Here is a 144,179-nt window from a genome sequence, read left to right as displayed (position 1 = left end):
CTGAATTCCATCCCCACGACGACCCGTACTACCCTAACCACGGCAATACTGAATGGCTCGGAGAGGAGCCAGAGAATGATTACCGAATCCCTTTGGATGGTTACTAAGCTGAAGGCTTTGCTGATGGTTCTGACTCCGACCCTGAAGTGGAGAACCTACCCTGATGGCTCTTGTTCCGAATCCTATCCCGCGTCCGGTTTTTTTTTTAAGGCCCAACGCCTCCTTGGGTAGAGTGCTTGGAAACCTGGAGCGAAGAACACGACCAACCTAGGCTGTTAAATGGAGACATTCGAATCCTTCAGAATCCGGAGACTACACTATTCAAGGGAACCGTAGCATTGCCCAAGATTTTCCTTACGTTATTGAGGTGTAGACCTATTTTCCTCGAACCCTATATTACAAACAATTTACATATGGTAACTCCACGGAATTCTTAATATATACCAAGTGATTTTAGGAGGGGATCAGGCACGAAACAAATCACAAGTTGCATTTGAGTCACTATCACTAAAATTCATTCATAGGGGCTTTGTTATGAATTACATACAAAATACTTTTAAGTCAGAACATAATACAGACAAGTCTGGCTTGATAACATCTGACTTGTCACTACTATTAAAAACTTATCGTTTGTTCGTCTCTACCAACTTATGACAGGACTATGCCGCCAAAGAAAAAGTCCAGACCCTCCGGAAGCACAGCACCGCCCCCTCCGCAGTTTGATCCCATAATGTTTCAAGCTGCCGTAACAGCAGCCGTGGCGGCAGCAATGTCGCAAATGGGTACAAATGGTTCCGGCGGCTTCGGATCCGGGAATACTAACTCGAATCAGGGGGACATCACAGGGCGTACTAAGGAGTGTTCTTACAAAGACTTCACGAATGGCAAACCCGATCCTTTCGACGGAAGCGGGGGCGTCATCGCACTGATGCAATGGTTCGAAAGGACCGAAGCAGTCTTCGAAATTTGTGCTTGTCCTGAAGCAAGCAAGGTCAAGTATGCGGCATTCACCTTCACAAGAAAAGCTCTTACTTGGTGGAACGGCAGAGTTAAGTCGCTTACTCCTGCAGTGGCTAACTCTATAAGCTGGGAGGATCTAAAAGCTTTAATGCTGAAAGAATATTGCCCAAGAGGTGAAGTGCAAAAACTGGAAGAGGAACTCTGGAACCTCAAAATGTCGGGGACGGATCTCGAAGCTTATACCGCCCGATTCAATGACCTAGCACTCCTCTGTCCTGCAATGGTCACCCCAGAGGAGAAAAAGGTAGAATGATACCTTTGGGGGCTATCATCCCAGATTCATGATAGTGTATTGGCCTCCAGACCAACTACCTTCGACAGCGCCAAGGAGTTGGCACAACAACTCATCGACCATCGTGCCAGCCATGACACTATGACAACCACGCCAATTTTTGTTGTTCATGCTGCCACAACCCTCACCACGCCAACTCCCATGAAACAATACGCTGGAACCCTTCCGAAATGTAACAAGTGTAGCTTCCATCACACTAGGGCTTGTAGAGAATTGCATTGCATGAACTGCAATAGGAAAGGGCACACTACCCGTTTCTGTAGGGCACCGGCACGACCCATCAACCAGTTCGCCGACTTTGGAGTAAGCCCAGCCTGTTACAAGTGTGGAGAAACAGGACACTTTAAAAGGAACTGCCGAAGTGCAAGAGATGCCAGTGGTAGTGGAAGGGTGCTTGCGATCACCGAAGGAGAGACCACCCCGGAACTGCCTGCAAACATCAGTATGTGTTTCTAACATCGACGACTAAATTCCAAATTTCTTTATTTGATTAAGTCTAGCATCGATTAAAGCATGCATAGTAGTAATGCCAAGGATTAAACTGAGAGCATAAACAATAAGAAATTCCAAGGCCGTCATGAGACCATTCTATGAATTTACTTCGACTTCGTAATGGGACTGCATCATAGGGATGTAGGTCAAACCTTCGAGAACATACTTCTACTCTATAGGTGAACGGTTGAAATACATCTAGGTTCAATGATAGCCCTGACTAGGAACTCTAATTCATTAAGAAGGATTACTAAGAATGTTATTTGTTATGATTTCCTCACTTATACATTCCCCAGTTATATATAACGAATACCTGGTAGATAATAGAATGTGAGAATTCTGACTTAGTTTCTTTTCCTCGTTGGGATGTGAAACTGAAGTAGAATCACACATTTTACTATCCGCCCAGTATTGGTTATATCATAATGTGTATAAGCTAAGTTTTCATGTATAATAACTCATCTCTTAGTCAGAATCAAAATAATGTAGAGCCGACCTTAGTCAATCACAAACTCCTTGCCTGATTTCAAATTTCGGGACGAAATTCCCTCTAACGGGGGGATGATGTGACAACCGTCAATTTTCGGTCAAGTCAAAGTCAACTAAAGTCAACAAGTCAAACCGGTCAACTCAATAGCCCGTAGGTACTAAGAGTTTACATTATGTAATTTCTAAAACAACTCTCTATTCTAATGAGAGATCTTAAATCGAAAAGTGCGTACATCTAGATCTCTCCCAAATCTCTCTAAGAATGCGAAATCTCTCCCAAATCTCTCTCTGAATGAGAAATCTCTCCAAGAATGTCAAATCTCTCCTAAATCTCTCTAAGAATGTGAAATCTCTCCCAAATCTCTCTCTGAATGAGAAATCTCTCCAAGAATGTCAAATCTCTCCCAAATCTCTCTAAGAATGTGAAATCTCTCCCAAATCTCTCTCTGAATGAGAAATCTCTCCAAGAATGTCAAATCTCTCCCAAATCTCTCTAAGAATGTGAAATCTCTCCCAAATCTCTCTCTGAATGAGAAATCTCTCCAAGAATGTCAAATCTCTCCCAAATCTTTCTAAGTATGTGAAATCTCTCCCAAATCTCTCTCTGAATGAGAAATCTCTCCAAGAATGTCAACTTTCTCCCAAATCTCTCTAAGTATGTGAAATCTCTCCCAAATCTCTCTCTGAATGAGAAATCTCTCCAAGAATGTCAAATCTCTCCCAAATCTCTTTAAGAATGTGAAATCTCTCCCAAATCTCTCTCTGAATGAGAAATCTCTCCAAGAATGTGAAATCTCTCCCGAATCTCTCTCTGAATGAGAAATCTCTCCAAGAATGTCAAATCTCTCCTAAATCTCTCTAAGAATGTGAAATCTCTCCCAAATCTCTCTCTGAATGAGAAATCTCTCCAAGAATGTCAAATCTCTCCCAAATCTCTCTAAGAATGTGAAATCTCTCCCAAATATCTCTTTGTATGTGAAATCTCTCCAAGTACGTCAAATCTCTCCCAAATCTCTCTGAATATGTGGAATCTCTCTCAAAGCTCTCTCGAAATCTCTCCCAACTCTTTATAATCACTCGGGGCATCCCGACCCTCGAATTTGGCGAAAACAGCCCAAAAACGGAAGTCCATGCGAAAAACGGACTTAAGGAACCGAAACCCCTCTCAGGAACCGAAACCCCTCTTAGGACCCGAAAGTCCTCTTAGGAACCGAAAGTCCCCTTAGGAACCGAACCCTCCTGATGAAGAAGGCTGCTGAACCGAACCGAACCTCGCTTAAAAGGAAGAACCGAACCCGAAGGTACTGTTCACTACTGTTCATTCGGTTCTGACTTCTCGCCTTTTTATCTCCGGACCGAACTCTCACCTTCGCTTCTGACCCTTCAGACCGAGCCTTCTCTTCTTCAACACTTATCTACTGAAACCACTCAAGGTGAGTTCATACCCCTACATTTTCATGTTTTCTCAAGTTTTTAGGGGGGGGGGGGGGGGGATACAAGTTAAAACACCAAGAACATAACTAAACTTTTCTAACAGCCTTCATCAGAAAAGTCCAACTTCATTCACTGACTGTTTTGGACAACTTAAACATTTTAGTTTTCAAAACTGTTTTAGGTGCATGTAGTTCCACTTCTTAGCTTTAAAATGACTACCTGCACATCTCCATACGATTTTTCTACAATTTACGGTGATTTTTACAAAACTTCCTATCATTTCAAATATCAATCCGGACCAGTCTGTGATTATGGACTTTTTCACACAAGTAAGAGGTCATTAAAAATTATAATAAAAATTACGAACAAACTAGACTCATTTTTCAAACTCTCAGAAGTTACAGAACTTGATTTGGACCTTTTATGATTTTTCTACAAATTTACCAATAACAGTTACAGAAAATGTTATTAACAGAAAAACACTATAAATTTCATTTCACCTTGTAACATGTTGAGCAAGGTATACATCATTATGTGATTATGTGTTGTTGCAATATATGACAATTTTGTATTCTTATATAGACATACATCAGAAAACAAATGGATTTATACCTCCACAAGTATGGTAAATATATAAATGATATTACAAGGCTATATCCATTAAAATATAAACATTGGTAAATTATGACAAGTAAGGCTTATGCTCACTACCCACACAAATAATTAATAAACTATAATAGGTATAGTTTAGGGTTATTTTACATAACAAACACATGATTAAAGGTTTTACACATACAAAAGAGTTATTACCACTATGGATAATTATGATAAACTATAATAAGTATAGTTAAGCCATTATACCCCCACAAACGAACACGCTAGTTATAATCGGTATAGTTATGGCATATATATATTACAAACAAAGTGATAAACTATAATAGGTATAGTTTATGTTTCATCTACCCTATGAACTTAATTACAAGAAAGGAATTCACCATCACCACCACTTTTGGTAAACTATAATATGCATAGTTCATGTTCACTTGTCACTATCACTATTTGATGAACTATGATATGTATAGGTTATATTCACCATCACCACCACTTTTGGTAAACTATAATATGCATAGTTCATGTTCACTAGTCACTATCACTATCCGATGAACTATGATATGTATAGTTTATGTTCACAGTCACTACTACTATTTCATACACTACACTAGGGTTTGGTTCCGGTTTTTGGATTTAAGTCCACATTAAATTTTCGCATTGTTAGACTTCAACTATAATCGTTGAGCGTATATGCTTGAGTCATACAAGAATTTAGTCTGGATTGGCTTAGAATTGGTGGTGCCCGCCTCATCTCCTGTTCCTCGTTGGGTTGTGGACCTAAGGCAGACCCACTATATTCAACGTTTTATCTAACTTAAATCTTCTATAACTTATATACGCTGGACGATTATAGGGGAAATCTACGGGTCAATCTAGGGTTCATTAATACATCATATAGGAATATGTTGTTTACACTTAACTAAGAAAATATTGGATTTTCTGGAAATCAACTCTATCGATTTTATAAGGAAAACGGTTTCTACTCCAAACAAAACTCTTATTAACTCACCAACTTAATTGTTGACACTCTTTCAAAACTACTTGTATTCTCAGGAAATCAATGAAACAGGAAAACTTCAGCGCTTTGAGGATGGGACGTTAAACCGTCAACAATTTATTTTTGTCATCATAATGTAATTGATTTTGAAACATGTAAACATATACTTTGGTGTAACTTTTTCAATTATATTTATGATGGTTGTATTTACTTTGAGCACTATTATACACGTTGTTGTGATACTGTACATGAAGTCCTCCACCCCCTGACGTTTCCGCCGTCCTTGGTTTGAGGGTGTGACAGATTGGTATCAGAGCATTGTTTATAGTGAACTCAGTATATCGAACCACATAAGATATACAAACTATAAATACATTGGGACTGAAAGTCTCTGATTTAAAGTTTTCAAAGCAACTATACTTTTAGAAACAAATAATTTCTCGGTAAAAGTAGGAGCATGTGCACACACACTAGGGTCAGTATCATGGTGGGATGGGACAAAAGTGGTGATTGTTGAACAATACGAGTAGGCTTGGGGATGTATAGTCAGGTCTGGGAATGACATAGCCTGATCAACTATGTCTCACCCAGAAGTGATTAGCATATGCCCAGGAATGGCCGTGGGTGTTGCAACAAGTCTAAAACTTACCAACACTACCACAATGAAATACCATAGGGGTATTTGGTGTTATTATAATTACTTATTTGAGAACTAAATAGATTTTTATCAATAGGTCAATAATTGCCTAGTGGATACATTAAATTTATATGTATCCAGGACGTCATAGACTTAGAATCTGTGGATCTTTGCTTTACTTTCTGTTCTCGTTGGATTGGGGATTTAGAGTTAGGATCGCTTATTCGAAGGTCTATCATGTCCCAAATACATATGACTAGTATGCACTAAACAATATATAGAAGTACCTGATAAAGATCATCTTATAATTATCTAATTAGTATGTCTACTTAGTTATTTCTTATATCCCCATTTCTCGCGAAGATATCATGGCTGAATTCCATCCCCACGACGACCCGTACTACCCTAACCACGGCAATACTGAATGGCTCGGAGAGGAGCCAGAGAATGATTACCGAATCCCTTTGGATGGTTACTAAGCTGAAGGCTTTGCTGATGGTTCTGACTCCGACCCTGAAGTGGAGAACCTACCCTGATGGCTCTTGTTCCGAATCCTATCCCGCGTCCGGTTTTTTTTTTAAGGCCCAACGCCTCCTTGGGTAGAGTGCTTGGAAACCTGGAGCGAAGAACACGACCAACCTAGGCTGTTAAATGGAGACATTCGAATCCTTCAGAATCCGGAGACTACACTATTCAAGGGAACCGTAGCATTGCCCAAGATTTTCCTTACGTTATTGAGGTGTAGACCTATTTTCCTCGAACCCTATATTACAAACAATTTACATATGGTAACTCCACGGAATTCTTAATATATACCAAGTGATTTTAGGAGGGGATCAGGCACGAAACAAATCACAAGTTGCATTTGAGTCACTATCACTAAAATTCATTCATAGGGGCTTTGTTATGAATTACATACAAAATACTTTTAAGTCAGAACATAATACAGACAAGTCTGGCTTGATAACATCTGACTTGTCACTACTATTAAAAACTTATCGTTTGTTCGTCTCTACCAACTTATGACAGGACTATGCCGCCAAAGAAAAAGTCCAGACCCTCCGGAAGCACAGCACCGCCCCCTCCGCAGTTTGATCCCATAATGTTTCAAGCTGCCGTAACAGCAGCCGTGGCGGCAGCAATGTCGCAAATGGGTACAAATGGTTCCGGCGGCTTCGGATCCGGGAATACTAACTCGAATCAGGGGGACAGCACAGGGCGTACTAAGGAGTGTTCTTACAAAGACTTCACGAATGGCAAACCCGATCCTTTCGACGGAAGCGGGGGCGTCATCGCACTGATGCAATGGTTCGAAAGGACCGAAGCAGTCTTCGAAATTTGTGCTTGTCCTGAAGCAAGCAAGGTCAAGTATGCGGCATTCACCTTCACAAGAAAAGCTCTTACTTGGTGGAACGGCAGAGTTAAGTCGCTTACTCCTGCAGTGGCTAACTCTATAAGCTGGGAGGATCTAAAAGCTTTAATGCTGAAAGAATATTGCCCAAGAGGTGAAGTGCAAAAACTGGAAGAGGAACTCTGGAACCTCAAAATGTCGGGGACGGATCTCGAAGCTTATACCGCCCGATTCAATGACCTAGCACTCCTCTGTCCTGCAATGGTCACCCCAGAGGAGAAAAAGGTAGAATGATACCTTTGGGGGCTATCATCCCAGATTCATGATAGTGTATTGGCCTCCAGACCAACTACCTTCGACAGCGCCAAGGAGTTGGCACAACAACTCATCGACCATCGTGCCAGCCATGACACTATGACAACCACGCCAATTCTTGTTGTTCATGCTGCCACAACCCTCACCACGCCAACTCCCATGAAACAATACGCTGGAACCCTTCCGAAATGTAACAAGTGTAGCTTCCATCACACTAGGGCTTGTAGAGAATTGCATTGCATGAACTGCAATAGGAAAGGGCACACTACCCGTTTCTGTAGGGCACCGGCACGACCCATCAACCAGTTCGCCGACTTTGGAGTAAGCCCAGCCTGTTACAAGTGTGGAGAAACAGGACACTTTAAAAGGAACTGCCGAAGTGCAAGAGATGCCAGTGGTAGTGGAAGGGTGCTTGCGATCACCGAAGGAGAGACCACCCCGGAACTGCCTGCAAACATCAGTATGTGTTTCTAACATCGACAACTAAATTCCAAATTTCTTTATTTGATTAAGTCTAGCATCGATTAAAGCATGCATAGTAGTAATGCCAAGGATTAAACTGAGAGCATAAACAATAAGAAATTCCAAGGCCGTCATGAGACCATTCTATGAATTTACTTCGACTTCGTAATGGGACTGCATCATAGGGATGTAGGTCAAACCTTCGAGAACATACTTCTACTCTATAGGTGAACGGTTGAAGGTCATTAAAAATTATAATAAAAATTACGAATAAAAATTACGAACAAACTAGACTCATTTTTCAAACTCTTAGAAGTTACAGAACTTGATTTGGACCTTTTATGATTTTTCTACAAATTTACCAATAACAGTTACAGAAAATGTTATTAACAGAAAAACATTATAAATTTCATTTCACCTTGTAACATGTTGAGCAAGGTATACATCATTATGTGATTATGTGTTGTTGCAATATATGACAATTTTGTATTCTTATATAGACATACATCAGAAAACAAATGGATTTATACCTCCACAAGTATGGTAAATATATAAATGATATTACAAGGCTATATCCATTAAAATATAAACATTGGTAAATTATGACAAGTAAGGCTTATGCTCACTACCCACACAAATAATTAATAAACTATAATAGGTATAGTTTAGGGTTATTTTACATAACAAACACATGATTAAAGGTTTTACACATACAAAAGAGTTATTACCACTATGGATAATTATGATAAACTATAATAAGTATAGTTAAGCCATTATACCCCCACAAACGAACACGCTAGTTATAATCGGTATAGTTATGGCATATATATATATATATATATATATATATATTACAAACAAAGTGATAAACTATAATAGGAATAGTTTATGTTTCATCTACCCTATGAACTTAATTACAAGAAAGGAATTCACCATCACCACCAGTTTTGGTAAACTATAATATGCATAGTTCATGTTCACTAGTCACTATCACTATTTGATGAACTATGATATGTATAGGTTATATTCACCATCACCACCACTTTTGGTAAACTATAATATGCATAGTTCATGTTCACTAGTCACTATCACTATCCGATGAACTATGATATGTATAGTTTATGTTCACAGTCACTACTACTATTTCATACACTACACTAGGGTTTGGTTCCGGTTTTTGGATTTAAGTCCACATTAAATTTTCGCATTGTTAGACTTCAACTATAATCGTTGAGCGTATATGCTTGAGTCATACAAGAATTTAGTCTGGATTGGCTTAGAATTGGTGGTGCCCGCCTCATCTCCTGTTCCTCGTTGGGTTGTGGACCTAAGGCAGACCCACTATATTCAACGTTTTATCTAACTTAAATCTTCTATAACTTATATACGCTGGACGATTATAGGGGAAATCTACAGGTCAATCTAGGGTTCATTAATACATCATATAGGAATATGTTGTTTACACTTAACTAAGAAAATATTGGATTTTCTGGAAATCAACTCTATCGATTTTATAAGGAAAACGGTTTCTACTCCAAACAAAACTCTTATGAACTCACCAACTTAATTGTTGACACTCTTTCAAAACTACTTGTATTCTCAGGAAATCAGTGAAACAGGAAAACTTCAGCGCTTTGAGGATGGGACGTTAAACCGTCAACAATTTATTTTTGTCATCATAATGTAATTGATTTTGAAACATGTAAACATATACTTTGGTGTAACTTTTTCAATTATATTTATGATGGTTGTATTTACTTTGAGCACTATTATACACGTTGTTGTGATACTGTACATGAAGTCCTCCACCCCCTGACGTTTCCGTCATCCTTGGTTTGAGGGTGTGACAACTGACTAATTGAACAAATCAAATCAGTCCTGGCTCGGCCGAGCACTTCCATTTGTCATCATCAAATCATCGAGGGGCCAACAGATATCGCTTTTATCCCGAAGGTAAAAGGAATGGATAAACTTCAACTCATATGGCTTGTTCTACTACTTGTTGAATCATACACAAAGGCACGTTTTAAAACACCGAGTTACCGAATGCGTTTTCGTGCAATCAATGTACAACCAACTCATTGTAACAACTCATATCTCTAGGTTTGAAGAATATAAGATATTATCGTCTCATGATCACTCATGATAAAATCCATGAAGTGATTCCAAAGAGTGCGGGTTGAATCCAATACTCAGAACTTATGAGCACTCATGAGTGTTGTAGCCCTTTATCCAACATCTTAGACCTCTACAAGCCAACTCATGACAGTCTTGATTCATATCTACTTCCAACATATGACCGAATGTGGATGGTTTGAATAACTTAGTCATTCCGGAAGAATAACCTAGTTTATTCTGGAAGTCAAAACATGCAAAATGAAACACAATAATAAGCGAATCCAATATGGTCTCAGAACTTATGAATATAAATAAAACACTTTTTATTTATCACCATATGATTACACATTATTCATTGTATACTGTTTCAGCTATCAACTTTATTCTTGAATTTAAAACAATAGTTGTCCCATGCTCCAAGCATGTACACTATCTTTTCTAAACACTAGTCATGCCATACACCAAGTATGCATACTATGTTTGTCTATGATCTTCACTTTGTGAATTAGATCAATTGAACATAACTCCAATGATCCTCTTTCACAGTCCTAAATCCTTACTGCAAATGCAAGAATTCCAAATTCATGGCATTTACTGAAATCTGTTAGATTCTAAACTTATATGCATTGATCTTCTTGTAATGATTATGCACAAAGTTGGAAAGACTTGACAACAATCATTACAGAGCATTCCAAAGGAGATCAGCTCCTTGGGAGCATCCTTCTTGCATTAAGTTTCCTAATCTTACACAGATTAAATAATTTCTAACTTTGAAACATTTCCAGATTCCATTTTGACTATCACTTCTGAACAAGAGTTGCCTCCTTACAGATTATGTCAATATGGTCCTTCCAGAATTCTCACTATACTTCCATCTGTCCTTGAGCAACCAATCTTTTGTAAACCTTAGATTGTCCTTGACAATTATTTAATCCTTTTAGTCATATCCAATTCTAGACCTTTTCCCTTCTTAATGCCCCGGACACTTGGAAAATTTTAGAAAGGATGAATATAACACATGTAATCGATCCTATATCCGAAGCATATGGGACACGATTCATGATGTCTCACATAAAGACTAAACCAGTCTTTTTCTATAACATTTCCATTTCTATTTGCCAAGTTCTCATAATTCAGATTATGAAAAGGGATGTCGTAATCATAATCGAATTTTAGAATGCAAATAATGGACCCATATACAGAATTTCCTTATGTTGAGCCATTCCAACATGAAATTCATATATATATATATATATATATATATATATATATATATATATATATATCCTTGACTAAATGATTAAAACCTCATAATCTAAGCTTATAGATTTGAGATGAAGTATAATTTCCTCTCCCTTAATTATAGCAAAACAACTCTTTCCCAGTTGAAGCTTTTGTTTTCTATAATTAACATTGCTAACTTGCAACCTTTATCATAATTATCATGCTCCCACTAACATGATGATTATTAGCATACCACTTATGCTCCCACTAGCTTTGACATGTACTCATAAATTAGCTGACTTTCTTACCAAAGTTCAGATTTCTGATACTAGATTGCTTTGATAAAACTTTATCAAAATTATACACCTTGCCTTAGATAGCACACTTGTGTGTCTAAAAAATTTTAATAACTATGAAAAGGGATGCCGTAATCATAGTCTCGATTGTTTAGACCTTTGCCACTTCTCACAAGTCCAGGTTAGTGTGTCGGTAAACCACACACGCTCCACTAACGACTTTGAGAATGCAGATATCACAATTGCTATCTAGCTAAAATCTTCTTAGTGAAAGTGTTTCCTCACCATCATTTTCATGAATCGGATAGAAACCTTATGACACTTAGATTTACTGGTGTATGTGTTCTTATCCATGTGAATTGTCAAAACCATAGTCACAAGACAAGGATAATGACAAATCCAAACTCATATGGACTGAATTCAATCTTAATTTCTTGTCAGCTGGCAGCTCAAGGGCCCGCCATGCTTCCAAGTTGTTGTGCAACCAATTGAGAACTCTAAGAACTCATATGCAAAGCAACCTTTAACTGGAATGGGCACATAATATGTCAACATGATAGGTTATAAACCTCAAGTCGTGTGCTAGTGAAGAACTTTAGGTTTTATTCTTGATTAATTCTTGAGACTTTCAAGACTTTTAAGACTCCTACTGTCCTCTTGACATATAAGACTTTCTTGTCAGATATTCAAGAGATAGTGTGGATTCTAATCAAGACAAACACTTCACACAATTGGCCTTAGTTGGTCTTTTTTTTATCCAAAACATCACAACTTACCAATTTCAAATGTACAAGAGTAGAAAACTTTACTCTTACATTTGCCATGTGTTTTAAACCTTCTCTAAGACATGTCACTCAAATTACAATCTTGGAGTATGACTCTAAGACTTGTATTTGGAACGAAGTATGAATCATCCTCTTGAGTTAACCACTTCAACAATTCATAACCCCTCTTCTTAACTATCAGAATGCACTTAGAGGATGAATTGTGATAAGGTCTCTAAATCATTAAGATGATCATATAACATGATACTAAAGTACTCTCCCATCTTTTTAGATTTGAGAAATTTTTATCCTTCTGCCTAATTTGATTCTTCTTATTCGCTCTGTCATATATTGGAACCTTTTCCAATGTCTCAGAATTACACTTAAGCTTGTAAGTATAACCATATTTATTGAACTTAAGTAAATCATGACGAATAGTCTTATCAATCTTTTGTGGTAGACTTGACCAGTGCACAAGAATGTGTACTCGATCCCTTAGTCCATTACTTGACTCACACATCCATGTGAACAAGTAATTAGTCTTAATTTTCCAATACTTGAAAGTTCTCATTCATCATGCTATACAACTTGCATGATTCCAAGTTTCTATCCAACTGAAACTTGGGTGATGAGAATCTTTCCTTATTTGGTAAATTTAGACATTACCACAAATGAAAGAATCAATTTCATATTTCCACTCTTGCTATTAATGGAATCATATAAGCAACAATTTTTCCTCAAATGCCATTGTAAGGATATTTTAAAATAAATAAAATCAACAAATTTTCTTTTATTTTAAAACTTTGCGGAAAAACTTATCCTTACAATCCATATGAAAACTTGTTGTTATCTATTCCTAAGCAATATCTCATAACTCCTAAGAAATAGCTCAAGAATCCGATCTTCAAACTACGCGATAGAAATCCATCTATGCGATTAGATTCAGCATATTCTTTCTTTAAGTTTCTTCACTTTTTCTTTGATTCTTAAGACATCACCATGTGACCCAGTCACATCATGTATCAAGAATCTCATAATAGAAACTTATTAGAGTTAGATAGTGGACTTTACCTGAAGTAGAGTGAAACTTATTGACTTTAACATCCTTAGGTAAATATGGCAGCTTCGCAACCAATGCCCCTTCCTTTGGCAATTTAACATATGGACGCTTTGGTAATGGTACTATCTCACACTTAGCTTTTCTCTTTACCATTTGGTCAACCTAGTTGACTATGTTCATTCCCTTTCTTTAGGAAGAGAATGCTTTTTCTGGATTTCCAGTGTCACCATTGTCAATGTCCATAAAGTTTTAGGAAGATGATCTTAGCAAATAGATAAGATCATTAAGGGTCTTGTCATAGTCTGTTTCATAGGAGTTCCAAAGAAACTCACTATGTGACTTAGAAAGTGATTTAGCCACCAACTTTCTCAAGAATTTGACACCAACTCTCCCGGCTTGTCAATATGTGACTACATCTCCAAAATGTGATCACACCTAGACCTTGCCTTGCCAATAGGGCTTGAGTGACCTTAAACTTTTGGGTTAGGGAGAATAATTGGAGGAGGTGAAAGAAGTATGATTTCCATGAGACATCATCTTCATTTAGGAAAGCTTGTTTAAAGAGATTTGGGAAGATCATAAATGTCTAAACCAGACATCTTTTGGAAGATATTCAAGATAGTTGATTTTAAGTTCTTAATATGACACCCAATATGAAATATTAAGGCTAGGACTGTAACACCGTAAAATTTAAAACAATTTTCCACATTTGAAAAACACATTTTTAACAAAACCATTCATTCATAAATGTCAAAACATCATGTTTTTTTTTGTTTCACAAAATGTCTCCCAAGATCAAAATACATCTAATCCCATGTGTGTGTGTACGAATCAAGCCGGCGCCTTCCCGCGGTCATCACTGGTACCTGAAACACATAACACTGAACACAGTAAGCATAAGCTTAGTGAGTTCCCCAAAATACCACACTAACACATAATAGCCACACGAGGTTGTAACTTTGTTGACCTTCTGGTCAATTTGTCTCAGTGGGGGCCCTCCAGCCCCAACTCTCTATGGGCCCTCTGGCCCTAACTCTAGGGACCCGAAAGTCCCAAATCTGTAACTCTGAATCATGCATATCACATATCACCATAAATCACAACACATAAATAACATGCAATCACACTGGAATATAACTCTATAGTGCTTTGTCACATAACTCTATTACCACACTAGGTAAGGTATAGTGAGAAGACTCACCTCGGGTATCTCGGTAAATCTCTGACTCGGTAAACGTTGGCCTAGCCTCCGCCTAATCATATGAAATAAATACTCTATTTAATATAACTCTCAAAGGCTAGACTATGCTCTCTTATGACACTCTCAGAAGGGTAAAAGACCATTTTACCCCTCTCATAACTCAAAGGCCCCACAATAGACCATATCCTAAAAGTCAACCAAAAGTCAACTCTCCGAGTTATGCTGCGCGTACCAGATGTGTACGCTGAGCGTACCCGGCTGCACCTCAGAATCGGGGAGCGCACCCAGTACGCGGCGCGTACTAGGGATTACGCTCGGCGTACTCCCCTGCTTCATCCCTTTAGCTCTTGAGGTTTTAAACAGTTAAGACCTACGTCCATATTTTAGATCTGACCCCTTCTAAACCCCTTAATCCATAAAGTTGATGACTTTAAGCCTTTGCTTGGCTGAACAAGTCACCAACTCTCACAATGATACAACCTTCAATTCTAGAAGGCTAAATACACATGCATGACTTCAAACTAACATCCAAGATGGAAACTTTATGGCTCTAAGTCACCAATAACACTAAAAGGGGACAGATGTCGGAGCATGGAGTACTTTACACTCATAAAGTCTCCACCTTTGGGGTTTTTAGCCCTAAAAAGGGCACATACAACAACAACCAAAAGAAGAGGAAAGTTTTAAACTTTATACCTCAAAGTGTAGCCCTTTTCTCTATAGATCTCAGATCCAAAATGGCACCTCAAGCTTTAGCTTCCAAGAACTCCCTTCCTTCTTCTTCACCAAGTCACTAAAGCACCAAGAAGCTCAAATCAACACTCTCACACACTAAGGACGATGGGGCTCTCTTTTAGGGTTTCACTCACTGATATGGAGGCTAAGGAACGAGCCATAACACCCTTTAAATAGTGCACAAGGTGGATTAGGGTTTTTTCTTTGCACCTGGGCCGGGTACACCTGGCGTAAATCTAGGTACGCCCAGCGTACCTTGGCGACTCCGCGTCCAAGTTAAGTGCATGAGTACGCGCAGCATACCCCTCTGGTACGCCCAGTGTACTCACTTGCTTCAATCCCACCACTCAAGGACTAAACATGTCTAATCAATAAAGAACATGGATGAAAGAAATATACCTGAATCTCGGGGTGTTACAATTCTCCCCCACTAGAACCAGACTTCGCCCTCGAAGTCTCATTCCTCGAACAACTCTGGATGCTGCCCTCGCATCTCCGACTCTGACTCCCAAGTCGTCTCGTCCCCTTTCGATGTTGCCACTGAACCAAAACCAAAGGTACTTCCTTGTTCCTCAAAACCTTAATTTTCCGGTCTCTAATTGCCACCGGTCTCTCAGCATAATTCAGGCTCGCATCCACCTGAATATCCTCCAATGGTACCACTACCGACTCATCGGCTATACACTTCTGCAACTTCGACACGTGGAAAGTGTCATCGATCTGACCTAACTCTGCTGGTAGCTCCAACCGGTAGGCTACCCTTCCTACCCTTGCAATCACCCGAAAAGGACCGAGTGTCTGAATCGTCCGCTCACTTTGTCCGTCAGTCACTTTGCCCGGAACATCTCGGTCTGAGACAATCGAGATTGGCACTCCATGCCACGATACCACTTCTCTCACGTACATCTCTACCAACTTCTCTGCGGAAGAGCTCTCACTGATAGCAAGGAAGTGAACGCTCTTTGTCAACCTGTCCACAATCACCCAAATTGCATCGACTCCCCTAGCAGTCCTTGGCAATTTGGTGATAAAATCCATGGTAATCAGTTCCCACTTCCATTCGAGAACCTCTAAAGGCTGAAACTTACCATGCGGTCTCTGGTGCTCGGCCTTAACTGTCACACCCCCGAACCAGACGGCGGAAACGTCTGGGGGCTGTCGTGACTCAATTGAATACCATAACATTGAATATATATGAAACATAACAACATTCGTCACCATGCATTAATATAGTACAACCAGTAGAGTTTACATGAAGTACATTGTTTAAACATTACATTCCCAAAAATAAATTGTTCGATTCGTACATAGATAAACTGCAAGCCATCACTGAATATGATTTCCTTTGATTCACTGGTTCCCTGAGAATACAAGTATTTTGAAAAACGTCAACATATGAAATGTTGGTGAGTTCATAAGCGGTATTTGAAAAACAATGTTTCGTGTCGTTTGAAAACCACCAGAAAATCCGATATTTTCTGAAAAGAAAAGCTTTTGAAAACGTTTGTGAAGATCCATAGGTATGCTTGTTTGTTTCTATGCTTGTAAAAATTGTTCATTAAAGTTGTATGTATTTCGAACCCGTATGTATTGAAAACCCTAGGAAAACCCGATGTTTTCCTAATTCCTTGAATTCCATGAAGTTACATTGAAACCATTGCATAGCGTGTAGTGTCAGTCCCAGGCGACGTTGTATTATTTTTTAGCACGATTATTTGCTACAAACACGCGTTACACAAACGACCAGTTTATAGCTATACAAACGATCCCGTAGGCGTCGTCCGTACTAATCACGTTATCCAATCACCCTGACTAGGTGTAGTCCCACATCCGAAGAGAAAGAGGACACGAAGACCTCAATGACTCCATTGACCGGTTGCGGATAAAAATGTACGAGGGGTCCCAGACCCGCCTCGCATAAAAAGGTAGACTCTACCAGCAATACCAAAGGACCCTTGGGGACCAGTAGTATACAAGCCATTGAAAGTCCTTTTACGTTGTGTTAGATCGGTAAAACCCAACACTTCGTAAGATAAAGGTCTTCGGGCCTTAAGATCAGGTCATTGGGCTAGCTAGGCTCAACAAACAAGATTTTACACTTTTGGGGCCCAAAGATGGTGCGTAGACGTCTGTGCACACTCGCATGTATATTGAATTCCCAAACGTTATTTGTATGAATCGCAGCGTCGTCGTGTTAGTAGTTTCGGATTTTCATTGGTTCGAGACCGAACCAATTCGTTTCACAACGATTTTTGGTATTGTAGTGTATTGTATTGCGTCGATAGTCGCGGTGCCATCATTCGATCAAATTTTATGTATTGAATTAGCCTTGAAAGTTTTCTGTTTTCAGCCCCTCATTGTTTGTAAAATTTACTTTTTCAACCCTTTATTTAAATACTTTCCGGTTTGGTCCTTAAATCAATTTTCTTGACATTTTAACACCAAAAATTATTGAAATTAATATTTTTCAGCATATTTTTCATAGAAAACAGTTTAAGTCCCTGAAATTTCAGTTTTCTCGGTTATAACCCTTCTTTTACGCAATTTTGACAATTTTGGCCCAAATTGTAAAATTTTTGCAACTTTGATCCTTTTTAAATTCAAAAAGCATTTTAAACCTTTGAAAAGGACTTGGAACCCTTATAGTCCACTGTTTTACAGAAAAACACAGTTTTGGCCCTCCAAAACAGAAAATCTCGCATAATGGGCCTCATTGGGCCGAAAATGTCATTTTTAGCCCATTAAGCTTAAAGTTTATGTTTTTAATCCTCTAAATGAGTATATTTCCAGAAATTGTCTTATTGAAACTGTTTTGACACACCTCATCCATCAGAATTCGTAATATGTCAATTTGGGCCCTTAATTTTGTATTTTTCACATTTTAGGTCCAAAAATTTGTGTTTTTAGCCCAAAGAAATTGTTACTAAACTACTTAACTATTTTTCTAGAAATACTTTGTAAGTAGAAATATATTTGATGCTAAAATCAATTAACATAAGGTATATCTCGGTTTAGAGGGGTTTTATGGCTAGATCCAACATTACAACACACAAAAGCATACATATAAGCATGGAAATCATACAAGGCATACAAAGCACATATAGATCTACACTTTCACTTGTATTCCCCCCCCCCTCACAAAACTCATAAAAACAGAAAATAGGGGGTATGAAGCTCACCTTAGGGTGTGATTTCGGTTCTTGAAGAAAAGATGGAAGAAAACTTAGTGATTTTTGGCCTTAGCACCCTTTTCTTGAAGATCTCGAGTTTGAGATGGTTCTAGGATGCAAGATCACGATTTTTGCATGGATTAGGAAAGGATTTTGATAAAACAAAGAATTTAATTCATAGATCCAAGCATAACCTTACCTTGGATGAAGAGTTGGTGGAAATATCCTCTTGAAAGCCTCCTAATTTTCGAGATTTTTGAGTGGAGAGGGAGGAGTGTTCTTGAGAGAGTTTGAGAGGTTTTTGTAAGTGTGTGTGTGTGAGTATGGCCGAGAGTGAGAGAGAGAGAGAGAAGGAAGAAGTGATCTTTGAAGTGATACTTGCTTGGAAACATGAGTTGTGTGCATGGAAACCCAACAAATAAAAGTGAGGTGGCAACCCAAAGTCAACTCTCGCTTTTTCCTTGGGCTTGGGCCGAGAATGGAGAGGGAAGAAAGGATTTTTGGGCTTTTTGCCCCTAAGCCCAATATTAGAGTTAGTTTGGGTGTTTATTGGCCTTATAAAATAAAATTGTGATTTTTATGCTTTAATAAGCTAGATTAGGTTAATCATGGATCAAAGCTTTTAATTTATTTCATTCTAGGCCCAATATGACGCAAATGTTGAAATAAATTAGTGTGGGTCCAATTAGAGCCCAATTAGGGTTCTAAGCCCATGATAGTCTAATTGGAAGCTTATTGGTCCATTTGGATCCAATAAGGAAGTCCTAGTCCAAAATGGACTTAAACAAGGACTTCTAGGGTCTCCAATTGTTTGATGACTATTTGTAGTACTTGCATGATGTATTTGATTGAAGTTTTTGATGTCATAATAGTAGGTGTTACACATGTTCTTAAGTTTTTGATTCACATTAACTTGAGTGTATAGATTACATGACACAAAATTTCCAGTTGTGACATCATCCCCCCATTAGAGGGAATTTCGTCCCGAAATTCTGTTTGAAAGCTAGATTTGAGAATGCTAGAATAGGTGAGGGTACTTTTGCTTCATTTGATCTTCGCATTCCCACGTGAATTCTGGCCCACACTTTGCATTCCACCGTACTTTCACGATCGGGATGCGACTCTGCTTAGTACGCTTCACCTCCCTGTCCATGATTTCGATTGGTTCTTCGACGAACAGGAGATTCTCATTGATTTCGATTTCGTCAAGAGGAATGACAAGGGTTTCATCTGATAGGCACTTTTTCAGATTAGAGACATGAAACACGGGGTGTACACCGTTTAGCTCCGCGGGTAGTTGTAGTCTGTATGCTACTGGGCCTATTCGGGCGACGATTTCGAAAGGTCCAATGTATCGCGGGTTCAATTTTCCCCGTTTTCCGAAACGTATAACCCCTTTCCAGGGTGAGACTTTCAACAGTACTCGATCACCGACGTGGAATACTAAGGGCTTTTGCCGTTTATCGGCGTAGCTCTTTTGTCGGTCACGCGATGCTTGTAATCGGGCTCTGATCTGAACGATCTTTTCTGTGGTTTCGCGAATGATCTCCGGTCCTGTTAGTGCCCTGTCCAACGCATGCGTTCTTGCTAGCTGGGTGTCACCTACTTCAGCCCAACATAACGGTGATCTACATTTACGCCCGTACAGTGCTTCGAAAGGAGCCACCTTGATGCTCGAATGGTAACTATTGTTATACGAGAACTCGATCAATGGTAGGTGGGTATCCCAAGACTTTCCAAAGTCTATCACACATGCACGAAGCATGTCTTCAAGCGTTTGAATGGTTCGTTCACTTTGACCGTCCGTTTGTGGGTGATATGCGGTGCTCATATCGAGATGAGTTCCCATTGCCTTGTGGAGTGATTGCCAAAAGCGCGACGTGAACCTACTATCCCTATCCGAGATGATAGATTTTGGCACTCCATGGAGTCTTACGATTTCTCGTAGGTACAAACGCGTCAGTCTCTCCATCTTGTAGGATTCTTTGATTGGCAGGAATTGGGCAGATTTCGTCAGTCGGTCGATTATTACCCATATGGTGTCCAGTCCGTCCGACGTCTTGGGCAGCTTGGTCACGAAATCCATAGAAATCCCCTCCCATTTCCACTCAGGGATTGTCGGTTGCTGTAACAATCCGGAAGGTTTCTGGTACTCCACCTTTACTCTAGCGCACGTAAGGCACTTACCAACATAGGTCGTGATTTCCACCTTCATGTTAGGCCACCAATAGTGTTGTTTAATGTCCAAATACATCTTGTCCGAACCGGGATGAATGGAGTAACGTGTCTTGCGGGCTTCCTTCATAACGGTCTCCCTAAATCCTCCGATTTTTGGGACCCAAATACGGTTCATAAAGTAGTATACCCCATTCTCTTTTGCTTCTAGGTTCTTTTCCATCCCGCGCAATGCCTCGCTAATTCTATTTTCCGTCTTCATAGCCTCCGACTGGACTGATGCAATTTGAGTGGCCAGATGAGATTGAATGGTTATCGAGAGAGTTTTCGTATGGCGATTAGAGTACTCCTTCCGACTAAATGCATCAGCTACCACGTTGGCCTTGCCTGGATGGTACTTGATCTCGCATTCGTAGTCGTTTAGTAATTCCACCCATCTTCGTTGTCTCATGTTCAGCTCTTTCTGATTCAGGATGTGCTGGAGGCTCTTGTGGTCCGTGAAGATGGTGCACTTTGTACCGTACAGGTAGTGCCTCCAAATTTTCAGAGCGAAGACCACGGCTCCCAGTTCTAGGTCATGGGTCGTGTAATTTACTTCGTGCGTCTTTAGTTGGCGGGACGCATATGCTATCACTCTTCCACGTTGCATGAGAACGCAACCTAAGCCCTGATTCGACGCGTCACAGTAGACCACAAAATCTTCCGTTCCTTCAGGTAGAGATATTACAGGAGCACTACAGAGAGCTTGCTTCAAGGTTCGAAACGCAATTTCTTGTCGGTCTGTCCATTTGAATGGCACGCCCTTTTGCGTAAGCAAGGTAAGCGGCTTGGCGATCTTAGAGAAGTTTTGGATGAATCTCTTATAGTAGCCTGCTAGGCCTAAGAACTGACGAATTTCTGTGGGCGTAGTCGAAGTTGCCCATCCTTCCACGGCTTTGACCTTAGGGGGATCCACATGAATTCCGTCTTGACTGACTACGTGGCCTAGAAAATTCACGCTCTGGAGCCAGAACTCACACTTAGAGAGTTTGGCGTAAAGCTTTTCCGATCGCACAGTCTCTAGGACTTGTCGGAGATGTTGGCCATGCTCCTCTTTGCTTCGAGAATAGACGAGGATGTCATCGATAAACACAATAACGAAGTTGTCAAGGAACGGTCGACAGATTCGATTCATTAGGTCCATGAATGCGGCAGGTGCATTTGTTAGACCGAAGGGCATTACGACGAATTCATAATGTCCGTAGCGGGTTCGGAAAGCGGTTTTAGGAATATCCTCTTCTCGGACTTTGAGTTGGTGGTATCCGGACCGTAGATCTATTTTAGAAAAATAGCTAGCACCTTGGAGCTGGTCGAATAGATCATCGATTCGTGGGAGTGGGTAGCGGTTTTTAACAGTGAGTTTATTTAACTCTCTGTAATCGATGCACATTCTGAAAGATCCGTCCTTCTTTTTGACAAAGAGCACCGGAGCTCCCCATGGCGAGTAGCTAGGTCGGATAAATCCCTTGTCCAGAAGCTCACTGAGTTGGCTGGACAATTCCTGCATTTCAGCAGGAGCCAATCGATATGGCGATTTAGCGAGAGGAGTTGCTCCTGGAACGAGGTCGATTCGGAATTCAACCTGTCTCTCTGGGGGTACTCCTGGAAGATCTTCAGGAAATACGTCCGGAAATTCACACGCTACCGGAATGTCTTGGATGTTAGTTTCTTCTTTGGTCTTGTCCACTACGTGAGCCAAGAACACCAAATTGTTCTTTCGCAGATATTTTTGTGCTTTGATGCACGAGATGAGACGAAGATTCGTACTGGGTTTGTCTCCGTAAATTACTAGGGTTTCATAATTTGGGAGACGAAGGCGAACGGCCTTCTCGTGGCACATAATCTCAGCATGGTGGGGGCTTAACCAATCCATGCCGATAATCACATCGAAACTCCTAATTGATACTGGCATTAGGTCTATTCGAAAAACGTGTTGGTTGAAGGTTAGGGTACATCCGATGTAGATCTCCCTAGTGGATTCGGTTTTCCCATTGGCCATTTCCACCGTATAGGTTTCATTTAGCTTCTGGGGTTGTTGTTTTAATAAATGTTTAAACTTCTCGCTTACGAAACTTCGCTCCGCTCCGGTATCAAATAAGATCCATGCATAAGTGTGGTTTAGGAGGAACGTACCGGTCACAACTGCGGGGTCCTGAACTGCATCACTCTGACCCATAGTCAGCATTCTTCCTGCTCCTCTGTTTCCTGAGTTGTTGTTGTTAGGGCAATCTCGACGGAAGTGCCCCGTCCTTACACACCCGAAGCAGGTGTGGCTAGGCCCTGTATTGTTGCCGCCGGTGTTGTTGTTATTGCGGTGGTTGTTGTTGTTGTGGTTGTTTCCCTGATTTTGATTCTGGGGAGGATAAGTCCTGCAGAACCTTGCAGTGTGTCCCCTTCGGTTGCAACTGGTGCAATGGAGTTCCCTGCATTCGCCGTGATGATGGAGACCGCACTTATTGCATTTGGGAAGATTACCGGAATAGGGTCTTGAAGCATTTGAAGTAGCTGAGGCTGGAGCATGTGGTGTGGCTGGCACCGGTGCAGTGACAGCGTTAACTGCCACCGTTTGCTGCTTTTTAGAGGTCTCGGGGCCCTGACGCCCCTTCCTCTTGTGGTTCTTCCCTCTCCTGCCATCACCCTCCTTTTTCTTCTCAGTCTCTACTGGCTTCTCGCCCTTTTTGTTGTTATGATCATATAACCTCTTTGCCAATCTCTTCGCACTGTCAAACGTTTCAGGGTTCGCAGCTATCACATTCCCCTGAATGGGAGGTGTCAGTCCCCAGATGAATCATTCGATATTCTTTCCTTCTGATGTGATCATACCCGGGCACAACAGAGATAGTTCGCTAAACCTCGATATGTAGGCATCGATGTTCGCATTCTGCACAGTGAGGTTCCATAGCTCCTGCTCCATCTTTTGTATTTCGCCTCGGGGGCAGTACTCAGCCGTTAACATCTCTTTCATTTCTGTCTAGGGGATAGAGTTGGCGACAGGGAGCGTCATAGCTTCCACGTGTCCGTTCCACCAAGTGAGTGCTTGGTCCACAAAAGTATAGGCCGCGAACTTCACCTTCATCTGCTCGGGGCAATCGCATATCTCGAATACCGACTCTACCTTCTCGATCCACCGCTTCAGAGTGATCACTCCTCCAGTGCCGTTGAAAGTCCGTGGTTTAGCGTTTGTGAAGTCCTTGTAGGTGCACGTTTTAGTGGGTCCTTGATTCGTCCCGTTGTTCGAACTTCCGGATCCTTGCCCGTTACCTCCTCCGTTGTTCCCCCGGTGAAGTTGTGCCATAGCTGCTGTGACCGCAGCAGACACGGCTGCCTGAAAAGCAGTGGTGTCAACTTCGGGCGGGGTTGGTTCGGGATTTCCGCGAGTAGCTCGGTGAGGCATCTTTCTGTCATGAAACGGAAAGATGTTGAGTGTACGTGGTTTCTGTGAGGTTGTAATCCTACTAACTAGGTGTATGGTATGAACCTAAACATTACTACCATCGGGCATACAATCATAACGTCTCAACACATAATAACTGGTAATATCATTGCAAAACACACAAAAGTTCATTAATATTATCCGCATGTAATACAAGAAAATTTGCTCGTAAGAGCATACATAAGTGGCACTAATCCGACAGCATAACGGCTCCATGAGTAGGGTAGTCACTTAAACATAGAGCCGGAGTACATAGCATAGTTCCTAATGACCTACTATGATAAGTCTATCCCTAACCACGATGAGCTGCGTCTGGAGGTGGTGCCGAAGATGTGGATGCTCCCTGAAGACGAGCCACCAAGCGTTCTGCGTCCTGAAGTCGAGACTCCCACCTCACCTGCCTCATGTGAAACTCCCGGAGGACGTCACGCGTCTCCTGTTCCGCACGCTCGACCCTAGTCCACAACTGGCGTACTTGATCAGCAGTGCCCTGAGCAAGGTCGCCGGTGTCCCGTAATCGTCTCACCATGACCGGTAGGGCTCGGTCGGCCGGTCCTCTGTCCCTCAGGTCAAAGAACTCACGTGACATGCCAAATGGGGGTCGCTGTCCCTGATGTCTGCTCCATCTCCAAAGATCAATGCCCCAAGGAGGGGTAGATCCAGTGGGACCCACACGATAAGCAGGCACCTTGATCGGGTAAGGGGGGTTGATGACCTCGGACTCTGCGTCCGAATCACCCCCTTCGCTGTCATCGAGATCCTCTTCGAAATGCTCCTCGTCTTCTTCGGGTTCGGCAGGCTCGCCCTTGACTTCTTCCTCCGGTTCCCCGTCAGATTCCTCTTCAGGGTCTTCCTTAGGTTCCTCTTCAGGCTCTTCCTCAGGCTCCTCCTTTTCTAGCCACCCGTTGTTTCCCTGATTAGGGAAGTAGGGGTCTCCAGGGTGATGAAAACCAGCCATGCTGTCTGCGCGAGTATGTAAATATGCTAACATTATTCCTAGGTGCTATGACTATTGTACAGACTAAGCGAACGTTCTCTTTTTGGTGATAAGGGTATAGTTTTAGGTTCCCTAGCCATCCCGATCTCATCAAGACGTGTGTTAGTTTTACTTTGGAGAGAATGTAGTTGATCAGGCTACATTCACTCCTTGGTATCACTAAGAACAGTCCCGAATTAACCGAGATACCAGCATTATTGTGTTTGATTCGGCGTTAGGTCCTTATTCCTAATGCAAGCAAGTGTGTTTTATTTACTTGTTTTGTTCAGAGTTAGGTTAGTCCTTCTTTTTGGTTTATAGTTGCATGTCAATGTGTGGCTCGACATGCTAGTTCACTATAAACAAAGCTCTGATACCAACCTGTCACACCCCCGAACCAGACGGTGGAAACGTCCGGGGGCTGTCGTGACTCAATTGAATACCATAACATTGAATATATATGAAACATAACAACATTCGTCACCATGCATTAATATAGTACAACCAGTAGAGTTTACATGAAGTACATTGTTTAAACATTACATTCCCAAAAATAAATTGTTCGATTCGTACATAGATAAACTGCAAGCCATCACTGAATATGATTTCCTTTGATTCACTGGTTCCCTGAGAATACAAGTATTTTGAAAAACATCAACATATGAAATGTTGGTGAGTTCATAAGCGGTATTTGAAAAACAATGTTTCGTGTCGTTTGAAAACCACCAGAAAATCCGATATTTTCTGAAAAGAAAAGCTTTTGAAAACGTTTGTGAAGATCCATAGGTATGCTTGTTTGTTTCTATGCTTGTAAAAATTGTTCATTAAAGTTGTATGTATTTCGAACCCGTATGTATTGAAAACCCTAGGAAAACCCGATGTTTTCCTAATTCCTTGAATTCCATGAAGTTACATTGAAACCATTGCATAGCGTGTAGTGTTAGTCCCAGGCGACGTTGGATTATTTTTGAGCACGATTATTTGCTACAAACACGCGTTACACAAACGACCAGTTTATAGCTATACTAACGATCCCGTAGGCGTCGTCCGTACTAATCACATTATCCAATCGCCCTGACTAGGTGTAGTCCCACATCCGAAGAGAAAGAGGACACGAAGACCTCAATGACTCCATTGACCGGTTGGGGATAAAAATGTACGAGGGGTCCCAGACCCGCCTCGCATAAAAAGGTAGACTCTACTAGCAATACCAAAGGAACCTTGGGGACCAGTAGTATACAAGCCATTGAAAGTCCTTTTACGTTGTGTTAGATCGGTAAAACCCAACACTTCGTAAGATAAAGGTCTTCGGGCCTTAAGATCAGGTCATTGGGCTAGCTAGGCTCAACAAACAAGATTTTACACTTTTGGGGCCCAAAGATGGTGCGTAGACGTCTGTGCACACTCGCATGTATATTGAATTCCCAAACGTTATTTGTATGAATCGCAGCGTCGTTGTGTTAGTAGTTTCGGATTTTCATTGGTTCGAGACCGAACCAATTCGTTTCACAACGATTTTTGGTATTGTAGTGTATTGTATTGCGTCGATAGTCGCGGTGCCATCATTCGATCAAATTGTATGTATTGAATTAGCCTTGAAAGTTTTCTGTTTTCAGACCCTCATTGTTTGTAAAATTTACTTTTTCAACCCTTTATTTAAATACTTTCCGGTTTGGTCCTTAAATCAATTTTCTTGACATTTTAACACCAAAAATTATTGAAATTAATATTTTTCAGCATATTTTTCATACAAAACAGTTTAAGTCCCTGAAATTTCAGTTTTCTCGGTTATAACCCTTCTTTTTCGCAATTTTGACAATTTTGGCCCAAATTGTAAAATTTTTGCAACTTTGGTCCTTTTTAAATTCAAAAAGCATTTTAAACCTTTGAAAATGACTTGGAACCCTTGAAGTCCACTGTTTTACAGAAAAACACAGTTTTGGCCCTCCAAAACAGAAAATCTCGCATAATGGGCCTCATTGGGCCGAAAATGTCATTTTTAGCCCATTAAGCTTAAAGTTTATGTTTTTAATCCTCTAAATGAGTATATTTCCAGCAATTGTCTTATTGAAACTGTTTTGACACACCTCATCCATCAGAATTCGTAATATGTCAATTTGGGCCCTTAATTTTGTATTTTTCACATTTTAGGTCCAAAAATTTGTGTTTTTAGCCCAAAGAAATTGTTACTAAACCACTTAACTATTTTTCTAGAAATACTTTGTATGTAGAAATATATTTGATGCTAAAATCAATTAACATAAGGTATATCTCGGTTTAGAGGGGTTTTATGGCTAGATCCAACATTACAACACACAAAAGCATACATATAAGCATGGAAATCATACAAGGCATACAAAGCACATATAGATCTACACTTTCACTTGTATTCCCCCCCCCCCCCCCCCTCACAAAACTCATAAAAACAGAAAATAGGGGGTATGAAGCTCACCTTAGGGTGTGATTTCGGTTCTTGAAGAAAAGATGGAAGAAAACTTGGTGATTTTTGGCCTTAGCACCCTTTTCTTGAAGATCTCGAGTTTGAGATGGTTCTAGGATGCAAGATCACGATTTTTGCATGGATTAGGAAAGGATTTTGATAAAACAAAGAATTTAATTCATAGATCCAAGCATAACCTTACCTTGGATGAAGAGTTGGTGGAAATATCCTCTTGAAAGCCTCCTAATTTTCGAGATTTTTGAGTGGAGAGGGAGGAGTGTTCTTGAGAGAGTTTGAGAGGTTTTTGTAAGTGTGTGTGTGTGAGTATGGCCGAGAGTGAGAGAGAGAGAGAAGGAAGAAGTGATCTTTGAAGTGATACTTGCTTGGAAACATGAGTTGTGTGCATGGAAACCCAACAAATAAAAGTGAGGTGGCAACCCAAAGTCAACTCTCGCTTTTTCCTTGGGCTTGGGCCGAGAATGGAGAGGGAAGAAAGGATTTTTGGGCTTTTTGCCCCTAAGCCCAATATTAGAGTTAGTTTGGGTGTTTATTGGCCTTATAAAATAAAATTGTGATTTTTATGCTTGAATAAGCTAGATTAGGTTAATCATGGATCAAAGCTTTTAATTTATTTCATTCTAGGCCCAATATGACCCAAATGTTGAAATAAATTAGTGTGGGTCCAATTAGAGCCCAATTAGGGTTCTAAGCCCATGATAGTCTAATTGGAAGCTTATTGGTCCATTTGGATCCAATAAGGAAGTCCTAGTCCAAAATGGACTTAAACAAGGACTTCTAGGGTCTCCAATTGTTTGATGACTATTTGTAGTACTTGCATGATGTATTTGATTGAAGTTTTTGATGTCATAATAGTAGGTGTTACACATGTTCTTAAGTTTTTGATTCACATTAACTTGAGTGTATAGATTACATGACACAAAATTTCCAGTTGTGACATTAACCTTACGGCAGGTTAAGCACCTCTCAACAAACCACGCGACATCCCTCTTGATACAGGGCCACCAATACTCCTTCTTCAGGTCTAAATACATCTTAGTGGCCCCAGGGTGGATTGAGAACTTCGACCGGTGAGACTCTTCCATTAAAATGGTGCGCGTTCCTCCCACAAACGGTACCCAACTACGCCCCTGAAATGTCATAAGCCCCCGACTATCGGTAACGAACTCCGATACCAACCCAACAACTCGCTCTCTCTTCTGGCTCTCAGGCTACGCAGCCTCAGCCTATTCCCCATGAATGGTGTCCAACACCGGAGCTATCACAGTCAATCTCAAACATACATCTCGCAATGGGGTGCTCTCCGCCCTGCGGCTCAGTGCATCGGCTACAACATTAGCCTTGCCCGGGTGGTATAGGATCTCACAATCATAATCCTTGACCACGTCCAATCACCTCCTCTGTCGCATATTTAGGTTAGGCTGATCCATCAAATACTTCAGGCTCTTATGGTCCGTATATATCGTACACCGAACCCCATACAGATAGTGACGCCAAATCTTGAGGGTGAACACCACTGCCCCCAACTCTAGATCGTGGGTGGGATACCTCGACTCATTTGTCTTCAGCTGCCTCGATGCGTATGCTATCACATGCCCTCTCTATATCAGCACCACTCCCAACCCCAAGATCGACGGATCACAATACACCACAAAGTCCTCCATTCCCTATAGGAGGGCTAACACTGGGGGTTCACATAGTCTCTGGCGAAGCATCTCAAAGGATGTCTGCTGCTCTGGGCCCCATGAAAAAGCGACACCCTTCCGGGTTAACCTGGTGAGTGGCACGGCGATCTTGGAGAAATCCCTGATAAATCTTCGATAATAGCCTGCCAACCCTAAGAAACTCCTGATCTCGGAGGGTGACCTCGGCACCTCCCATATCATCACTGTCTCCACTTTGGCCGGGCCGACCAATATCCCCTCCTGGTTAACGAGGTGCCCTAGGAACTGGACCTTTCGCAACCAGAAATCACACTTGTAGAATTTGGCATAAAGCCTCTCCGATCTCAGTACTCCGAGGATCTCCCTCAAATGCTCCTCATGCTGCTCCCTGGATCTCGAATACACCAAAATGTCGTCGATGAACACGATCACCGACCGATCCAACATCCGCCTGCACACTCTATTCATGAGATCCATGAACACTACCGGGGCATTGGTGAGTATGAAAGGCATCACCACAAACTTGTAATGCCCATAACGAGTCCTGAGCTGTCTTCTGGATGTCCTCATCTCGCACCCTCACCTGATGATACCCAAACCTCAAATCGATCTTGGAGAACCAAGATGCTCCTTGCAACTGATCGAACAAATCATCGATCCTCGGCAACGGGTAACGGTTCTTGACCGTCAGCTTGTTCAACTCCCAGTAATCATTGCACATCCGGTGTGAACCATCCTTCTTCTTGACAAAAAATATAGGCGCTCCCCACGGCGAGCTGCTAGGCCGAATAAACCCCTTTCCCAGCAGCTCCTAAAGCAGCGAGGATAACTCTTACATCTCTGGAGGTGCAAGACGATAGGGCACCTTGGCGATAGGCACGACCCCCGGAACCAAATCGATACTGAACTCCACTTGCCTCACGGGAGGCACACCCGACAACTCCTCTGGAAATACATCCGAGAACTCACGCACTATCGGGACCTCCTCAACTGACCTCGGTCTCTCTAAATCAACCCGCGTATCCATCACATACGCCACAAAGCCGTTACAGCCCTGCTGTAAACACTGCCTCACTCTAGCAACCGAACAAAATGCTGACCCAGAACCTGTACCCTCGCCGTACACCATAAGAACTCCCCCACTAGGGTCTCGTATAGTCACCAGTTGTCGCTCACAGTCGATAATCGCTCCGAATCTGCTCAACCAGTCCATGCCCACAATGACACAGACATCACCCATCGTAGTAGGAACCAAATCAATCGGGAACTCAACACCAAAAATCTCGAATACGCACCCTCGGATCACCTCTGTGGCATATATCACCCTCTCGTCAGCTATGGAAACTCTCAAAGGTCGACTCAACGCCTCACGACTAACACTGATATGCTGACTGAAAGCTAAAGATACAAAAGACCAACTCGCACCCGAGTCAAATAACACCAAGGCAGGTACAGAATTCACAAGAAAAGTACCTATGCATAACATAATATAAGCATAATATCTCAACATCAAAATAAATACACGAAAGAATACATACCAGCCACGACATCGGGCGCTGCATGGACCTCCTCCGTGGTCAACTGAAAGGCTCTCCCTCGTGCCTTCGGTGCCTCGGCCTTCACTGGCCAACTCTCGATAGCTCTAATGGCAGCAGGGGCAGATCACTGAGATGCTCCCTGTGTTGATCCCCGCAACTATGGACACTCTGCCTTCCAGTGTCCGGTCTGGTTGCAGTGAAAACATACTGCAAACCCCTTGGGCAGTCCTTGGCCATATGCCCCTCCTTGCCACATTTGTAGCAAGACCCTGCTCTGCACACCCCGTCATGGCTCTTGCCGCACTTGCCACAAGTGCGGCCCCTCTGGCTCCCTGATCTCGAATCGGCGGGCTTGGCCCACTTGGCTACCAGCTGAGACTACACCGATCGCCGATCCCTCCCTTGAGACTCAGCCTCCTCCCTAGCCTGAGTCTCCAGCTCTATCTCCCTCTTCCGGGCATTTGCCTGAAGCTCGGAAAATGTCCGGTACGTCGAGTTCTCCACGAACTCACGTATATCCTTCCTCAGAATGCTCAAGTACCGACTCATATGTTCCTGATCCGAGGACACGTGCTCTGGGCAGAACATCGCCCGCTCATGAAACATCCTCGTAATCATCGTAACAGACTCAATACCCTACTTGAGGGTTAGAAACTCCTGTGCCAAACGCTCCCTCTCTACCTGGGGAACGTACTCATCTCGGAACATGGTAGTGAACCTCTCCCAGGTCACTGCTGCAAGCTCAGCAAGCGTATAGTGCGCCGTCACAAACTTCCACCAGTCCTTCGCTCCCAAGCGAAGCTGGTTCAGCGCGAACCGGACTCTCAAATGATCAGGAGAGGAGCAAGTAAAGAAACACCCCTCTATGTCTGAAATCCATCTCATCGCCGCAATCGGGTCCTGGGTCCCGTCAAACTCTGGTGGTTTTGTGTTGCTGAACTCTCGGAACAGCAACGCATCACCACCCTGCGGCCTCGCCGCAGCTATAGCTGCAGTGGCCGCAGCAACAGCGGCCTCAGAAAGAGCAACGTACTTCTCATCAAATGTCTCTATCATCATGGTCTTGATAGACCAGAACATCTCTGGTATCTCTGACCTGATGGCCGCAGCCACCTCCTCCTGGATGATCCTGCGGATCTCCTCATCGCTCGTATCGTTGGTCCCTGGTGTGTGGCGAGTCCCAAACATGATCTCTCTCTCTGAAATACAACATAATAATAATATCAGGGACTCGCTCGAGTATACTCACACTCGAATACTCCATCCTACTTGTCCCTTGGTACTCCAAAGATTCTTACTCGTACTGTGCACTGACCTGATGTCTTCAGTAGTACGGGCACAATACTACCATCCACACCGCATTAGCATCCACCCCGATTCCTCCTCCCAGAGTCCCAAGTCCCAAGCACTCTACTTTTTCTAATCATATAATACTCGCAAGTCGATCTCTCGCAGTCTCCTTGCTGCTACCTAAACACCCTAAAATATTCGTAGCAGCAAGACTCCTAGACTCAGGCATCACATATCAGGCCACTCTAGTCCTAATAAGAATACCTAGTCTTCTCTAGCATGCATATCATAGCTCATCATATAACATATCACATCATATCTTATAACACTTATATTAATGGTATTTTGGGAAACCACCGTTCGGGCGTTGGCTGTTCGTACACACGACTTTGCTCTGTTTGTCTCGCAAGTTCTTCTTTTGAAAACTTGTTTTATTATCAAAGTTTTCTCAAAGCCTCGGTTTGATTTCAGATACGCCTGAAGGTGCACCCAAATCCCTCAAACCTAGGCTCTGATACCAACTTGTAACACCGTAAAATTTAAAACAATTTCCCACATTTGAAAAACGCATTTTTAACAAAACCATTCATTCATAAATCTCAAAACATCATGTTTTTTTTTGTTTCACAAAATGTCTCCCAAGATCAAAATACATCTAATCCCATGTGTGTGTGTGTGTACGAATCAAGTCGGCGCCTTCCCGCGGTCATCACTGGTACCTGAAACACATAACACTGAACACTGTAAGCATAAGCTTAGTGAGTTCCCCAAAATACCACACTAACACATAATAGCCACACGAGGCTGTAACTCTGTTGACCCTCTGGTCAATGTATCTCAGTGGGGGCCCTCCAGCCGCAACTCTCTGTGGGCCCTCTGGCCCTAACTCTAGGGACCCGAAAGTCCCAACTCTATAACTCTGAATCATGCATATCACATATCACCATAAATCACAACACATAAATAACATGAAATCACACTGGCATATAACTATATAGTACTCTGTCACATAACTCTATTACCACACTAGGTAAAGTATAGTGAGAAGACTCACCTCGGGTATCTCGGTAAATCTCTGACTCGGTAAACGCTGGCCTAGCCTCCGCCTAATCATATGAAATAAACACTCTATTTAATACAACTCTCAAAGGCTAGACTATGCTCTCTTATGACACTCTCAGAAGGGTAAAAGACCGTTTTACCCCTCTCATAACTCAAAGGCCCTACAATAGACCATACCCTAAAAGTCAACCAAAATTCAACTCTCCGGGTTACGCTACGCGTACCAGATGTGTACGCTGAGCGTACCCGGCTGCACCTCAGAATCGGGGAGCGCCACCCAGTACGCGGCGCGTACTAGGGATTACGCCCGGCGTACTCCCCTGCTTCAGCCCTTTAGCTCTTGAGGTCTTAAACAGTTAAGACCTACGTCCTTATTTTAGATCTGACCCCTTCTAAGCCCCTTAATCCATAAAGTTGATGACTTTCAGCCTTTGCATGGCTGAACAAGTCACCAACTCTCACAATGATCCAACTTTCAACTCTAGAAGGCTAAATACACATGCATGACTTCAAACTAACATCCAAGATGGAAACTTTATGGCTCTAAATCACCAATAACACTGAAAGGGGACATATCTCGAACCATGGAGTACTTTACACTCATAAAGTCTCCACCTTTGGGGTTTTTAGCCCTAAAAAGGGCATATACAACAACAACCAAAAGAAGAGGAAAGTTTTAAACTTTATACCTCCAGGTGTAGCCCTTTTCTCTGTAGATCTCAGATCCAAAATGGCACCTCAAGCTTTAGCTTCCAAGAATTCCCTTCCTTCTTCTTCACCAAGTCACTAAAGCACCAAGAAGCTCAAATCAACACTCTCACACACTAAGGAAGATGGTGCTCTCTTTTAGGGTTTCACTCACTGATATGGAGGCTAAGGAATGAGCCATAAGACCCTTTAAATAGTGCACAAGGTGGATTAGGGTTTTTTTTTGCACCTGGGCCGGGTATGCCAGACGTAACTCTAGGTACGCCCAGCGTACCTTGGCGACTCCGCGTCTAAGTTAAGCGCATGAGTACGCGCAGCGTACTCCTCTGGTATGCCCAGCGTACTCACTTGCTTCAATCCCACCACTCAAGGACTAAACATGTCCAATCAATAAAGAACAAGGACAAAAGAAATATACCTGAATCTCGGGGTGTTACAAGGACCCTACAAACTATTTTATAACTTAGAAGAGGGTTGCCGTAATCCAAGCTATAAAATATCTGAAGGTAGGTGAATGACGATTCACCAATTTCTACCAAGATAAACGAAATGTATTATTAGGTTTTAATTGGTTTTGAAACTCCTAGATCTTTTGAGATTCATTGAACTATTCAATGGCATGTTTCAATCTCGAGTGTGCCCTTCAGGTTTTGTGAATGGGATGCCGAGGATCACAAAACAAGGTGTGAAGTAACCATGCAAATTACTTGGTACCCTTAAGTGTTTACCCCTAAATCGATGTGCCGGTTAACCACACACGCTCAATCGATACTATAATAAACATTAAGTTACCATTTGCCTACCTTGTTAAGTACGAGTTAGTGTGCCAGTTAACCACACACGCTCCACTAACCGACTTAAACAAAGTGCAAAGTGTAATTTCATGGATTAGCATCTTATTCACATTTTCCTAAGTAACTAAGATTGGGTATTATTAAGAGTTTAGTTACTTAGTATTTATCATTAATACTTTTAATGAAGGGAGAATTTTAGTCCTTGTCCTACCTGTTCGGCTAACGACCCTCCACCGGTCAAGGAAGCGGTGGGTGAGAGTGAACACCCATTAAACTGCTATTTTATAGGTAGTAACCTTATACCCCCCCCCCCCCCCCCCCCTTATAGACCGGCTTCGTGAATGAGGCCTACTAACGGTAAGACTGACTTTACTCTTATACATATATATAAATATTATTAACTTATAATATTATAAAGTATAAGGGTTGAATTTTAACTTTTAAAATTCTAAGGCCTAACTTGGAATTAAAGTATTCATAAGTGAAAACTTTTCAAATTCCAAAACTTGAGGGCAAGTTTTGAAATTATTCAAAACTAATTAATTCAATAACTTATGTGTTTAAAGTAGTTTTAATTCAAAAACTCTTCAAGTTTCATAACTTGAGGACAAGTTATGGAAGACTTTAAACTAATAAAAGAATTAACTTTTCTTTATTTTATAACTTATGGAATTAATTAAGGTTACACTTTTTTTTATTTATTATTTAATGAAGAGACTCTTGGTTCTCCATAACTTGAGGACAAGTTATGGAGTCATAAAACCATTTAATTAGAACTAGACTCTTCATTTTGTAACCTTTGCCAACTTTTATGAGTTTTATGAAACTTTAATGTGACTTTTCATATAACTTGAGGACAAGTTACAAAAACACATTTTAGAATCAACTCTTAGATTAATTTGGATTGAAAACAACTATTTCACTCAACTTTTCTATTAATCTAAGCAACTCATAAGAACAAGATAATTCAAATCAAACTTTTTCATGTAATTAGTCTAAACCTTAAACTAATACAAAACATGAATCTATTGACAATTATCTTTGAAATTGGATTAGCATGAACATTACCACATCAAAAACAAGTTTATAAGTCCAAAAACATCTTAGGGTAACATTCCTAGTCCAATTCCAGCCAAAAAAGTCGAATTTATGCTGTCTGGGGGTCCAACTCATCGAGTGCACGAACCAACTCAGCGAGTTGGATGCATTTTGCCTTGGACTTGGCGAGTCTGCTGGGCAGACAGCATCAAAACTCGATTTTTCAGCTACTTTTGCAAGTATAACAAGAAAACAAGCCTAGTCTCTGATACCATTGTTGGATTTTGAGCATTCTAACACTCCTAAGTGTACATGCAACTCTAATTACCTTGGATCTATGTTTTCTCTATTATAGATGCAAATAAGAACTTTCCAAGGTATTATCCTAATCTAGCATACAAAAACAATGAATATAACAAGATAGAATACATACCTCTTTGATGTAGAATGTCTTCATGAAGCTTGAGTGCCTAGTGCCTCAAGTGCGACACCTCAAATGGTTTACACAACACCAAATACAAATGGAATGACTTGAGATAACTTCACACTTCGTGAAAATCGGCTAGCCCTTCTCTAGCATGATACTAGTAGCCGATTTTGGTCAAGAATAAGATGCATATATAGTTAGAGTTACACCATGTAAACCCTAATTGACATGGCCTTTCATTTCCATGATCCATGGGTACAAAAACACCATGGAGCATCCATGAAGCATCATATGGGTTTTAGCCCAACTAGATAATCCATGGAGCATTAGCCCACTATATAAGTATGGATGATTTACACAATCAACCCATATATTTAATTAGTCTTCTTTTGATCACTTAATTAATCCTAGATTAATTCTTGATCAATACTAATTAAATAATCTTATTATTCTTATTATTAATATACTAGAACTTATAATATATTAATAACCATAAGTGTCGTATTTCTCTCATTATAGTCTATCCAAATGCATGATGCCATGCAACACAAATGGACCATGCCGGGTCGGGTCAAGTCTTACCAATTATAGTTATGGACTTAGACATTAATCCAACAATGATCTCATAAGAAATTGTAATAACCACTCTGCGATGCTAAACTAGCCCCTCCACTAAATCTCAAAAAGGGTGAAAAGACCATTTTACCCTCCATGGCCTCTAAAGTCCAAAGTTGACTAAACCCTAAAAGTCAACGAAAGTCAATGCTCAAGTCAACAGTCTATGTTGAATCAACTCGTCGAGTGCATCTGTTCGACTCGTCGAGTTCCTTCATTTTCTCAGAAATGTCATGAAAGTCTAACTTAACTTGTCGAGTTGTCTCATTAACTCACCGAGTTACACCGTGTCTAGACTCGCCAGGGAAAGCCCTAACCGACACATCGAGTCAGCTCACCGACTAGTCGATTCCCTTCAGACCGTTTCCTCATTCAGACATTTTTAGGCAGAAATGACGTCTCCTACTATGGATCTAACATTCTAAGGCTCACTTATCACGTAAAGCTGCAAGCTTTACGTTCATGCATTTCATCTAGGGCTCAAAATGCCATGAAAAACTCCATAAGGGGTTTCATGCATAGAGACTTGTCCAAATCTTGATAAATCTTGAATCTTTGGGATCTTGGGACCTTCTTTTGTCTAGGTCTGGAGTCACAACTACATGACAAGCTCCAGCAACTCAAAACTACAAGATAAGGGCGAAAAAGCCCTAAAACTCCCTAGAAGGGGATCTATAAAAAGGATTGCTCAAGGTGGTAGCTTTTTACCTCCAAACTGAAGCTAGCACAGAAAAACTCCTGAACCAAAAGCCTCTTCTCGTTCCAAGGCTTGATGTCCTTCAATCCTCTTCTAAATATGCACTAGAACACCCAAACTTAGCTCCTCTCTCTCTTACAAGCAAATACTCACGATTAGGGTTACTCACAGGGTATTATGGTGACAAGGTTGGCGAAAATGAGGGCTTAAGGTCCTTTAAATAAGACACAAACCCTGAAAATTAGGGTCTTCTCACTCAGCACCAACTCGTCTAGTTGGGGTCCTCCAACTCATTGAGTAGACTCTAGAATCACACGGCCAATTAACTCCTCTACTCGGCGAGTTAGGGCATCCAACTCGTCGATTTGATTTGAAAATATGAAAATAAATAAATTAAATATTATACCTGGGTGTCAGGATACTACAATTAAAGCCTTAATGAATCGATAACACCAATCGTTTCTTCCTAAATTAGGCTGTTTATCCACATAAGTCATGAGCTACCTTACTCTTCTTACATTGAGTTAAGAGTTCGCTGCTTGGTCACTTTCACATGGCAGAGGTACACTATTTCTTTGGAGCCACCTCCTATTACTTCTCCAGTACTTTCGCATTCACCAAGGTAACCCTTGAGACTCCCAAAAATTACCACTGAGGTTTATGGTTACACAATTTCTGTGTTTATGATCTTAAATTCGTTATCACCACGAATTGAGTGAAACCCAAAATCCAACACATTTTTACGAATTGACAGTGAACAATTAAATGTTCTAGATTTTTCACCAAGGAATTAACAAATGTCCACTTTCGTGGTCTATACCAAGAAATCTTTTTTTTATTTTGCGAGATCTTAATGAAATGTCCTAGTCCTAAGACATTTCTTCCCAATAGATCCAACCTTGTTTTTCTTGAGATTTCAATCTTTTTCCTAGTCACTGAAAATTATTTCCATGCATACTTGTTTTTATGGCTATACTGGTCAGAAAAGTACTTTATATGAATGTTCGTACTTATGTTGAGTTTCAGACTTAGTCGAAGAAGTAGCCACCACATTTTCCTTATTAAAAGATGCCTTTCACTGTTTCTCAACAAACATATGATTGTAATTCAACGGGACACCACACAAGCACTTCAAAGTCTCTTTTGACTGCGAAGGAAGAGATAGTTCCCGGGATCCATCAAATTCGTGTCTTATATGACATCACTAGAATGCCTAAGAAAATTTTCTTTATTTATTTATCTTTGGCACACCCTTGCACGATGGTCTTTATGATTTTAAAAAATTCTGGTTCGTAGTCCTATTGGTTACTTTCAGGTTCGGAGCATTATAAATGGTGATCAATTGCAAATGTATGCGGTTGCAAAAGTCAGAATCTGAAAGGATGATTCGAGAAGATAAGATTTGAAATTTGGGCACGTGGAATTTGAAACGGCTCCTAACTTGACGCCTACTTTACCGCCACCCGACACACATGTCTGACGTAACAGTGGTCACTCACACCTTTTTAGGCTTTTGAAGCGCCAAACGACGAATTTTATCTCTCCCACTACATGGTATAAAAGGAAATTGATGCTTCAGTTATCAATACCGCTTTCATAGAAATCAAATTCTCGAGCAATTTCTCTCTCTACTGTTCATCTCCTTCAACAAGCATCAATGGCAGGTTCTCCAGAAACTCCTTCCGTCCAAGAACAATCAAGCCAGTCATGCATCCTCAACCTCAAGGCCAATCAAAACTTGGTTCTAGATCTCGACCCAGTCAAATACGACGGGTTTCTATAACACGTCGTCGAATGCTTGAGGTACTCTCCACTGTTTATCTCCCTAACCAAGTCAGAAATTGTTCCTCTGGTGCATATCTCAATGGCTTACTCTACCGCCAGTTATCAAAAAGGGGAAGAACTTATTTCCTTCCAAATCCACAACCACAAAACCCAAATAACAAAATCAAGGTTCTACAACCTTCTAGGGCTTCCACAGGGTCGTGATCTAATTGACCCTGAGAGCGTCTCCAACTCAGCACTTCTGGAGATGTTCTATCAGATGGGCTACAAGGAAACATTGGCAGCAATCTCTAAGTTCAAGAAGCCAAACTTGTCGCCGATATGGAACGGCTTATTCATGCTACTCTTCAATAGTTTTTCTGAAAAGGTTACTAGCTCGGACTAACGAGAAAGTTTTTCATGACCATGATGTATGGCATTTACTCTGGCATGAACTTGGATTACGGGTCAGTTCTCTGGTCTTAGTTAGTATAAAGCACACTTTCTACCACACGACACAGTGAAATATCCTGTGCTCGTTTCTTGACCATCGTCGTTGAAAGGGCGATCAGCAAACTCAAGGTTCCAGTCTTGGAAGGGTCTGGTATGGCTTTGGTCCAGATCTTCCACACAACAAACATCATCCTCGCAGATGTTCCTGCAGCGAGCGATGTACTGTGCGCCTATCGCAGTTTGCCCATCTCTGGCTTTCGCACCTTGTGTAAATATGTGCAAAAGGTTCTCGATGAGGAGGACAGACGTAAGAAGGGAGGCAAGAAGAAGCGTACGAACGTTGATCCATCTGCACCAACTCAATCGCCAAAGAAGGGAGGGAAATGAAAACCTGACGCAGAACCATCGGAACCTCCACAAGCACCGAAACGAAAGTGGGTCAAGAAAATGGCTCGTAAAACATGAACTTTGACACCAAGTGATCAAGAAGACTCGCAACCGCAAACAGTTTCAGAGGTTCCAATTCAGAAGGAAGTTCACAACGAAACCAAAGGTTTCGGAGCCATCAACTATGAGTCATGAGGTAACTTATGAAATCCCATCTTCTGTTCCAATCACTGGAAAAATTATTCCAAGACTTTTCTGTCCCTTCTCCTACTGCCACCATCTCCACTCCAATATAATCGCTCGATGTCCAACAGTGTCATTGGGTGTTTCAGAAGTCCAAACCCCACTTTTCACAGATTTAACATCTACCAACAGCTCCACTACTATTGAAACTCAAGTAACTGTCAACACATCTGATGCGGGGGCATGAGCTTTGGGTTTCTCAGTCAGTCATTCCACTCCACACATTTCTCCTTTCCATTAGGATCATCTGGACATGATCTATGGTGGTGATGACGACGACTTCGCGGGATTCACCTACAGTCCATTCAACATTCGGACTGAAAGTGATGACGAAGCTCCCGTCACAAGAGGGCAACTCAAGGCAATTAATGAGAAACTGGATTCGTTGCTTTAATCATCTAAAGAACCATCCAGTGAAGACTATTCACAAGAAGCAATCAAGTCCCTCCTCAAGACCCTTACAAAAGAACACTCTGCTAATCTGGAGAAAACGAACAAAGCAGTCAATGCTTCTGCTTCAGTGTGCAACGGAACGACCAAAAAAGTTGATATTATAGATGCTCGTTCATTTATGGAAAAATTTCAGAACTCATTCAAGTCCAATACAGCAAAGGCTAACGAAGTGATTTCTAGCCTTTGATCCACCCTTAAAACGGAGAAGGAGAAACTCGAACAGGTTCACTCTGGCCTCCAAATAGACAATGTTGAGCTCCACTCCTCTATTTCATCAAAGATCACAAAACTTCAAGAGGACTTGGCAACCGAGAGTAAGATAATGGATGCTCTCGTTGTAAAGACTGAAAAGGTGAAAGTTTTAACAGTCAAGCTAGAGAATGCTGAGAAACGAATCAATGATTTGCTGTCCGAAAAAGCCGTCATGAAAAGCTGTATATCAGACGTGAATGCATTGCTTTTGGACATCATTGAGACTCGTGACTCGATGATCACAATCATTGTCAAGAAGCATCTCTCCGAAAAGCTCAGGCCCGTATTCGCCATGCTTCAAAGACTGGAAGGTGTTCCGGAATCAGGCTTAATTCTAAAACAAAGGGGAGAATAAGTGAAACAATCCAAGAAAGAAAACCCCAAACCTTCATTCAAGCCCACTATCATGCGACCATTAACTCCTCTACTCGGCGAGTTGGGGCATCCAACTCGTCGAGTTGCTCTGACATCATGAATGCAAATTAATTACATATTATACTTGGGAGTCGGGATCTTACATAAGTTTCCAATCTTAAATAGTGAGAAGTGTTGTACATTGGATGTCATTCTCTAGAACCTTGAAATTGTGGTTTCAATGGATAAATATGAGCATCATGATTCATCGGTGGATACTCATTAAGAAGTATCAATGACTACAAACATTGATACATCAACATCCACTGTGGACAGTATCAAAGTAATATTCATCCAAAAGCTAATAAAATTTCAAGCAAATCATTTTTTTAAGATAAAACAACTTTGGAAACCTAAATCAAGAAAACATTAGGTTAAGAGTTTGAAACCTAAAAGAGAAGTTGGGGTTAGAAAGTGTTATAACTGTAGAAATAGGAATCAGTAGCGCATGATTGTCTTCACAAAAAAATGTTCAAAAAGGAGTGATAATATAATGTTAAATTCTGGAAAATGGATGAATAAAGAAAACTCATGAAATTGTGTTCCTTTATAATGTTATAATATCTTTTCTTTCTCTGAAACTATTGTGACCAAACCCATTTCCAAATAGGTTATAAAGAGAATCTAATTTGTTTGGTGCCATGGACATGAGCATAATTGGTATCTTGATAGTGGTTGTTTGTAACGACCCGAATTTTCCGTCTATCATCGGGGTTAGTGCCCCGTTAAGATTATTCTTAAAACTAACATTTTCCTTGGTTTAAAGATAGCTTTTGGGAGGCCAAAGTGTAATAAAATGAAAGTTGGTCATGTACAAACAATAAACTTATTTTTAGTTGGATGTGCAACCCACTTATAAAAACTATTGAGACGTTATTGTTTAAAAATATAAATATTAACATTATTGTATATTTAAAATATTTAAATTATATTATAATAACTTAGTCTATAAATTGTGATTTTAAAGTTAATATGAAGATTATTCTTATTTCAAATATATATATATATATATATATATATATATATATATATATATATATATATATATATATATATATATATATATATATATATATATATATATATATATATATATATATATATATATATATATATATATATATTAAACTGGTATTTTATTATGAACACATATTTATATTTATTTAGTACAAACTAAATAAAAGCGGGCCAAATGCATAACGAATTGCTATTGAGGCTATCAACCATATTTTTAATTGTAGAAACGGTGACATCGCTTCGATTTCTTCAACCTTTTGACAAGAAATTAAAGTAATAATTTGGCATTGTTCTCCCCTTTGGATTTTCCCGTGTACTTAAACAATTTGATGAGAATGTCAACCTTTGACTATGGTGTTTCGAGCATTTTTTTTTTCAAAGTATCGACTATTGAAGGGAAAAAAAAAACAATTTCCACTTTTATCTTTTTTTTTTCTTGCATTTTCATCAATTTGACGGAAATATCAACCTAACGATGTCCTGGACAACAAACACTTCACTATATATTCACTTTCTTGACATTCAAATACCATAACAAACATAGTCTAAAGATAAAATGACGCAACCCAGCATTATCGTTCTCATTCTCTTTTCTCTACTTATCACCAATGCTAAATCGAGGGGCAAAAATGTAACTCCCGAGCAACACGTAAGCAAACGCTTACTTCTTGGTTTAGCCAATATTACACAGGCACCTATGACTATTAGCAGCTTTGAGAAGGGTGGAGATGGTGGCGCGCCGTCAGCATGTGATGGGAAGTACCACTCAAATAGTGAATATGTTGTTGCATTATCAACGAAATGGTAAAATCACGGGCAAAGGTGCTTTGATTATATTGATATTTATTATCACGATAAAAGTGCAAAAGCTATGGTGATTGATGAGTGTGGCTCTAAGGATTGTCCTGATAATATTGTGGTCGCATCTAAAGCCGTTTGGGTATTCCTTCAGGTTCCTCATAGCGAATGGGGGGAAACCATAATTACTTGGTCTGTACCAATATGAAGAATCCTTACTTTTATTTGTTATTTGCATTATATTTTCCAAGGTTTAACGATATGACGACCTATATTAATGAAATTGATCGTGAAGCAAAGCTATTTCAAGGTGAAACTTTTCCTTTGTTATAGGGAATTCTCAATTCTGTGTAATGGTGAAACTACTCAATAAATTCAAACCACATTTTAAAGCTATCGTCTATGTAGTTTAGAGGGATTTGTGTCTATTCGTGTCTAAAGGCGGATCCATAAATTAGTATCGGGAGCCGGTCTCAGTGGACAAGCTGGTCCAAAACCAATCCAAAACGTTATCGGTCCTCCTTTTTATTGAGCAACTGGTCACAAGGGAGTCTCAGATCAGTCTTAGTGGGTTCCGATCTTAGTCCCAGATTGGTCCCTAAACAACCAAAATTCAGTCCAGATGGGCCCAACGAGTCCTTTAAAAACCCGTCTAGTCTAGAGGTGGCACTCGTGTCGTGTCGTGTCGGGTTCGTGTCGTGTCGAAACACTAAACGGATTGAAAGTGCTTGACCCTAACCCGACCCATTTAATTAACGTGTTGTGTCATGTCAACCCGTTTATTTTTGTGTCGAGTTTGTGTCGGGTTTCGGGTTAGGGCTATAACTCGAAATATGTCGTGTCATGTGAGGTTAAAAGATTGAGCATGTTGAAAGAGTAGAAGTTAGGTAGGCAGAAAGGAAAAACTAATAGTTTTGAGGCAGAATAGATGAAGTCATAGCAAGTTCAGATGACAAAAATAAAAGAGTGAGAATTGGGGAGGCGGATGACAAATGTCATGAGGATGCGAGAGTGGTGAAAGAGATTGGATAGTTTGGGAGAGAATGAAAAATTGGAATGAAGTCTTGATCTAGATGGCTAAGTCATTTCAACATTACAAAACAATTCAATTCGAAGGCTTTCTTTTACTTATGGTTTTGATTTTGTATCTCTCTAGTTTATTTAAATAATTCAAAATACTTGCATATAAATAAACGGGTCATTTTCGAGTCATATTCGAGTTGAAATTCTCAACCCTAACCTTACCCATTTAATTTTCGTGTCCTGTCCTGTCAACCCGTTTATTTAAATGGGTTGAAATATCTTACCCAAACCTGTTTATTTCATGTCGGGTTTCGTGTCGTGTCAATTTTTGCCACCTCTAGTCTAGTCTTTAACTGAAAAAATGTTTCACCCGACACTAAAACCTTTTTGAATCGGGTATAAACCGGCCACACTAGGTTTGCTTTCTTTGAAATCCAACATGTTAAGCCTATTTATAAGCCTTCTTCTTGCCCATCTTTCTTAATTGAGTAAATTACATGAATGGTTCCTTGTCCGGTTGTTAAAAGACATGTTAGGTTTTTATTTTTAGAGTTAATTCGGACCGTTTCTTAATAATTTTTTTTTCACTCTAACCGTCCCTACAGGCATAAATGACTATTTTATCCATAATAATTTCTTTTTCAGTTTTATTTTATTTATTTTTTATTTTTAAATTAAAAAAATAAAAAATAAAAAAATATTCAAACCAAATCCATTTACTCCTCCCCCTTCCCTTTCCGAGATCCGTATCTCCTTGTCATCAATTTGTCATCTTCTTCTCCAATTCATGACAACTAATCTATTCCTTCTTAATTATGCGTTTATATGCTTCTATTTTGTTTGTTGTTTTTAAATATAACTTATATAAGTATTAACTCATGTTCAAATCTTAGTACTATTCAACCCGTATGACCATAGAAGTTCGTCTACCGTGACTCCAGGGAATGATGTATAGCCTCATATATGCAGCCGGATTAATCGGTGTGTAAAAACTGGTCCGAAACCCTTGTTAGGAAAGTTTACTTTACCAAAAAGAAAAAATAAATAAACAAGTGAAATTCATTAAAGAGAATACTATTTTCTAGATATAGAAGTATAGCACCTGTTTTATTTTTTTTAAGTATACCACCATTTACATGTAAAGCGTAACGCAAAGCCATATAAAAGATGCTCATTTATAGAAATCTAGAATAAGAATGGATAAACACTTTTATTTATAGGGTTTTTTAACATTTATATTTAAAGCTTGGTACACTGATTTCAGTTCTTTTGGATTATTGGATCTAAATATTAAAACAAAAGAAACTTGAAATTGAACCAAAAAAAAACGAACAAAAAGACCAAAAGACTCCATACTGAAAAAAAAAAAGATTGTTCGAGCACCAACTGGATCAATGTGAGACCAGTACCAAAAAAACAAGATCATTTCATGACCGACTCTATGACCGCTTAGTGCAAGTCTAGTTTAAGTCTAATGGCATGGTTCTTGATGCAATTTGAAAATTGTTGGGATCTAAAATGATTGTTTTGGATATTGGGATAGAATTACAATAACAAGAGCAACTCTCACATTCTAACTTAATTACAGAAAATCAATCCATTTTTCTAAAAGTTTCACTCTAGTTTATATGTTTTGGGATGTCTTATAATTAGGTTGGAGCCTCCTTTTATATTAAATCAACCGCTATATCACCGTACCATATAATGCGTTCAAACATAGGATAAGAAAATGTTAGAGTAAATTACACGAATGGTCCCTATGGTTTAGGGTAATTTGCGTGTTTGGTCCTTAACTTATTTTTTTAACTCGGAAGGTCCTTACTGTTTGTTTTTGTTACGCGTTTGGTCCATGTCTTAGCTAAAAAGACTATTTTGCCCTTGATTTTTTAATTTATTTAGATAAACACACTCTCAATCCCACCCTCTTCACCTTACCTTACCTACCCTACCATTTTTTCCTATTTAAATAATAGTATTTTTAGGTAAGATAGGAACCAAGCGCGTAACAAAAACAAACAGTAGGGACCAAACACGTAATAAAAACAAACAATAGGGATCTTCCGAGTTAAAAAAATAAGTTAGTGACCAAACATGCAAATTACCCCAAATCATAGGGACCATTCGTGTAATTTACTCAAAATGTTACCACCCTAGGTTTCTTATTTTTCAATAAAAATCACTTCAACAATAGTGGCTAGAACACGACAATTCGTGTATTTAACACTTTTGTGATTGCATCAATCTGGACATGCGGGATTTTATCTATCATTACAAATAATTCAATTTTTTTAGAACAGCAGAAGGTTTATAAAAGACAAAACTATCAAGAAGCTAGAAAACAAAACCAAAAAAAATCACATTACATGATACTTAACAAGGAATTTTGAAGTCATCGAATCCAACTAAACAACCCCTGCTACCTGCTACCTATATTGACACCAAATGAAAGCGTGCGTGACAATATTATTAAAAAAAAAAAATAAAATAACAGCAATAGTAAAAAAATGTGAGGTATTTTCAAAATTTAGACATGAAAATGGACATTTCCAAGTATAGACATGGATTCCGTGGAGGTAGCTCCGCGGAATCCACTATAGCTCCGAAGAATGGCAAAATCGTAAATAAATCAGGGTATTAAAAATAAAGTCAATATCCATTCCGCGGAGCTACCTCCGAGGAATGAACTCATTCCGCGGAGGCAGCGCCAAGGGTTGAATCTTCAGAATTTTTTTTTCTCACATTGATTCTTCGGGGTTTATATTCATTCCCCGACTAATTATTTTCAAGAAAAGATTATGTATCCATTCCCCAACTAATTATTTTCAAAAAAAGATTATCATACATAATCTTTTCTTGAAAATAATTAGTCGGGGAATAAATATAAAGCATGAAGAATCGATGTAATTTTTTTTTTTATGAAGATCCATTCCTCGGAGCTACCTCCGCGGAATGAGTTCATTCCTCGGAGGTAGCTCCGCGGAATGGATCTTGAGTTTTTTTTTTTTTTTAAATACACTGATTTATTTATGATTTTGCCATTCCGTGGAGGTACAGTAGATTCTGCGTAGCTACCTCTACGGATCCATATCTATATCTGAAAATCCAATTTTTTTACTACATTTTGAAAATATCCCCCGTTTTTTTGACTACTACCCGTATTTTCCCCAAAAATGATTTCTGTGGGGCAACTTTACCAAAGAAAATCTTATTTTGGAAAAATCAAATATGCTACTATATAACTAAAACAAACGGCGAAACAATATCAAGCCAAAGCGATCTCCTAGACCCATAACCCTTGATCCCATAAAGCACCCCACTATGTCTAAAATATCCACACCCATTTAAATAGAAGGGCTCTATTATCCCAATTCACCCAAATAACTTTTTTTTCTTAAGCATTATCACCATAATAAAATCCATCTTAAAGACTCCAACTTAGACAAAATGCCAATAAGAGCCTTAAAGAGATAATATGTACCAATGGAGCCTAACATAGATTTTAACAACGTTAACATGCAATCAATGGAAAGACATTTAACCTTCCACTTAGAGAACATGCCCAAGAAATCTTATGAACCACATCACTCCAAAAATGTAAATGTAGAACCACCCGCTGAAATATAAAAGGAAGTTTAATGGCAGCACAACCTAAACATCATCAGAGCTAACACTGATACCCTAAAATTCTATATTTTTGGAGATTAATTTTGAGACCGGACACAATAAAATTTGCAGAACTTACACAACATGACAGTGATTAGAATCACAATATTATCCAATAAAAACTCTATGATCTGAATAAAAGAGATAAGAAATGTGAACTAGGGATAAGGAACCAAGATTATATCATAGAAAACTCCATGTTTCATGGCTCTCAGGAACGAATTATGGACGAACAAAATATGGACGAACGACATAATAATTATTAAATAGAAATGGACACAAATGATCCTCTTGATGGAGCCCCCCCCCCCCCCCCCCCCCCCCCCCCCCAAAAAAAAAAAAAAAAAACCGAAACTCATTAAAATGACTATCATTATGTAACGTCCCAAAAATTAAGACTCGAATTTTTTTTCAATTTTAAATTAATAAAACCCTAAACCATATCATTGTCATAAAACCAAAGTAATTAAATTTTATCAATACATCATCGTTATTAGAGTAAATCACAAAATGCGGAATCGAATGATGTGTGCTCTGCAATCATCCCGAGCTCTTCCCTTTGAAACCATAAGTACCTGAAACATAAATCAAAAATCGTAAGCACAAAGGTTAGTGAGTTCCCTAAAATATCACGTACCATACATACATTTGCCACAGATTACCCCCATGGTATTTTCCCTAAAGTGTCCTAGGCTACCCCCATGGTATGACATCCAAGTGCCATGGACTACACCCATGGCCTCTCCTTGAAATGTCATGAGTTTCCCCCATAGCCTGACATCTAAGTGTCATAGACTACCCCCATGATCTTCCGTATAAATACCACAGGCTACCCTCGGGGTCTTACAAGCAAGTATCACAAAGACAACTAGCATTCCACATAACAAGTAATGGGCTGGCATTGGTGCCTTTGACCCATGGATATGGTGGGAAGACTCACCTCACACTACCAAATCTCATATAAAGAATCTCTGTCTATTGGCCCGCTAAAATCGTCGCTTTGGCAACCACCAAAATAATCATCCAATCAATAATCAGATTCTGACTTACACTGAGATTCTAAACTAGGGTAAAAGACATTTTTACCCTTTCCATAACTTGGCCCACTCCAATTGACCAAAAGCCTAAATTCCAAAATAATCATTCAAATCCCAATATGGCCTAACTTTCCAAATTGGGCCCAAATCCCTTTTATGGGCCTACAACCAAGGAGTCTAATAAAATTCTAACAACCCAACAAGAGAATCATGATGGCCCAACAAGGCCCAAGATATCACAAACCCAACCAAGCCCAACACTGAGAAGCTCACAACACCGAAGCCCAACGTGGCTGAGTATGTGGGGCGTACTCAGCACGTACGCGTAACGTATTCGCTTTAGGACTTGTACGTTAAGCGTACTTGCTTATACACCCAACATACTCCCCCATTTTGGCCAACCTTCACTTTTACAGCTCTTAATTGATTAAGACCTCAACCCAAACTCATATCTGACTTCCTTAACATGGTTTACCATGTAAAGTTGCGAACTTTGCGTGCATGCATGGCTTAATGAATATCTTAAAGCTCAAAATGACCTAATAGATGACTTAATGCATGCATTAGAGCATAAACACCATAAAGATTTGACCTTTAAGCTTAAGGAATTGAAAATATGTCCAAATCTAAAAGGATAAACCCCATAAATGACTTAACTCATCAAACTAACCCAAAAGAGACCAAAAGCATAAAAACCATGACATGAAGAGATCTAATCATACAAGGATCAAAGTTTGGACTTTATACCTCAAAAGTCACCATAATATGGAGGTAAATATGGATCTCTAAGCTTCCTTCCAGTGAACGAATCTTCCAACTTCTTCTTTCGCTTCACGGAGCATAAACCAATAAAAATCAAGTCGAAGGCTAAAGAACACTCAAATATGCTATTAGGGTTCGAGATTAGGGTTTTAGGACAATGGAGGCTGATAAAGAGGTCAACCCATGGAACTTAAGGAGCTTAAATAGGGTGCAACACCCCAAAATTAGAGTTTCAATAAACCCCTTGTACACCCAGCATACCCCTCTTATGCCCAGCGTACAAGGCCTCGGATCCATGATCAACCCCACTTAGTACGCTAAGTTTATCATGTGGTAGGCGCGACATACTAGCTTCTCAACAAGTACGCTAAGCTTACCCATTGGTACACTCTGCGTACTAACCCCAAGGACTATATTGAAAAACAATTCACCCCCTCAAGTTATAAATTGGAAAGCACACCAATGAGCAAAGTTTTACAACTCTCCCCCACTTAAATTAGATTTCATTCTCGAAATCATTTCTTGCCATCCCAGGAATGTTGGACACCCTGAGCATCACAACCACAAACCCGAGCATATAACGACCCTCCTAAAGCAAACGAACCCAACTTTAGCAGAACTTTCCAAACCCGATGATGAATGAATCCTTCCCCGACCTAAAATAATGCCTTGCAGAATAGCCACATCTACTCAACTTGAAATCTGAAATCTTGAATTGGTCTGACTCCCTGACAAACCGCCCATACTAAGTCATTGCTAATTCCATTCCACTGGTCTTCCAAACTGACTATTCAATTTCCGATTACCTAAGGTTCTCACTAGAAAACAAAATCACAGACCATACGCTGCTGCCAACAACCTTTCACTTGACCAAATGGATTAGATAGTCCTTCAAGAGAAGGCTCATCGATATGATAGCAATTCCATGAATATAATGAACAATGTGAGACAAACTGGGAGATAATCCTTCTAGTGTTGAGCAAGATATTGATTCCTTTAACTGCCGAACCAACACACCATTGCAAAGATCCTGAAATTCCATAGTTGCTTGACCTCCACACAGGTAGAACCAATCCAAAACACAATCATAAGACCCTGATCTACCATCAAAAGTGAGAACGTCCTTAAACCTTGAACCCTTGAAGTGATACCCTTGGCATATAGATTCCTTAATTTATATCCTAGTGAAATGAAGACCTTGTGCATAAGCATTCACGATTCCCAACGTGATTCCTTATCAAGAATCAACTTGGTACATAACTCATAACCCAATATCCAAGGATCTACACTTGCATTTCACCCGAAATCTTCTGATTCACGGAATCCCTCACCAAACCGGGACATAATGATCCCCAAACCATCGCTAAGACTACCAAAATCTCACCGGGTCCAACCACCAGCTTCCCAAGATTCCAAAAGACAAGGCTAACCTAGGCTAGGCATCCACTTACTGACTCCATACTCAATCCTACAAACCAAGGTCCAATTCCTCGACCTAACGGTCTCTATTAGGTCTCACCTGCATTGCCATATACATACAGGCCTCACCTACGGGTCCCACCCAAACTACATAATGGAGCAGGCCACACCCACAGGTCCCACCCATCAAGAGCTACACAGGCCCGACCCCACCTCAGACCCCAATGGTCCTCCTCCTAAAATAGAGAAACGCTCTCCGACAGTCCTGTCTGTCTTGCCCAAGGCATGTACTGATCCTCCTTTATACTCATGACCACCTTAACAATAGTTTACCTCAAACTGGTGAATGTTACGATCCCATTATAGTCTTATAACACTTCTAACCAACCATGGTCTTACCATATTCGAACCATCCCAACCCCAATTATCCTGAGTCAACCCCATACCCGACTGAATTCCAATCAAGCATTTGAGTCATGCTTTGAACCCCAAAGCCTTCATCAAACAAGATCAGGAAGCGAGGCTCTAACACAACCCTCAACCTGGATACATTCACAAGCCCGCGATAAAGAAGACGCCAACCAATTGTTGGAAGTTTCCTAACTCCGAACTTACACAATTTCAATCTAAACAACCACTTAGGTCATCTCTACTCCTAACTGAGATGTGAAATTTTCCCTAGTTCCACAATCGATCTAACTCGCAGAAATTCTGATCGATTATCCCCCACTTGGATTCGTCGAAGCTCTCCCATCCCACAAAATTCGATGAATTTCCAACCCATCTTATCTTCATCTACATGAATTAACTATGACATGTGCTTAACAATACTAGCGTTCCATTACTAGCCGATCTTGATGAGACCAACTCCTGAAATCATGATAGATATTCCTCGAGATCCCAATAACCTGATAACCCAAAACGATTCCCACGATTCAACACCAAACCCTTAAGTCTTTTTCGATGGTAACCAAAGACCATAACCCTTTCTATAAACTAGCGAATCCTCACTCCAACTTCCCATCCTCAAAAGAATCTCTGAATCCTAACCGTCTACAATCCTTGTGATAATAAAAATTGATGGGTTTTGAGCAAAACATACAATCCTATGTATGCATGCAACCCTAATTGAAGATCTACGTTTTCTCTAAATGAACATAAAATAATGAACAACAAAGTATAAACCCTAGATCTACGGATAATAGTCGAAAATCACATGACAAGGTTTATGATTCATACCTTTAAGATTGTTATTATAAACAATCTTGAATCCTTGCTTGAAAGACCTTTAGTAGCAAGTGCCACAAGTGTTGTGCCTCTAATGTTTCACAAACAAACTCAAGAAACCACGGAAAACTATATATAGAGAGAGTAATAGAAGAGAAATTTTGGCCCTTAGGCTCTTAGAGGAGTCATTGTCGAAATTTAACCCTAAGGAGGGTTTATATAGGTTTTAGGAAGGTATTGGATAAGGCAGGTGTATCCGAGATAACCCTAATCCGTTAACTTCCTCCCTAAGGCATCCAAGGCACCCTTAGAGCCCAACGAAACCATAAAGATGCTCTAGATTTCATTCACCCCTACTTTAGGGAGGTTCTAGAATTTCCCAATGCTCAAATATTGAACACTGTCAACTTTAGTCCATACAGTTCTAATTATTTCCTTTAATCCCAAAATTAATTCCAAATTAATTTCTGATTAAATATTAATTAAATAATGTGATTTATAATTAATATATTATTTCCATAATACATTAACTAATAATTTATTTTGATTTCTAATTAATTTATTAACCAAGTAACAAAATTAATAAATCATTCTTCTCTCTCTAACAATCATCCATTCATGTGCCAGGTTTAAAGGCAACCTAAAAGGACTGTGCTAATATCAATTCAAGTATATACCAATTATAGTTATGGGCTTAGAAACCTAATCCAACAGTCTCCCACTTGTATAAGTCTAATAATTATAACTGCCAGTATAACTACTAAATTGATCAGCATATTGTAGCTACCAAAAGTCACTATTGAACTCTGACCTAGTGAGTGACATATCCTAAGATAAGTGATCAAATAATCCTCCATTCTACAAGATATCATATAGACATGAGAAATGGGTTACAATCATACTCTCTGTCCAAGATTTGTTTCCCGATTTCTGATTTATGACGAATGATATTAGACTACTAATTGAACACATCAATTGATTCCAAGATTGGCCAAGCGCTTTAGATGCATCATCAATCATCAAGGGGCCCATAGATATCGCTTTTCCCATTAGGGCAAAAGGAACGGATAAGCTTTGACTTATATGCTTGCACTATTCACTCATCAAATGAGGCATAACGATACGTTTTATAACATCAAGTTACTGATGCGTTTACATATTATCAATGCACAACTGACTCGTGAACAACAACTCATATATCTTCGTTTCAAGAATATAAGATATTATTGTCTCAAAATTACTCATGATGCAATCCATGAAGTAATTCTCTAAGCATGGGGTTATCCAATACTTAAATCCCCATTTAAAAATTACTCATGAATATTGCAGAAAACCATTACTATGTATAACCCCATAGACAATCTACAGTCTGATTCATGAAAGTCTTAATCCACCACATACTTCCAAATGTATGATCAACTACGGATGTTTGAATAATCCAATTATTCGGGAAGTAAAACATGCAAAGTGAAACACAATAATAACCTAATTAACTATGGTCTAAAAACTATTGAATATAAATAAAACACTTATTATTTAATCACCATATTTGTTAGACTTTATTAATTGTATAATGTTTCGATTAATTAACTAGACACTTGAATTAAACATCAATCATGCCATGTTATAAACATGCATACTATGTTTTTCGAAAATACTTCCTTTGTGAACAGATTGAATGGACATTATTCCAACGATGCTTATTTCAAAATTCCAAATTCTTATTAGAACGTGTAAGAATTCGAAATTATTGTCACCACTATATGTTTTAGAGTCTAACCTTGCATGCAATATCCTTTTTGTGATGATATGTCATCAAAGTCATCGAGACTTAGCCAACGATGTCACAAAATGCTCCATTAAAACTTTGTTACTAAAACACCTTCATGGTAATGAAATATCAAATTAAAGGTAACTCCTTGAACACCTTCCTTGCGTTAAGGTTTCTAACTCACACGTAGATTTATGTAACCAACTCCTGTTATGGAAACATTTCCATATTCCCATATGGCAATCAATTCCAAACGAGATTCACCTCCACTCAGAATTCTGTCAATATGGTCCATCCAAATACTATACTTCCAACTGTCCATAAGCAAACAATCTTTTGGTAAACCTCAGACTGTTCTTGACAGTTGTTTAACAACTTTAGTCACATTTTCTTTTAGTCCTTTTTCCTTCTCAATGCCATAGGCATTTGGAAAAATCAAAACAAGTGAATATTATAGCATATGTAATCGATCCTATATACGAAGCATATGGGATCCGATAAATAATGTCTTACATAGTGACCTGATAGTCTCTTGCTATAATGCTTCCATATATATATATATATATATATATATATATATATATATATATATATATATATATATATATATATTGAATTTCTTATGTTGGATCATTTCAACATGATATTCATATATACCCATGACCAAGTTCTTTCAAATCCTTTTAATCCAAACTTTTAGATATGAAATGAAGTATACGTGTCCTCTCCCAAAAATCCTTTTGGAGCAAAACAATACCGAAACATTGAAATTTTGCAAATTTGAAAACTTTGTTTCCTACGAATTGTATTTCCAACTTACAACACTTAGCATAACAATTACGCTTCTACTAGCATAATAATTATGCTTCTATCTGCATAAAAATTATGCTCCCACTAACTTTGACATGTAACCAAAAATCAACTGGACTTTCAGAAATCAATACTTTTTTACTTTCTTACTAAAGTGTATATTTCTGATACGTAATGCTTTGATAAGTCTTCAACAAGACTTCTCAAGCTCATACACCTTCATAAGATAGCATATGTGTGTGTTTAAACCATTTTAGAACTTATAGCTATAAGTCATGAACATTCAAACTATTTCTTGCCATTTCTCACAATTCGAACTATGAAAAGGGATGTTGTAATCATATTGAGAATTTGAGAATGCAATTATCATAACCACTAATCATAATGATATTTATCAAATTTTTTAAATCTACTAGCTAAAGTGTTTCTTTATAATCATTTTCATGAATTATAGAAAATCCTTTTTCCATCTAGATCTTATGGTGTATGCATTCCTATCCATGTGAATTTATCAATTCCAACCTATAATTATAAGATAAGGTTGAGGACAAAACCAAAATCAATTTTAGGTTCTTCCTTTCATGGACAGAACCTGGTTGTTCTTAATTTCTTGCCCTCTGGTAGCACGAGGTCCTATCAGTGCTTTCATGTTGTTAAGCACCAGACCCATATTGACCTATGTACTATCACTAACAACCATGCTATGCCTTTTGCAGTTGAATAAGAAACGTAGAACTCATAAGAATTTCCATCACAAAAGGAAGGTGCATAGAAACAAGAATGTGTCAACTAAACATGATAGGTTATCAACCTCAAGTCGTGTGCTAGTGATAACTAAAAGGATTATTCTTGATTGACTCCTGAAACTCTTCAAAATTAATAAGACTGCTATTGACTTCTTGACATATAAGTTTCTCTCTCAAGGAGCATTCCTTGATGATCAAAATAAATATTCAAAAGTTAGTATGGATTATCAGCAAGAAAAACAATTCACAGAATTGGTCTTAGTTTATCGTTTGTTTTAACCACATCATCGTAACTACTGATTTCAAATGTGCCAGGGTAAGAAAACATTATTACTCCACACTTCATGAGGTGTTATTAACCTACTTAGTTTAAAATAAGCTTCAAGATATAATTTGAAGTAACTAGAGTATGACTCTAAAACTAGATTGGAAAATGAAGTATGACTCATCTCTTGATTAAACCATTTCGCCATTATCCGATTCCTCTTCTTAGTTATACAAATGCACTAAGATATCCTAATTGGATCAATTGTGACATGATTCCATAATCATTAAGATGATCCAAAAACATGATACTAAAGTATTCTCCTTTCTTTTCAGATTGGAGAAACCTTTTATCTTTCCGCCTATAAGATTCTTCATATTCGTTCTACTACTCTTTGAAAACTTTTCAAGGTCTTAGAATTATGCTTAATCTTATAAACACAACCATATTTACTGAACTATCAGTAAATCATGACAAACATACTTATCGTACTTTGTGGTGGATCTGACTAGTGCATATCAATATGTACTAGATGCATTTATCCTTCACTTTGACTCACATAAACATGTGATTAACGAATTAGTCATAATCTTCCAAAGATCAAGATTCTCATACATCACAATTCGAATTGTATGACTCCAATTTTATTTCCAATTGAAACTTGGGTGATAAGAATTCCTTTTCACTTGGCCAATCATGACATTACCAAAAATGATATAATTAAGAATCAAATCCATATTTAACATTGCTAATAATAGAAATAGAACAACCACTTCTCATAAAAGCCATTGCAAGGAACTACAAAATAAATAAATCAAAAATTCACTTTTATTGATAATATGTGGAAAAATTTGTCCTTGAAATGCAAATATATGAAATTATGTTTCTATATATTTCTTAAGCAATCTATTAATTTATCATAACTCCTAAGCAGTAGCTTCCAAAATCTGATCATCGAACCATGCGACTGAAATCCATGTCTCTCGATCAGATTCAACTTACTCTTCTCAAGCTTCCTTCTTTCTCTTAGATCCTGCAAAAGCATCAAAATGTGACTATCACATCATGTATTAAGAATCTTTGAATAAGAACTTAATAAAGTAGAGTTAGATTGTGGATGTACGTGAAGTAGAGTTATATGACTTGACTTTACCATATCTGAGATCTTTCAGGTATTCAGGGCAGCTTTGTATCTAATGCCCCTTCAATTGGCAATAGAAACATATGAACTTTTTAGGAATAGCACATGGGGCTATCTCAGGGTTAGTCTTTCTCTTTAGCATATGGTCAAAAAGTTTGACCTTGGCCGATCCCTTTCCATTGGGAAGAGAAACCTTTTCTGGACTACCAATATTGTCATTTTCAATGTCCATGGAGACTTGGGAGATAGATCCTTCAAACATATTCACTTGAATTGTGCTCTTAAGCATTTCTGCTTCAGTAGCAATCAATATATATGTCAGATCGATTAGGGTCACGTCATGGTCCCTCTCATAGAAGTCTTTAATGAACTGACTATATGAGTCATGACGTGAAAGTAGAACCTAATCAATGGCCAAATCCCTTGGGAAAACAACACCCAACATCCCTAATATCACAATGTGTGATTTCATTTTTAGAACATGCGCACATGCAGACTTTCCATCATGATTTTTACATGGCAATAGGGCTTGAGTAGTTTCGTACTTTTCAACTTGAAGAATACATGACTTAGGAGAGTTACTAGAGGAGGTGGAGGAAGAGTTGGAGAAGCATGATTTCCAGTTCCACCATTGCTTGAAGAAGGAAACACTCTTTTGTATGGAAGATCATCTTCAAAAAGAAAAACATTTCCAGAAGGACGAGGAAAACCATTGTTCTCTGAACTTGACGTCTATAATAGGAGAAAAGAGAATTCCAGTTAGTTGATTTTAATTATTAACCCGAAATTTTAAATTAAGGCTTGGATTCATATTTTTGATTCGAATTCTGAAGAGGGATGCTGTAATCAAATTCGAATCTATTTTAGTTAGGTAAAGCATTTACCAATTTCAATCTTATGAAACTCCTAGATCTTTTGAGATATTGAACTATTCAATGACATGTTTAATCTCGATTATCCTCTCACTTTATGACAAGGATGCCGAGGATCACAAATGAGATGTGAATAACCATGAAAATTAGCTTGGTACTCTCGATGTCATTTATCATCTGAAATTAACATGCCAGTTAACCAAACATGCTCCATTAATTCAATGATAATTTACGAGTCACCCATTGCCAATAATATTAGTCCTATATTAGTGTGCCAGTTAACCACACACGCTCCACTAACGACCAATAAAGGTGCAATGTGTAATTTCATGGGTTAGCATCAAATTCACATTTTTCCTAAAGTAACCAAGGGTGGGATTTTTAGAAAAATGATTTAGTTACTTTATAATTCATTATAGTTATTAATGATAATTTTTTTGTCCTATCAAACCCGTTCGACTAACGACCCTCCACATTCAAGGAAGCGGTGGATGAGAGTGGACACCCATTTAATCATCATTTTATAAGCAATTTCCTTATACCCCCCTTATAGACCAAATTCTTGAATGAGACCTACTAACGGTAAGACTGATTTTTCTTATACATTTATAATATTAAAAATTTAATTTTATAATATATAAGGTGCATTTTAAAACATTTTAAAATAGAAAGGGTTTAATCCTTTAATATATTAAAGTTTTTAACTAAATTAAATTTAAACCAATTATGAATTTAATAATTATCCTTTAATTAATCAATTAATTAAATTAATAGTAAGATCCATAAAATGTAATTTAGGGTTTACATTTTAAATTTCAAAAATTTTAACTTTTAATTTAAATCTCAAACAACCCTGAAATTAACATTAATTATTAAGTCCAATTAACAATCAAATAAATTATTTAGTAACCAATTATGGATATATTAATTATTCTTTAATTAAACAATTAATTAAATTATTAACCATATCCATAAGGAGAATTAATAAAATCAACATTATCCTATTCATAATTATCTCCTAACATTTAGGTCCTATTTAATTATCTAATATTACCAAAAATCAGATTATGGCATATTTAATAAAAAATAATTACCAAATATTAACAAAATAAATCTAGTTAGGCTAGTAAATCCGAAATCAGGATCTGACACACAAACACGCCGAGTCGGAGGACCAACACGCCGTGCTGTAGTCCAACACGTCGAGTTTGAAGAACAACATGACAAATTCAAAGAGTAGAATGACGATTCTATTTTCTCTTCCTTGTTCAAGTTCATATAACTATCAATTCCATAGAAAACAAAACCTAGGCTCTGATACCACTGATGGGTTTTGAGCAAAATATACAATCCTATGTGTGCATGCAACCCTAACTGAAGATGTATGTTTTCTCTAATTGAACATACAATAATGAACAACAAAGTATAAACCCTAGATCTATGGATAATAATAAAAAATCGCATAAGAATGGTTATGATTCATACCTTTAAGATTTTTATTATAAATAATCTTGAATCCTTGCTTGAAAGACCTTTGGTAGCAAGCACCACAAGTGTCGCACCTCTAATGGTTCACAAACAAACTCAAGCAACCAAGTAAACTATATATATATATATATATATATATATATATATATATATATATATATATATATATATATATATATAGTAATAGAAGAGAAATGTCGGCCATTAGGCTCTTAGAGGAGTCATTGCTGAAATTTAACCCTATGGAGGGTTTATATAGGTGTTAGGAAGGTATTGGATAAGGCAGGTGTACCCAAGATCACCCTAATCCTTTAACTTCCTCCTAAGGCATCCAAGGCACCCTTAGAGCCCAAGAAAACTCTAAAGATGCTCTAGATTTTGTTCCCCCTACTTTAGGGAGGTTCTAGAATTTCCCAATGCTCAACTATTGAACATTGTCACCTTTAGTCCCTGTAGTTTTAATTAATTAATTTAATCCCAAAATTAATTCCAAACTAATTTCTGATTAAATATTAATTAAATAATATGATTTCTAATTAATATATTATTTCCATAATACATTAATAAATAATTTATTTTGATTTCTAATTAATTTATCTACCAAGTAATAAATTAATAAATCATTCTTCTCTTTCTAACAGTCATCCTATTCAATTCCTAGGTTTGAAGGCAGCCCAAAAGGACTGTGCCATTATCAATTCAAGTATATACCAATTACAGTCATCAACTAAGACACCTAATTCAACAAAATTCCTCTAGCACTTCCAATAACCAAACAAATCATGTGATTGCCACCCCCATCTTCTTGCTACCGCTCCTTCCTTAGAAACGGTAGTGATTGAACCCAAAGGTTCTTTCATGGATAACAGTCGATCATACCAGAACAACTGATAACACAACTTAACTCTGACTTCCTTGCAGAACTAACCAGCTAATCCGACCATAAACCTTCCAAACGATACCCCTGAATTGACCCCATCAATGATTCGGAACAACAGCCGAACAAACTGAAACCCGCCCAGCAAGATATGACTAACTAATAACTCTTTGCATGCAAAAAGGCATAGAACATTCTGGATAATATAACCTAGACAATCTTAGAGAACCAAACCAGAGATAATGCTTACCCAAACAAATACTGAATTCCAAAGCAGTATAAATTCTTATAATAATCAAGAAGGAAGCAAAAGATAACATACCCGCAATAGCACATGATGGGTCCCTAGTCTCCTATAACTAACACTATAATACTCGAATCCTCATAGACGAGGCTCCTGCCCCACCCTGATGACCATCAATGTCACACCCCAAAACCAAGAACGACGGAAACGTTCTGGGGCGGAGGACGTCATGTAAAGTATCACAACACAGTAAAAGTAAATAAGCAGACAACTTCATCCATTGCATTAAATATATATTTTTAATACAAGCGTGTTCTGTACAGTTTTAGACAACAAAAATATAATGTAAATCAAAATAATAAGATGAGTCTTGGATGCGCTCCATCTTCTCAAAAGCTGGCCTCGGTACCTGTCTACTGATGACCTGAGAATACAAGTTATTTTGAAAGAGAGTTTATCAGCATTAAGCTGGTGAGTTCATAAGTATTTTAGTGTCGGTGTTTGTTATCAAAACGTTTGAACATGTCTCAAGTGTAAGTTTGTAAAATGTAAGTAAATGTTTGTAAGTGTTTGTAAAAGTTTGAATCTCTCAGAAAAACCTATATTTTCTATTAAAGTAGCCTTCTACCAAGGCTTAACTGTTTTGTATGCTCGTTTGCTGTAAAAGTGTGTAATTTCCCAAGTGTAACTATCATTTAACAAAATATAGTTTGTACATTAATGTTTAAGTGAAATAATCACTAAATATATGTAATGGGTAAATCATTATAGTACTGTAGTGTTGTATTATAGGAACTACTGCTGTACTAACTACCTTAAACCGAATTTATATTAAGGTATCATGTGATAAATTGCACCATACTATAGATTGGTAACAACGACAACGTATAGTCGAAAAATAAGGTATGACGTTTGGCAGCCGCAAACCTGCCGGTCCGGCTGTAGCTAGCAGCCAGGTGTAGGATAGTCAATCCAGTATAGATCTATACGCAAACTCACGCTCTCCCTTCAAGAGATTCTGGCTACAACTCGGGTCATGACAATTAAGGCATGCTCCCATATAGTGATCACAATTGTTAACGTATTCATGTATATGTAATGTTATGTTACTTGTTCTAGTATCGTTGTGTATGTTCTCGTCCTAGTATAGTTGTATATGTACTCTTAGTAATAAGTATTGACTCATGAATGAACTGACTCATTGATCTAGAAATTGTAGTAGTATGATCCTGTGTTACCCCGATGGTAACTTACTAATGATGAGACTAATACGCATGAATATGGAAGTACTTTTATGTCTATATATGTACATTTGATATATAATTAATATTGAAACAACCTTCAGACGGTTACCCGAAATCCCACCAGACCACATCCAAATCGAGAAAAAGGAAATAGGGCGGATGGCCTTCCTAAGCCCTTTAAACATTGCTTATATATCTATACATATATGGGCATGCAATTTATAAGAAGTAAAACAAAGTTTAAATAAAAGTGTTTGATAAGTAAAAGAGTTTGTAAAACAGTTTGAAGTAAAATAGTTTGAACAATAATAAAATCATTGGTTTTCTAGTTATTAATCACATGTGATTGATGTAATAACTATAAGTATTTAACTTGTATCCCCCCATAAAGTATTTAAAACATTTAAAAGTATTTCAAAGGTAAATTAAAGGGGTATGAACTCACTTGCGGTGAGTGGATTGGATTGAAGTATCGGATACCGTGCTAGGTGGCAAACGGAGACTTGTTCACACGTACGAGCCTAGTTATCATATAATGAGCATATATATAACTAATTAGCCAAATAATAACTTAATGAAATAAGTTGGGACACTCAGGAACATGTAAACACATTGTATAAGTGTTATAGATCCTAAGGGTTGCTTCTAGGTTGTTATGGGACAAGGCTAAAGGGGTTTCATGTATCAAAGGGCATTATATAAGTGTTTACTCCTCAATAAACCCCACACAAGGAGTTTACGGTCATAAACCCTTGAGTTTACGGCCGTGAACTCCAATCTTTGTGGTAATTGGTGTTTTGAAGTGCTATTTGATTTCTAGAATAAGTCTTACTTGGTGGTTTAATCCTTTGGGTAGTTTAGGGCATAGAAATACTCCTTTGAGGAGTTTACGGCCCCAAGGCCAAATCTCTTAGAGTTTACGGCCGTAAACTCTCATGGGATGGGTGTTTTATTCTTTCAAGTCCCAAGCACAAGTAGGATAATTTCTAGGCATTTCTTTAAGGCTAATGAGGACCCTAGGCACACTTTGGTGCCCTTATTTGGTGTTTACGGCCTAAGAGTATTTCCTTGGCCGTAAACTCCATTTAAGGGGTGCTTTTGATGTTTTAAAGTCCACAAATTAGCTAGAAGTAAATGAGGGTTAATGTCTAAACCCTTAGGAGTGATTAGGGCACATTTTGCCCTTGAATTTGGAGTTCACGGTCCAAGAAGTTCTTGGGCCAATACACCCTAAACTAGGTGTTTTTGATTGTTTTCTAGTCTCAATTAAATATTATCCTAAGCTAGTTACTTAACAAGGAAATGGGACTAGATAGCCTTTAAGCTTCATTTTGGAGTTTACTCCCCAAGAAGGTTCTTGGGCGGTAAACTCCCGAATCTCATATATTTGACATGTAATCTATGTTATTAAGCATATAACAAGAATTATAACACAACTAGAGAAGTGTACTCACGATTTGGGATGAAAACCTGAAGATCCGTGAGAGAGAAAATGGCTCTTCTCTAGTTGGAAATGTGAATAACGAATGAATTTGGTTCAGAAATCTATTTATAGTGCTGAAATATTTTTGGCAGAAAATATTTTTATTCCGGAATTGAACTCTAATATTATGAAGTTTTGAAATACTTAAGTTTCACAAACCCATGAGCATCCACTCTCCTGATATCTCCTTAAACGTAAACCCTATTGTACACAAACTTATCCGGAAAAGTCTGAAATTCATTGAAAGTGGTCTAGCTTCTATTGAATAGATAATGTTCGTACAAAATGGAAATTTCGGGTTGTCACATCATCCCCCCGTTAGAAGGAATTTCATCCCGAAATTAGAATTTAAGCAATTAAGAAGTTAGAAACAACTATGTGAAAAGACGAGGGTATTTCAGTTTCATCTGATCCTCGCGTTCCCAAGTGAATTCCGGTCCTCGCTTGGCGTTGCAGCGAACCTTCATGATAGGGATACGGATTTGCTTTGTCTGCTTGACCTCACGGTCCATGATCTCTACTGGTTCTTCCACGAAGTTGAGGCTCTCGTTGATCTCGATCTCGTCGAATGGGATTACAAGAGTTTCGTCGGACAGACACTTTTTCAAGTTAGATACGTGGAATGTAGAATGTACGTTACGAAGTGCGTCGGGTAGGTCGAGTTAGTAAGCTACGGGGCCGACTCTTGCAAGAATCTCGAAAGGCCCTATGTATCTCGGATTAAGCTTCCCACGCTTGCCGAAGCGTATTAAGCCTTTCCAGGGTGAGACTTTGAGAAGGACTCGGTCTCCCACCTGAAATACCAAAGGTTTTCTTCGCTTATCAGCGTAGCTCTTCTGTCGGTCTCTAGAGGCTTTCAATCGTTCACAAATCTGAACGATTTTCTCTGTCGTTTCCCGAATGATCTCCGGACCGGTGAGAGTATTGTCGGAAGCTTGCCCCTTGGCTAATTGGGTATCACCCACCTCAGCCCAGCACAGAGGGGATCTGCACTTTCGGCCGTAGAGGGCTTCAAATGGAGCAACCTTGATGCTCGTGTGATAACTGTTATTATAGGAAAACTCGACAAGGGGTAAATGAGTATCCCATGCCTTTCCAAAGTCAATCACACAGGCTCGCAACATATATTCCAGTGTTTGGATGGTCCTCTCACTCTGTCCGTCGGTCTGTGGGTGGTAGGCTGTGCTCATGTCCAGCCTTGTTCCTAGGGAACGCTGTAGTGATTGCCAGAATCTTGAGGTGAACCTACTATCTCTATCGGAGATAATGGACATAGGTACACCATGTAGCCGTACGATTTCCCTAATGTATGTTCTCGTAAGTTTCTCCATCTTGTCAGTTTCTTTGATAGGCAGGAAGTGTGCAGACATGGTCAATCTATCGATGATGACCCATATGGTATCAAGTCCACCCGTTGTCTTGGGCAACTTGGTTATGAAATCCATAGTGATCCGCTCCCACTTCCATTCTGGAATCTATGGTTGTTGCAGTAAACCGGAGGGCTTCTGGTACTCGACCTTAACCTTTGCGCAAGTAAGGCATTTACTTACGAAGGTAGCAATCTCTGCTTTCATATTAGGCCACCAGTATAGCTTTTTAAGATCCAGATACATCTTATTTGAAACTGGGTGAACGGAATACCGAGTGTTGTGCGCCTCGGTCATGACCAAGTCTTGAAAACCACCGTGTTTCGGTGTCCAGATCCGGTTCATGAAATATAAGGCTCCGTCACCCTTGGCTTCTAAATTCTTGTCCATTCCTCTAAGGGATTCACTCGTCACATTTTTAGGTTTCACGGCTTCAAGTTGAGCCGCTTGAATTTTCTTAGACAAGTGTGATTGGATGGTTATTGACAATGACTTGACTTTGCGACCAGAATATTCCTTCCGACTTAGGGCGTCTGCTACTACGTTGGCTTTACCCGGATGATAACGAATATCACATTCGTAGTCACTGAGTAGCTCGACCCACCGTCGTTGTCTCATGTTGAGCTCCTTCTGATTGAAAATGTGTTGTAAACTCTTGTGGTCGGTAAAAATAGTGCTTTTCGTTCCGTACAAGTAATGTCTCCAGATCTTCAGAACAAACACCACTGCTCCTAGTTCAAGATCGTGGGTCGTGTAGTTAACTTCATGTGTCTTCAACTGTCTCGAGGCGTAGGCGATGACCTTACCTCGCTGCATCATAACACACCCGAGCCCTTGATTCGATGCATCGCAATAGACTACTAAGTCTTCTATTCCTTCGGGGAGGGATAGTATTGGTGCGGTGCATAAGGCTCGCTTGAGCATTTGGAACGCTCTCTCTTGTTTCTCTTCCCAGTCAAAGGCCACGCCTTTCTGGGTCAAGGTTGTAAGGGGTTTCACTATTCGGGAGAAGTTCTGTATGAACCTACGGTAGTAGCCAGCGAGACCTAGAAATTGACGAATTTCTGTAGGCGTCTTCGGTGCTGACCAGTTCTCAGTGGCTTTAATTTTGGATGGGTCCACGTGGATTCCCTCTTCGCTTACCACGTGTCCTAAGAATTCGACTCTTCGGATCCAAAATTCACATTTCGAGAACTTCGCATAAAGTTTCTCCTTTCGTAATGTCCCTAGAACTTGTCGCAGGTGATCGCCATGCTCTTCCTTACTTCGGGAGTAGATTAGGATGTCGTCAATGAAAACGATGACGAACTTATCCAAGTAAAGTCGGCATACTCTATTCATCAGATCCATGAAAACTGCGGGCGCATTGGTCAATCCGAATGGCATCACCACGAACTCGTAGTGTCCGTAACGAGTTCGGAAGGCTGTCTTCGGCACATCCTCTTCTAGTACTCGTAACTGGTGATATCCGGATCTCAGATCAATTTTGGAAAAATAATTCGCCCCTTGCAGTTGGTCAAATAGATCATCTATGCGAGGCAGAGGGTAACGATTGTTGACTGTCAGTTTGTTGAGTTCTCTGTAGTCGATACACATACGGAATGATCCGTCTTTCTTCTTAACGAATAAGACCGGCGCTCCCTAAGGTGAGAAACTTGGTCTTATAAAGCCCTTGCTGAGCAGTTCGTTAAGTTGACCAGAGAGTTCCTGCATCTCAGCTGGTGCTAAACGGTAGGGCGACTTGGCTACTGGGGTAGCTCCTGGGACTAAGTCGATTCTGAACTCGAGCTGTCGTTGCGGAGGTAATCCAGGTAGCTCTTCAGGGAAAATGTCGGGGAAGTCGCTCACTACTGGGATGTTCTTTAGTTCTTTCGTTTCGAGGCTCGTATCGATGACGTGAGCAAGGAATGCATGGTATTCTTTACGCAGATACTTCTGTGCTTGAATACTTGATATAATACGAAGACTCGCACCGGGTTTATCGCCGTAGACGATAAGAGTTTCGTTAGACGGAAGGTTTAGACGAACTGCTTTCTCGTAGCACATGATGTCGGCGCGATGAAGACTTAACCAATCCATGCCGATGATAACATCGAAGCTTTTTATTGAGACCAGCATGAGGTCGATTGGGAATGAATGGTTATCTAGAGTTAGGGTACAATCTAAGTATATGCTATTCGTACTTTCAGTCTTTCCATTAGCCATTTCTACAATTGTTCCTTAAGTGTGTGTGGTTGTTGCTTAAGCATGCGAGCAAATTTATGGTTTACGAAGCTTCGCTCCGCTCCACTATCGAACAGAATGCATGTATAGGAGTTATCGAGGAGGAACGTACCAGTCACCACTGTCGGGGCATCAACTGCTTCCCCGTGGCCTATAGCTAGTACCCTTCCTGCTCCACCATCATTCTTTGTTTTGGGGCAGTCCCTCTTATAGTGTCCTGCTTCGCCACATCCATAGCAAGTCGGGCTCGCGCCAGAGCCAGGGACTTGGGCGATCGGTTGTGCCGAAAATTTACAGAAACGGGCTGTGTGTCCTCTCCTACGGCAGTTAGAGCACTGCATTTCATGGCAGGGGCTATTGTGGTGGTAGTTGCATTTGTTGCACTTGGGCAAACTTCCAGCATACTGTCCCACCGGAGCAGTAGTAGTAGCAGCAGCAGGGGTTATTGCGGCATGCACTGCCACAATTTGCTGCTTTTTGGCAGCTCGTTCCGTTTTCTTCTTTTCCTCCCAGAGTTTCCGCTTTGTGTCAGCGGGTTTGGAGGGTTCTGAGAAGGCTAGGGTTGTTGTGGTTGCAGGGGTTTTGACTCCATGGTCAATGAGTCGTTCTGCCAATCGTTTGGCACTGTCGAAGGTAGCAGGGTTAGATGATAGGACATTCCCTTGATACAGAGGCACTAGCCCCCATATGTACCTTTCGATATTTTTTCCCTTCAGTGGGAACCATACTGGGGCAGAGAGCCACCAGTTCGCTGAACCTGGCGGTATAGGAGACTACGTCGGAGCCCTTCATGGTTAGGCTCCACAGCTCCTGCTCTAATTTCTAGATTTCGCCCCTCGGGTAGTATTCCTCAATCATGAGGTCCTTCATGGTTTCCCAACCCATGTCATTTTCCACCACGAGAGTTAGTGCCTTAACATGGCCGTTCCACCATGTCAAGGCCTTTCCTTCAAAGGTGCATGCGGCATATTTGACTTTGCTCGCAGCAGGGCATGAACAGATTTCGAAGACTAATTCAGTCTTCTCGAACCATTGCGAGAGGGAAATGACTCCGCCGGTGCCATGGAAGGACTTTGGCTTGCAATTGGTGAAATCCTTGGACGATCACTCTCTCGAGCGCACAGGGGTTTCAACCGGAATTGATTCAACAGGGGTTCCACCTCTGCTGGCATCAGATGAGTGATACTGAGCCATGGCAGTTGCCACTGCTGCAGCTACAGCAGCATTCAGGGCTGCAGTATCGATGACCGGAGGCGGAGGAGGCGGTGGAGGTGCAGGGTTATTTCGGGGAGATTTGCGAGGAGGCATCTTTCAGCTATAAGTTTATAAAGATAAGGAAAATGGTAAGAATCAATTTGTAAGTAAATTGAGAGTGACACATGGACTAACTAACCATAGCCCAACAGTTGAATGAGTGTTTGAGATCACAACAAAGAATATTAGTAGGAAAACATAAATGTACCGATTTTTCCCACAGATTAGATAGATGTCTATAATACTAGTATTACTGATGTAATAAGTTCAGGGAAAATCGACCTAATAGTAGGTCTTACATCATACCATACGGAAAAGTTTGACAGTTCTGAGATTCCTAATTAGAGTATTGAAAGTTAGGAATATTTTACAGACAAGTGCTACTTAGAGCACAGATGTTAAAGGCTATTCCTTAACCAAAAGACAGAGATGTACTAGACATCATCTAACGGCGATGAGAATTTCTCGGGCGAGCCCTGAGGTCTGACACTTGACGAAACACCTCTTGAAGGTGTCGCTCCTGAGCCCTTTGGCGGGCTCAAAGTTCCAAGACTTCAGCTCGGGAGGCAGCCAACTGTTGCTACAGGGTTTCATTGGTTCTCCGGTTCCGTTCCATGTCTTCTTCAAGACGGCGGATACGGACTGTGTTGACACCAGAGTTGGCATCAATCTCCATGACCTGGTCGATGGCTGCTCGACCTTGCTCAACATTACGAGCTATTCTGCGGATAATGACGGGCAGAGCTCGGTCAGTAGAACCACCTTCGCTGACGTTGTAAAAGCTTCGGTCCCCAAAGTAAGGTAAGGGTTGACCCTGTTCATCACTCCAGTGATTCAAGTTGGTTGCCCACATTGGAGTAGGACCTGGAAAAGCTGGTCGAGGGTTGTTGTTTGGGGCTTGACCTACTAGCGGTAGGTTGTTGACTTTAGGCTCGGAGTCAGATCCATCAGAAAAGCCTTCTACGAGGTGATCATCCAAAGGGATTGGATGCTCATCTTCGGGCTCTTCTTCGATCCACCCGACATTACCTTCATTTGGAAGTACGGGTCGTCATGATGGAATCCATCCATTTAAATCTACGCGAGAAGAGAGGTATAAGAATATAGTATACATGTAGCTAGTAGCACAAAATACACCTATAGTATTTTAAGTTTAAGTTCTACTGATCTTCTTGTGGTATTGTTGGTAAGTTTTTAGACTTGTTAACACATCACAACCATACTAGGGCATATGCTAATCACTCCTCGGACCAGCATAGTTGATCAAGCTACGCCATTCCCTGGATTGACCATACATCCCCGAGCTCACTTGTGATATTTAACAATCGTAATACTTTTGTTCTTGTCATTATGACACTGATTTTAGTATGAATGCAGACTAGTATACTTAATTAAATACTTTAATATTTAAAGTATAGACTTTAGGTCAGAGTGCTTTAATCCCTAATGGGTTTATAGTTTAGTATATCTTTTATGGGTTGATATACTTGATTCACTATAAACAATGCTCTGATACCAATCTGTCACACCCCAAAACCAAGAACGACGGAAACGTTGTGGGGCGGAGGACGTCATGTAAAGTATCACAACACAGTAAAAGTAAATAAGCAAACAACTTCATCCATTGCATTAAATATATATTTTTAATACAAGCGTGTTCTGTACAGTTTTAGACACCAAAAATATAATGTAAATCAAAATAATAAGATGAGTCTTGGATGCGCTCCATCTTCTCAAAAGCTGTCCTCGGTACCTGTCTACTGATGACCTGAGAATACAAGTTATTTTGAAAGAGAGTTTATCAGCATTAAGCTGGTGAGTTCATAAGTATTTTAGTGTCGGTGTTTGTTATCAAAACGTTTGAAGATGTCTCAAGTGTAAGTTTGTAAAATGTAAGTAAATGTTTGTAAAAGTTTGAATCTCTCAGAAAAACCTATATTTTCTATTAAAGTAGCCTTCTACCAAGGCTTAACTGTTTTGTATGCTCGTTTGCTGTAAAAGTGTGTAATTTCCCAAGTGTAACTATCATTTAACAAAATATAGTTTGTACATTAATGTTTAAGTGAAATAATCACTAAATATGTAATGGGTAAATCATTATAGTACTGTAGTGTTGTATTATAGGAACTACTGCTGTACTAACTACCTTAAACCGAATTTATATTAAGGTATCATGTGATAAATTGCACCATACTATAGACTGGTAACAACGACAACGTATAGTCGAAAAATAAGGTATGACGTTTGGCACCCGCAAACCTGCCGGTCCGGCTGTAGCTAGCAGCCAGATGTAGGATAGTCAATCCAGTATAGATCTATACGCAAACTCACGCTCTCCCTTCAAGAGATTCTGGCTACAACTCGGGTCATGACAATTAAGGCATGCTCCCATATAGTGATCACAATTGTTAACGTATTCATGTATATGTAATGTTATGTTACTTGTTCTAGTATCGTTGTATATGTTCTCGTCCTAGTATAGTTGTATATGTACTCTTAGTAATAAGTATTGACTCATGAATGAACTGACTCATTGATCTAGAAATTGTAGTAGTATGATCCTGTGTTACCCTGATGGTAAATTACTAATGATGTGACTAATACTCATGAATATGGAAGTACTTTTATGTCTATATATATATATATATATATATATATATATATATATATATATACATTTGATATATAATTAATATTGAAACAACCTTCGGACGGTTACCCGAAATCCCACCAGACCACATCCAAATCGAGAAAAAGGAAATAGGGCGGATGGCCTTCCTAAGCCCTTTAAACATCACTTATATATCTACACATATATGGGCATGCAATTTATAAGAAGTAAAACAAAGTTTAAATAAAAGTATTTGATAAGTAAAAGAGTTTGTAAAACAGTTTGAAGTAAAATAGTTTGAACAGTAATAAAATCATTGGTTTTCTAGTTATTAATCACATGTGATTGATGTAATAACTATAAGTATTTAACTTTTATCCCCCCATAAAGTATTTAAAACATTTAAAAGTATTTCAAAGGTAAATTAAAGGGGTATGAACTCACTTGCGGTGACTGGATTGGATTGAAGTATCGGATACCGTGCTAGGTGGCAAACGGATTGTTCACACGCACGAGCCTAGTTATCATATAATGAGCATATATATAACTAATTAGCCAAATAATAACTTAATGAAATAAGTTGGGACACTCAGGAACATGTAAACACTTTGTATAAGTGTTATAGATCCTAAGGGTTGCTTCTAGGTTGTTATGGGACAAGGCTAAAGGGGTTTAATGTACCAAAGGGAATTATATAAGTGTTTACTCCTCAATAAACCCCACACAAGGAGTTTACGGTCGTAAACCCTTGAGTTTATGGCCGTGAACTCTAATCTTGGTGGTAATTGGTGTTTTGTAGTGCTATTTGATTTCTAGAATAAGTCTTACTTGGTGGTTTAATCCTTTGGGTAGTTTAGGGCATAGAAATACTCCTTTGAGGAGTTTACGGCCCCAAGGCCAAATCTCTTAGAGTTTACGGCCATAAACTCTCATGGGATGGGTGTTTTATTCTTTCAAGTCCCAAGCACAAGTAGGATAATTTCTAGGCATTTGTTTAAGGCTAATGACGACCCTAGGCACACTTTGGTGCCCTTATTTGGTGTTTACGGCCTAAGAGTATTTCCTTGGCCGTAAACTCCATTTAAGGGGTGCTTTTGATGTTTTAAAGTCCACAAATTAGCTAGAAGTAAATGAGGGTTAATGTCTAAAGCCTTAGGAGTGATTAGGGCACATTTTGCCCTTATATTTGGAGTTCACGGTCCAAGAAGTTCTTGGGCCGTGAACACCCTAAACTAGGTGTTTTTGATTGTTTTCTAGTCTCAATTAAACATACATATTATCCTAAGATAGTTACTTAACAAGGAAATGGGACTAGATAGCCTTTAAGCTTCATTTTTGAGTTTACTCCCCAAGAACGTTCTTGGGCGGTAAAGTCCTGAATCTCATATATTTGACATGTAATCTATGTTATTAAGCATATAACAAGCATTATAACACAACTAGAGAAGTGTACTCACGATTTGGGATGAAAACCCGAAGATCCGTGAGAGAGAAAATGGCTTTTCTCTAGTTGGAAATGTGAATAATGAATGAATTTGGTTCTGAAATCTATTTATAGTCTTGAAATATTTTTGGCAGAAAATATTTTTATTTCGGAATTGAACTCTAATATTATGAAGTTTTGAAATACTCAAGTTTCACAATCCCATGAGCATCCACTCTCCTGATATCTCCTTAAACGTAAACCCTATTGTACACAAACTTATTCGGAGAAGTCTGAAATTCATTGAAACTGGTCTAGCTTCTATTGAATATATAATGTTCATACAAAATAGAAATTTCGGGTTGTCACATTCAGAGATCCTCAAAGTAGCTGGAGCAGGTGCCCTCACTGCTACACCCTTCAACATCAAACAGTCGGCCTTCTTGTGGTCCACTTGGTTGCAGTGAAAACATAACGACCTTGTCCCCTGAAGGCAATCCCTGGTGACATGATTAATATTGCTACACTTGTAGCATCCCATACCCCTAGAATGACAAACCCCGTCGTGTAGTTTCTCGCATGGACTGCATTTACACCGACCCTGCTGACCCCTTAAACACTGATTTGAAGTCTTGGGTCTCTTTTCAAGACCCTTAACTACCTGCACATGCTCTGGTTTCCTCTTCCCCAGGTTCTCCAAACCAGTCTCTTGTCCCTGGGTTACCCTGACCATCCCATTGTCCGTCTAAACAGCCAAGGTCAAACCACCAAACCAGACGACTAATCTATCAGCGACACGACCAATGATGACAAGTAACTCCTCGCATAAAGCTCACAAAACCTCATAGGCAATCCAATCATTGTATCAATTCCCCATATAACATGGTGCATAGCCAACCTCCGATCCTAAATGACAAGAACTAGCAACAAGATCCTCCTTCCTAAAGGATTCTAAGGCTCCACAAGCTTTGGGCTTCAGATGAGCCCCCAACTGCCACACTACAATCTCGGCCTGAAAATCCCCGAGACGACCATCCAAGAGCTCCAAAATCCCTTCGTTGACTGAATCAAAGATCACAAGAGTCCATTTAAAAATAACGCGGGTAATCTTCGATGAGATGAATTCCCTCATGCGCTCATCCATCGGCTCAGCAGTTGCACCTGAGCCTGAATTTGAACCCGAACCTCCTTCCTGAGAGCTCACCACCATACTTAAAAATAACATGTACATGATCAAAACATGCCCTAGAATCCATATCCTATAGCCCATAGGTTCCTTAGATTTTTCAAAAATTTCCCCGATTTGAGTATGGATCTTGTGATATTAGTTGTGTGGGCCCAATACTACCTTCCACACTCATCCATACTTTCCTCAAGGATCATCCCAAATCCTCTAAGTCACCTTCTCAAACTAATACTCCACATGATCACTAAATAGCACAGCTAAACCCACTGAAGCACTTCCTAGGCTTTCTTATATTCCTAACCTCACCCTGCCATCAGTTGCGAAAGAACCTCCCATAACGTTAGCTACTTACCTCATCAATATAATCACATGCAACCATGCTTAGATAATCCTTCGAGTAACAGACTCATCCCTACAACAATTAGACTCAAAAGAGAGTTGTGTAATAGGGCCAAATCTATCACTTTGAGATTATTCAACCTCTGTCACATGTGACTTAATACATTCACTTAGTAGCTAACTCAAATCACTTAAGAGTTCCACAAAGCATAAAGCAAGCATCATTAATGTAGTAACATTCCAATCTCACATATAACAACTCAAGCTAGGAACTTCCACTCTCACTGCCAGTTGCCATATGCATGCAACTTATACAAAATACAGGATCAAATAGACTATCGAATAAAAGACTCTACCCTAGGACCATAGCCAAATGAGTAACAGGAAATAAGTCCAAATCAATCATTCTAGGGATATATGATCCTAACCTTATATAATTTTTAAAGCATAAACTTAGCAATTACTGATAACAATACATATTACCAATCCCGCATAACATCCAATGCACCCTAGGCTACAAGGCATCACGTATCAGGCCAATCTATCATGCATTTCCTCAAAGTATCCCTAGCCTCATCCGAACATGAAATTCCTATGACATATAGTCATAACAAACATGTATGTGTATTCTTGGGAATCACTTACTTGAGCTCAACCGATTACACGCATCACACCCCTTTCATTTATTAGAAATCCCTTAAATGAAACATTTTTTTTATGAAAATTTTTACTAAACCCTCAGTTTGAATTCAAGAATACCCAAGAGTATGCCTGAATTCCTCAAACCAAGGCTCTGATACCAACTTGTAACGTCCCAAAAATTAAGTCATGAAAAATTTTCATTTTTTAATTAATAAAACCCTAAACCACATCTTTTTTTTTTTTATAAAACCAAAGTAATCAAATTTTATCAATACATCATCATTATCAGAGCTTAGTGAGTTCCCCAAAATACTACATACCATAAATATATTTGCCATGGGCTACCCTCGTGGTATTTTCCCTAAAATACCATGGGCTACCCCCATGGTCTGACATCCAAGTTCCATGGGCTGCCTCCATGGTCTTTCATTGAAATGCAATGGGCTACCCCCATGGTCTGACATCCAAGTGCCATGCGCTACCCCCATGGTCCTCCATAAAAATGTCGTGGGCTACCCCCGGGGCCTTCCAAGCAAGTATCACAAAGAAACCCAACATTCCACATAACAAGTAATGGGACAACATTGGTGCCTTCGACCCATTGATATGGTTAGAAGACTCACCTCGCACTGCCAAATCTTACAGAAAGAATCTCTGGCTGTTGGCCCACTAAAATCGTCACACTGTCAACCACCAAAATAATCATCCAATCAATAATCGGATCATAACCTGCACTGAGAGTCAAAACTAGGGTAAAAGAACTTTTACCTTTTCCATAAATTTTCCCACTACAATTGACCTAAAACCAAAATTCCATAATAATCACTCAAATCCCAATATGGCTCAACTTTCCAAATTGGGCTCAAATCCCTTTCATGGGCGTACAACCAATGAGTCAAGTAAAATTCCAACAACCGAGCAAGAGAATCCCGATAGCCCAACAAGTTCCAAGACACCACAAATCCAACCTAGCCTAACATCATGAAGCCCACAACACCGAAGCCTAACTGACTGAGTATGTGGGTCGTACTCAACATGTACGCGTAGAGTACTTGCTTTAGGGCTTGTATGTTAAACGTACCTGCTTGTACGCCCAACGTACTACCCATTTTGACCAACCTTCACTTTTCCAGCTCTTAAACGATTAAGACCTAAACCCAAACTCATATTTAACTTCCTTAAGATGGTTTACCACGTAAAGTTGCCAACTTTACGTGTATGCATGGCTTAATGAAACTCTTAAAGCTCAAAAGGGCCTAATAGATGACTTAATGCATGCATGAGACCATAAACACCATTAAGATTGGACCTTTAAGCTTAAGAAACTCATAATATGTCCGCATCTAAAAGGATAAACCCTACAAACGACTTAACTCATGAAATTAACCTAAAAGGGACCAAAAGCAGAAAAACCATGACTTGGAGATATCTAATCATACAAGGATCAAGGTTGGGACTTTATACCTCAAAAGTCACCAAAAGATGGATCTAAATTTGGATCTCAAAGTTTCCTTCCAATGAATGAGTCTTCCAACATCTTCTTCTTTTCAGTTCAAGGAGCATAAACCACAAAAAATCAAGACCAAGGCTCAAGAACACTCAAAGATGCTATTAGGGTTTGAGATTAGGGTTTTGGGACAATAGAGGCTGATAAAGAGGCCAACTGATGGAACTTAATGAGCTCAAATAGGATTCAACACCCTAAAAATAGGGTTTCAATAAACCCCGGTTACACCTAGCGTACGAGGCCTCAGATCGGCGATGTACCCTACTTAGTACATTAAGTGTACCATGTGGTGCAACTCGCATATTAGCTTCTCAACAAGTACGTTAAGCATACCCAATGGTACGCCCCACATACTAACCGCAAGGACTAAATTGCAAACAATTAACCTCCTCAGGGTCTAAACCAGAAAGCACAAAATGTAATGCTCGCAGATTCAGGCTAGTCAATTTAGAGACGGTAAACATTAAAATGATTTTTTTATAGAGGATTATTTACAATAAATAAACTTAACTAAGTTTTAGTATATGTCACAAGGTTTTCGTACATATAAAGAAATCTGAAATCCGAGTTATAACGAAGAAGTTATGACCTGTCGAAGTTTCGCGACAAAACTGGCACGACACCGAGAATAATAAAAAGTGAGCTTATGATAGAGTATATTTTGGACTTAGTAACCTAAAATAAAGTTGTATAGTACATCTCCTGTAAGGTTCCGATTGATTGCATCAAACCAGTGACCAAAACAAACAATAACAAGAATGAATAGAAGAAGAAGAAGATAATCAAGCACTGCACATGTTCATTCACAAAACGTCTGGTACACCCTTAAAGAACACAGACTGACTATAAACTGTATTGAATCTACTCTCAATATGTCAACCCACTCTAACAGACTCTGACACTTTATATAGGGGTAGGCAGGCCGTAGACAAAGTTTACAGCCGAACACATTTACGGCCGTAAACCTATTTTCGGTCGTAAACACCAACTTGGCAGCAAACGACAACTAGTTATAAACACATCTAACAACACCAAGATCCTATCAAGACTTATACAAATGATTACCTAGCCCAAAACACTTAATAATGACCTATGAATCTCCCCCTTGGTTTGAGGCTAGCATGAGCTCAGTCTTTTTCAACCACCAGCACATCCGATCTCCCCACAACACCCAACCACATTCCTTTGTCAATGATCTCAGCAATCATGCCTATGAACTCCTTGGTAGTAGGTTCCAAAACTTCCTGCTCACATATAATTTGATGAGAAACTAAGGTATGAATGTCCCTCTCACCAAATTGAAGCAAGTCCCTCTTATCGATCAGATGGAAAACACCATCTTTAAACTTTATAACTGTAGAGGCTGTGACTTCATCGTTTACCCAATATAGCATGTTGCGTAAAGAACGATCACATAAGTTCTTGATGATGGGAATCTTTTTCAATTGCTTTGTTGGAGGCCACATAATGTTTTTGATAGAATTGTTGGTGATCGGGTCATACACTCCTTTAGCAGTCTTCAAGAATGACTCAGTAGTCTTGATCCCATCGAATCCTCTCCTCACATGGTTTTCCAAGAATTTTTTGAAATCAATCGCACAAAGATCATTGGAGGGATTTTAAAAAGGAGTTGCAGATAGTTCAGAAAGATCCACCTTGGTGAGAGAAGAAAAATCATTTTGATGCTTATAGTATTCCACGACGTTGCTTTTTCTTTTCACTAGCCAACAACTAATTTTGTCATGAAATCCACACATCTGAATTCCTGACCGATCGCCATATATGTGCTGGAACCTTTTCTTATTTAGCTCGGTCACGGTCAGTTGAGGATGATCACCTCGAAGATTTTGATCAGATTTCTTCATGAAAAGCAAACCACCTCTTTTCTGTGACATGACCTTCCTCCCTTCTCGCTTGATTATAATTCTAGGTGGAGCTTGCTCAGGTTCTCTTTCAAAGCGGTCAACAATCATAGATGTTCTGACTGGTGTGTTATCAGACTGATCAAGAATTGATGTTGTGATTGGGGTAGGTTCAAAAATCTGGGTAGCACTTGGGCATTCAACTGTTGTCTGAAATTTAGCTCCGAATTCAGCAATAAGCCTATTCTTTAAATCAAAATATCCAGCTAACAGAGCACCAAGATTAAGCTGGAGGTCAGAAATCTATTTAGTTTTCTGAACATTTTCTAGCTGAAGGTCGGAGATCTGATCATTCTTCAGACAATTTTTAGCTTCAAGCTTAGAGACTCAAGAATCGAGGTTCTCAATCTGAAGATCCTTTTCAATGATTTTCTATTTTAGGATTGTGATCCCCTCCCTTAGCTCTGGAGTCGATGGGTCTGCTTCCCTTGAGCTGCCTTCCCCAATAAATATACCCTTTTTGCGAACAGGAAGGTCTAATTCATGTTCTACCAAGAAACTGGTGAGCCTAACAGAGGCAATGTCATGCACAGGCCTTCTAGGGGAGGAACCCCCGGGAGCTGAAGAACTCCTAACTTCAAATGAAGACCGAACACCACTTGGTTCTTCTCGGGTTGGTGGTATTGAAGATGTGGCGGATGAGGCTGAAGGCTGTGTTGGCGGAGCCTATTCCTGTATGAGCACTCCCGACCTGGGATCAACTTTTCTTCTTTTCAAAGGAGGCTGGGAGGCTTGTGTCCTTATCGGATCACTCTCAGATGCCAATGATGTTGGAATTTCAACATTTAGGGGAGGAAGCCTTGAAGTTGAATCCATATGATTTTAAGTGTCGGCAGTCTGATCAACGAAGGAGGGGTTAATTTTTGAATATTAACTCTCCCTATCCCCATTGTACATTGCACAGCATCATCGAAACCGTCAAAGAACGAGTCAAGGTCCTCCTTTGAAGGGTAATAGTTATCCACAAAATTCAAATCAAACTCCATATCATCATGCTTGGAGAGATTACCACCAAAAATTAAATCATCATCTTCAAATCCTTCTTCTTCACCATCACTTTCACCATCATCACCCATATTTACACTCTCATGAAAGTCACTCTGCACTTCCATATTGATCACATTATCATGTTCCTCTGCTACAATTGCAACAAGAGGAACTCTCTCATCTTCATGTTCAGAGACAATAATCACATCATTTTTAGAATCTAAGTGTTCAGAGGACTCTTCATACTCAGATGATTCACTTAACTCTGCAAAAGTTCCAAACTTCACCAAATGATATATTTCCTTAGAACGTGAATTTACCCTTACGGTTCTGTTTGATTAAGCCAACAGTGTTTGATCCAAGAGATTTCATATCAAGTGTTTCTCTTGCTTTCTTAATGTCTGGGTATTATAAATTTATGATCACTTGGAGGAATCTTGGATACATGAGGAATTTTTCTCTCTTCTTTCCTTCATGTTCTCGACAAGTTTGTCCAAAATGAACTTGGAGAAGCTGAAATCAAGCCCTGCAGCCAGAGCAACGATGGCACCCGTATTCCGTAGAGAGATTTCATCTGCCCCAGATTTCCTTCCTGATATATAGTTCACAAAGACATGAGCTAGAAACCTCCAGTATGGTGGTAACAACTTCTTGAGAGTAGGAGGAAAATCTCCTTCATATCCCATTTGATCTATGTTTTCCTGTGCTTTATCCATTGCAATCTCAGTGGAAAAACCAGGTTGATCTTCAATTCTTAGCACTTCCTGAATGATCTGCTCTGTTGCTATGACTTTGCATCCTTTGATAGTAGATTCAATAAACTTTCAACCATCATCCCCCTTTTTCACCGCTGCAGTCGACCAGAACTCTTGAATCAGACTTTGATAGATCATTGGATTGAGAGTCAGAGCAATAGCTAAGCAACATTTCTTCAAGCCATGGAACATAAACTTGAATTCACCATGAGCTGCTGGAGGGTCAACCAAAAAGATTGCCAAATTGTGACTATCAGCAAATTTGAGTCCAACCATTTTGATATGCACTTAAACAGGTCAAGTGAGAAAACAATTTATTTGAACAATTAAGTATAGGTTTTGTCTAATAATCAATTTAATTAGGCTCTAATGATGATTATGTATTAAAAAAAAATAAGAAATTTAAGTTCAAAACTTGAGTTTACGGTTAGAAGAGAGTTTACGGCCGCAAATGGGTTTACGGCCGTAATCCGTTCAATAGCCGTAAACTGCTCAAGAACCGAAAACACCGACAGTCTAAATTTCTTCGATTCAAGGTCAATTTCTTGTCAAAATGGCATTTCAGTGGTCGGAATATGCTTACCTACAAGATTAAACAGTCAATTTCGAGTTTCAAACACAAGTGAGATGGATCAATGATTAGTAACTAAGAGAGGTTATGGGTGAGTATACGGCTGGACGAGTGAATAGTAGGCAAAAGATGTTTACAGCCGAACACATCATGTTTTATATCTGGACCTAAAACCCTGTCCATTTTCCATGGGCTGCAATCCAAGAAGCTTAAAAAAATAAAGCCCAAAGCCCGAAAAATAAAAATAATGCATTTTGAGGACCAAAAATAAAATAAAATAAATAAAAAAATAAAATTTGAAATTAAAATGAATTAACATTAATTTCAGCTCAACTAATGCTAATAATATATTATGAGATTGTGATCAAAGTTGTTAGACAGTCCAAATCTGTTTATCGGTACCTCTACCTTCATGTCTAGACCTGATCGATTGCGAGTATTGTGGTCCACTTAAACACGAAAGATTGTGAATTTTTTTTGACATACTATAAATGACAAGGCATTGTGACCTTACGTTTCTAGATAAAATTCCTAAAGACCATTCATCTGACGACATCCAAGGATATTGTTGTCCACCTAAATTGAGCAGTGAGATCTACAAACAACCTCGTGATTGTTCAATTTTAAAAGTACTAGAACATGTTTCCCACTTCCTAATATACCCTAATAATCAGGAACTTCCAAAGTACTCCTTACATTAAGTGAGAAGACAATTATTAAAAGAGGAAGGAAAATTTAGATATAGGTGAGTCGGATCTCTTTCAATCATCCAGAGGGGACAACATATGACTAATATATAGAGGGAATAAAAAAGTAGGGTGCATATGTTGTGTCCCAGGTCGGATCTTCCGATCATGCAGAGGGGACAACATATGGATAACAGTTAGAAAGAATTGCATAGATAGAAGATGCAGAGAAATAGAATTGCATATGTTGCAGTCTAGGTCAGATGTATTTCAATCACGCAGAGGTAGCAACATATGACCAACAGAAGGAAACAAAGAAAATAATTTCCTACAAACCCGCTTTATCGAAATTCCCTAGCCATTCCGTCAATACCGGAATTAAGGACAGAATCCGTACATCGAGGAAGAGTTAAACCACGGTTCTAGATACAGATTACTTTAGTGTGACCGGTGGATTCTCATGTATATCTCCCTGCTCAATCTACCCAAGCGTCATATTGTCAGGCTAAATGGAACTATCTAAGTTAAGATTTGTCAAATCTCTAGATTCCTTAAGTTCATCTACACCTAGTCAAGTCCATTTAAATCTTTCGTGTCTACACAGAGCCTAGACAATTCAACTTTGGTACATTACACGGATTCAAATTGCCTATTATCTCATGAATATATCACTTCCCATCACAACATCTACAGAAGAAAGCTACTGAAAGAACACTATTTTTGGAATTTTGATTTCCTATTTTTTTGTTTGGTTTTTGTTTATTTCTCCCCCTAAATTTGTGCATGGGAGAGAATGAAAACTAAATGCGCAAATTTAAACTAACCTAAAAATAAAAGTTAGTCCTCAAAGCGTGTCATTTTCAAAAATCCCACAATCACATCGAATCGAGCTTTGTTAAATAGTTTTGTGAACAAATCCGCCACATTATTAGAAGTGGGAACTTGTTCCAATCGAATGAGCGAACGCTCATAACAGTCTCTGATAAAATGCACTTTGATATCGATGTGCTTGGTTTTCGAGTGTTGGACAGGGTTTTTGGCAATTCGAATTGCAACCTCATTATCGCAAAAATAGGGCTTTCTAGAAAATTCAAACCATAATCCATGAGCTGATGTTGTATCCAGATAGCTTGAGAACAACGTGCAGAAGCAGCTACGTATTCCGCATCTGCTGTTGAGGTTGAGACTGTATGTTGTTTCTTGCACAGCCATGACACCAGCCGATCACCAAGAAATTGGCATCCTCCAGACGTTGATTTCCTGTCAAACTCACAACCTTCGTAATTACTATCAGCAAAAGCATATAAATAAAATTCAAAATTTTTTGGATACCAAAGACCTAGTTTTGGGTTGCCTTTTAGGTACCAATTTTTTTTGACACCAATAAGATGTGAGAGTTTAGGATTAGCCTAATATCATGCGCATTGACAAACTGCGAACATGATGCCTGGCCTGCTTGTAGTTAGATAAATTAACGATACGATTATTGATCTGTAGTCAGTCTGATTTACGGATTTGCCTTCAATATCTGGAGTCAACAGAGGTCTCTAGGCCCTCGGTGTCACTGCAGGTTTGGCGTCTCGAAACCCAAACTTCTCTAGCATATATTCAACATACTTGGCTTGATGTATCAGGATTCCGGTTTAGTCTTGTTTGACCTAAAGCCCCAAAAACGTGGTCATCTCCCCCAGAGAACTCATCTTGAACCACTTCTTCCTAAAGCTTTCAAACTCCTTGCACAACTGTGGACTCTTGGACCCGAAAATGATGTCATCGACGTAGATCTGAACTAGAATCTGATCGGCACCAACATGCTTGCTGAACAAGGTTTGATCAATTGTTTCCCCTAAATAGCCATGCTTGAGCAAATGTTTCGTAAGAGTTGCATACCATGCCCTTGGAGCTTGATGTAACCCATATAAAGCCTTGTCCAACTTGTAGACGTGATTCGGAAACTTCGAATTGACAAACCCAGGAGGTTGATCAACATAGAATTCTTCCTTCACAGCTCCGTATAGGAAGGCCGTCTTAACATCCTTCTGGTAAACCATGAACTTCATGTAAGAATCGTACACGAGGAAAATGTGAATAGCGTCCAAGCGATCCACCAGAGCATAAACTTCGGTGTAGTCAAGACCCTAAATTTTGCGAAATCCACGTACAACTAATCGGGCCTTATTCCGCAAAATAACCCCTAAATCATCTTGCTTGTTTCGATAAACCCAGCGTGTGACGAGTGACTTCTTACTCTTAGGTAATTCAACCAACTTCCAAACCCCCATCTTTTCAAACTGATTCAACTTCTCATGCATAGCGTCCACCCAGCTGGGTTCATTCAAATCCATTTCAACATTTTTTGGCTCTATTTGAGAGATGAAGCAAGAATAGAGACATGTATTTAGATCTCCACTCTGACTCTGCGTTTGAAAACCGTCGCCCAGCTGACCAATGATGTTTTCGATCAGGTGATCACATTGAATTCTGGAAGGAAGGTCCTGGATGATGTCATTGAGTGTTACGGGAAGGTTGTAGATACTAACAAATCCATCATTTGCTGAATGGTCCAACTCAGACGGTCTGGAATCAAGAGAGGAGCTTTCCACGAACTCTATAGAAATCGGTTCAGGAAATAGTAGTTCCATAAATGTTTGAGCAACAGCGGAAGCATCTATGGACATGAACTCTCTTTCATCAGGAGTAAGAGGAGTGACATCAGCATCTAGATTGTTTTGTTGACACGGAGACTCTGACGAATCGCTTGGAACAGATGCATCCACTGAAAGAGTCATAGAGGACACCACCGGCGGACTATAAAAAACTTCTTCGTCTTCATCTTTAATCACAACCTTCGAACCGGAGTTGGAACCAGACAAATCATTTGAAGACACTTTGATTGATTTTAATAAAGATGTGTAGTCAAACCACCAATCTTGACCGACTCTGGCATCCGTCTCGTTCTCCTCCAACTAGTGCATGTTGAAGGATTCTACGATTTGCTTTGTCTTTTCGTTGTAGACCCTATACGCCGTGCTGGCAGCATACCCTACAAAGTGACAATCATCGGCTTTGGGATTGAATTTGGGATTGGATTCCAAATGAAGGAGTGTGCAAGGACAGCCAAAGATACGAAAATGACTAATAGATGGCTTGTGACCGTAGAGAATTTCATATGGAGTCTTCATTTGAGCTTTGTTGATCAAAATGTAGTTTTGAACATAACACGCCGTCTTGATCGCCTCGGCCCAAAAGATAACCGAAAGTTTGGAGTCACATAACATCGTCCTTGCGGCGTCTTGTAGAGTTCATAGTCGCTGCTCAACAACACCATTTTGTTGCGGTGTGCAAATGACACTGTATTGACGCACTATACCCTTTTTTGCACAAAAGTGATCGAGAACGACATTCTTGAATTCCGTCCCATTGTCAGTTCTTAGTGCCTTCACCCAGTGGTTGATCGGGTTCTCTATAATCACAATAAACTTCTTAATCAAGTCAGCAAACCCAACCTTGTTGGACAAGAATAAAACCCACATGAACCACGAGAATGTTGGGTTATGAGCATTCTAACACTCCAAAGTGTACATGAAACCCTAAATAGCTTGGATTTATGTTTTTTCTATTATACATGCAAATATGAATATTCCAAGGTATTACTCTAAATAGCTTACAATCTTTTGATACTTGGGTAATATAACAAGTTAGAATACATACCTCTTGATGTAGCTGGACTCCTTGATGCTCGAGAGCCTAGTGCCCCAAGTGTGACACCTCACATGGTTCACACAACATCATCAACATTTGGAATAACCATGAAAAGAAGACATATACGTGCTCAAATTGGCTAGCCCTCATATATGTATCACTATTGCAATTTCTTGAGCCAAAGGGGTCCTTATATAGTGTGCACATTAGGGGTACACCATGTAAGCCATGAATTTACCCATTCCTTATGCTCCATGGGTTTTAACCTCCATGGAGTATCCATGGGTCACCACATGGGTTAAACCCAACATAAGGAATCATGGATCATAGGCCCACATATATAAGAATGAATGATTTACACAATCAATCCCCATATATTTAATTAGTATCTTTTGATCACTAAATTAAGTCCAAATGAATTATTGATAAATACTAATTAAACAACATGATTTCATATTAATATATTAGAACTTATAATATATTAATATGTTACAACTGTCCTCTTCTCCCAAACGGTCTATTAAAATGTTCTGATGCCATGCAACCCAAATGGACCATGCCGAGTCGGGTCAAGTACATACCAAATATAGTTATGAACTTAGACACTAATCCAACAGAGAAGTCATCGATTACAACCAAACAATATGAATTTCTGTTGATGATGAGAATGTTGACCAGACCAAATAAGTCCATACGTAACAATTGGAGCACCTGGTTGATTGAAGTGACCTGTTTAGGTAGGTGTGGTTTTCTATGATGCTTTCCTTGGGCACATGACACACTTTTCGAACGTAATGAAATCTCCGACATGAAGACCACGCACCATGTCATTCTTTGCAAGTCGATTCAGGTTCTTTGCATTAGCATGTCTGAGTCTTTGATGCCATAACATAACATTTTGCTCATAAACGTTTGAGAAGAGGCAAGTGAGTTGTTTAGGAATATTGTTGTTCATGTCAGTGATATATGCATTGCCATCCCGTTTTGATTTTAAAAGAATCCATTCATTTGGAATGAGAATGTATGCCTTCAAAATTAAACATTTTGTATCGGTGATATGCGTCGAATAGCCCTTGTCACAAATCTAAGAGACGATCATCAAACTGTGCTTTAACTCGGGCGCGTAGTTAACATTCTCGAAGCTCAGCACTCCATTGGAAAATGTTCCTTTTTGAGTGATTTTCCGCCATCTCCTCCCGCAAAGGAAACATATACCCCATTAAATTCTGAATGTTGTGTAGTTCGAAGATGTCTCCTGTCATGTGCCTGGAACAACTGCTCTCGACATATCATGGTATGACGACATTCCTCAGCAGCTGTTCCTGCACAATGAGCGAGATTATTTAGATTTGGGAACCCAGGTCATTACAGCACTGGGTGTACCCTTGACATTGACAGCTTTATCCTTTTGATTTTTCAAATTTGCATTGATATCAGAAACACTTTCAGAGGATGAAGATGATCGGACAGTTGTAGACTTGGGCACCCATTAGTAGATAGGTTTTAAAGTATTCACTGGTGATTTAGAAACATTTTTCTGTTTCTTTGAGCATTTAGATTTTCGGCTGTAATTAGTCGAAGATCCAGACGCAGCCTTTGATGAACTTGACTTTGGCTCAACCGTAGTTGATTTCGGCAAAGTACCAGTGGCTGGTTTAGAGAACACCTGTTTGTTCGGTTTAAGATCAACCCTTTTCTTATTATCATGAACTCTCCGATCATTATCATGAAGATGAGATCTCGAGGACTTTCTCGTTAAATACCTTCCTCGGGACGTGTTTTCTTTCCTCGATGTTGAAAAATGCACAAATGCCCTGTGGAGACAATTACGAGCAATGTGGCCGGCAGTACCACAGTTGAAACATATTTGCTTATTATCATTAAACCTAGTACCGCCTTTATCAGATTTCGTGCTCTTATTGATTTTTCTAATTTTCTTACACGTGCAAGTACATGAGTCAGATTGTGTGATAGGTGTAGAATATGTGGATGTGCTAGTGTCAGATTCAGATTTAGTAGATTTCACAAAACCAACACTACATTTATCAGAAACATTAGCATTTGATACCAAACCATCAAAAATTAAAATTTTAGCTTTAACATTAGACACAAACTCAACATTATTCAAAATAGGAACACAAAATTTTGACACAAAATTATTTTTAGACACTTTCTTTCCAGCCTTTTGCTTTTCCTGACTTAAAGACGAATCTGCACAGGAAGTAGAAATGTTAGTAACTAACTCCCTAGCACTATATTCTATGACTTGTTCAACAGTTGATTTACCATAAACCATAAATGGTTCTCGGTCTATCTCTTCCTGAGCCATAGGTTGAGCAGTGTAATTGTGACTAAATGGAGGAGGGACACTCTCATAACCTATTCTTACTTTCTTTTGGTCCTTCCACTTCATTTGCTTCTCAGTTATTGTTGCCACTTTTTCACTTGACACATCAAAATTTTTAAAGTTCAAATCAGCATTTTCAAAATGTATTTTCAATGTGTTAAGTTCCCCAGTGACAACAGCAAGTTGTTTCTTTATGTAATTGTAATTTTCACATTTGTTGCTGTAATCTTCCTACAACTTCCTAAAATCTCTAGTCTTGGCCTGTAATTTCTATTTTAGTGGCCTTTGATCTCTCTTAAGGTTTTACCTTTCATATTTTATGTCCTCGTTTTCTCTCTTTAGTAACTCGATTTGATGACGCAAAAATTTAACAGTTTTAATACAAGATTGAGCACAAGAATTTTCACTAACCTGTGGCTTTGCAGACTCGGGGGTAGTCTGTACCATAAACGCGAATTGTAGATCCATCATCTTTGCCTCTGGGTCCATCTTAGCTTCTCCTTCTGCAATGTTGTTGATTTGAGCAAGATGTGCATTCTTAGGTCTCGAGATGTTCAGGGCTTGAATTTGGTCGTCGCAATCAAATGACTGAGCTACTACAACAAGATTTGTGGTCTGGTTGTTGGTGGTAGCTCCCCTGCTGTTACCCACTAACACCATTTTTCTTTCGTTGTTTTCCCTCCTATCAAGGTTTGGGCAATCTTTAGTGAAATGACCAGGTTCATGGAAGTTAAGGCATCGGAGTTTGCCTTTGTTGAACCCCACCTTCTTTTCAGCATTCATTCCCCAATTATTTTTGCCTGTCTTCTTGGAGAACTGTTTTTCCCTGAACACTACCATAGCAATTTTCCATGTAATATCCATTTCCTCAACATCTTCGGGATGAATTTGATCTAAATCAGCAAAAGATAGTTGAGGAGGTAGCTCCCCTGCCATGAAGGCATTGTAGCAGTTGACAAGACCGGTAGTTGTTGACGAAGACGCGTACTCGCAAGTATACGACGTCGTGCAAGTAATATAGTCGTAAGACCTGATATCGAACCCACATGGACTATCCTATTCTAAGGAAGAGTGAACTAGGCAATTGATTACAAAAGTGATTGATTTTATTAAATTAAAGAAACTATTAAATAAAACTAAACTAAATTCAACGACGTAAAAATGACAACTAAAATAATCAAACAAACAAGGAAAATAATTAAACGAATTAACAATTATGAGAAAAGTGGGATTTAGTTGACTTATACGAGTTCTATGGTTCTTCTAATGCAACTAATTTGTCAAACCAATTATATAGAAACAAATAACTTAACACCAACAAAAGTTATCAATTACCTATCGGTCTTATGATTCGATTTAAAAAACATTCACTCATATCTCTATGTAGTTCATGATTTTAAAAAGCATTAAGTCCAATGGTTTTGTTAAAAATGCCCTAACACACATCTATGTTAAGTTTAAGCAAGATAACGAAACCGTACATTCATATTCAAACGATGTCACAAATAAAGGTTCTCTCGAAGTCAATATAAGCATGTAAATATTAAATTTAAACCAAGGAAATTAACCCCAACTAACGTTGATCAAGTGCTAGCCAAAATCAAAATTACCCATCAAAATTTATATTTTTAAAATAAGCACACATTTGAATCAGACTTTGATAGATCATTGGATTGAGAGTCAGAGCAATAGCTAAGCAACATTTCTTCAAGCCATGGAATATAAACATGAATTCACCATGAGATGCTGGAGGGTCAACCAAAAAGATTGCCAAATTGTGACTATCATCAAATTTGAGTCCAACCATTTTGATCTGCACACATTTGAGAGTAGGAGGAAAATCTCCTTCATATCCCATTTGATATATGTTTTCCTGTGTTTTATCCATTGCAGTCTCAGTGAAAAACCAGGTTGATCCTCAATTCTTAACACCTCCTGAATGATCTGCTCTGGTGCTATGACTTTGCATCCTTTGATAGTAGATTCAATAGACTTTGAGCCATCATCCCCCTTTTTCACCGCTGCAGTCGACCAGAACTCTTGAATCGGACTTTGATAGATCATTGGATTGAGAGTCAGAGCAATAGCTAAGCAACATTTCTTCAAGCCATGGAACATAAACTTGAATTCACCATGAGCTGCTAGAGGGTCAACCAAAAAGATTGCCAAATTGTGACTATCAGCAAATTTGAGTCCAACCATTTTGATACCAAGTGAGGAAACAATTTATTTGAACAATTAAGTATAGGTTTTATCTAATAATCAATTTAATTAGGCTCTAATGATGATTAAGTGTTAACAAAAAATAAGAAATTTAAGTTCAAAACTTTAGTTTACGGTTAGAAGAGAGTTTACGGCCGCAAATGGGTTTACGACCGTAAACCCTTCAATAGCCGTAAACTGCTCAAGAACCGAAAACGCTGACAGTCTAAATTTCTTCGAATAATTCTTCGATTCAAGGTCGATTACTTGTTAAAATGGCATTTCAGTGGTCAGAATATGGATACCTACAAGATTAAACAGTCAATTTCGAGTTTCAAACACAAGTGAGATGGATCGATGAATAGTAACTGGAGAGGTTTCGGGTGAGTATATGGCTGGACTAGTGAATAGTAGGCAGAAGTTGTTTACAATCGGACGCATCAGGTTTTATATCTGGACCTAAAACCCGGTCCATTATCCCTAGGCTACAATCCAAGAAGCTTAAAAAATAAAGCCCGAAAAATAAAAATAATGCATTTTGAGGACCAAAAATAAAATAAAATAAATAAAAAAAATAAAATTTGAAATTAAAATGAATTAACATTAATTTCAGGTCAACTAATGCTAATAATATATTATGAGATTGGGATCAAAGTTGTTAGACAATCCAAATCTGTTTATCGGTACCTCTACCTTCATGTCTAGATCTGGTCGATCGCGAGTATTGTGGTCCACTTAAACACGAAAGATTGTGAAAAAATTTTGACATACTATAAATGACAAGGCATTGAGACCTTACGTTTCTAGATAAAATTCCGAAAGCCCATTCATCTGACAACGACCAAGGATATTGTTGTCCACCAAAATTGAGCAGTGAGATCTACAAACAACCTAGTGATTGTTTAATTTTAAAAGTACTAGAACATGTTTCGCACTTCTTGATATACCCTAATAATCAGGAACCTAGTTCCAAAGTACTCCTTACATTAGGTGAGCAGGCAATTATTAAGGAGGAAGGCAGATTTAGATATAGGTGCATATTGTGTCCTAAGTCGGATCTCTTTCAATCATGCAGAAGGGACAACATATGACTAATAGATATAGAGGGAATAAGAAAGTAGGATGCATATGTTGTGTCCCAGGTCGGATCTTCCGATCATGTAGAGGGGACAACATATGACTAACGGTTAGAAAGAATTGCATAGATAGAGGATGGAGAGAAACAGAATTGCATATGTTGCAGTCCATGTCAGATGTATTTCAATCACGCAGAGGTAGCAACATATGACTAACAGAAGGAAACAAAGAAAATAATTTCCTACATACCTACTTTATCGAAATTCCCCAGTCATCCCGTCAATACCGAAATTAAGGACAGAGTCTGTACATCGAGGAAGAGTTAAACCACGGTTCTAGATACAGATTACTTTAGTGTGACCGGTGGATTCTCATGTATATCTCCCTGCTCAATCTATCCAAGCGTGATATTGTCAGGCTAAATGGAACTATCTAAGTTAAGATTTGTCAAATCTCTAGATTCCTTAAGTTCATCTACACCTAGTCAAGTCCATTTAAATCTTTCGTGTCTACACAGTGCCTAGACAGTTCAAATTTGGTACATTACACGGATTCAAATTGCATATTATCTCAGGAATATATCACTTCCCATCACAACATCTACAGAAGAAAACTACTGAAAGAACACTACTTTTGGATTTTTGATTTTCTATTTTTTTTGTTTATTTCTCCCCTAAATTTGTGCATGGGAGAGAATGAAAAAAAAATCCGCAAATTTAAACTAACCTAAAAATAAAAGTTAGTCCTCAAAGCGTATCATTTTCAAAAATCCCACAAGTACATCGAATCGAGCTTTGTTAAACAGTTTTGTGAACAAATCTGCCACATTATTAGAAGTGGGAACTTGTTCCAATCGAACGAGCGAACGCTCATAACAGTCTCTGATAAAATGCACTTTGATAGCGATGTGCTTGGTTTTCAAGTGTTGGACTAGATTTTTGGCAACTTGAATTGCAGCCTCATTATTGCAAAAAATAGGGGTTTCTAGAAAATTCAAACCATAGTCCATGAGCTGATGTTGTATCTAGATAGCTTGAGAATAAAAGGTAGAAGCAGCTACATGTTCCGCCTCCGCTGTTGAGGTTGAGACTGTATGTTGTTTCTCACATTGCCATGACACCAGCCGATCACCAAAAAATTGGCATCCTTCAGATGTTGATTTCCTGTCAAACTCACAGCCTCCGTAATTACTATCAGCAAAAGCATATAAATCAAATTCAGAATTTTTTGGATACCAAAGACCTAGTTTTGGGTTGCCTTTTAGGTACCAATTTTTTTTACACCAATAAGATGTGAGAGTTTAGGATTAGCCTGATATCATGCGCATTGACAAACGACGAACATGATGCCTGGCCTGCTTGAAGTTAGATAAATTAACGATACAATCATTGATCTATAGTCAGTCTGGTTTACGGATTTGCCTTCAATATTTGGAGTCAACAGACGTCTCTCAGCCATCGGTGTCACTGCAGGTTTTGCGTCTCGAAACCCAAACTTCTCTAGCATATATTCAACATACTTGGCTTGATGTATCAGGATTCCGGTTGAGTCTTCTTTGACCTAAAGCCCCAAAAACATGGTCATCTACCCAGAGAACTCATCTCGAACCAGTTATTCATAAAGCTTTCAAACTCCTTGTACAGTTGTGGACTCTTGGACCCGTAAATGATGTCATCGACGTAGATCTGAACTAGAATCTGATCAGCACCAACATGCTTGCTGAACAAGGTTTGATCAATTGTTTCCCCTAAATAGCCATGCTTGAGCAAATGTTTCGTAAGAGTTGCATACCATGCCCTTGGAGCTTGATGTAACCCATATAAAGCCTTTTCCAACTTGTAGACGTGATTCAGAAACTTCGAATTGATAAACCCAGGAGGTTGATCAACATAGAATTCTTCCTTCATAGTTCCGTTTAGGAAGGCCGTCTTGACATCCTTCTGGTAAACCATGAACTTCATGTAAGAATCGTACACGAGGAAAATGTGAATAGCGTCCAAGCGATCCACCAGAGCATAAACTTCGGTGTAGTCAAGACCCTCAATTTGGCGAAATCCACGTACAACGAATCGGGCCTTATTCCGCAAAATAACCCCTAAATCATCTTGCTTGTTTCGATAAACCCAGCGTGTGTCGAGTGACTTCTTACCCTTAGGTAATTGAACCAACTTCCAAACCCCCATCTTTTCAAACTGATTCAACTCCTCATGCATAACATCCACCCAGCTGGGCTCATTCAAATCCATTGCAACATTTTTTGGCTCTATTTGAGAGATGAAGTAAGAATAGAGACATCTTTTTACATCTCCACTCCGACTTCGCATTCGAAAATCATCACCCAACTGACCAATGAGTGTTACGGGAAGGTTGTAAATATTAACAAATCCATCATTTGTTGAATGGTCCACCTCAGACGGTCTGGAATCGAGAGAGGGGCTTGCCACAAACTCATTAGCAATCGAGAGAGGGAAGGTTGTAAATATCAACAAATCCCATGAATTTACCCATTGCTTATGCTCCATGGGTTTTAACCTCCATGGAGTATCCATGGGTCACCACATGGGTTAAACCCAACATAAGGAATCATGGATCATAGGCCCACATATATAAGAATGAATGATTTACACGATCAATCCCCATATATTTAATTAGTCTCTTTTGATCACTAAATTAAGTCCAAATTAATTATTGATCAATACTAATTAAATAACATGATTTCATATTAATATATTAGAACTTATAATATATTAATATGTCACAAATTTCCTCTTCTCACAAACGGTCTATCTAAATGTTCTGATGCCATGCAACCCAAATGGACCATGCCGAGTCGGATCAAGTACATACCAAATATATTTATGGACTTAGACACTAATCCAACAGTCTCCCACTTGGATAAGTCTAGATTTATTATTAAGTATGACTTCAAAACCTAGTTGGCAATCATAGCTCTCAGAAGCCGCTGTCGAACTCTCACCTTGTCGATGTGGTCTGACCTTTGTCAATGACTTGTCCATTAGATAAGGGATCATATATTCCTCCATTCTAGGTATCATATGGACTAAGACATGGATTATAAATCATTCTCTCTGTCCATTTTTTGTTTCCCGATTTCTGATTTATGACGACTGACTGACTGAATAGATCAAATCAGTCCTGGCTTGGCCAAGCACTCACATGTGTCATCATTAAATCACCGAGGGGCCCACATATATCACTTTTATCCCGAAGGTTAAAGGGATGCATAAACTTCGACTCATATGGCTTGTTCTACTACTTGTTGAATCATACACAAAGGCATGTATTATAACATCGAGTTACCAATGTGTTTTCATGAAATCAATGTATAACCAACTCATAGTAACAACTCATATCTCTTGGTTTGAAGAATATAAGATATTACCGTCTCATGATCACTCGTGATAAAATCCATGAAGTGATTCCAATGAGCGTGGATTGAATCCAATACTCAGAACTTATGAGCACTCATGAATGTTGTAGCACCACTTTGTCCAACAACTTACACCTCTACAAGCCAACCCATGACAGTCTTGATTCATATCTACTTCTAACATATGACCGACTATGGATTGTTTGAATAACTTAGTCATTCGGGAAGAATTACCTAGTTTATTCTGGTAGTCGAAACATGCAAAGTGAAATACAAGAATAATCGAATCCAATATGGTCACAAAACTTATGAATATAAATAAAACATCTTTTATTTATCACCATATTGATTACCCATCATTCACTGCATACTGTTTCAAACTATTAACTTTATACTTGAATTAAAAAGTTGTCCCATGCTCCAAGCATGTACACTATGTTTTTCAAAACAATAGCTTTGACATACACTAAGTATGCACTCTATGTTTGTCTATGATCCTTACTTTGTGAAATAAACCAATTGAACATAATTTCAAAGATTCTAATTTCACACTCCCAAATCCTTATCGAAAATGGAAGAATTCCCAATTCCTATCATTTATCGAAATCTTTTAGATTTTAAACTTATATGCACATATCCTCTTGTAATGACTATGTACAAAGTCACAAAGACTTGTCAAATGACATTACAAAGTATTCCAATGGAGATCAATTCCATGGGAAACATCCTTCTTGCATTAAGTTTTTCTAATCTTACATAGATTTAATAACTTCCACCTATGAAACATTCCCATTTTGACTATCACTTCTGAACAAGAGTTGCCTCTTTTCAGAATATGTCAATATGGTCCTTCCAAAAATTCGCACTATACTTCCAACTGTCAATGAGAAACCAATCTTTGGTAAACCTTAGATTTTACTCGACAATTGCTTAATCATTTTAGTCATATCCAATTGTAAGCCTTTTCCCTCTTAATGCCCCAGGCATTTGGAAAATTTAGAAATGATGAATATTATAGCACATGCAATCGATCCTATATCCAAAGCATATGGGACACGATGCATGATGTCTCACATAAAGACATGATAGTAGACTAGTCCTTTTGCTACAATATTTCTATTTGCTAAGTTCCCATAATTCAGATTATGAAAAGGGATTCTGTAATCATACCCGAATTTTAGAACACAAATATGTACCCATAGATAGAATTTCCTTATGTTGAGTTATTCCAACGCAAAATTCGTATATATGATTAACTAAAGATGATTAATACCTCAATCTAAGCTTTTAGAATTAAATTGAAGTATAATTTCCTCTCCCTTAATTATAGCAAAACAAATTTTCAACCGCTATAACTCCATAAATTGAAACTTTTTTTTTCTATAATTAACATTGCTAACTTGCAACCTTTATCATAATTATCATGCTCCCACTAGTTTTGACATGTACTCAAAAATCAGTTGGACTTCTAGAAGTCAATACTTTACTGACTTTATTACCAAAGTTCAGATTTCTGAGATAAGATTGCCTTGATAAGACTTTATCAAAATCATACACCTTATCTTAGATAGCTCACAGGTGTGTCTAAGAAAATTTAGAACTATGAAAAGGGATGCCGTAATCATAGTCTCAATTGTTTAGATCTTTGCTATATGCTTCAAATCTACTTGGTGGAAGTGTTTCCGCACTATCATTTTCATGAATCGGAGAGAAACCTTATGACCCTTAGATTTTATGGTGTATCTGTTCTTATCCATGTGAATTGTCAAAACCATAGTCTCAAGACAAGGATAATGACAGATCCAAACTCGTATGAACTGAACTCAATCTTAATTTCTTGTCACCTGGCAGCTCAAGGGATGCCATTGCTTCCAAGTTGTTATGCAACCAATTGAGAACTCTAAGAACTAATATACAGAGCCAACTTTAACTGGAATGGGCATAGAAATAGAAATATGTCAACACGATAGGTTATAAACCTCACATCGTGTGCTAGTGTTAAACTACAAGTTTTTATTCTTGATTAGATCTTGAAATACTTTCAGGATCTTTTAGACTCCCATTGTCCTCTTGACATATTAAATTATCTTGCCAAATATTCAAGAGATGGTGCAAATTCTTTATCAAGACAAACACTTCAAACAATTGGCCTTAGTTGGTCTTTGTTTTATCCAAAACATCACAACTTACCAATTTCAAATGTACAAGAGTAGGACACACTTTACTCTTACATTTGACTAGTGTTAATAAACCTTTCTTTAAGATATGTCACTCAAGTTACAATCTTGGAGTATGACTCTAAGAATTGTTTTTGGAACGATGTATGAATCATCTTCTTGATTTGACCACTTCAACAATTCATAGCTCCTCTTCTTAGCTATCAGAATACACTTAGAGGATGAATTGTGATAAGGTCTCTTAATTATTTAGATGATCATATTACATGATACTAAAGTACTCTCCCATCTTTTCAGATTTGACAAACTTTTATCCTTTTGCCTAATTTGATTCTTCTCATTTGTTCTGCCATATATCTGGAACTTTTCAAATGTCTCAGAATTATACTTATGCTTGTAAGTATAACCATATTTACTAAACTTTAGTAAATCGCGACGAATAGTCTTATAGATCTTTTGTTGTGGAATTGATAAGTGCACAAGAATGTGTACTTGATCCCTTAGTCCTTCACTTGACTCACATATACATGTGAACAAGGAACTAGTCTTAATTTTCCAAAGCTGAAAGTTCTCATTATCATACTGTATAACTTGTATGATTTCCAAGTTTCTATCCAACTGAAACCTTGGGTGATGAGAATCTTTCTTTATTTGGTAAATTTAGACACTACCACAAATGAAATAATCAAATTCATATTTCCATTATTTCTAGAAGCATACAAACATCAAGTTTTCATAAATGTCATTGCAAGGAGATATAATTAAAATAAAGTAAAACAAACTTTTATTTATTTATAAAATGCTGAAAAAAAAAACTTTTCCTTACAATGCAAGTTTAAATGAAAAATATGTTATTACATGTTTCCTAGCAATCTATCATAACTCATAAGAGTAGCTCAAGAATCCGATCTTCAATCAAGCGATAGAAATCCATCTTCGCGGTCAGATTCAACATACTCTTTCTTTATGTTTACTTCAGTTTTCCTTCGATTCTTAAAACATCAACATGTGACCCAGTCACATCATGTAACAAGAATCTCAGAATAGAAACTTAATCGAGTTAGATAGTGGACTTTACCTGAAGGAGAGTCAAACTTATTGACTTTACCAGCCTTATGATCTTTTAGGTAAATTTGGCAGCTTCACAACCAATGCCCTTTCTTTTTAGCAATAGTACCATATGGACCATTTGGTAATGGTACATGGGACAATCTCAGACTTAGCCTTTCTCTTTACCATTTGGTCAACCGAGTTGACTATGAACAATCCATTTCTATTGGGAAGAGAAAGCTTTTTACTAGGTATCCAATGCAACCATTATCAATTTCCATTAAAGGTTTAGGAAGTTGATATACTAATCAAATTTGTTTTACCAAAGCTCCAAATCATTGCTGATTCAGCAGTACCAAGCAAATAGATAAGATCATTTAGGGTCATGTCATAGTCTATTTCATAGTAGTCCCAAAGGTAACTCTCTATGTGACTCAGAAAGTGATTGAACATCCAACATTCTTAAGACTTTGACACCCAACTCTCTCGTCTTGTTAATATGCGACTTCATCTCCAAGATGTGAGCACACATAGACCTTGCTTGCCATTAGGGCTCGAGTGACCTTGAACTTGTGGGTAAGGGAGGATAATTGGAGGAGGTGGAGGAAGTGAAGTTCCAAGAGATTTGGGAAGATCATAGATGTATGAACTAGACATCTTTTGGGAGATATTCAAGATAGTTGATCTAAAGTCCTTAATATAACACCTAATATGAAATATTAAGGCTAGGACCCAACACAATATTTTATCATTTGGAAGAGGGATGCCGTAATCCAAGCTATAGAATATTTGAAGGTAGGTGAATGACGATTCACCAATTTCCACCATGAAAACGAAATAATTTAATTAGGTTTTACATCGATTTGAAACTCCTAGATCTTTTGAGATTCATTGAACTGTTCAATGGCATGATTCAATCTCGAGTGTACCTTTCAGGTTTTGTGACTGGGATGTCGAGGATCACAAAACAAGGTGTGAAGTAACCATGCAAATTATTTGGTACTTTTAAGTGATTACCCCTCAATCGATGTGCTGGTTAACCACACACGCTCCATCGATACTATGATAAACATTAAGTTACCATTTGCCTACCTTGTTAAATACGAGTTAGTGTGTCGGTTAACCATACACGCTCTACTAATCGACTTAAACAAAGTGCAAAGTGTAATTTCATGGATGAGCACCTTATTCACATTTTCCTAAAGTAACTAAGATTGGTAATTATAAAAAACATTTAGTTACTTTAGAGTTATCATTAATACTTTTAATGAAGGGAGAATTATAGTCCTCATCTTACTTGTTCGGCTAACGACCCTCCACCAGTCAAGGAAGCGGTGGGTGAAAGTGGAAACCCTCTAAACTGTCATTTTATAGGCAGTAACCTTATACACCCCTTATAGACCGGCTTCGTGAATGAGGCCTACTAATGGTAAGACGACTTGCTCTTATACATATATATATATATATATATATATATATATATATATATATATATATATATATATATATATATATATATATATATAATATTATTAACTTATAATATTATAAAGTATAAGGGTTGAATTTATAACTTTTTAAAATTATAAGGGATTAACTTCACTACGAGAAAAATACCCTTTAATGACGCGCAAACCATGACACGCGCTGTTTTACGATACACAAAAGTGTGTGCCCTAAAATAATGTCAGATCTCCTAAAATGTGAAGGATGTAGGACGCGCATTTTTACGTGCCCTAAAATTAGTGTTACAAAAAAAAAAACACGGAGGGCACCTTTCATAAAAAGCGCGTCGTGAAATTGTGCCATTTTATATTTTTTTAATGAAACGCTCACATCTTAGTCTTTACTAGCAGCGGGAAAAGGAATTTCCCAAATCTCTCTTCCATCACCCACCATGGCGATTTAGGTCTGGTTCCGTCTCCATCTATCGTTCACTTCCATCTCCACTTTCTCTTCAATCTACAATCTCTCTTCCATCACCCACCTCGCCAGTGATGAAGGTTTCTCATGATTGTTTGTTGTACTTACAAGCCCTAGGTCCGATTTCTACAAAAATCTCGTTCGATTAAGACAATTCATCAAACCCTAGAATCGTAAAGGAACCTAGCCCCCATAGCTTTCTTCACAGAGTTCCTACTCAAAGATTCCATTAGTAATAAATAAAATTATTATTCCCCAATTGTTAATCCATCCATGTGAGTCCAACATAGGGCACGATGTGTCAATCCATCCCTCACCAGTGTCTCCACGTGTACATAGGCCCATCACTCGCGTACAATTATAAGGATATGTGATTTCTAATTTCTCTTTGGCGAATCATTGCCTCTCCCCATCGAGTTTGAAATTATCACTAGAGGAAGTAAGGGCCGTGCAAGATGATGAAGGGCCTTCAAAGGCGCTTTGTTTATTATAGAGTGGTAGCAGAGACGACGGTGCTACTGATTGCCCTAAACAATAGTAATCTTCAAATAAGTTATCAAAGAGAAAGGTATTTCGATGTTGGCTCAAGTTCTTCCTACACCCCAAAAGAATCAAATAAAGAAATAGCACCCGAGAAGGTAAACCTTCATCTTCCGTTCTTTTCTACTTCATAGGACTAAATCCGGAAAGCTTGCTTGACTTTCTTTATTAAGTGAAAAAGGAACAAGTCTGTAAGCTCTGTGTTGTTAAAGGTTAACCTTTCGTACTTGCACACATATTCGTGATGAGGTATTATGTCATCTCATATTATCCTTTTATTGAAATAATTCCAATTTCATCACTAATGAGCTTTTTAAATTTTGTTTCATGTTCATCTTAGATTGCAAATTATCTCCCTTTGGATGAAGATCTGGATTACCCTGGAAAACATAAACAATCACCTGAGATCAAATCAGATCCCACTTCTGTAAATAACTTCTTTAATGAATCACCTTTTTAATCTTTTATTTGTGTTGATTTAAATGCTATAATTCTTTTAAAATATTAATTTGCAGATTGAACTTAGTTCAAATGTTGTCAAGACTTGGTACCCTCCACTGGAAAAACTATATCTTATCTTTCAAAATTATATAATTGTCTGGAGCTAGCGGTAATTACTGGCGTTGCACAGGTGTGTGAATTTTCAAAATCTCATAATATTTTTTTAGTTTTTATTTTTTAATTCAATCCCTTTTTTTCTCCATTCTTCAGGAAGCTATTGAGGTTTGCTCTTTATCCATCCAAATAAGTGAATTTAATTGTTTTAGATTTGTTTCTACATTTGGTGTGTAATTATTTTTAATGTCTTTGAATGTGTAATTATTTTATTTGAGGAAGTGGTAATATGTCATTACAAGTGTTAACTCAAAAATCCAGGGAAGATCACTGGACTTGGCAGGAAGTTGACAAAGGTCGGTTTGTGCTTTCTATTATCTTGAACCCTATCGATTTCATCACAAAGGATGTTTATAAACTACAAAAAATGATAAAGGAGAAGAAAGAGAGTCTTCAGAAAACTAAAAACAAAGAAAAAAACAAAGAGCATGAGCAGGAACAAGCAAGAGAAAAGGAGAAAGAATGGGTCTTTTTGATGAATAAAACATATAACTGTATACTTATTCTTTACTTTTCTTTTACAGGCTATCTCAGAATGTTTACAAATCCTAGTTCATGAACAATACTCTTCCCAAAATGATCAAAATTCATGGAGACAGTATGAAGTGTCTGTAAATGAGCAATCACAGCAAAGCTTGCAGTAAATCTCATCTCAGTTTCATGAGTCTTTAAGATTGAATGATTATGAGAATGACAATTTACACCAGGCTTGATTTATGTTACCAAATTTGTTTTTTTTTTTTTGCTATTTTGTCTCTTAGATGAAGTCTTCACTTTTGACTTTTGAGTAACAGGGAAAGAATGCAAGTTTTCTGTCTAGTCATGTTACTGAAGCTCAAAGTTCAGCCACATAACAACAACAGCATGGGTCTGGTGGTAGCATTGCATCTGAAATGATTCCGCCATTAAAGGTCAGTGAAGCCATAAGTGCCCCCATTTCTTCTTCTAAATCAAAAATGGGATTTTTGATGAAGAAACTTTGTTCTCTTGTGTTGTTCGTACAATTCCACCCGCTCCTGGAGGAAGAATACAAAAGAGTACGTGAATTCAGGACGCCTTGTTCCAGATGAACTTGTCACAAATGTATATAATATCATTTCACTAACTTAAATCACATTGAATTTCTTTCCAAATTAGATAAAAAAACACTTTATTTTACAGATGGTGATTGGGCGACTTTCAAGAGTTGATACAAAAAAAGGATAGCCTTTAGATGGTTTTCCATGCAGTTTTCCCTAAGCAGAATCACTTGAGAAGATGAAGATCAGACTAGATGTGTACATTGTTCTAGATGTAAGTTATAATAAGATTAACACATATCTTGTTATTAATTCTTTATATGTTATAATTTAATCCCTTAAACGCAGGTCCTTGATGAAATTCTAATTGATAGATGTGTTGGTAGAAGATTGGACCCTGAAACAGGAAAGATTCTAATACGATTTTATTGAGCTGTATGAACTTGTGCAGCATGCAGGCAACATATTTTCGAGACTGTAAGTGGGAAACTAGAAACCCTTACCTATTTACCTCTTTTTAGTACTATGTTAGGTAGTAATATTTCGTAGTAATGCAGAGATAACCTGTTACTATTCTTTGGTTATAAACTTTCTATGATAGAATTAATAATCATTTCTGTGAAAGCCTTTGCTTATGAGATGTTGGAATAAATCTACTAAGGAAAAGAGATATGATTTGATTATATGTTATGGTTATCAGTTTTTGATACTCCTGGTTTCTTTCATTCATTTAGGTATCTACTTTGTACAATAGGAGATGTGTACATTAGGTCAAAAGAGGCTCCTACTAAGGAAATCTTAAAAGATCTTGTTGAAATGTGTCGTGGTATACAACACCCTCTTCGTGGACTCTTTCGAAGAAGTTATCTTTCTCAATTCAGTAGGGATAAGTTATCGATAAGTTCCGAGTATGAAGGGTGAGATTGTCAAACTTGTACAAGTTTCAGACTTTCAGTTACCAATTGCAAAGTCATTGAAGTACTAAAATACCCTTTTCTTTAACTTTAGACTAAAATTTGAAATTGTCCCAATGTCTACTTAAGTTTGTATTTTTCTTTCATATAAACCTGAAGACAAGCTTGAGATGATACATAGTTATATATACATATATATATATATATATATATATATATATACACACACACACACACAACATGCTATTGATATATATATATATATATATATATATATATATATATATATATATATATATTCTTTTGTTGATGTATCACAGTTATATATATACCATGCTACTAATATCCTACATAAGTTTAATGGTTATTTATTTTTTTCTTTCCAGATTTTTGTACAACATATCACGAATAAAGTGTTAAACTTGTTTTTTATAACTCATTTGAAATCTTCTATATCCAAGTGAGCCTGCTTTACTTTGCCAAAAGGTACAAATACTTGAACTTGGTTTTCGTACAGGATCACCACAATCATCTAATTCTGCTAATAATAATTCTAGCTTTTTTCAAAATTCTTAAGCTCTTTTTTTCATTACAAGTGTATAAGTATATTAATTCAACATGATGATAAGTTTTCAATATATTTATGTAGAGTGTGTGATGAGTTTGAGATTCTTCATGGAAATGTAAAGGGTCTTCCAGATACCATTAACATTTTGAAAATAAGATTTCTCCCCCCCCCCCCCCCCCCCTCCATAAAAGCTTTTAAAAACATTGAAAAGGTTAATTAAGGAGTATGAACTCACCAGCTTTAATGCTGATAAACTCTTTCAAAATAACTTGTATCCTCAGGTCATCAGTAGACAGGTACCAATGTCAGGTTTTGAGAAGGTGGAGTGCTTATGAGACTCACCTTTTAGTTTGATTCATATTTTGGGGTCTATAAACTGTACAGAACACACTTGTATTAAAATACATTATTAATGCAATGGATGATGTTGTTTGCTTGTTTACTATATTTCTATGTTGTGATACTATACATGACGTCCTCCGTCCCATAACGTTTCCGTCGTTCTTGGTTTTGGGGTGTGACACATAGCCCAGACCAAACCACACCACACTTTAATATGATGAATAACAATAATACCTGGAAAATCCCGGATGCTACATTAACAAGACAACCAAAGTGGTTACGTTTTAACATGAAATGAAAAGAAGTACAAACTGTGAAAGAACCAATTCGCCCAAATCCTGAACATTCCCGATACCAAACCTTTCTATGAGGCCTCAAATGAACAAATTGTTCATCTGTTCAATGAAATGGGACGTCAACCTCCACTTTAAAGATTAGTGATTTTAAGAAATCATCCTTACCCTGCATCTGGGACTTTCTCTTTGGTATTTTTCTTCGATGCTTAACAGGTCGATGTGTAGGGTTGGATAAAGCCAAACTCGAAGTGTATGCGATGGTAGCTGTTCTGTACTATGATCTTTAACACCCCGTTCCTGATTTCAACTTAACGAGAGAAAGGATAGGAAATTGGTGGGAATGAGAAGAAAATAAAAGAAATTAGTGTTCCCGAGTTTCATTAAAGGAGGGAAGTGGAAGGAAGTGGGGGGAAATGGGATGATCACTTTCCCTCCTAACTTTCCTTCCAATTTGGGAGGATTTGGAATGAAAGAACAAAATGATTCATTTTTCTTCCACTTTTCTTCAACTTGGGAACACAAAAATAAAATTCTGTTTTCCTTTCCTTTCTCTTCTTTTTTCTCATGACTTTTTGTTCTCTTCTTTTCTTTTATTTTATTAAACTCAGGAACTAGGCGTAAGTGGATCATGCAACTCAGTTATGGCAAGAGTTTTTTAATAGTATTGCTTACACCAATGTTGTGAATGATGTTTCTTGTGTTTGTTATTGGAGTTTGATTTTGAGGTATGTGTATGAAAAAGAGGGTATCCTGGTTCCTGATGATGTTCCTAAGGTTGAGTTTGTTATGTATCAACATCCCAAGATGGTAGAGCATAATTCTGAAGTTTTTCCAAATGTTGCAAGAATCCCAGATGCAATGCTTCGAAAAGTTGATCCAACCAATCCTTTTTTAGTGGCTTACCTTCAAAGCATCAATTCTTCTGTCGAAACAGGTGTTCTTCTGCCAAAAGGAACTGCTAGGTATTTAAAACATGGTAAGGGTTTAAAGAAGGTTACTAAGGCTAGTCCATCAAAGCATGATCCAGTTTCTACTCCAACAAAGGTTACTAAGCCTGTTTCAGTTGCTGATCCTAAAGAGCCTATGATCAAAGTTATGCCTTCGAAATCTGGTGTAACAACGTAAATATCAAACCAAAAATTTTCAATTTTAAAACGCCTTTGTCTCAATAATAAAATCACAAAATGTCAAAATCTCAAATCATCAAATCTCATATCCGAAAACTATATATATATATATATATATATATATATATATATATATATATATATATATATATATATATATATATATATATATATATATGATGAGTTGAAAACTCTTTGATCGTTTAGATCTCACACAGGTTAATCAAAATAATGCAAACAAAATAACAAACAAGAGAGTGAATAAAAAATAAGCTGAATGATTCAATAGATTCACGCCTCAACAGAGCTCGATAAATAACTTCCACTGTAGAGGCTTTTAGGGGTACAATCGATAAAACTATAATCGTTGTGAATGATCGACTCAAAAGCTACATACAAAGATGCATGCAAGCATCTATAAATACTAAACCCTACTAACTAAATCACGGATGGACAGGACCAATCCGGATACAAAATTGGACTAAGGACCGAGCCCAAGACGCAACACATAATGGACCCTACAATCTCCCCCTTTGCGTCAATTGGGGCGAGACTCTACTTTGGCTTACTGGATCCTGCTACAGTAACCTTCTTCGTGGTATCGAACAGACAAGGAATGATGGCAAGAATAGTTTGTCTGAAATGAATATACCAGTGGATAATGTCATTGAAGTATTTCTTATCATCTTCAGAATTTTGCTTACACCGATTGATGATCCCCAGAACATGCTCCAAACACGAAGTGGTATAAAGATGTTTGTCAGCCAAGGTGAACAGACATTTTTGGCCTTCATTCCTGGTTAACATAACTGAGTTTCGCTTTGGATCGATCCTCCCCATCTGCATTTTATTCAGATCACTTGCAGAATCGAGTGGGGAGATGGTGGGCTTCTTCCTGAATACGTTAGCAATTTCCTGATCCATCTTAGCAACCTCCATGATGTAGCAAACCAACATCCTCTTGAAGTGATCTATGATCGGCCCATATTCAGCTTCATTGGTGAGGAGGATGTTATGCAAAATGATCCAATCATGAGGATTCAGGTTAGGAAGATCAGTGAGAGAAATGGCATGTTCGGCTTTATCTGATCCCGTTAATACTTTGAATCTGACGTTTGTGAAGTTACCCTCCCGAAAGGGTTTGAGGACCCGAACGTTGACGATCTTCTATGCACTCCACGTCTGATACTGAGGCTGAGAAAACCTCAGATAGAAGTCAATAATTCCCTATCGACCTTCGGGTGAGGATGAGGGACTTCAGCAATGTCGGGAAATGCATGAAATATAAAGGCCTTTCGGGTCAAGGGCATGTCGAACTGAGAGTCAACATAATTAACCCTGTCCAAGGAGATCACAGGTTCAAGCCAGAGGATGCTGGGGGACTCGATAGCTTCTTTGATAAGCTTCTCAAGAGTCCATGGAGGGAATAGGGTTTTTCGACTTTCAAGTAGATCATGAGCCTCCTTCATCTTCCTTTCATTTGCTTCGGCCTCCCTAGCGATCCGAGCACTCATGTGATATGGGACCGAGGGGAGGAGGAAGAAGCGACGAGACTATCAATTTTCTCATGAAGTTCCTTGATGTGCTTTTTGGTAACAGGAGCATCATCGTCATCATCGCTTTGAACCTGGTAGGGACTGTAGTAAACAAAATCGAAGGTCATATCTTCCCCTCCTAGAAATGTCTCGGTTTCAGCTGAGTGATTGGGAGATGAAGGCGAAGGTGGAGGTTTGGTTGTGGGAGTAGGTTCGGGTGTGGAAGTATGTTCGGTTGCAGGTGTGTGTTCGGGTGCTGAAGTACGAGCCCCCGTATCAGATACGTTGGTTTGAACTCCAGTGGTTGTTGTTGTTGTAGCGTCTGATAAAATGGGAGGTGGTACAGGAATAGAAGTTGGTGGAATATGAGTGGAGGAGGTTATGGGAGGAATGGAAATAGAGATAGTCATAGGAGGAGAAGAGACATGTTTGGTTGTAGTTGGTACCTCATGCGAAGGCAAACGGGGAGGAGAGTCACCTCAAAACGACTCCTCTGAGTCTGAACTTTCAACCTCTGATTCACTTGAGGAAGAAGCAAGAATGAGTTTGCGTTTGGACAGGGTTTTCCTCTTCTTCGGTGGAGGTGATTGGGCTGCCTTTGTTGGCTTTCTCTTCTTAGGAGATGGGCCTTTTGCCCCTTTGACTACTTTCTTGTCTTTCCCTTTCTCTGGTTTCTTGCCCCTGGGAGTAGGTTTGTCGGCATCATTGATGGACTGAAGCATCTCTGGAGTCAGCTCTCTGGGACCCGAAGGAAGAAACTCCTTTTAGGTCTTGATGATGCTGCTCTCCCCTGATACACAAGCATACATTGACTCAGGAATTGAGCCAACAAATAGAAACTTGGAAGGATCAGTAACGATGATCTTTGTAGTGTCGAAGACGCCAATCGAGGAGAGTGGAGAAGTGGCCACAATGGGGACATGATACTTGTCCATTGCCCATTTGGTGACGAGCGTCTAGAACATGGCATAGGAGATTTCAGTGTGTCGAGAAGTAGAGGCGAGGCTTTGGATTAATTGCTGCCATAGAACTAAGGCATAGTCAAGGTTGATCCCATTGTACAACCCATAAAGAATAGTCATGAACAGACGACTGGCCCCATCAGAAGCTGCACTCCTCTCTGATAAACCTTTGAACAGTATCGTGAAAAAGCCATTCCAGTGAGGGGGAAGACATGACTTCTAGAACTTCGTGACAGTGGTAAGGATTTCAGTGTAACCCATGTTGTAAAACATGGAGAATAATTGACCCATAGAAATCGAATCAGGGTTAACCCTCGACTCATCAGGTTCAAACCCTAGAAGCGAGAAAACTCGCTGTTTTGAGATGGAGGTTTTGGTATCAAGGATGTCGAAGTAGATACGATCAACATATTTATCGTAGTGAGCTGTGGAGAAAATCTGGGATAGACATTCCATAGGTACAGTTCGACCTTGGTTAGTGTGAGAACTAGTGGAGAGTATTTGAGACACTCCACTATGGGGTACATGAAGGCATCATAGGAAACTGGGGTGAGATCAATGACCAAGCTTTGCTGGGGTCTGACTGGGAGAATGTGGGAGGTTTCATGAACAGAGGAGGAATCCGCCATTGTTGAGTGCTTCGAAGAAGAAGATGAACAGGTGGAGAAAAGCATCTTCGTTTGCTCTTAGAAATTTGGGTGCAGTAAAGAAGTAAAATGACTAGGGTTTAACCCTTTATACTGTGTATAGAGGTGAGAGAAAGATTCACCCCCAAATCTTCTTGAAACGCGAATCGGTTCCTGAGTTGATTGAAGCGTGACAGTTGGCAACCCCGATGATTACGTATGAGAGAGAAAAACGTTTCCATTTAGCACGCCTTCCCATCAAATACCTTTTTGAATTCTTGAAACCTTTAGTCTCCCGGCTGAGTCATCATCTTATCTTTAAAATGAGCTGTCGTCATTAAATAAAAACAAACATGTAGATAAACCACAGCATCCCCTTGTGAATATAGCATTAAAAACCGGAGCTAAAAAAATAGCTTGTAGTGAACCAAACCAGACTTTTGGAAAATCAAAAAGATTTTCGTCCATAAAGTGTCAAAGAAGAGGAAATAAAGCAACATCTATGTGGGAATTTGTGATGTCACTATAGACACGAAACAGTGGATCCCGGGCACGAATCTCTTCCTTTAAAGTCAAGAGAGACTTTAATGTGTCTGTGTGGATTCCCGTTGAATTACGATCAAGCACTTGTTAAGAAGTGTTGAAAGGCATCATTTGATGAGGCTTAGAAGGGTGGCTTTTGCTTCAGTTCAGAATTACAGATCTTGACATAAGATAGAAACTGAATGAAGTACTTGTGAGACCAATGTGGTCTGTAGAACAAGTAGGTTTGGACAATATTTAGTGACTTGTTGGAAATGTTTGGTGTGAAATCTCAAAAACAATTTAAAACTGGATTCTATGGGGAGAAATGTTATGGTGTTTAACAATTTCATAAGAATCACACAAAGAAATAGAGATTTCATGGTACAACCACTTGGGTGGTTTAGTTAATTCATGGGTGAAAGCTAGAGAAAATTTAATTGTTCACCGTCAATGCATAGTGGGTATTGAATTTTGGATTTCACTTAGCACGTAGTGACACAAAACTAAGATCATAAACGCAGAGATTGTGTAACCATAAACCTCAGTGGTTATATCCTGAGAGTCTCAAGGGTTACATTTATGAACCGAAATTTGATGAAGAAGAATGTATGAGGTGTTGTAAAGAAACCAAAGTACCTCTGCTATAAAAGGAATGACCAAGCCGAAAACTCTTAACTCATATGAGAAAAGAGTAAGGTAGCTCACGATTAGAATAAATTTAGCAGCGTAATTGGGAAGACGAGGTTTGTTTATACCTAGTCAATAAGGCTTTATTCAGAATCAGTTGAGGCTTTGGACAACATGCAACAGCATGCTTCTAGGGACACTTAGCTAGTATAAAGTGTGAGAATGATACCTGCCCCATCGATATTCAATGAACTGTTAACATAAACAGAAGTAGAGACAAAAAAAAAGAAAGAAAATATTTTTTGGAATTTTGATATTATTGTAAAGAGAAAAACAAAATAAACAAAAAAAATAATAATTTTGAACCGAACCAGAAATGGACCGAACGCTCGGTTCATTTCGGTTCCTTAAAAAAATATTTTTGGGTTTTTGGAAAACAATTGTACAAATGTATACAACCAAAGATATCACCTTTTTGAGATAAGCGAAAACAAGTGCAGTGGGACCGAACCCAAAATAGATCGAGAGTTCAGTTCATTTCGGTTCCCGTGTGAACCGAGCCCGAAATAGACCGAGCGTTCGGTTCATTTCGCTTCCAGCTTTTAGTTTTGAGAAGGTGTTTTTGGTACTGACTCTGATTTCATCATACCTAGGCCTTGTAGGATTTTATTGAAACTTCCTTTAGGAAGAACTTTGGTGAAGATGTCGTCCAGTTGATCAGTGGTTCGAACAAAGTGAATTTCGACGTTTCCATCTTCCACGTGATCCATAATAAAGTGATACCTCAGTGCTATATGCTTGGTCTTGGAATGTTGCAATGGATTATGACAGATCCTAATTGCACTTTCTGAATCACAATATAGTGGGATCTTTTTGATATTGAGTCCATAATCCCGGAGTTAGCTTCGGATCCATATCACTTGTGATGTGCAGGAGGCGACTGCAATGTACTCTGCTTCAGCTGTAGATAGAGAAATAGATGTTTGTTTCTTAGATTTCCAGCTAACCAACTTCCCATCTAGGAATTGGTAGCCTCCTGTGGTGCCTTTTCGGTCTAGACCACATCCTCCTAAGTCTGCATCAGAGTAGGCTTGAATGAAGAAATCGGAGTTTGAGGGATACCAGAGACCGAGAGAGGTGGTTCGCTTCAAATATCGGAATATATTCTTCACTACCAGCATGTGTGGTTCACGAGGATTTGCTTGAAACCTGGCACAATAGCATACCGAAAACATTATATCGGGCCTGCTAGCTGTGAGGTACATCAGGGAACCAATCATTTGGCAATATAGCGTTATGTCGACTGCTGGTTTTTCCATAGATGGTGTGAGCTTGGTGCCGAACGCCATAGGGACTTTGACCTTTAAGTCTCCCAACAAGCCGAATTTGGCAAGGAGAGTCTTTGTGTATGCTTCCTGGTTGATAAAGATGCCTTCGGGCCCCTATCTTATATTTAAACCAAGGAAAAAGTTAATCGGACCCATTGAGCTCATTTCAAATTTAGTCTCCATCAACTTCCTGAATTCAACTATTAGGCTAGGATTCGTGGAGCCAAAGATGATATCATCGACATAGATTTGAACGATCATAAGGTGGTTACCTTCCTTTTTACGAAAGAAGGTTGGGTCAACCGAACCTTGTTTGAATTTAGACATCTTTAAAAACTTAGTTAATGTTTCATACCATGCCCTAGGTGCTTGTTTCAGACCATAAACTGCCTTGTCCAAGATGTAGCAGTGATTTGGATGCTTTTTATTTACAAAACCAGGAGGTTGCTCCATGTACACGGTTTCTTCAAGTTCCCCATTCAGAAATGCACACTTCACATCTATCTGGTAGACCTCGAAATTCTTGTGTGCAGCATAGGCAAGAAATATTCGAACGGATTCCAGCCTTGCAACTGGAGCGAATGTCTCTTCGTAATCGATTCCTTCTTCTTGACAATATCCTTTCACTACTAGCCGAGCCTTATTTCGGATCACATTTCCCTCCTTGTCCATTTTGTTTCTGAACACCCATTTGAGACCGACAACTGAGGCATCTTTTGATGTTGGAATGAGTCTCCAGACCTTATTTCTTTCGAACTCATTGAGTTCGTCTTGCATTGCCTGAACCCAATCAGAATGATCGAGAGCAATATTGACAGTTTTCGGCTCTATTTTGGAGATGAATGAATTAAACATGCGAAATTCTACTTTGGAGAATAGAGCAGTTTGCTTCGCCTTCAGTTGTGATCAAGTTAGAACCTTTTCTGATACATCACCCACTATTTGAGATACAGGATGATCTTTGGTTCATTTTGTGAGAGGAGGATAATTTGGATCATAGGACGGATCCAATTCAGCATTTACCATTTCTTCCAACTCTGATTGAATATCATCGTCATAGTACATATTGGAATTCTCCCCCTCGACAGATGATGAATTATTTGGATGTGAACCAAAAAATCTTTCTTCGACTGGGCTTTCGGGCTGATCCGAACTTTCGGTTGCTACAAGACTTTCGGGTGGTTCCGAACTTTCGGTTGCTATAGGACTTTCGGGTTGTTCTGGACTTTCGGGTCTGGATAGGCTTTCGGTTCTGACAAAGATTGGATTCTTCCTCTAGCCATGAGTATTATCGTCGATTGAGACTGATGGACCGTCCCCCTGGAAATGTGAGTCCTGCCGATCTGAAGAGAAATGATTCTCCCCCTAGACCGAGGTATTGCTCTGAGGAGGTTCGTTTCGAACGGGTTCTTCTTCTCCCATTTGTTGGGGTGCATCTTCGACAATCTTCTTAAGGTGATCCATCTTGTTGTCTGCTGCCGTGGCCTCAGAGTGAGTAGCCTTCTCAGGTTCATCAAATAAATCCATGAACTGGTCAAAGAAATTGGCGATTGAGGTTGTGAATTGACATGTTTGAGAGAAAATCTCTCCAATTGCTTCTTCGGTAGACTTCAACTGCTTGACGTAATTGTCATCGAACGTTACATAATAGTTTTCTTCAATTCGTTTAGAACGCTTATTCAAAACTCTGTACACCATTGAAGTAAGAGAATATCCCAGAAAGATGCCTTCATCGGCTTTGACATCAAATTTGTTGCAATGCTCTTTGGAGTTGAAAATGAAGCACCTCGAACCGAACACATGAAAGAACTTGACATTCGGCTTCCTGTTGTTGATAATCTCATAGGGGGTGAGAGAGAAACGCTTGTTGAGATAAGATCTGTTTTGAGTGAAACAAGCTGCAACAATGGCGTCTCACACAAGGATCGGTTTCGCCTTTCGACAATTCCGTTCTGTTGAGGTGTATAGGGGGCTGAGAAATTGTGACTGGTGCCTTTTTCTGCTAAGAAATCTTCGAATTCTTTGTTCTTGAATTCTAGTCCATTGTCGCTTCTGATGTTTCAAACGACTTTTCTCAGTTGCACTTCGACCTGCTTGATAAAGATCTTCAGCTTGGGAGTCGCCTCAGATTTGTGCTTTAGAAAGAATACCCAAGTAAATCGTGAGAAGTCATCAACAATAACAAGGATGTACTTGTTACCGCCAATGCTCTTGATTGATGATCGACCACATAAGTTGATGTGAAGCAACTCAAGTGGTTCGACAACTTTGGTGTTTATGATTGTTGGGTGACTTTGGCGACTTTGTTTCCCTATTTCACATGCAGCACATAAGTGTTCTCGATCGAACTTAAGCAGTGGAAGTGCCCGAACATGACCACCGTTGACTAACTTGTTGATGTCTTTGAAGTTGAGGTGTGAGAGCCTTCTGTGCCACAACCAACTTTCGTCTGAATGGGCTTTGGACAATAGACATATGGCTGGATTCCCTTTGATTGGTTTGAGATTCAGAGGGAACATTTCACCTTTTCGATCTGACTTGAGAATGACTTTGTAGGATTTCTTCTCTATTATCTCTGAACCTTCATCATCGAACGATACTTTGAGACCTGTACCTCCCACCAGTTGAGACACACTGATGAGGTTATGTTGCAACCCCTCTACATAAGCTACCTTCCTGATTGTAAAGTCTACATTGGTTATCACCCCATAACCCTTTATCGTTCCATAGGAATTGTTACCAAACTTGATGTTACCACCGTTTTGAAGGGACCAAAACTCCTTTAACTCTTCCTTCCTTCCTATCATATGACGTGAGCAGCCACTGTCTATGTACCATTCTTCGTCGAACTGCTCGTCACTTATAACCTGCAAGAATTAAGCAGATTTAGGAACCCAAAGTTTCTTGGGTCCTCGTGAGCTATTTACAGAAATACGAATAGTATGAGAAACATCAACAAGATAAGTTCGTTTTATTAAGGTTGTTTCATCTTTCCTCTTAATAGTAAAGACTTTGATTTTATTGGTGTTAGATGCAGGTATTTTGGATTTAGGTTCAGGAGTTTGGACTTTAGCTTGCTTTCGGTTTTCATCTGCTGAGGAAATCTTACTTTTTCCTTTCAAATCCTTCTTCGAGTGTGAGCTTGGTGTAGGACGAGAATTAGGCTTAGAAGGAGGATGAGAATGAGAAGAATTAGAGGAATAGAAATTAGAATGAGAATCTTTCCTGACTTGAGGTTCGAAATGAACCTTTCGGTTGTGAACATTTGAGGGACCGAACCAGGACCTTCGGTTGCTATTTGTTGATGCACTGAAACTGGCTTTTTGGTTGTTGTGGGTTGCTGGACCGAAACTGGGTCTTCTGCTGTAAAAGCTTGATGGACTGAACTCTGGTCTTTGTCTGTTGTTGTTTGGTGGACCGAAACCAGGCTTTCGGTTGTTGTTACTTTCGGGACCGAACTTATCTTTCTGGTTTTGTTCTTTCTATGGCCCGAAAGTCTTCCTCTGATTCTTTTGATCCAATGGACTGAAGCTCCTTTTACTCTTATTTTCTTATCCTTTTTCTTTGGAGTTTCTATCAAAGTGAGTATATTGAGGATTTTGGGAGCGCCAGAATTGCATTCGCTCTGAGAGATTTTTCTTATATCTCAGATTTCTCTGCTGCTTTTGATTTTTCACATGTTTCGGTTGTCTGTGAATATTTGCCTTTTGTTTCGGCTTCTGAACAACTGGTTCACTTTCCATGGAAGAGGTTTTGCTTATTGATGAGACGCATTCTACCGGAACCTCTTTTGTGCCACTAGAACTGGGCACGTCAAAGTTGGTAGGTTTATTAAGTGGTTCTGCCACATATCTACCTTTGACTTTCCATGATGTTCGCTCCGATAAACCAACTGTTTCGTCTGCATTGTCTATCGGTGCAGACCAGAAAAACTCATCACAACCATCTGCATTATCTTCATTCACCAATGCAGAGAGTTCGGCTGTCTGATTTTCGGTTACTCATGTGACCTTATAAACCTGATTGGGAGTGGTTCTTACCTTCTGGTAGACAACGAACTTCTCTTTAAGGATTGGGGACTTATTTTTGTACAGGCGAGCAAATTCCACAGAATTTTCAGAAATCAGGTTTTCGTGGTTTTCAGGTTCGCTCCTAATAAACTCTGAACAGTCAACCTCATCCTCTACAGAGATTTCACTCATGTCATCATCCTCATTAAGTTCAGATGCATTTTCAACATCAATTTTATTTTTTGAACTTAATTTGGTACTCAATGAGTCAAATTTTTGTATAGTTTCGACTCTGAGTTTCAACCTATCATTTTCATCTAAAAGATTCTTAAGCATGTCCTTATGGTCTTTGGACTTTATAAATGATTCAATTTTGTCCAGACCAAACATATAAGTGGGATTTACATCATCTGAAGATACAACACTTTCACAGTTGTATGCTTCGGCATCGATTTCATCCTCCTTTAGCTCAAGGAAGGGTAAAATAATGCGATGTATCTTCTGGCCTATTTCACAGTCTAAATGCAGTTGAGTAATGTTAGTATAAAGTCTTTTTGCAATCAAACAAAAACATTTCTCTGTTTTAACAACTTTAGATTGTCTCTTTGCAAATAGATATTTTCATCCCTAGACTTAACTAGCTCCAACTCCTTTTGCTCAATCCACATTCTTCGCTTCTCACTCTTGGATGATACCTTGCTTATTTGGTCAGTCAGATTAGAATTCGTGACACGTGTTTGAGTTAAACAACTATCCAGATTTGAGATTCTTGAATTCAAGTTATTTAATTTGTTTTCATATGATGTATGTGGAATTTTAAACGAAACAAAAATGGATTGTACCTTCATGATCAATTCATCTAGTTCACTGATCTGCACACTGAGAGGCTTCGCTGTAAAGCACACCTCGTCTCGCTCCTTAGCCACTTCGTTTCCACCATCAGTGTTGTATCCCCTCATATGGGATACATCTGTCACCATCAAACATCTTCCACCAGCATCACCACTCTTCGCCACATAAGCCTTTCCATGAGTAGGCTTTCTCACTTCATCATCTTCTAAGTCGGTTGACCACACCTGTACACCACCGAACTCATCATCATCTACCGAATCCTGCACAACAAGAGCATTCATAGAGGGATTATTAGTATCTTTCTTCCTTTTAATCTCCTCCAATCTTTTCAGGAGACTTGCTTCTTCATCCTTCTCCTCTTTTTTCTCTGCCATTTTCTTCAACACACAATCTTTTGCATAGTGATTTTTCCCTCCACAGTAAAAACAGTTGACACCAAAATCAGCTTCACCCTTCGCTTCTTTCTTTGGTTCTTCAACCTTCGGCTCCTCTTTCACTTTTTCAGAGCTGTAGCTTCCCTGCCAATTTCGGTTCTTGTTGGTAGGGAACTTCTTCTTGATGAACCTCCTAGGATTTGACACCATCATTGCATAATCTTCAGATGTTAGATCATAGTCTCCCATATTCAAATCTTCTTCATCTTCTGATGCACTCTTACCTTTAGATAGAAGGGCCAAAGACCCCAAGTTTGAAACCACGCTCTTTTCTTGTAGCACAATCTTTTCCTGGGATTTCAGAATCCCCACCGGTTTCGCCAAAGAATATGATTTGAACTGCTCATGCGCTTTAATCGTCGACACAATCGCCCTCCATTTGGGTCATAGGCCATTTAAAAAAGTGACCTTCTGTTCGATGAGCTTTCTTTGTATGTCATGTTTGATCATCTTACTGAGAAGATGATTGAACTGATCGAATGTTTGTGTAACAACCTCCTCTGGCTTCTGCTTGAACTCTCCAAATTCAGAGAGAAGTAGGGTCTGAATCGAGTGCTCTAGATCTTCATCAGTGGAATACAGCTCTCGCAGCCGATCCCATATTTCCTTTGCTGAACCACAAGAACTTACTAACCGAAATGTGTCGGATTGAAGTGCGAATCGTTTTCGTCTTGAGCGACGTCCTTCACATCTTTTAATAGATCATTGTACTCCTTCTGAGTTTTAATGATTCTTGAAGTGCTTGAGTGAGCGAAGGGACCAGCTGTGATAGCTTCCCATATCAGATACCCGTTATCTTCCGATCCAATAACGTAATCTTCAAAATGGTGCGTCCACACTTCATAGTCTTGAGTGTAGAGGATTGGGATCTTGGTTGTTCATCCGATGCTGTTAGAGATGTTGATGGGATTGGATTAAGAATCGTCCATGCTTGATCGTTTAACCTGTTATAAGATCAGACTTTGTAATACGTAATATTAGGGCAAGATGAATAATTAATGAGATACGTCAATTAAGGATTGACAGCTCAATAAATATCAATGAGTGCGGAATGAACCATAATCACTACTTTCATAGAAGAGATGTGTATGACTTACACAGTCTCCCGCTCTAATACCAATTGATGAGTTGAAAAACTCTTTGATCGTTTAGATTTCACACAGGTTAATCAGAATAATGCAAACAGAATAACAAACAAGAGAATGAATCAAAAATAAGCTGAATGATTCAATAGATTCACGCCTCAGCGAAGCTCGATAAAGAACTTCAACTTAGAGGCTTTTAGGGTTACAATAGATAAAACTATAATCGATGTGAATGATCGAGCCCAAGACGCAACACATAATGAACCCTACAATATATATATATATATATATATATATATATATATATATATATATATATATATATATATATATATATATATATATATATATATATATATATCAAATCCAGCATCCTCCAAAAACAAATATTCAATGTGGGTGTGTGTACAATCAAGCTGGTGCCTTCCCGCGATGCTGAGAAGTACCGGAAACACATAAGACATAACACGGTAAGCATGAAGCTTAGTGAGTTCCCCAAAATACCACACATAACGCATTAGACACTCGAGGCTAACTCAATACAACCCTCTGGTCAATGTGTTCCAGTGGAGACCCTCCGGTCCCACAACTCAAGTGAACCCTCCAGCCCTTACTCAATAAATTTATAAGAATAAGCATAAACCACAAAGACAAAATGCAGAATACCAAAATATACAGATAAGCACATAAGACATCTCAGTCACGCAAGGATACCACTCATGGTAAGTATAGTGGGAAGACTCACCTCGTAAGTGAGCAGGTAAAAGTGATGTACTCGGGAATCTCAAACTAGCCTCCGCTTAACACATAGGATAATTATATCTAATTAATAGTCTACTCATAATCAATACACCAAAGGTTGTTCTCTCTTTCTCTCTAACTCTTGGAATGGGTAAAAGAGCATTTTACCCCTCCACGGTCTCCATTACTCATGCTGACCAAACCATAAAGTCAACAGAAGTCAAACTCAAGTCAACAGCCCAGGTTTGACCTGACTTGCCGAGTGCACTCATATGAGTCGTCGAGTTAACTCATTCCTCATAAGTCTCGTGAAGGTCCGGCTCGTCGAGTCAACCCCTAACTCGAGTGGATCCTTCGGCCGTTACTCAATAAGTTTATAACAATAAGCATAAACCACAAAGACAAAATGCAGAGTACTAAAATACATAGATAAGCACATAAGACATCTCAGTCACGCAAGGATACCACTGATGGTATGTATATTGGGAAGACTCACCTCGTAAGTGAGCAAGTAAAAATGACGTACTCAGGAATCTCAAACTAGACTCCGCTTAACACATAGGATAATTATATCTAATTAATAGTCTACTCATAATCAATACATGAAAGGCTATTCTCTCTTTCTCACTAACACTTGGAATGGGTAAAGAACCATTTTACCCCTCCATGGTGTGACAAACCGATATTTCAACTCTATGTAATGACCTAAAAAGTCAATTATTGTAACCACTTTTGTGATAATGAAATTAACTTTGAAAATAAAATGTCCAAAAAGTTTCTATTTAATTACCTACTGTGATAGATGTCTTTAAACCGTAATCGTACGTAAAAAGAACGCCCAAATCCGACTTCGTATATTGAAGTTATGATTTTTCCAAGTTCGGCTTAGCAGCAGGCAGCTAAAAACTCGAATCGGAGATCGAGCGACTTTTGGCCGGAATGACCTAAACGAGAATCGAAAGTCTCGACAATGGTAATTCAGCGGTAAAAAGTCTGGCAAAAACCGACGTCAGATAAAGAAGTTATGAATTTCTAATGAAATTCGTTAATCACGACATTTTAAAAATAAATAATAAAAATAATTTCGAAATTTGCCGACGGAGTCTAAACGAAAGTTGTAGAGCGTAGTCTCACCTATGTGTGGATATAAAGACCATCAAAAACGGAATTCGTATGAAGAAGATATGAATTTTAGAAGTTTATTAATTAAATTAAATATAAATTTAATTATAATTGTTTGGTATTATCCGAAGGGAGTCAGCAGATAGGGCCGAAGTACGCCCTATGTACCCTCGTACGCCCCGCGTACTCAAGGCCTAGGCCTCGGATCGTCCACGTCCCGACCTATGCGAAGCTACCCCTTGTCCCATCCGAAATCCGAGGCAGTCGAGGACTCGGTCATGCATGACGTACGCGTACGCCCCGCGTACCGACGCGGTTCCAGCACCTATAAAAGGGATGCGAGGGTTCCGAAGAAAGGGCTCCATTTCTCTCCTCTCTTGTGCGTTCTTGCCTCGTTTTCCGTGCCCGTTCTAACCCGAAGCCCCGGTCATTTTGCTCAAGTCCCGAAGGTCGTTTTTATTCCCGAGAATCCCGAGGAAATCCGTTTCCCGAGACGAAATTCTGCCCGGTTTCCATCTCGCTTTGTTCAAACCTTCAGGTGAGTTCATACACCTACAACCACACTTTAAATGCTTTTTAAATGCTTTTTAAACACTTTTAAGGGGGGGGGGGGGGGGGGGAGGGGGGGAATACAAGTAAACACACGACTAAAATCGTGTGAAACATCGATCTTTTGCTATACTTTTCATACTGTTGTTTTAACTATCTTATGAAGTCATCATCATGCAAAACACCTCACAACACAGCTTTACCCTCTTGGGATACAATATGTTGTATAAATAGAAATAATGTTTTATTTACACGTTTACATACAAATACATCATATCAAGGGTAACATTCTTTAATAAATCATTTTATGCATTCAAAGAACTTATGATTTATGCTTTGTCAAACATTGTGAAAAAGGATAAACTTTGCATATAAAAGTACTACTTTAATACAGACTTAGTTGAGAATCCGTGAGACGTGTATATCTTCAAATAATACCTTTTTGCTAAAAGGTACCGCTACAAGTCCTGTCTATAACCAGAGTCTCCCGTTCGGAGAACGTGTCAAATGTGTATAGATCTATACGGGAAGTCATGATCCCGCGCCCTGACTGTTAGCTACAGTCTGTCCTTTGGGGTGACAGTTTGTCATAACGCTACGCCGCCTGAAGAACGTCGCTACAGGCATATTATGTTTAGTATGGTTATAAAACTCATCGGATATACAATTATTATAGTACTTCTGATTGATGAATGAGTAGCTATTAAAACTATTCTTCATCTAGCAAACTGAAATCTTCTAATAGGTTTTATTATATAAATCTACGGTTCAACCTTCTAAAGCATGTCATTGCTTTCGGTTTTTAGTCTGGGACAATAGGCTAACTATTACTTTAGGAAAATATGGGATTTTCCTGTATACAAAACAAACAACTAATAGGAAAATAAGGGATTTTCTTGATTCAACTATCTACATTATTCAATACAAATATTCTCATGCATTTCATACTTTTATAAGAAAATAAGGGATTTTCTTGGAAAACATACTCTCAATTTGGAATGGCATACAAATTTTCTAAACCACTTATGAACTCACCAACTTAATTGTTGACACTTTCTCTTTGAAATAACTTGTATTCTCAGGGAACCGCTAAGCAGGTTTGGAAATCAACTTTTGGGCATTAACGCGCTGGCGTTAATTACTTCTTTTGAAAGATGTTTATGTATATATCTTTTGAACATGTAATGAATACAATTATGTAAACATTTTTAAAACCTTTATATATGTATGGTGGTGTGTACTTTCCTTTCTATGAGCTGTTATGATACTGAATATGACGTCCTCCGCCTCCGAACGTTTCCGCCGTTCTGGTTTGGGGTGTGACAGATTGGTATCAGAGCATCGTTTTTAGTGAATTAAGTATATCAAAACCATTTTTGGTATACAACTATAAACACAACTGGGCAAAAACACTCTGAGAAGAGTCAAACTTTTGAAATTAAATTTATTTAGTTTTTGTAAAGTAAGCATGCACTCATTTCATACTAATAACAGATTCATATCGGATCATTTTAGAAGTATTATAAATAAGTTGTGCAGTGCAGGTACGCCTTGGGACATGTAATCGGAACTGGGAAGAATATAGCCTGATCAACTATATTTGTCTGAGAGCCGACTAACGTGTGCCAAGGAGTGTCTGCAGTGGACAACAAATTTAAAACTTATCAAAAGCATATCGTTAAATAATACTAAGGGAGTATTTGAGTATAAACAACCATTAAACTTAAGGGTAAATTTCATATGCTCTAGCTTATAGTAAATTCTTAACCCTATTCTCGTACAGACTCAATGGTTGGATTCCATCACCCCAATGACCCCTACTACCCCAACCAAGGTAATGGAGGATGGATCGAAGAAGATCCCGAAGAAGACGAAGAACCTATAGAGTTGGATGAAGGAGATGACTCTGGTACATATTCAGAGCCAGAGGTTATCAATCCACCGGCCCCACAACCTCCCGGCTATGTGAGGAACTTCCAAGGACCCACTCCTGTATGGGGGAGTCACCTCCACCATTGGAGCCAACAACAAAACCTACGCCCTCCCTACGGCAGGTGCTGAGACTTCTACGATGTCCGCGGTGGAGGTTCAGCTGATCGGGCACTATCAGTAATGGTGGGCAAGCTAGCCAATCAGTCCTACCAATCCGAAGTTCAAGCTAGCCGGATTCGGGATGTCAACGTAGAAGTACAGGTTCACACTTCTGACATCCGTAGGCTGGATAGAATTCAGGACAATGCCCAACTCCAAACCGAGGAATTCCAAGCACAAACGATTGCAGCCCTAGCCGAATTAAGGGAACAACAAGCCGCTTTTGATAGGCGTCTAATGGAATCGAAGCAATCGGATGCGGAGTCAAGCTCCAAGCGCAACCTACATCGCAAGTAGTGCTTGCCAAAATTTCAAATTTTGTTATAAATTAGGACTTCGGATAAAAGTATTATTTTCTTTAAACTTTCTGTAATCGGAGACCTTTAGAAAGGTCAAAATTTTTTGTCTAAACTCGGATGTAACACAACTATATGTTTAATATGTATACGACATATCTCTTTTGTATGTTAATTATGTGCAGTTCATTCAATTCATAAGTATATCTATTCAAAATCCATTTGTAAATCAAGCTCCAGACCCTGTGTTGGTCAAACCAAATTGTTGAACTATTAAAGAAAGTTAACTCAATATCATTCAACTCTCAACCACCAAAACTTATAATCTCTCATTTTCTTTTGGCAGCGCGATGCCTCCTCATCCAAACCTAAGGCCCAGACCAGGCACGGCACCACCACCACCTCCACCACCAACGTATGATCCGGCCATGGTCCAGGCTGCTATCACAGCAGCAGTAACAACAGCTCTCTCGCAAATAAACTCCAATGGAAATGGTGGTATAGGAAGCAGCACGAATCATTCCAATCGTGGCACTGGTCATGGTCAAGTAAGAGAATGTACTTACAAGGAGTTCTCCAACTCAAAGCCAAAAACTTTTAATGGCATTGGGGGAGTCATTACACTAATGCAATGGTTCGAAAAGACCGAAACAGTCTTCAAGATCTGCTCATGCCAAGAAACAAGCAAGGTTAAGTTCGCTGCTTGCACCTTCATAGATCGAGCCCTCACTTGGTGGAAAATCCATGTGAATTCTGTGACTCTCACTGTCGCCATGAGTTGGGAGGATCTGAAGGTTCTACTACTGGAAGAATACTGCCTAAGGGGCGAAGTGCAAAAGCTTGATCAAGAGCTCTGGAATCTAAAGATGACTGGGTCTGATCTAGTCGCCTACACAGCTAGGTTCAACGACCTCGCTGCATTGTGCCCTACCATGGTCAACCCATAATCAAAGAAAGTTGAAAGGTACATTTGGGGGTTGTCACCACCACGGTCTCTTCCGTGACTTCCAATGCACTAGGTGCAATAAAAAAGGGCATACAGCACGCTACTTCAAAGAGCCGACACAACAATCCGCCCCCGCTGCTAATACCGGACTAAGTCACACCAGCTTTGAGTGCGGAGACATGGGGCACTACCGTAGGGACTGCCCGAAGGCAAACAATAGGAATACCGGTGGAAGGGGCCGAGTATTCGCAATGGGACAAGATGAAGCTGTTGCGGACCCCACTATTGTTACGGGTACGTTTCTTCTTGATAACTCGTATGCATGCATTTTGTTTGATAGTGGAGCGGAGAGAAGTTTTGTGACTCATGATTTTAAAGGCCTGCTAAAGCCATTACCACAATCATTAAGTGAACCGTTTGTAGTAGAAATGGCCAATGGTAAAACCGAAGGCACTAAGGAGATATACTTAAACTGTACCCTAACTCTAAACGATAGTCCCTTTCCAATCAACCTCATGCCAGTCTCGATTAAGAGTTTCGATGTCATCATTGGCATGGATTGGCTGAGTTCTCATCATGCTGACATTTTATGTTACGATAAGGCCGTTCGCCTTAATCTGCCAACCGACGAAACTTTCCTTGTATTGGGCGACAAACCTAGTACCACTCTTCGTATCATCTCATACATCCAAGCTTAGAAGTGCCTACGCAAGGAGTATCACGCGTTTCTGGCACATGTCGTGGATGTGAAACGCGAAGTCCAGGACGTCAAGAATGTGCCTGACATATGTGATTTTCCCGATGTTTTTCCCGAGGACCTTCCAGGAATACCACCCGCGAGACAAGTTGAGTTCAGAATCGATCTGGTTCCCGGAGCTACCCCAGTAGCCAAAGCGCCCTATCGGTTAGCCCCGACGGAGATGCAAGAGCTATCCAACCAACTGAATGAGCTACTCGGAAAAGGATTCATCAGGCCGAGCTTCTCACCTTGGGGAGCACCCGTATTATTCGTGAAAAAGAAGGATGGATCATTCTGGATGTGCATCGACTACCAAGGACTCAACAAACTCACCATCAAGAACCGTTATCCCTTACCTCGAATCGACGACTTATTCGACCAACTCCAAGGAGCCAACTACTTCTCCAAGATTGATCTGAGGTCAGGATATCACCTGCTGCGAGTCCTAGAGAGTGATGTTCCCAAGACGGCCTTCCGAACGAGATATGGACATTACGAGTTCGTAGTAATGCCGTTCGGACTAACCAATGCCCCGGCCGTGTTCATGGACCTAATGAATCGGGTATGTCGTCCATTCTTGGATAAATTTGTGATAGTATTCATAGAAGACATACTCATTTATTCAAAGAATAAAGAAGAGCATAGTCAACATCTGAGACAAGTCTTAGAGACGTGACGAACTGAGAGACTCTATGCAAAGTTCCCGAATTGCGAGTTTTGGATTAGAAGGGTGGACTTCCTCGGTCACGTGGTCAGTAAGGAAGGAATCCACGTGGACCCATCAAAAATCAAGGTTATCAAAAATTGGTCTGCAGCAACTACACCAACAGAGATTCGCCAATTTCTAGGTCTTGCTGGTTATTATCGAAGGTTCATTCAGAACTTCTCCAGCATCGCAAAGCCTCTTACCGCCTTAACTCAGAAAGGGGTGGCCTACAACTGGGGAGAAAAACAAGATGCTGCATTTCAAACTTTGAAACATGCCCTTTGCAGTGCGCCCATTCTTTCTCTTTCCAGAGGGGACCGAAGATTTTATGGTGTATTGCGATGCTTCGAAGCAAGGGCTGGGCTGTGTACTAATGCAGAGAGGAAAGGTTATTGCATATGCATCACGACAACTGAAAACGCATGAAGTCAACTACACCACTCATGACCTAGAACTTGGAGCAGTGGTCTTCGCTCTAAAAATCTGGAGGCACTACCTATACAGGACCAAGTGCACTATCTTTACAGACCACAAGAGCCTTCAACACATCTTTGACCAGAAGGAGTTAAACATGAGACAGCGACGTTGGGTTGAATTGCTCAACGACTACGAATGTGAGATTCGCTATCATCCCGGAAAGGCAAACGTCGTGGCCGATGCCCTTAGTCGTAAGGAGTACTCTGGTTGAAGAGTGAAGTCATTAACCATGTCGATCCATTCGCACCTGTCAGCATAAGTCAAGGAGGCTCAAATAGAGGCCTTGAAACCCAAAAACGTGACAGGTGAGACCCTTAGGGGGATGGACAAGAACCTAGAAATCAAGAGTGACGGAGTACGCTACTTCATGGACCGAATCTGGACACCCAAGTTTGGTGGGTTCAGAGATTTAGTTATGAGTGAAGCACACAAGACTCCATACTCCGTGCACCCAGGGTCAGATAAGATGTATCTAGATCTCAAGCAACTCTACTGGTGGCCAAACATGAAAGCAGAGATTGCTACCTATGTGAGCAAGTGTTTTACTTGCGCCAAGATAAAAATAGAACACCAAAAACCCTCAGGTCGACTCCATCAACCTGAAATACCTGATTGGAAATAGGAACAGATTTCCATGGACTTCATAACGAAACTGCCCAAAACTCAGGGTGGCCAAGATACTATTTGGGTGATCGTCGACAGACTAACCAAGTCCGCTCATTTCTTACCGATCAAGGAAACTGATAAGATGGAAAAACTATCGAGAACCTACATCCGGGAGATCGTACGACTTCATGGAGTGCCAATGTCTATCATCTCAGATAGAGATAACAGATTCACTTCCAGATTCTGGCAATCATTGCAAAAATCCATGGGAACAAGGTTGGATATGAGTACAGCATACCACCCACAAACTGATGGACAGAGTGAGAGAACGATCCAAACCATGGAAGACATGTTGCGAGCATGTGTAATCGACTTTGGTAAAGCGTGGGATGTTCACTTACCTTTAATCGAGTTCTCTTATAACAATAGTTATCATACTAGTATCATGACTGCTCCATTTGAAGCCCTTTACGGCCGTAAGTGCAGGTCACCTCTGTGCTGGACGGAAGTAGGCGACACGCAGTTGGCAAAAGGTCTAGTCCCTGATAGCACCCTCACTGGCCCGGAGATCACCAAAGAAACGACTGAAAAGATCATTCAAATACGAGAACGACTGAAATCCTCAAGGGATAGGCAAAAGAGTTATGCTGACAAAAGACGAAAGCCCTTGGAATTTCAGATTGGAGACCGTGTACTGCTAAAGGTCTCACCCTGGAAGGGCATGATACGCTTTGGAAAGCGTGGGAAACTAAATCCTCGGTATACTGGACCCTTCGAAATCATTTCAAGAATTGGTCCAGTGGCTTACAAACTCCAACTTCCAATCGAGCTTAACAAAGTACATCCAGTATTCCACGTATCGAACCTGAAAAAGTGTTTGTCCGACGAAACACTAGTAATTCCACTCGATGAAATCGAACTTAATGAAAGTCTTAACTTTGTGGAAGAACCCGTCGAGATCAAGGATAGGCAAATTAAACGAACTAAGCAGAGTCGAATACCAATAGTAAAGGTTCGCTGGAACACTAAGCGAGGACCTGAATTCACATGGGAACGAGAAGATCAGATGCAACAGAAGTATCCGCATCTTTTCCTCAGCCGCTAAAACTTTTCTTTTGTATTTAATTTCGGGACGAAATTCCCTCTAACGGGGGGATTATGTGACAACCCGATATTTCAACTCTATGTAATGACCTAAAAAGTCAATTATTGTAACCACTTTTGTGATAATGAAATTAACTTTGAAAATAAAATGTCCAAAAAGTTTCTATTTAATTACCTACTGTGATAGATGTCTTTAAACCGTAATCGTACGTAAAAAGAACGCCCAAATTCCTTAATCACGACATTTTAAAAATAAATAATAAAAATAATTTCGAAATTTGCCGACGGAGTCTAAACGAAAGTTGTAGAGCGTAGTCTCACCTACGCGTGGATATAAAGACCATCAAAAACGGAATTTGTATGAAGAAGATATGAATTTTAGAAGTTTACTAATTAAATTAAATATAAATTTAATTATAATTGTTTGGTATTATACAAAGGGAGTCAGCAGATAGGGCCGAAGTACGCCCTGCGTACCCTCGTACGTCCCGCGTACTCAACGCCTAGGCCTCGGATCGTCCACGTCCCGACCTATACAAACCTACCCCTTGTCCCATCCGAAATCCGAGGCAGTCGAGGACTCGGTCATGCATGACGTATGCGTACGCCCCGCGTACCCTCGTACGCCCCACGTACCGAGGCGGTTCCAGCCCCTATAAAAGGGATGCGAGGGTTCCGAAGAAAGGGCTCCATTTCTCTCCTCTCTTGTGCGTTCTTGCCTCGTTTTCCGTGCCCGTTCTAACCCGAAGCCCCGATCATTTTGCTCAAGTCCCGAAGGTCGTTTTCATTCCCGAGAATCCCGAGGAAATCCGTATCCCGAGACGAAATTCTGCCCGGTTTCCATCTCGCTTTCTTCAAACCTTCAGGTGAGTTCATACCCCTACAACCACACTTTAAATGCTTTTCAAATGCTTTTTTAAATGCTTTTAAGGGGGGGGGGGGGGGGAATACAAGTAAACACATGACTAAAATCGTGTGAAACATCGATCTTTTGCAATACTTTTCATACTGTTGTTTTAACTATCTTATGAAGTCATCATCATGCAAAACACCTCACAACACAGCTTTACCCTCTTGGGATACAATATGTTTTATAAATAGAAATAATGTTTTATTTATACGTTGACATACAAATACATCATATCAAGGGTAACATTCTTTAATAAATCATTTTATGCAATCAAAGAACTTATGATTTATGCTTTGTCAAACATTGTGAAAAAGGATAAACTTTGCATACAAAAGTACTACTTTAATACAGACATAGTTGAGAATCCGTGAGACGTGTATATCTTCAAATAATACCTTTTGCTAAAAGGTACCGCTACAAGTTCTGTCTATAACCAGAGTCTCCCATTCGGAGAACGTGTCAAATGTGTATAGATCTATACGGGAAGTCATGATCCCGTGCCCTGACTGTTAGCTACAGTCCGTCCTTTGGGGTGACAGTTTGTCATAACGCTACAACGCCTGAAGAGCGTCGCTACAGGCATATTATGTTTAGTATGGTTATAAAACTCATCGGATATACAATTATTATAGTACTTCTGATTGATGAATGAGTAGCTATTAAAACTATTCTTCATCTAGCAAAGTAAAATCTTCTAATAGGTTTTATTATATAAATCTATGCTTCAACCTTCTAAAGCATGTCATTGCTTTCGGTTTTTAGTCTGGGACAATAGGCTAACTATTACTTTAGCAAAATATGGGATTTTCCTGTATACAAAACAAACAACTAATAGGAAAATAAGGGATTTTCTTGATTCAACTATCTACATTATTCAATACAAATATTCTCATGCATTTCACACTTTTATAAGAAAATAAGGGATTTTCTTGGAAAACATACTCTCAATTTGGAATGGCATACAAATTTTCTAAACCACTTATGAACTCACCAACTTAATTGTTGACACTTTCTCTTTGAAATAACTTGTATTCTCATGGAAACGCTAAGCAGGTTTGGAAATCAACTTTTGGGGATTAACGCGTTGGCGTTAATTACTTCTGTTGAAAGATGTTTATGTATATATCTTTTGAACATGTAATGAATACAATTATGTAAACATTTTTAAAATCTTTATATATGTATGGTGGTGTGTACTTTCCTTTCTATGAACTGTTATGATACTGAATATGATGTCCTCTGCCCCCGAACGTTTCCGCCGTTCTGGTTTGGGGGTGTGACACATGGTCTCCATTACTCATGCTGACCAAACCCTAAAGTCAATAGAAGTCAAACTCGAGTCAATAGCCCAGGTTTGTCCTGACTCTCCGAGTGCACTCATATGACTCGTCGAGTCAACTCGTTCCTCAGAAGTCTCATAAAGATCCAACTTGTCGAGTAAACCCCTAACTCACCGAGCTATGGCACGACCAGCTCATTGGGACAAACCCTAACTGACTCGTCGAGTCAACTTAAGAACTCAGCGAGTCCATTCAGACCCATGTAAAAAATAGATGATTTCAAGGCAGAAAACACTCTCACACTATAGATCTAAGCTCTCAAGGCTCACTTATCACGTAAAGTCATGGGCTGTACATTCATGCATGACACTTAGGGCTTGAAATGCCAAGAACATGCTCTATTAATGTTTTTTCACTCAAGGCTCAATGATAGCTGAATAAAGCAGGGACCTTTGGACTCTAGGGGACCTCACAATATCCAAATATGATGTCCAAATATCTATAGGTGCTTAATACACTCAAAGTCCTAAAATAAGATAGAAAAGAAGCCCTAAACTCCAATAATATGAGATCTACCCATAACATTGAGAAGGTAGAAACTTTATACCTTTTACTAAAGCTCTTGGATGAAAAGAAGCCCTAAACTCCAATAATATGAGATCTTCTCTTCCAAAAATGCACCAAGATACTTAATATAATCTCACACACACTCTCTATTAGCTCAAAGGGCAATTAAGGTTTCTCTCAGTGAATGCAAGCAGCTGATGATCCGCAAATGAAGCTATAAGTGCCATTAAATACGCCCCAAACCCGGGGATTTAGAGTTTCTCTTCACAACGTCTACTCGGCGAGCCGACTCTCGGACTCCCCTAGTAGATCATTAATCAACGTGTCACATCGCGACCCTACTCGCTGAGTTGTAGCACCAACTCGTCGAGTTGCTAAATAATCCTCCAAATAAATAAATAAACAATATACCTAGATGTACGGGTGTTACATCTGAAGTTCTCAAGAAGTTGAATAAAATGGCTCATAGGCCTCGTCATTCTGCTGAAAGACAGCCTATTATCGAATATTTTCCTGAGCAGTCTATTTCTTCTCTTAAAGAAACGTTTGCTTCAAAGATAAAGAATATTCGGAAATGCCAGATCAATCACAAGGGATGATTATTAGTGAACTTCCTACTCCTGTTTCTCTAGAATCTAAGAAATGTTGAGCTCATGAGATGATGAAGAAAATTAAAAGGAAGAGAAAGCAAGTCACTGTTGAGATTGATCTTGAAGGTACTGATTCTCTAATTTTACAAATTGATTTTGGCTTCGATTCACCTCAGAGGGATTCACTAGTCAAGTCGACTTTCGAGGGAACCGATAGTCTTAGTGGCAATGTGGAAACATCTAATGTGGACACAACCACTAATATGGGTGAACATATGTTTTATCCATCCCTGAGTAGACAATATGAAGGAGGTTCGAACTTCAGGCATCCCTATGGATATATCTAATATGCACACAAATGTTAACATCAATGATGGGGTGTCGACTTCCGAATCCCATGGTGATTCGAATATCTATACTACCACTCTTCCCGTTTCCATTATTATCTATTCTTCTTTTGAAACCACACATATCAATACTTCAACTTCGCTACCACCATTTAATTTACCCATTCCTACATCCTTACCTACTTCAACTATCTCACCAAAATATTCGAACATCATGAATTAACCCATTACTTCATTATTTTCTTCTCAATCCACTGAAGGACACAAATCCATTCTGGATGATATCCCAGATGATGATGATATTTGTGTTTCATTTGCTGATATCTAATTTGATCCAGAAGAAGAAAATATTCTAGATCACATGCTCATGTCTGGGAAACAGTTCAAAATTCTAAATCGTAAGCTGAATTCCCCGTTACAACTTCAAGTTAATACTGGTAGTCAGAATAGCGTATCTGGGATTGAAGTAGATGTTATGTTGAAAGCTCAATCAATAGAAGAAATGAAGGGAAAAGGAAAGAGTATGTTGACTAAACCAACTGTAGAAGAAAAGAAGCTTGCTTTTGAGTAGGAAATGGAGAAGAAAAGAAAAATTCAAAGTATTCTTCGACAAAGATAGAGTGATCCTCATGGTCTTGAGAAGGATGATCCAATAAAACATTACAACTATGAAACAGTTAAAGCTTCTATTTATAGTGGAGTTATGCATGAATTTACTAAAGTTCCTAAAAGAGATTTGATATCGAAAACACTGATTTTAATCATTCAGACTTTCCTATCAATGTGATCATGTTCATTTATGCTCAATATCAAATTGTTGATAAGTTTGAAGATAAGGAAGGGTATAAAAGATTGAAGCTCATATTCCATCTTGTTCTTGGAAAACGAGAATAAGAAATTTGGTCTTTAGTAAAGATAATGAAAGGTTTGAATATCTCAAAGGATGTTTTGTTCGAAGGGATATTGTAGAATTTCAGATTTCATGCTGTCCAAGCTAACAATGTTGCATTCGATTTTCAGTAGCAGATTTTCCATTGATGAATATCAATGATCTCATCAATGCTGCTAAGATCTTAAAGTGGACAGATGTTTCGAAGCTTCAGTTAACCAAAAAAGGAGACTTTCTGCTTGGTTTCGCACACATAAAGTGGTTCAATGACAATTACTTCGAGTGTCTTGCAATGACAGATGTAGAACTTGCACTCGTAATGGGTAAACAAAATTATGTGCCTCAATCAATGTGGAAGGGTGAATGCAGTCTTAAATTTTTTTTGATGGTGAGACCTGTGTGAAACCATTAGGAATAGTATTCATTGGGAAGAACAAGAAATGGAAGGATACCAAATTTTTATTTCAAGTATCTGACGTTGAAAAATATATTAAATCTCAGTATACGAATCTTCTAGTTCTTATGAATAACTGCAAAAGGAACAATGATGGTGGTGAATCTGAGATCAGGAAGACAATCATGTGGTATATGGAGATAAGAAGAGTTATACATCAAGCGGCCAAGATACTAATGACTTAGGATTCGACACTGCTCACAATAGGAGAGAATGTTGAGGTCGAAATTAGTTGTGGGGTGTCGAAGAATCTTTAGTCTATATTAGTGTCGAAGTCTGGTTTGTATGTTTTGCATAAGGGTGTATATTTGTATCGAAATGTTATTGTATATGTCATTATGCATTTTTTGTGTGCTTCTGTGTTCTCTATAAATAGGTGATATGTACTAAAGTTAGAGTAACTTTTGGGATTTTACAATTCTTACTCTAAAACTTTCTTTTTATCTTCCAGAAGCAATAGTGAGCCAAACAAATTTCATTTATAATTATGTGTTCTTGTTTGATTCATAATATTATTTATTTCATACATTTGATTGATTATAACTACAAAAACTTAACCAACGTCTAGGTACATAAGCTATTATGCTCAAGGGACCTTGATGAATCATAATGTTGCAAACTTTATCTCATTAAACCACTCAAATCACAAGTATGAACCCAAATATGCATAGAATCTAAGATTTATTAAGAAAGGTGTAATGCGTGGTTTCTGGTACGAATTTATTTCCTATAAATTTTCATTTTTCTTTGAGGACTCGTTGAGTTTGAAGCCTCAACTCGACGTATCGAAGTTGTTTTGGCTTCGATGTTTAATGAGTCAACTCGACGAGTTGAGGTGCTTCAACTTGGTGAGTTGGCAGCTAGGAAGGAAACCCTAATTTTAGGGTGTTGCGTCCTATTTAAACACCTTAAGTCTAAGGTGTTGGCCTCATTCCCAACCTCCGTGGCCCCTAACCCTAATCTCAAAACCCTAGAGCCTCCTTGAGTGTTGTGAGCTCATTTTAGGTGTGTTTTAGTGAATTGGAAGGTCATTGAAGGAATATAAGGTTGGTGCAAGGTGGTGGTTCAAGTAGGAGCTTTCAGATCTTGATTATCTACTCTATTTTTAACATATTTCGTTTATAAAGTTCTAACTTTGCTTAGTAATTACTTAGATCTCTTTTTGGGTTAGTTTGTATGACTTTAGCCATGTTTGGGTGGTTGATGGGGATGTACGATGTCATAAGTGTTATTCTTTCAGATCTACGATCTTCATGAGCTCTTTTGGCATAAAGGTGCCAACTTTGTGGTCTTAAGGGCTTCATGTATTCGTTAAGTCCTTCTTATGGCTTCTTTTGAGCATTTGAGCTTCTCCTAATCATGCGTGAGTGTAAAGTTGGAAACTTTATGTTTCCTTTCAGCCTTTAGGGCTATATCTGTAGTTTGGGGTTATTCCTTTGTTGATTTAGTGCTTAAAGATTAAGTCCTTACCCTTTTAAGCTTAGGGTTTGAGTTTTGAACCCGTTTTCGTGGTTCTTAGGGGTAAAGTTGGAAACTTTACCCTTCTAGATGCCATTTCAGTTAAGATATGAATTGTGGAGCTCTTAGTTTCGTTTAGGCCGGTTTAATGAATTAAGATGTTGGGTTTCTGGAGAACTCGACGAGTTTATGGTTAAACTCGACGACTTGGATCCGTTTCTTCCTGAATTTTCCGACAAATGGAAAAACTCAACGAGTGGGGTCAACTCAGACCGTTAACTTCGACTTTGAACTTAATCTTTGACTATATTTGGCTTTTAAGGGGTTTTGGCCATTATGAGTTGTATTTAAGGAAATTGTTTCTGTTTAGGGTTTGAGTAGAGTCGATAATTGGAGCTGGGATCTGTTCAGCTATCATTCCACATTCGAGGTGAGTTTCCTTACCGGGTTTAGAGGGTCAAAGGCAACAATGCCGATCCATGTTATCGTTATGTTGATAGTATCCCAGCTGTCTTTGTGACTCTTCCATGCATTTGTGTTTATATGCTTTTCGGACTAAGGTCCGATGCTGGGCGGGGCCCGATGACTAGGGGTGGCAATTTATGACACGACAGGACAAAAATACACGACACGAAACGAAATTGGGACGAAACTAAAATTTGAATTCGTGTTCGTGTCATGTTCGTGTTAGCTATAAAAAACACCATGTCGTGTCGTGTTCGTGTTCGAAATTCAACACGAAATTGACACGATTTAGCAGTTCTTTATCGTGTTTTTGTGTTTGTCGTGTTTATCGTGTTATATTTGATAAATTATTTATTAAATAAACTAGTTTTTAGTATATGTTATATTTGTCGTGTCGTGTCGTGTTTGTCGTTTTTTACTTCGTTTGTTTTCGTGTTAGTTAAAAAAACACGACATCGCGTCATGTCGTATTCGTGTTACAAAAAACCTTGTCGTGTTGTGTCGTGTCAGACAGAAACACGAAACGATAGCACGATTTGCCACCCCTACCGATGACTATTTTTATGCTATGTATCTATGTTATATGTGTATGTGTTTAATATATATATATATATATATATATATATATATATATATATATATATATATATATATATATATATATATACATGTTATATGCATGTTGGGTGGGAACCGATTCACTTCCGGTATGAGGTATTTTTGGGAAACTCACTAAGCTTTGTGATTACAATTTTTATTTTATGTTTCAGGTTCTTCCGGTTGTAAAGGGAAGAGCTTGGGATGACTGCATCACACACACCATTTAGATTCTACTGTGATGTTTTACTCCGGTTTATGGCAAATTGATACATTGGTTTTATTGAAATGTTTGGATGTTATGGGAAAAACACTATTTTATCTATTATTAAATTAAAATTTTTGGGACCATATTTTTGGATGTTTCAAGTTGGTATCAAAGCCTTGGTTTGAGGGATTCGAGCACACTCTCGGGTGTGTCTGAACTCAAACTAAGGACTTGGTAGAAATTTTCAAGCGAAAAACATTTTTATAAAAAGGTCTTCTAAAAGAGAAAAGGGTGTGGTGCATGCAATCAACCGAGCTAAAGTATGTTATCCCAAAATGCCCATACAAGTTATATGTTTTAAATTATGAATCTGTGAATCGCATGCTAGATTAGGGCTAAGGATCTAGGAGAGATGCCCTTGTATTCCTGCTTGTTTAGCTTATAGATTTGCATGTTGGTGCTGATCAGTCAGTAATAGGATGGCCTGATTAGGTTATGTTCTTTACTTGATGCTCGAATGCTACTTGCTTTGTGCTTTTAGGAGTTCTTGCGAATTTTAGCTAGCTAATAAGTGAATATGCTAAGTTTCATATTATGAAAAACAAATAATTTCATAAGGTTAGGTTAACTCTATTGCACAGATCTTGTTTGAGTCCAACCATTGTAGTCAGAGACCTTTGAATCGAAGAATTATCTAGTTTTTTAATATGTAACTGTATTCGCGAGCTAGTTAGAGGAGGTTGGCGTGAGTTCCTTCTGTAGCTGATGGTGGATAGTGGTGTGGAGTTGCCTTAGTAAAATCTATGATGAGATATAGTGCTGGGAGCCGTAGCTGTGAAGGATCAGTTAGTTAAAGAGTTATTTGTCTAAGTTAAGGCACTCCTTAAGGAAAGTACGGATATATGTGGAAGGTAGTATCAACCTGTACTAATGGAAGTAGGGGATCCATAATCAATTCAAGGAGGGTTGCATTGAAGCCAGGGAGCTTGTGTAGTTGTGATTTCCCTGTTATGCGCATTAATGCTTATTCTAATAGTTTTATGGTCTATTTTTAGTGTGGTGGTATTGTGAGGCAGGCCAGTGAGCAGTTCTGGTGTCGGGGAGGGTTCAGGCTCAGGTTCTGAATCCTGGCAACCAGGAGAGGGAATTCATCTCGTCTGAGATTACGCTCAACATCCTTGATCAGACTCCTATGATCGTTGGCACGGTCAAGGAGGGTATTTTGGAGATTCTTGATGAGAGATTGAGCGCCTTTCTTGCTGAGATTATGGATTTGATTGGGATGCACTCTAACATCAAGGAAGTTTCATGTGTGTGGAGCGCCAGACTACCATGGGGACAGGGACCCCATTACGAACAACAAGTGGTTAGTAGATGTTGCCAATGCCTTTCGTACCAGCCATTGTGCTGAGGTAGACAAAGTCAAACTTTCTTCCTGCCTCCTGAAGGACAATGCTCATGATTGGTGGGAGGAGGTAGGGTATAGCACCTGGTTCCTGGTATGTAAAATTTTTCTAAGTGTTCTGCATTTTTTAGCCTTGGACTCGGCGAGTTGTAGGCCCGACTCGCCGAGTAGAGACGGGATATGGAGCACGTTTAAGTTGGCGAATCGGCGAGTCCCCGCTGTCTGATGAAACCCTAAATTTCAAGGGTTTGCACCCTATTTAAGTCATCTTATGCGCCCCAAGCTCGCCCCCTTCACCCTCAGAGCTCCCTATATCGTCCAAACCTTGTTCCTTGTGAGATTGAAGTGTTTTGGTGTGTTTTCTTGAAGATTTTGAGAGAAAAGGGAAGTAGATCAAGAAGAGAAGAAGGAGGCCACACATCTAGGTGTTACCTCAGTGATTTCCTTAAGTTATAACTCAGTTTCCCTCTGTTTTCATGCTTATAGTTCCTTTGAAGCTGCATTAAAGTCCTTCTTGAGCCATTTCCAATATTGAGTAGGAATTAGGGTCTGTAATAAGTTGGTTAACCTTTAGATCTAGGCATGATTGAGCTCTAGGAGTTCGGATCTACTGCCTTTATGGAGCCATATTGCATGAAAGCCCTAGATCTACTATTTTAGTGCATTTTGAGCCCTAAAACCTTCATTGGTGTTTGTTTACATGTAAAGTTGGAAACTTTACGTGTTAATCAAGCCCTAGAAACCCAGATCTATGAATGGAATGAGCTGGATTCAAGCAAAATCAAGTATATAGTACTTGTATGTGACAGACTCGGCGAGTCGTTCATTGGAGTCGGCGATTCAAGTCGCGAGTCCCCGAGTTTTCCCCGTTTTCGTGTTTGCTGGGTGGAGTAGTGAGTCATGGGGTGTGACTCAGTGAGTCGGAAGCCAGACTCACTCATGAAGGAACTCGGCGAGTCAATGCTTTGACTCGGCGATTTTAAGGCAATCTTCTTGCCTCGAGAACAGACTCGGCGAGTTGTTCATACAACTCGACGAGTCTCAACATAGAGTGTTCTTCAGATGAAGATGAACTCGACGAGTTGTTCATACAACTCGGCGAGTAGGATGAAGGTCTATTGGACTTTGGTTTAGAAGAAAAACTCGTCGAGTCAATGCCTAACTCGACGAGTAGAGACGGGATTATGGTCAGACAAAGGGATAGGGACTCGGCGAGTTGGAAGGCCAACTCGGCGAGTCGGGTCAACTGGAAGTTGACTTTGACTTTGACTCTTGGTTTGGTTAGGGGTAAATGGTCATTTTACCCTGAGGTCAGTTAGCAGTATTTGACTGAGTGTTTTGTGGGAATTATAGCAGTAGGATTTCCGGGGAAGCAGCAGCAGAAGACAGTCAGTTTCCACACAGATCAACAGCTACTTTGAGGTGAGTTACCTTCCAGTAGCGGTGGGTCTACGACCACAATGCCGGCCCACCAGTAGGAGTTGTATGTTAGATGATTGTCTTTGTGATATCATCTAGATTTGCTACTACCTGATACGTTTATATGCTGGTATGATATGTACATGTGATAGTAGTAGAGTTCGGTTGTTAGGACCGAAGGGTAGGTCAGAAACCCCAGATATGTCTGACAGTATGTGATGATATGTTTATATGCTATATGCGATAGTGGTAATAGGAGGGGAATAGTCCCTAAGTTCGGTCGTTAGGACCGAAAGGTAGATCGGACACCCCAGATATGTTTGATAATATGTTGTGTTATGATATATGTGATAGTAGCAGTAGGGGGTGAAATAGTCCCCGAGGGTCGGTTGTTAGGACCGATGGGTAGTCAGCACCCCAAAATGGCTTGACATAGGTAGTCAGCACCCAGAACGACTTGACACGAGTAGGTCGGCACCCCAGAATGGCCGTACCGGGTAGGTCGGGCACCCCAGAATTGCCCGACAGTATGTATGATATGTGATTGTATTGTATGTGGTATGATGGGGGAACTCACTAAGCTTCGTGCTTACAGTTTTCAGTTTTGGTTTCAGGTACCTCTTCTTCGAAGGGGAAGGAGCTGGCGCGGTAGTGGCACATCACACACATGCCTTGTATTCCGCACTCTGAGATCTTCCTGGGGATTTTTACTCTGACATTATTATGTTTTATAAAATGCTTTTCCAGACATAAGATATCTTTTATGAAATGATATGATCGGTGAACATTTTATTTCTAATGTTTTGCTAAGTATATGTTTTAAAAATGAAATTTTTGGCTCGTATTTTTGGGACGTTACATAGGGCATGTTATAGAAGGTGATGCTATTGATTCGATGACCTGGAGTGATTTCTCGACCAGGCTCCGAGCTGAGTTTGCACCAATAATTAAGGTGCTACAGCTGGCATGAGAGTTCCAGGATCTTCGTCAGACTATTGAGAAAGGGGATGAGATCATTACTATGTTAAGGGAGAGGGCGATATCCAGAAGTTTGTGAGCTGATCGAGCTGCAAGATGTTGGAAGACATGATAGTGAGGGCTAGGCAGAAGGAGATTGACTTAGAGATGGAGAAGAAGAGGAAGCCAAATTTTGTGCCTAGCATGGAGGGTTTAGGAAAGAGTCCAAAGGTGTCTGAATCTAGGCCGAAAACCCAGCATGGTCATAGCCATTGTGGCAGGTGCGGCAAGGTGCACGAGGGGACATATAGAGCCGGTGGTTCTAGCTGCTTCAAGTATGGTCAGACTGGTCACATCAGCAGAGATTGTACTGCTACGACCCGCATCATCCTAGTATCTGATTTTATTTACTTTTAGTGATATTAGAGGGGCCACAAGAAGACTCATTGTCCAAGTTTGATCGTGGCAGGACTGATGTTAGCAACCGCTCCTGCGACATTGAGGATTACTGACAGCCGACAGGTCTGAGCAGATGTGCCATTGGTAAAGAGTAGGACATTCCAACTGACAGTGGAGGAGCCGCAAGCAACTCCTAACATTGTAATAGGTTATATATTCTCTCCTTAATTTATCTATACTAAATTATTGCTTATGTTTGTATGTTTTATTTTTGGATCGTTCCTCATGAACGGTATATCTGCCTTGGTGTTATTTGATTTGGGGGCTACCCGATCTTTTGTATCTCTTACGCATAGCAAGATATTTTCTAGAGCTCCAGGGAAGCTGGATCGTACTCTTGTTGTAGAGATTGTTGATGATACGATAGTCAGGGTCGCAAGGGTCCATCGTGATTGTACTATTCAGTTGTTTAGTGAGCAATATCCGGTTGATCTGGTTCCCATCCCTATGCATGGGAATAAGGTCATCATGCGCATGGATTGGTTGAGCGCTAATGGGGTGGTGATCGACTGTGAGCTTCAGCTAGTGTAGGTTTGGACCCCAAGTGGGGAAGACTTGGTGTTCATGGTGAGAGACTGCAATGTGGGCCGATAACTGTTCGGAAACGACAGCCATACATTATCTTCATCAGGTTTCTTCGGGTTTGGCGCTTATGTCATGGATACCTAGGATTTGGGTAAGCCAACCTTGGACGATGTTTCGATTGTACGGGAGTATCCGGACGCATTTTCTGGAGGATTTGACTGGGGTAACTCTATAAGGGCAGGTGGAGTTCAGGATTAATTTGATTCTGGTTGCGGCTCCGATAGCCAAAGCACCATATCGATTGGCTCCTCCCGAGATGCAGGAGTTTTCTACATAGCTGCAGGAGATGTTAGACAAGGGAATTATTAGACTGAGCAGTTCTCCTTTGGGAGCCTCGATTTTGTTTGTCGAGAAGAATGACGAATCCCATCATATGTTTATCGACTGCTGGGAGTTGAATAAGGTAACGGTGAACAACCATTATCCTCTCCCGAGGATTGATGATCTTTTTGACCAGCTTCAGGGTGCATCTTGGTTCCCCAAGATTGATCAGCAATTAGGTTATCATTAGATGTGATTCCAGGACGAGGATTTACAGAAGACAACTTTCTAGACTCGCTATGACCTTTATGAGTTCGTGGTGATGCCATTTGGGCTCACCAATACACTTTCCGTATTCATAGATCTCATGAACCGCATGTAAAGATCGATGCTAAATCGATCTATGATAGTCTTTATTGATGATATCTTGGTCTATTCAAAGACGCAGGAGCAGCACGAGGAGCACTTGAGGGAGGTGTTGGAGACAATAAGGATGGATAGACTGTGTGTGAAGTTTTCCAAGTGCGAGTTCTTGTTGTGTGAGGTGCAGTTATTGGGGAACCTTGTCAATCAGAAGGGTATTCTAGTCAATCCGGCCAAGGTCGAGGCCGTGACCCTGTGGGAGGTTCCGAGGTCTCCATCCGAGATCCGGAGTTTTCTTGGTTTGGATGGGTATTATTAGAGATTCATCCATGATTTCTCCAAGATTATTGTTCTATTGACCCGACTGACCAAGAAGTCAGTGATATTTTGCTAAGACGTTGATTCAGACCTTCCCAGAAGGTGTCGATGATTTTATGGTGTATTGTGATGCCTCGATGATGGGTTTGGGTGTAGTATGGATGCAACGAGGTCGTGTGAGTGCTTACGCTTCAATGCAGCTGAAGCCACATGAGGCAAATTATCCGACGCATGATTTAGAGTTGTGGGACGTGGTTTACGCCTTCAATACTTGGGGGCATTACCTCTATGCGGTCATTGTGCTATTTACAAAGACCACAAGAGCATGAGGTATTTGCTGGAATTACCTAAACATGAAGCAGTGCGATTGGTTTGATATGGTGAAGGATTATGATTGTGAGATCATGTAACACCCACGGAAGGAAAATGTAGTGGCTGATGCTCTTAGGCGCAAGGAGGTCGTGGATCTGATTCAAGATATATGCTTGAGGATGAATGTGGTTACTCTGTTGTTGGAGCGGATTCGTAAGGCACAGGTTGAGGCTATGAAGGAAGAGCGTCAGAAGTGTGAATGAATTGTGGGGCTGTTGGCTTCTTTCGATTATGATAGCCGCAGACTGTCAACTTTGCATCGCAGGGTCTGGGTTTCGTATTGGGGCGGTGTGTATCAAGTTCTGATGGAAGAGGCTCACAAATTGAGATTCTCCATTTATCCCGAGGAGATGAAGATATATAGGGATCTTCACCCTGGTTATTGGTGGCCCTACATGAAGTAGGACATAGCATGGTTCGTGTAGCAGTGCTTGACTTACAAGAAAGTCAAGACCGAGCATCAGCAACCTCACGCCAAGATGCATGGAGATTCACATATGGAAATGAGAAGACATCACGATGGATTTGATCATGATGCTTCCTAGGTCGCGCGCATGGAGTGGATTCTTTTTGGGTCATTGTCGATCGATTGACCGAGAGCGCACACTTAATCCAGATCCAAGAGAGTATTTTTGCAGAGAAGCTAGCTGAGATTTATGTTCCTGAGGTGGTGGCACGTCATGGGGTGCTTGTGTTGGTGGTTTTCGACTAGGATGTTTGTTTTACTTCCAGGTTTTGGAAGCGGTTTCATGAAGAGATAGGAACTCATCTCCATTTTAGTATGACTTTTCATCTGTATACAATGGGCAGAGTGAATGGACGATTCATACTCTTGAGGATATGATGCGTGCATGCGTATTGGATTTTGGCAGGAGTTGGGATACTGATGAGATTATTGCGCTATTAGATTAATAATATTCTAAACAGATAAACAAGAATGAAGCAATCAAGAACACAAGAATGAATCAAAAGGTATCGAATGATTAATATCTCACACCTCAGAAGAGATCAATGAAGAACTTTGACTGTAGAGGTGTGGTTAGGGTTACAATGCAAAAGCTATTAATGAAAACGTTAACCTTAAAGCTATACCTGCATGCATAATATATAAGCAAACCCTAATGCTTAAACCACGGTTGGACAGGCCCAAACTGGGTTATCAAAATATTAACGTTAAGCCAATATGACACAACACTCTATTCACAACAACCCCCCCCCCCCCCCCATTTGCGTCAATAGAGACGAGAGACTAGTTCAGATATGAAAGAGCAAACTTCTTCACTGTCTTGAACACCTTCGGTATGATGGCCAAAAGAGTGTGACGAAAATGTATATACCACTGAAGCATGTAATAGAATTTTTTCTTATCCGAATCACCGTTCTATTTACATCTGTGAGTGATATCAAGTATGTGCTTTAAGCAGGAAGTGGAGAACCGATGTTTTTCAACTAGAGTGAAAAGGAATTTTTCACCTTCGCCTCTTGTGAACATGATAGTGCGATGTGTTGGGTCGATCTTTCTAAGCTTCATTTTATTGAGATCACTCAGATTCCCAATGGGCTTCACGGTCGGTTTCTTCCTGAAAACGTTTTCCACTTCCTGATCCATCTTAGCAACTTCGTGGATGTAGGAAGCCAACATTCTCTAAATGTGATCGAGGATCGGCTCATACTCCTCTTGATTAGTAAGAAAAATGTTGAACAGTAGAATCCAATCATGCGGGTTCAGATTTGGAAGATCAGCTAACGAAATCATATGAACCGAGACATCAAAACCTCGGGTCACCCTGAAATGCATGTTGATAAATTTCCTAGCAACAGTCGGTTTCAATACCTTGACAAAGGTTATTTTCTGAGCACTCCATGTTAAGTATTGGGATTGAGAAAATTCAAGATAATAATCGATTAGATCTTGATCAACCTTTGGGTGAGGAGAAGGGACTTCAACCGTTTGATCAAAACAATGGAACACGAATGCCCTACAAGTGACGACCATGTCAAATTGAGAATCCCTCGTGTTTCCGCAATCAAACGAGGCAACAGGCTCCAAAAAGTGAATGTTGGGAGACTCAATCGCTTCTTTTATTAATATTTCTTGGGTCCAAGTGGGAAAGAGAGCCTGCTTGCAAATTAGAGTATCTTGAGCTTCTTTCTCCTTTCGCTCTTTCTCTTTTTCCTCTCTGGCTATTCTCAAATTTTCAATAATTTGATTATCCCTAATGCTTAAACCACGGTTGGACCAGCCCAAACCAGGTTATCAAAATATTAACATTAAGCCCATATGAGATAACACTCTATTCCCAACAGATACGTATCTTCCATTAGCGGAATTTTCATATGACAACAGTTATCAAGCTAGAATTGATCGACCTTCTTCCGATATGCTCTACGGGATGAAATGCAGGATCCCGATTTATTGGGGCAACGTCGGTCAGCGAGTCCTGTGGAGTACCGAGGTGGAACTCAAGACTAATGAGCTGATCCAACAGGTTTGGAGCAGGCTCCAGAGAGCCCAGAGTCGACAGAACAGTTATGCCAACAAAAGTCAGTCAGCCTTAGAGTTCCAGGTGGGGGATATGCTCCTCCTGAAGGTGTCACCTTGGAAATGTGTCATCCCATTCATGAAGTGACGCAAGCTAGGCCCATGGTTTATCGGTCCTTTCAAGGTTTTGGCTCGAGTGTTATGGCTTGCGTATCGTCTAGATTTTCCAACCGAGCTCAACCAGATTCATAGCACTTTTCATGTCTCTCAACTGAAGAAGAGTTTGGTGGATAATTTTGCAGTTGTACCCTTGGAAGATATTCAGGTGGATGATCGCCTAAATTATGTTGAGAAACCAGTGGAAATACTAGATCGGAAGATGAAAACCTTGAGGAACAAGGTAGTGGAGCTAGTAAAGGTGTAGTGGTTGCATCACAAAGGGTCGGAGTGGACATGTGGGCCCCGAGGAGGAGATGAGGGAGCATTACCCAGGATTGTTAGAGACAGCAAACTTCGAGGCGGAAGTCTGATTCAAGTGGAGAAGAACTGTAACGCCTTGTTACTGGCAATCATTTATTTCCAATAGATTTTCATTTTTCTTGGAGGACTCGTCGAGTTGGAAGCCTCAACTCGATGTGTTGAAGTTGTTTTTACCGTGAAGTTGAATGACTCAACTCGACGAGTTAAGGTGCCAACATGATGAGTTAGCAGCTGCGAAGGAAACTTGTAACACCCCTAATCCAGCAGACCAAGAAAAGGAAAGGAAAACCAAAATCAGTGAGTCAACTCATCAAGTCTAAGGAAGAACTTGACGATTCAGAGCGAGTTCTGTGTCGCAGATTAAGTGGCCGACTCGGCGAGTCAGTTCTAGGTTGGGAAACCCTAATTCCGGGACTTGGTACCCTATTTAAGCATTCTATTCTCCTCTTTAGAGTCTCAATTACAGCCTCCATAGTCCAAAACCGAAACCCTAGCCACTCAACTTCATTTCTTGTGTTTTTGTGAAGATTAAGGTCCATTGGAGTGCAACTTGAAGGTTTGAGAGAAAGGAGCAAGGAAGGAAGTGTAGATCCAGCCTCTACATCTGTTTGGCAGTTGGTAGAAGGTAACAAGTTAATACCTTAAGCATTCCTTAGATAGGTACCCATATTATCTTAGATTTTTGTCATTTGGGCCATTTCCTAGGACAATCTGAACATTGAGCCTTTGAGGATGAAAGGACTTCAGATCTTGGCATTTCTGAGCCTTAGGAGCTCTGACTGGGTAGCTTTATCCAGCTATAGCTTCATTGCAAGATTTAGACATCCATTTTAGCTTGGATTAAGTGTTTTAGCTTCATATCATCTTGCATGCACGTAAAGTTAGCAACTTTACGTATAATGCTAGCCTTAGGAGTCCAGATGTACGAATTAGAAGCAACGGAATGCGTTGTAATTGACAGATTGGTGAGGACATAAAGTGGACTCGACGGGTCGGGTCGCAAACCATAATATCTTCTGCTTATGAGCCAGATCAGTGAGTGAGTGGTGAATCAGTGGGTTGGACAAGACTAGGACTCGGAGATTAAAGGACTCGACGAGTTATGGGGTGACTCGTCTAGTCGAGTCGTGAGTTGTACAGTTTCTGGAGACTATGAAATCGGCGGGTCAATAGGTTGACTCGACGAGTAGGGTCGACCTGGAAGGATGACTTTGACCTTGATAAGGACCTTGACCATAGTTGAGTTAATTTGACTTCTGGAGGACAACTTAGGATTAAGTGTTATTTTAGTATTGATAGCTCGGGGAGGTAGAGGAGCAACGCTTAAGAGAGTTGTCAGATAGCAATTAAGTGGGTATCATCAAGAGCTTCGGCGGTGTGAGGTGAGTTCCTTTTAAATAGGAACGGGTCTAAGGCACTAATTCCAGCCCGTTTAGTAGTATAAAATACCAGGGGTAGTCCGACGCAGCTATATGATTCTGGATCTTGACCAGATTTAGGGACAGTTCCGAGTAGTAGTTATGTATGCTTGATGTCTTTGTGATTCATGCATGTTTTGTGATTATGTTAAATGATATATTATGTTCAGATTATTTTGAATTTCGGTTTGATGCCAGGCGGGGCCCATTGCAGTGGGTGGGGCCCAAGTTATTCTGGACTTTAGTCTGATGTCGGGCGGGGCCCGAAGCAGTAGGCTAGGCCCAAGATATTCCGAGCTTGGGTCGGATGCCGAGTGGAGCCCGATGTAGTGGTC

The 144,179-nt window shown here is 39.3% G+C and overlaps 1 protein-coding gene across 1 annotated transcript; it reads left to right on the top strand.

Annotated features, from left to right (window-relative positions):
* The first annotated feature begins 43,122 nt into the window (after window positions 1-43,122).
* Window positions 43,123-43,697, top strand: LOC111905809 (putative ripening-related protein 2). The gene is made up of 3 exons (XM_023901535.1): window positions 43,123-43,370; window positions 43,428-43,556; window positions 43,616-43,697. Exons 1-3 carry the CDS (start codon window positions 43,123-43,125, stop codon window positions 43,695-43,697), a joined length of 459 nt encoding a protein of 152 aa, XP_023757303.1.
* The last annotated feature ends 100,482 nt before the right edge of the window (window positions 43,698-144,179 follow it).

The sequence above is a fragment of the Lactuca sativa genome, chromosome 3 (assembly GCF_002870075.4).
Source record: "Lactuca sativa cultivar Salinas chromosome 3, Lsat_Salinas_v11, whole genome shotgun sequence".
NCBI lineage: Eukaryota > Viridiplantae > Streptophyta > Magnoliopsida > Asterales > Asteraceae > Lactuca > Lactuca sativa.
Note: the sequence above shows the minus strand (reverse complement) of the source record. Positions and strands in the feature narration are given on the sequence as shown.

Bases quoted from the DNA above. Each gene is read 5' to 3' on its own strand.
- LOC111905809 (XM_023901535.1), top strand. From the start codon at position 43,123: ATGACGCAACCCAGCATTATCGTTCTCATTCTCTTTTCTCTACTTATC. The intron at 43,371-43,427 runs GTAAAATCACGG...TCACGATAAAAG, and splicing joins GTTGCATTATCAACGAAATG to TGCAAAAGCTATGGTGATTG. The intron at 43,557-43,615 runs GTCTGTACCAAT...ATATTTTCCAAG, and splicing joins GGGGAAACCATAATTACTTG to GTTTAACGATATGACGACCT.